Here is a 131636-nt window from a genome sequence, read left to right as displayed (position 1 = left end):
CTTTATCAATGGCTGATGATATGACAGTTTCAAAACCAGTTGATGTGACTCTGTTTGTTGAAACCTCAAAGTGAGAGAAGTGTGGGAGAAGTAAAGACCACGACAGCAACGATCACTGAGTCAGACAGGAAACTAGAAACGACACAGAGCACAGAGCAGTGACCACGCAGCGACGCTCTTATTCATAAAGAAACATAAATAAGTCAAATGTCCCCATCGGTCAAAATGTTTAATCCAAAGATGGGATATTTTATAGACCAGAAGTTGCTGCTGCGTGATATCATAAATATAAATATCAGGACATCTGGTGAGTCTTGATTCAGGTGAGTTCACTTTGTCTTTTTCATGGTGTCACGCTCAGGAACAATGTGCATGAGAAACTCAGACGTGTCGTCAAATGTGTTATCATGTTCTGGAATATTATCAAACTTACCAGGAATCACGGCAGCCAGCAGGAAAAGACAGCAGCCGCCCGAGAGAGCCGTCAGCATCATGGCTGCAGGAGAACAGAGCGGAGTGATGAGACCAGATGAGGAGCTGAGCCGCAGACGTTAGTGGTTCAGTGAAACTGTTGGACACCGACCGAGCAGAGGAAGTGAAGTGTGACATCAGACGTGACACCTCTGATGTTAAAGTGATGAACAGACAAACTGAGAGAAAAGCTTCATGGCTGCAAAACACAAGATCAACTGCAAATTAAATAAAGAGGATCAACCGAACAGTCCTGTTTGTAAATGTACACGAGGCTCCGCGTGACACGATGATTTCAACATATAAGAATAATAATAATACAACGATTAAAGATGGGAGGTTTTTAATTTGATCTATCATCATTTTCAAAGTCCTGGAAACACATGAATGCATCACAGATAATATTCTGATGATATGTTACAGTCACATGGGACATAAGAATAATAATACACATCATCTAGTACATTTGTCAGATAATTATATTACTTTTACTTGAAGTGATATGTAGTAAAACTTAACTTAACACAACAGAAGGACTGCAGGACTACTGCATTATATATACATGGTGTATACACGTGTGTGTGTGTGTGTGTGTGTGTGTGTGTGTGTGTGTGTGTGTGTGTGTGTTGGGGGGGGGGGCTCTGTGCACCCATTGAACTCGGTGTGTGTCAGTAATTGATCAGAGACAAAGAAAACAGCTGTAACATCTGTATGATGTATGTCTACGTGTTTAAACACCTGCACACAACGTCTGAGACATTTCACCTCGTTTCACAGAGCGACGGTGAAAACACCAGCGGTGAAGGTCAAAGGTCAGCAGGGACAAAGTACCAGTTAGTGTGTACACACACACACACACACACACACACACACACACAGAGAGAGAGTCTGTGCCAATCAACTGTACTTTACATGCTTTATTTTGTAAAATGATTATTTTGTGTGTGTATGTGTGTGTGTGTGTGTGTGTGTGTGTGTGTGTGTGTGTGTGTGTGTGTGTGTGTGCCTGGCTTGAGTTAAGACTGTTTGTTTGGCCAAAATTACGAAAAAACAGACACACATCTCCTCAAATGCTCTCTCTCTCTCTCTCCCTCTCCCTCTCCCTCCCTCTCCCTCCCTCTCTCTCTCCCTCTCTCCCTCTCCCTCTCCCTCTCCCTCCCTCTCCCTCTCTCTCCCTCTCTCTCCCTCTCTCTCTCTCTCTCTCCCTCCCTCTCCCTCCCTCCCTCTCCCTCCCTCCCTCTCCCTCTCTCCCCCTCCATCTCTCTCTGATAATGACTGTTGACTCGACAGGTAGGAGGACAAACAACAAAACAAATATTTACTCTCCTTTTACCGACCGAGCGTTTGAAGCACCAGTGTGTGTGTGTGTGTGTGTGTGTGTGTGTGTGTGTGTGTGTGTGTGTGAGTGTGTGTGTGTGTGTGTGTGAGTGTGTGTGTGTGTGTGAGTGTGTGTGTGTGTGTGAGTGTGTGTGTGTGTGTGTGTGTGTGTGTGTGTGTGTGTGTGTGTGTGTGTGTGTATCCTCTGTGCCCTCCTGTCCTCTGTCTATGTGTCATCATCCTTCCCAGGATCCCCAGTTCCAGGAGACCTTCACTCAGTCGTCCATCCCCGTGTGGAGAGGAGTCGAGTTTTTCTCCCCGGAGCAGGTGAGGATCGACAGCCGGCCTCCGCCTTCTCAAGCTGCAGGTGCTGAGTCACTAACTCTGCACATCAGGCCTGAATCTGACGCCTCCTCGGTAAACTCAGCGTTCTCAGCTGGTGTGTGATATTTTCCGTTGCAGCAGAGACGAGCGTGAAGATCAGACCATGAGGAGTGGAGCTGGCCTGTGTGTGCTGGGCCTGCTGGGCCTCCTCAGCTCCGTGCTCGGGCAGGTGAGCAGACGACTGACTCTAAACCTGAGTAACACGGAGACCGCAGAGGAACGAGAGGGTTCACCGCAGCAGGAGAAGAAGTATTTTAGTTAGTTATAGTATTAAAGTATCTTTAAATAATATTAAAAAGGGAAAAGTACTTATAGTAAGTTCTTAAGTACTTGATTTCAACTTTTTAAAACTGGCTCGGATTTTATTTTCTGCTTTTATTTTGTGTGTTCTCCGTTGTTTCCTGTAAATTACCTTCAATTCTTCTTCTGTGTTCTTTAAAAGTGTTAAATAAGTGCTACAAAAATCAAAGTTTATTCTTGTCATCACTGATATTGGATTAAAAGCATGAGTCGTTTCACAGCTACAGATTTGGATCATTGTGTAAATCCTGATGTGGAAGCTGACTTTGACCTGTGTTGTTTATTTGAGTCATTCTCAGTTAAACACACACACGAAATCTATATTTTCTCTTAAATGTCCAGAAGCAACAAAGTCTAAAACTGCAGAATATGGAAATAATCAAAGAATAAACCTAAAAACATTTTTAAAAAACCGGCCTTTAGAGTGAGTTGTGTACTTTAAACTGAAACTTTAAACTTATCGCAGTAAGTCGGTGATAAATTTCTCTTTCATGGTAACTCTCCCTCTTCTCCTCGTCCAGGCCCCAGAGGAGGTGCCGCCCGGCATCCTGGTATTCTGTGACAGCCCCGTGGTGAAGACGGTCGCCGGCAGCGCCGTGCACAAGTTCAACGAGAGGCTGAGCACTGGAAACAAACTGGCTCTCTATCAGATACTGTCAGCCGTCAAGGTACCGTGATCACGAGACACCGGTGAGACGGTTTGTCTCAGTGTGATTCAGACTGAACTCACTGCAGGACGCTCGTGTTTGTTAATGTCCTCAATGAGACAATTCAACAAAGTGTCTTTGGAAAAATACAAATAATAATAATTTAAAGGAACTCTCAAAGGATGTAAATCCGTTTGTTTGACATTTTTAACTGCTACTTACCAGACGAATATATCAAATAGAAAAATAAGCAAAACCTTAATGAGGTAATTGTAAAAAGTTCTTTGAATATAGTTCATGTACTAATATAAATACATTGATATGATATTATTCAGTATGTTCTTGTAGAAACAGTGAAATGAATAAAGAGGAGTTTGGGATGTGAATTGATCCGATGGTCGATCACTGAGCTGGAAGCTGATGAACCCAGAGAAACTAACGCTGTGGAATTCTGGGAAATCATGTTTAGACTCTTGGACCTCACTGATGCCGTCTGTGTGTCTCCAGTCAGAGAGCGGCACAGGCTCCGTGTACTCACTGCAGTTCACCACCAGGAGAAGTGACTGTCCGGCCGGCAGCAGCAAGCCGTGGACGGACTGTGACTATCTGCCTTCTGGACACAAGGTGGCGATGATGGGATGAAATACAGCTGCTGAGAAAACACTTCAGAATAAACTTTACTGTAAATACTGTTAAATGAAACTGCAGGTTCCTGTGACCTGGAGCATCGAGAGCAGATTCTATCACTTTACTACATTTCTCGTTACTTGTATATTTTATTTGCTTCTTGTTTTTTGACGGATCGTACTCACAACATCTTCTGTCCTGGTGTCAACACAGAATCCGATTTCATGCAACGCCACGGTTCTCCTGACAGAGACAGACGCAGACACTCAGCAGGTGCATTGTCAGATGGGTGAGTGAGCAAGTGAACACATGACTCGTTAGTTAATTAATTCATTAACAGGACGACGTCATTAAATAGTTGTTTCTAACAACTGGGACAACAAGTCGATCCAGAACGAGCCTCAACAACAACACACCCAGCCACACACCGTGCTGCGGAACCACCAACACTACACAAAAGACACACAACCTTCCAGTCTTTACTCTAAGATAACTTCTCATCTATTGCTGCACTCACTTTGGATTTCTTGTTACCCGCTACAAACACGTACAGAGAATATAATGATGTCATCTGAGAACACTCCAGTACAAGTGTTTTAAAATCATCATACATGCAGGATCTGTAAATTATTTCCTGAACAACATTAGCTTCAGTTTGTTGACCTTGACCTTTGACCAAAAGCTCATCATGTGAATGAACCCTGACGTCGTTGAGTTGGTTTGTACACGTACACACGTACAGGGGGTGAAAGTGTAGTATATACTTCATGTTTTCTGAAAGTTGCTTTCAACACCAAAATCTTTTTCAACATGGGATCGATGTCTGTGAGTCTGTTTGTCACAGACAGGCTCATTTTCTCTTTCAGTCATTGAGGAGGAGGAAGTACACAGATCGACGCAGGGAGACGGATTGTGTAACATTATCAACCATCGTCTCCATGAAAGGCAGAGTGGTAGTCTAGACTTCCATCTGTTTGCTCAGCAGGTTCTCTGTTGGTCGACAGTCCACAGATTGTTTCCTCGATGTGAACTTGCAGAGTTCTTTATTAAAACTGTGTTTTAAAGTTTCGACAGTGTTCAGTAACCTGAGCAACATTATCACGGCACGACTTCTCCTGACGTGAGGATCCAGGAATCTAGTTCCACATTTTTAGGACCATTGTGAGAGTATTGTTTTGTTAAAGTGAAATATTGACATTTTAAAGACCTTTAAAATTGAACCTCAGGGTCTCTCCATCATTTCTCTTTTACATTATTATCACGGAGCAGCAGTGATGACAGATTAGGGGCCAATGTTTCCTTCAAGTTTATGTTTTTAGTCTGTTTCTCTTTTCTTTATTTATCCACAGCTCATTCTGTCTTTTTCACTTTTTCTCCATCTTGTTTCGCCTCCAGACAATTACATCCTTCCAGAGAAAGCTTCCTGTCTGGGCTGCCCCGAGGACATCGAAGAAAACTCAGAGGACCTCAAAACCCCCGTCTCCGTCTCCATCTCCAAGTTCAACTCCATCTCCGACTCCACTCACCTGTTCACCCTGAACGACATCGGCTACGCCACCAGACAGGTAGAGAGTGACTCTGTGATGTGAAGGGAGAGGAGGCCGGCGCGGTGTGTTTCTTCTTCCGACAGCTGAGTGCGTGTGTCTCCGCAGGTGATCGCAGGTCTCAGGTACAAGCTGAGGTTTGATATGAAGAAAACCACCTGCAGCAAGGCCGAACACAAAGACCTCAACGTACTGTGTGTCCCTGATGAAAAGGATGTGGTGAGTGTGTAAACACGGCGCTTATCACCACTCATAGTGTGATCAATCCCAACCTGTGTGTGTGTGTCTGTGTGTGTGTGTCTGTGTGTGTGTGCAGGAGTTTACAAACTGTAACTCGACAGTGGATTTGGCTCCGTGGAGACAGGAGACTCCAGTTGCAAAGATTGAGTGTGAAGCAGGAGCTCTTTCTCCCATGGTGAGACGCACGGTCACAACACGAACTACTGTCTGTGTAACTGTGAAACTATTTATCACTGAGTCCTCATAAGTATTCAGGAAGTTGTTTAAACAAAAGGTCTTTGGTTTTCAAAAGGTTAAAAAGAAGACGACCCTCTCAACTAATCAACAGGAAGTGCGGAATTAATGCTAATATTCTGCAAAACGTTGTGTTTATGTGGTTAAATATTCCTGTAATGGTTCCATTTCATTAGATTTTCTTAGATCAGATTCAGAGATTTAGTTGGAGGTAAAATTTACCAATTTAACTTTTCCACCTCAACACATTTAAATTCAAGATGCAAACTTCATTATTCTGATTTGTTCTAACTCCAGAGAAACATCTAGTTGACTAATAAGACTAGTATCTATGAAACTGATTCAATCATTTCATTTAAACATTATTCATTCAGAACTTTCTTTAACACGATTCAGCATTTTCGTGTCGTATAAGAACTTGTTCATCCACAACCTGTGTTCTTCACCTCAGCTGTTCAAGAGGCGTCGTCCTACAGGCTGGTCTCCCCTCAGGAACCTTCTGTATGACGTCCCCTCGACCTCACCCTCACACTTACCCTCCCCGGCTCCCGCCAAAGAAGAATCATCGGAGGAGGACGTCACGGCCGTCAAACCGTCCGGCCTGCCCAACGTGGCAGCAGATCCTGTGAGTGACAGCCCCTTCCACTGCCCCTCCGAACCCTGGAAGACTTTCCACCCGGTCCAACCCGCCGCCACCGGGGCGGTCCCAGAGGCCGTCTCCCCACAGCCGCCCGCAGACGGGGGCTTCCGTGACGCAGACCTGCTGGCATGAATATTTCCACATTCCACAGATTGTCTTTGTTTTGAAGGAACCTCTTCGGGGGGGTAACGGGCCCTGTAGCTCCTCAGACAGCACTGGACGAATAAGGACTGAAATGATCACAGAGGTCGTTGCTGTTATCAGATAAATTGATGTGTAAGCGAGGAGGCTCAGTTCCCTGTGTGTTTATTAGAGATAGATTCTGCCAGGAAGATGAAATAAAACTTTGCTCTTTGTGCTCATTTTCAATGTTTTTCTTCCTCCACTCTCTCGTTTCCACGCGAACAAACAACGTTCAGCTTTTTAAAAAGTGTCCCATGACATCCTGTGACAAGAATGCAACATTCGTTTAAAACAAAAACTCTGAGGCGCGCTGCTGTTGAGTCGACCGCTGACCAGAAGGGTGTTGGTTCTTTCCCCCGGCTATAGCCTGGATCCTGAGGGTCCTTGGGCAAGTTGACGGCCGTAGCAGTGCTTGGGTGGACGTGCTCTACGTGGATGAAACTGGAAAACTGCTTTACCACCAAAGTGTATTTACCTCGAGTAGAAATACTCGACAGTTCATGCTTCATGTTTCCAGGAAAATAACAAAGTCCCTGAATTTTTCCTTTTGAGGAATCCACCGTCCAATCTTACAGGATTAAAGAGAAATCCAGAATTTAAAGATCGTCCATCTTACTCTGAATTAAACTTAACGTAATTCAATGAGGTAAAACCTTCATGAAGAATCCTGCGCTACAGTCAAACTGCAGGAGTGGACAGTGCTCGAGCAAACACAGCCGGGTGAATGTTTAACAAATTTATTTGTACATCTTCACAGAACAATCAGATGAGCAGCCAGTCAGTCAGTCAGAGTAAAAACCTTTACTCTGTGACCGGGGAGCCAAACTGGAACACAATTGTTTACACGTATAAATAAAAAAAAACGCAGGTTATCATGAGAATGAATTTGTCCTAGAAACTGTTCCTACAGGGAGCAAACTTAAGGCATTCATTCACAAACATCTGTGAGGCTGCATAGCAGACTAAATAAAAAAACAATAAAGCAAGAGGAAGAATATTCCCCTTTACCCAATCTCATGCAGGTATAGGCAGTGAAGAACAATACATGGGCCCGTTACATTCATTCATAGTATAGGTTAAGGTTCTGACAGCATGGCATGGAAACACACTGTGTTAGTGACACACTCATGTAGTTTATAGTTCTGCATACAGAGATGAACATGAAGCCACAGACCATTCCGTCAGTATTCCTCCTTTAAAGTGAGAATCTGGGACGACTGAGATATAAAACGATTTGCAGTCATTTCTCCTTAATGCAAGGTCGCTTTTTTTTGTTGCAGGAGTTTAAAACCCTGCGTTAAATCTGTTTAAAGCCCATTCACGGCTGGATGGAAACACAATCTGTGTCATAAGTAACATTCTGTAACTTTAATAACTTCCTTAAACGCCTCCACAGTAAAAACTAACAAAGATTCCTATTCACTAAATATCAGAGCTCATATTCATACGGGTGGTGGACAAAGTAACGTGAACAGAAATTCATCAGAAACAAAAAAACAACAGAGGTAACACTTCCAGATTGTTGTTTCTGATTCAATCATATCAAAGATGGAATCAAAGGTCACACTATGTGATTGTACTCGCAGACACACTGAGTGTTCCTCTCCTCTCTCAGTAATTCTCACAGCGCGACGATTAACGAGCGTCACTGTGTGAAACTCAAACTGCTGCAGACGAACTGGCTCAGTGACGCAGAACCAGTGAAAGTGACCCTGTGACCATTGAGCAGGTTTGTTAATGTGACCGGTGTTTTCATCGTTGGAACATCTGACAGAGAAAGACGGGAGGGGATCAAAGTCCAAATCTCAATCAGTTAGTTGCAGAAATCCTGAAAGTCTGAGAGCAGGAGAATCAAACAAACTGTCTCTGAAAACCTGTTCATTCGTACGATTATGAGGCTGAAACTGAAAACCTTCATCGCGGTTCCGTCTGCACCGGATCTTTACAACATTTGGACTCGAGCACAACTTCGGTCCTTCACCAGTTCAAGAACAAGCTGCCGTTTCACTCTGAAAAGCAGAACTGTGGCACCGATGACATTCACGATCGGTAACAAACAAACGACCTGTACACAAACGCTTCAACCTTTGCTTCTCACGTACAACACACACTCACAGAGTAGATACTGCACCCCCGCATCTGAACACTAAACCAACACTGGTTCTGATTCATGACGTTTCAAGTCAAACATTTACAACTAAAAAAAACAAACTTTCCCTTCTTTTGTGTTTGTTTCTGAAGCTTTTCTGCAGAAAAACAAAACTCAGAGAGAGACGCCATCACTTCAACAGTTAAGTGTCGACACACACATGGATGGACACACACACACACAAACACACACATTTTCACTGGGACCTGCCAATGAAGCTCTGCACCTGTACAGAAGGATAACTGATGCACACACACACTCACACCATCAGATTGGAGGATATATGGCAAAAGATAATGAAGATAACAACTCAACAGGTTTGTCACAGACTGTTCATAAAGATGGACGACATGACAGCTCCACACAAATGAAGCCAAATCATCTTGACTGCCTCCTGGTGGCCGGCTGCAGTACAGCTCATACGTCCCGCCTCTTCAGTCAAAATACAAATGTCACATTGATGTTTTGCTTGTTTGGATTCAAGTTGTTTCTCGATGCTATAAAACATCTTGATTGAAAGAAACCGACTCACGATTGGCTGAGCTCAGGTTTCGGTGGAACCTCACCGCTGCAGCCCCGTCCACCGATAGCTACTTCCCAGAGTCTGGCTCCGAACGTGCAAGATTCACAGGAAGTGGAGATGCTTCGTCCATCTCTATAAACACTCACACATGAAGCCTCCCGTAGAAAAGACTGTAACTGTACATACATACTGTTGAATGCTGTTTCAAAATGTACATCATACATAGTGGTTATGCTGCTTGTAAACATGCAAACTAGACTACCGTCACTCCTACAGAGTCCCTCAGAACAAAAAGGCCTTTTTAAGTGCAAACCCCAACCTCCTATTTTTTTTTTTTTGTATGTAACTGATATGACTTTTACTGCATGGTGCAAGTCCAGCATTCACTTCCACAGGCCCCACGTTCTCAGACCTGGTTTGGCACGTTGAGAAAAAATGGCAAATAAAAGGAGAAGCAACAACAGACGACGCTCGCTGGCACCGCATCTGACTTTAGAACGTGGCGATGAGAAATCATAGAAGTGCACGTCAGGTCCATGTCAGCGGTTAAATACATTCTACCCATTAATGCTGAAATTGTACATCACGCACGCACACACACACACACACACAATAGTGTCCTTCTAGATACAATGTGAGGGCATCAGGTGCTTGTGAGGCACACACAGCTTTCAAGAGGTTCAACACAGAAACTGTCTGTGCACCTTTTTAAAATCATCTCAAATCATTTATGAGACGAGTCACGAGTCAAGTGGAAGGCGAGGGAAATAAAAGAAACACATTTTGTGGTCCTGCCTCTGTGTTAATTATGTCATCTCATATTCTCACACTGAAAGACTTTCTTAGTCTTTTTTGTAAAACATGATGATAAAGAGTCAGAGGCACGGACACACATTCATTAACCAAATCTGCTCAACTCTGCCTCCGTGTGTTTATAGATCTTCAGTTGGCAAGACTTTGTTTACATTACCAGAACGTAGCTGAAGCCAAATTCATTGAGGGAGGGAGGAGTGTGTGTGTGTGTGTGTGTGTGTGTGTGTCGCTCTTCATATTCATTCAATACTTCTTCCCACGTGCTGCTTCACTTGCTTAAAGAAACTCTAACTACAGTTTCACTGTGAATTTAACGAATTCAAAAACAACAAAAAGTTTTGAACACACAGGTGTAGAGCATGGCTTTCACAGTATCTGCCGAAGGAGGCAGGGCTCTAATACAACCAGGGTTTCAGGCTCAGAGGAAAGTTGTTCGTCCATTGACAAGATAAAATGGACTTTGTCCATGAGTCAACATTTAAAATAAATTCTAGTGGGGACGTGATGAAGCTCATCAACGTGACACAGTTAGAAATACAGTACAAATAAAACCCGATGAAGGTCAAATCTAGCATTTCCTAAAAGCTGCCATGCTTCATGTTAATAGTGCTGCCGTGTTTGCTCACTACAACTTGCTTAGGCAGACTTTAAGGAGATTAGCGATGTGCAGTGTCGTAGAATGTTGTGCTGTGACGCCAAGGCATTTTATCAACAGGAAGACGTGACCTTCCCCTCGGCCTCTGCTCGCTGGCATTCAAACAGCCAGAGGCGTAAAAAAACGGTCCCTTTATCAAAAAATGTAAGCGTGGCACTCGCTCTTCTCATTTTGCCTTTAGATTTCATGGAAGGTTCTGCAAACGAGCCACAACGACACAAACTGATCTTCTGACGCGGTCGAATGAGATGAACTGTGAAAGTGACCGAACCAAACAGAGCATTAGATGTCTTTGTTAACGAATGAAACCGAAAGAAACCGGACACATAAACTGAACTGAAAGAAACGAGATACATAAATAAATGTAAAAAGTCATAATAAATCTGTGTGTTATTCTGATAGTTCTAAGTGCTGTTTCTTTGACGGAGAGGATTCATCACCCTGAAGAATATGCATGAGTTTAAAAGCTGCACCACCAACGACGGTTCCCAGGAGTAGAGTGCTGCTTCTTCGACGGGCGACTGCAGAGCTGTGCACGACGCACACACTCTGCTGCAGGGCAGTTTCTGAGCTCTGACGCTTCCTCAGAAGGGCGACTTCACCGCAGAGATGGAGGAGAAGATTGTCGTGTAATCCTGCACGTGTCAGTTCCTTGTGCCCACTACTTCCTCAGCAGTGATACGATTAAAAAGGGTTTCCAAAGCGCCTCCTGTCTACGGTGGAGCCACAGTGCAGCATCAAAAGTGCTTTTATAACTCAGCAGAAAAGTCATCTGTGCTGTTTTGTCCAAATTGTGTTTCCTTCAAGAGCAGATGGGAGAGAGGTAACGTTTCCTCGGCACCCCAGTTTGATCCGGTTGGGCAAAACAACAAAGGAAGCACAGTAGCCATGGACACAAGCATCAGCCAGGACGGTCATATCTTCCCCAGGACATGAAGAAGACTCTCTTCCAGTCGAGTTAACAAGCAGAGGGCAGTGGGAGAGTATCATCACAAAAAGGCCAAGAAAGAAACCCTGTAGGAAATAAACCCAGATGAAACTTTCATCGTCAGTGAGCTGTTCGTAATGTGCGCTGTAACAGAACTGAAGTTCCTTGAAGGAACTTCTGGCTGACAGAAGTAAATACTCCGTGGTGGGACTGATGCGCAGGAGATCAGTTTAGTGCATGCTGTCTAATTGTGTGGAATATCCAGTCCATCTTGGTGGTCCACCCTCCGTGGTGAGCATCATTCATCTGTTTCATAAAGTAGTCCAACGCCTCCTGCACACAACAAGGGAAAATGAATTTGTCTTCAGAAAGACAATTTAAAGACGATTTACCCCGAAGATGAGAAGCCCCACACACCTGCTCACTCTTCTCCAGAGCCAAAGTCTTTCTGATGTAGGCGATGTCGTCAAATGACTGCAGCTCCGGCATGCCAGAGCCCAGCATCATGGAGAACAGGTTGATGAAGAGGTTGGCGTGCTGCCGGATGGCCAGGTAGGCTTTATAACACATCTCCTGGAACCTAGAGGGACGGAGAGGAGCGAATGTGAGGAGGACACATTTTTATCCCACACTAGTTACTGAGGCGGCAGCTGTGCAGGGCAGTCCCCTGAAAATCAAGTGGACAAGACAGGTGAGTGTTTCCTTTTCACTTCCAGTCTGACGCCATCTGAAGCTGTGTTGGTTTCCACAAACAGCAACAGCCTGGCTCACAAACGATTCTCCCTCGCTAACTGCAGATTTGACTCTTTTCTGACCTATTGGCTCATTCGTAGTTTGTACGTATCGGGTTGTGATTATCAAACATTAGTAAATTGTGTTGAAAATTTAAGCAAGCTTAGATTATGTCATGTTAAAATTGCAGCTTGCATGTTACAAATTTAGTTCGAAAGACAGGAATGATTGTTGGTCAATTCCTGTTTGTTACGTAAGCACTGACGCAAAGTTTACAGGGTGTGATCTGTTGAGGGGGATGAGGTCAGACAAACGCATTGTGCTGTTGAATAAATTCAAACCTCCAATTCAATATATTTGCAAACTGAAAACTACGGCTTACTCTCCAATATCATTTACTTTACATCTGGTTTATAAAAAGAAAGTCTTTTCTGTGGCAGATGTTATCTGCTGCATCAGGACAAGAGGAGACAAGCAGACTGACTGACTCGAGTTGTCCTTAGAGCAGATGCAAGAAACAAGAGGAAAGACAGTACCTCTCAAACTCTTTGGTCTTTGTGCACTCCTGGGATCCCTTGGTGATGACGATGAGAAAGTCCTGAGTCAGTACGAAGGGCACTCGCTCTCTCTTGTAGCCAAATTTCTTCTTCTTATGATCCAGGAAATGACCAAAATCTATATGAAACAGCTGGAACAAAGCAGAACACAGCAATGAACACAGAAAGTCAAAAATCAGGGATAAGTAGATTTATATTAAGAGGAAAACACAAGTCACTGAAACTTATCAACAAACAACAAACAGTACAGGACAAAAGAAAACCCTGATTATCAAAACATTAACCAGACAAAGACGCCTTCTATATTATGTGAACTACATTTTAAAATGTTCATGGATTATAATAGATCGTATTTTAATATAATTCTTTAAAAATTATATCAAAACTTTATTGATTTGACTCTGTTTTTGTCTGTGTTGCCTCCATCGTCTGTTCTCTAAACTGCAGGTGTGGAAATGATGTGGTGTGTGTGTGTTACCTGTCCATCATCTTTGACCATAATGTTGCTATTGTGCCTGTCTCCTATCCCGAGGATAAACGTAGCTACGCAGTAGCCAGCACAGGACCTTGTAAACAGATCCACAGCCAAGTCATACCTGCACACGCACACGAAGAATAAACAAAGAGTTCAGTAAATGATCTGAAATTCTAAATGAATTCTACTTTTAGACATTCTGCAGACACGTTATTCTAATCACCTGCTTCATTCTATCTAATGATGCAGAGATAATGTGAAATTAACATCACGAGAAGATGAGCTCACATTTCGCCCTTGTTCTTGTCCTTGAGCCACTGATGCAGAGTGTTGGAGTTGAACTGCAGGGCTCCCTTCAAGCCTCCTTTGCACTGAATCTGCATGATCGTGTGGGAGCTACGAACCACCTCAATGAGACCCACGCAGTCTCCGAGTGACAGACAGCCGTAGGGGAGCATCCTGCAGACACACACACATAACAGATCATCTTAGCACTGTGCGCTGGTGAAGGAGAGAATAAAGAAACTGAAGCAGAAAGATGGAAAATAAAGAAAAACAAAGACTGTGATGACAGTACCGCAGGTCCAGTCCCTGATTCTGCCAAATATTCTCCATGATCTTAATAATCTGCAACGTCAGCATATCCTGTCGCAAGTCTACAACACAAACACAGTTCAAATTATTATTATATATTATTATCAACTATTATTATCAGACACACACACAATACAGGGGTGAGTCAGTTTGACCATATAAAAAACATCAGCCCATATGTTTCAGTATTTAGATTCATTTTGGGTTTGTACTTACAGGCTGATGTGTGTGTGTGTGTGTGTGTGTGTGTGTGTGTGTGTGTGTGTGTGTGTGTGTGTGTGTTACCATCTCCATTTTTGAAGATTATCTCGTTGTTCTGAAAGAGGAGCTCGGACATGATGTCAGGATTTTCCCAGTTCAGCCACAACGGCCTCTTTGCTGATGACATTATTCTGCACTCGTCTAACCTGTGCACAAAGTGAATCCAGTAATTAAACAGTGTCAATCGATTTTTCACAAGTTCACTATAACAATCTCCCTGTTGTGTCTGACCTCAGGTTTCCCAGTTGGTGCGCAGGGTTTAGAGGGGAGGTGTAGTTCTGGAGTGCGTCCATGTAGTCCGGCCTCTTCATCTGGTCCACAAGAAACCGCATCTGGACCTCCACAAGAGACACGCACACACACAAACAGACACACATACAACCGCACATAAATGTGTATACACAAACCCAAATACACACAACCTCAAAGAAATCTTCTGAAAATTTCTGCATTCGTGTTTTAAACAAAAGCACCAAGTTGTAATTCTACAAACTATGAGTAGTAATAAAATTCAGGCTCTTGTTCGGTCAAGATAAATGTCAACGTCAACATTAACTAGAAAAGTAACACGGTTTTAAAAAACAGACAACTCAAAGTCATACGTCCTTGTGTGTGTCTGTGTAACAGCATGTGTATGTGTGTTGCCACTCTCCTTACCTTTTGCGTCTCATCCTTCTTCTCCTGTTTGAGGATGTCCGTGAGGTTTATGAGCTTCTCCATGGCCTCCACCTGCCTGCTCAGGTGTTTCAGGTACATGCCACAAGCCCTGCAGTAAGCCTCTAACAGCAGCCCGAACCGCTGGCTCACTGTTTTATTGTGCATTTCCGACCTGTGAGGACGACGCAGAGAGAAGTGAGGGGAACGGGGGCAAGATATATAAACTGAAATTTAAAAAAAAGGAATCTGGGTGGTGACTCACTTGAGATGCCAGAAGAAGAAGTGCCCGATCCTTTGATTGGTCAGAGCCTTTTTGAGGAGGAAGCGGACCAGAGGATTGTCGAGGTATTGCTCATATTTTAACACCTAGAAGAGGAGGTGAGAGAGGATGGGACGATTGGAGGGAAAGAATAAGAGGTGATGCAAAGTTCAGATTGTGATTAGTCACTTCACACAACAACACAACACACACAACCAAAAGAATCACAGCCGTAAATATCTCCAACACACAGGAACGTACTCCACACTGTGCTTTCATCAGCCTCGGCTCTTAGTTAGACCCACCTGTACAAGCTGGATCAAGTACTGAGACAGTTTGTCATCAGTCAGGTATTTGTCAAGGCAGCGTACAGCAAAGTGTCTGACCATGGGGTCTGGATAGTTGCAGTCCAGCAGCTCCATGGCCTGTTCAGGACGGATAGATGGCCACTCCTTCAGCAGACAGTACATCTGGGGAGTAAACAGACCAAGAAAAAATGAATTATATATACAGATACAATAATTAAAATTATAAAATTACAATTAATGAGACACATTTCATCGATCATTTGATTGTATGTAGCCCTATTTTGATTTTTAATGTGTAAGCTACAGCTAAGAAGCTAAAATCACAGTGAATGGTGAAATACATTCACAGTGTACAGTATGTACAAGTTTCCAAACTAAAATATTTAAAAAAGAATTTCCCTACAGGTGAGTTGTCAGAACATAGAATGAATGAAATAAATATTTATGGACACTTGGCTGATCATCTGATCGGTGTTAACCTTCCTTCACACATTAAAGTTTAAATTATTACCTGTGCTACTTCATCTCTGGAGTTCCATTTGACAGCGAGAAGGATCTTGGGAAGGATCTCAGGGATGTTCATGCAGTAGTGTCTAGTACAGAAAATCAATAGAGATAGTTAGCGTGTGTTGCATCGCAGTGAAGACTGAACATTTGACAAACGAATAAGAATATGACTAAACTAAGCTTTCTACGACGTGTGAAATCTGTAGCCAGGTAGTCTACAGCACTTTAAATGCTATTATAACAAACACGTCACATCTGCATGCTGGGAGGTTACCTGTGTCTCCAGAGGAAGTCTTTCTCCTGCTCAGTGATTTCTGACAGAGGGTCTCTGTTGCTCAGCTGTCTCAGCTGCTCAGTGTCGCTCTCTGTCAGGGCGTGATCTCTGGCCACACGGTTATTCTGAAACAAAAAGCACCTTTTACCTTAATCCGAGCTGTATTTATACTATTTAACCTCTTAGCTATATTGAAAATGTGGCCTCAGAAAAGTTGTTATCTGACTTCTGAATTATTAATTTCATTAGAGAAAGAATCCTGTATATTTTCAACACTCACAACAGATCTGGTAACACCTACCTGTAATTACATGTGGTGTCTTACACAACACACATATCTGTTCCAATTACTGACACAATACGACCACAGCTGACTTGGCAGATCGTCACATCACATGTAGTGACTACAAATAGAACACAGCTACAACTCACACGAGGGCCTCATTTATCAACGTCAACATACAGTATCTCGGGGGGGGGGGGACCTATGAAAGATGAAACACCTTCTTTAATAATTTACCTTGTCTTCTCACAAAAGTTACTTGGTGGTGGACACTATATAAAAACAAATGCACATTTGAGCTCTGTTACTCTTTCAGTGGGAATATGAGGAAGAAGAGGTATTTGATTGTCTTCTTTTTTTTTAAATGCTGCAACAGATGAGTTTGCTTTCTGTCTGTGTCCCCAGTACTACATTATTTAATTCCTTTGGTTTGTCAAAAGTACACATCGTCTCGCTCTTCTTTACTACCTGGCGGTGGACACAAGCAGCAGGTTGAGAAAACAGAGATCTGAGTCTCCTGTTATACAGAGGAGGTGTGTAGATTTAAACATTTGGTAAAGTACATTTTTTACTTATTAATTCTGTGTTGATGCACCGCTCCAAACTACTAGTTATGAGATGCACAGCAGGTTATAATTACCTGTCCAGAGAGGTTGTAGTTAAATCCCAGCTCCCTCGAGATGGTCCAGTTTGCGTGATCTTCTACTGCGTTCATATCTGGGTATTTGACCTGACTGCTAAAGTGGTCAAACTCCAGCTCTAAACATGGCGTTTCCTGGACAGCAGAGATTTAAACATTTTTATTTCGCTGCGTAAATAATGGTATCACACAAAACAGTCAAACTCATGGAAGCTTGTTACTTTCTTAAGTTGGTTACCTTATTGGGGTTAGATCCAGTGACTCCTATGGGGTTGAGGAGGTCTTCAAGGCCATGAGGGACAGGCCAGAGGTTCAGAGCCATTTTGTTGGCCACCAGAGTATGAGTGTAGTCAAACAAGTTGACATTACCCCACGCTAACGGACAGTGCTCCTAAAGAGAGACAGAGAGAGACGTCGAGGAAGAGAGACAAATAGATTCATTATCAATTCATGATAATCTCATGGGAACAGAAAAACGCACAGATTGTGATTAATTTTGAGCCAAAAAAGAATTTAACACCCATGTATTCTCTCTGTGAAGCTAAAACTAGTCAGCCTTCACAAACAGTGAATGTTTGAGATCTTGATCTTCAGAGTGAGTCTTCAACAAGTGGCATCACTGGAACAAGGGGACAGAGTGCAGCATAGTAAGGTAGACAGAGTTACATGCAGACAGCCAGTCAAAATGCACCTATTTATGGTAAGTGCTGGAACAAAGGGCTGCTGTGGAGAAGAGTTTATCTTTAATTCAGGTTGGGCATGAAAGAGCAGCCGCTAACCCGACCTCAACCTATCATGGCGCAGCAGGGACCGGCCCCGGTGTCTGTTACAATATCCATGTCTGGCATTCATTGATACACTCTCACGCAGACAGACACACACCTATCTGACAGCTTTTCCACTAGAGAGAGAGAGGGAATAAAAATCGATTGCCGTGGGTGTCTGTTACAAGTATCAGGCCAACAGTTTTACACTACATGGTTTCTAAACCTAGAGTAAAATGCGTGTCAGTTTGTGTAGGTGTGTCTAGATTATATTAATATTATGCTAATGGTACTGTGAAGGTAAAATCATTCATAAGTTTTAAGTTCTATGTAGTAAGTTTAAAGCCCTAATTTTAATTTGGTTGATCCAAAATCTAAGTTCTGTCAAAAACCTTGATGCAAGTTTGAGATTAAACAATAAACTCTTTTCACAGCATGTCCTCAATGTGTGTTACAGAAGGGGGACATAACCCAACATGAATGGAAAAGTCCCCTCTGCTGATTGTGTTTCTTGGTGATGTTCAAAGCCACCGCAGCACCCGCCGCTGATTAGTAATTAAACAGAGCCAAAGATGATACCACAGCTCTCATTCACCTTAGACACATATACTCAGACAGGCGGACACACTGAGAAGGGCAGGAACATGTGCCAACACCAGCATACGCTTACATACACGAGGCACCTATAGATATAAGTCCCTCCAAAGTGAGCGTGCCATGGAGTTCATCTTCCTTCTGCTATCTTTATCTCGTGACAACTGTAGCGCCAAAGCTATTCTGTTTGTTTGATGCGATGTACGTTTCCTTTTGCTAACATGGGTTCATATTGGAACAGTTTTAATGTTTAAATGTAAATTAAATCAGTCAAATTCCATCGACTATGAACCGTGTGTTGAACGGTGGTGACTTCACTGCCTCATCTCCTACCTCCTTCGCTCCCTTTCGGCCCTTGACCGAGCAGATGGAGAGGCAGAGTCTGGCAGCACGGGGGATGTCTGGGATGTACATATCGTATGTGAGCCACTCATTCCACCTGCAGAGTAAGAATTAATGACATAAAAAGACAATTAACGAGACGTAAAAGCTTCCATCAGAAATGTTCTGATGCCCACCAAACTGCTTGTGATGATTCCTGACAGAAAACTTTGAGGTGAGTTGATGGTGTAGAACAGAGAGACACTGAACACCACAATAGTTTTAACATGAACACTGTTATCAGGTATTCGTGCAGACAGTACCTCTGTTAATTGACGCATAACAGTAATGTAATACAGCAGCTTAGTGTTACTAAGAAGCAGTAAACTCTTAACTCACCCTCCTGCCTTTGACGGCTTAAAGCAAATTAGCTTTGTAGATTGTCTAAATGAATATTTCAGTAAAAGTGAATTCAAAAAGACTTTGTTTCAGTTATTGGGTGCAGTAACTGATATTTCACAGTTTATTTCAGCTCAGTTTTAAATTCCCTTGACTCATTTTATTTACATCTCTCACAATATAGGTTTAAACATGTTGCAACTATGTTAAATACAGAATATTACTACTACGATTAAGAGGACAAGCATTTAAGTGCTGCAGTGGTGGATGACCTGGAGCTGGTGAATTACCTGGGGTTCGAGCAGGGTACTCTCTGTGTGTTGACGTTGTCACACATCTGTTCTCCTCCATGGTAAATACCTGTTCTCACATAAATCTACAAAATAAAGGGGAAGCAAAACAAACCAAAGTGAGAATTTAAAGAAAGTTTTTATCACTGTACATCTCTGACCTCGATACCAGCGGATCAAATTAAACGACACGGTCGTTACACTACATTTACAAATATGATTCAAAACAACAAACCATCATAAGCTACTAAAAGACTTTCTCTCAGTAAAAGTCACATGTTGACATGAGACTCGGACAATGACTGTTTGTTTCCACAGGATGTGAGGGAGGTGGAGGGTGGGGACACGATTCAAAACTGGAAAAAACAAACTTTTCTTATTTTGTTCCACTGTAAAAAAAAAAAAATACAGTTCATACAAATAAACATTTTTATTTTGGCCAGGTCTAGTTTCATTCTACCAGTGAGCACAGCATTAGTGCAAAGTGTAGAGTGTTAATGGGATTATTCAATTTGACTGAGAAACACAGACAGTGGTTTATCCCCACCTTGTCTATGTCCCGGATATTGACATTAACATAGGTGGCACAGAGGATTCGTATTCTCAGCGTTCCGTTGATGGTCCACAGCGACTTGGCAGCTGCCTCGCCGTTCATATAGGAGGTCGCCGTGGAGATGCGTCGAGAGTATGACGGCATGACAAAGTTGTCCGTTGGCAGCTGGGTGTAAAGGCTGTCCTTTGCCATGAGCATCAGGTTAGGCAACCTGCCCAGCATGATGCAACTACGGATATACTGGAGGGGAGAGATGGAGAGGGGGAGCGAAACAGAGGCGGGTCGTTAGAAGGAAAGTCTACACAGAGCTGGTTAAGTTACACCGTGCGTAAGTGTGGCCAGTGATGTCAGTTGGTCACTTTCCAGCAGCTGACTGGAGAGGAAACAATGACCGTCATTGTGCGCTACCTCTACTTTGATCCTGGCTCAGAGGGAACAGCTCCTGGCTCGGAGCATGTGCTCACGACGCTGTGCATGAGGACATGGCTCCAGTGTCTTAAATGAGAGACAGTGGAGCCCTTTTGACACATCTGAGCTGGTATCCTAACTGCAGTTATGGGTTTCTGACATGATGTAAATGGGAGATGGCGTGTCAATATATATTAAGAGTCAAATGTGATGCTTTTGCTTGCGTGTCTCTTACCTTATACTGACTGATGGGGTACTTTTCCAGTAGGTACTCGTCACAGCCACAAACCTTGAGGATGTATTTACCCTGGTATTCCTGAACACACATCTTTAACTGCTCTGGCGACAGCAGCATGCTGCGGGTCTTCTTACGAATAGCCTCCGCAATCACCTTTAGGACACAGACACAAAAAGATAGTGATTTCAGATTCTTCTTCTCCTCAGGTTGAACATTCAAATGGAATGTAGCATGCTGTGTGGCTGTTGGTGACTTTTTCATGTCATGTCCCACCTGTTCAGGCACGCAGTCGTGGTTGATCTTCAGTGTGTACTTCTGTTTGTCATTGTTCGGTGAAACAATTACCCAGATCACAACAATAATCTGACCTAGAAAAAGACAACGTCGAAAAGACAGATTGACGATTGAGAAATGAATCAAAATTGTATTTGAGCAAAAAAGAGAAACAAAAACTCTTCGATAATGATTCAGAGGAGAGAGGATATCATTTTGAGTACTGTGGTTCTTTTCAATGCATTGTTTCACAACAAAAGCTTCACACAATAGAAATACTATAGTCAGTAAAATCAATTAATTGATTGAAAAGCTCAGTACTATAGTTCCTATCCATTGGAAAGGTTTGCTAGTAGTGATTAAATATTGATGGGAGGCCGAAATGTGTTTTCCTCCTTTCTAGGCTTTAACTGACGACCACAAATACAAATTTCTATTTCTTATTATTCTTATTTTCTCTATGGCATTGGACACCACATTGAAAAACAGTAGACTAACCTACCTTTGTCCAGTTTGCTATAGATGTGTTTGGGAAGTTCCTGTGTGGATTCTATGTTGGGTGGGTAAACGTACAGTGCTCTACTGTGAGGCCCACTAGCATCTCTGAGCTCCACGGAGTCTTTACAAACATTCAGGATGTTTCTCCTGAAGTCCTGAACCTCAGGGTCTTTCACCAGGTCAAACTCACACACAGGCATACCGATGGCAAAACCTGACAGAACAGTAGGGGGTTAGTCGGCGTTTTGTTCTTCATGAGAATTTTAACGCTTGTGTTAATTTACAGATAAAGTCAAATAAAGTTTTCCTCTACTGTGCTTGTCTTTCAATGATTCTCCTCATAAATCAAGCTCAGCTTCGGTTAAAATAGTAAGTTCAAGCTTTTCATTCCCAACTTATCTTGTGAAAATAAACCAAATATTCTATTTAAGCTGCTTTCAGATATGAAAATTGGGTCTGGACATTTGTCACAGTTTGTCTATATGAAGAATGCAGCAGGATATTGTCCAGGTCAGAACAAGTTTAAAACTACAGGAACGTTTCTCAAACCTTAAGGCAAGGGGTGGAGCCTGTAGAGCAGCAAGAGACAGGATGTGAAATATAAATTCTGCTGCAGAAATCACATGTTTTTATTAAGATACACATCTGCCTTTATCGACAGATTTCAATTCAATCCGGATATTTGCATTGTCCTCTTAAGGAAAATGTACAGATATGACAGTGCATGTCTGAAAGCAGCTTTAGATTGTGTTTTGACAAACATTTCAGAAACCTCTTTTTCTTGAACTACCCAGAATAACTAGAAATGAAGTGCCTCGTAAATCCAAAGATAACTATTTCAATAATCTAAGTTTCTAACTGAACAGGAAAACCAAACTAGTAAAACAAAGGGGAACCATGGCTACAACAGAAACAGTGTAATCTGAGGAGGAGAATATCTCACCGATCTCTCTGTTGAGGATCTTTTCCTCTCTGTTGCCAACTGGTTCAATGACCTTGAGGAACGGTTGGAAGAGTCGGAGATCGCACAGCCTCCGAGTCTCATCGTAGAACTCTTCCCGCTCTGCTTCCTGCAGGCAGGACAAAAATATTAAGAAACAACAAACAGAAGCTGTGTATTACAATATTGCACTTTCTATTTCTCATGAAATGGTGAACGGACATGAAGAGCTGACAGCCTGCCTGCAGCTGCAGAATCTGTGTTTTAGAGAGGTGGAAACTGTGCTGTGTTCTCGAGAGCCTTTCTCTTTTTATTATCAGCTAATAATGCAGTGTCTGAGGATGTTCCATCAGACTTTCAATAACAGATTAATATTACTCCGAGATTCCTCCCACCACTTATTCAGATTTGAAAGGTTCTTACCTGTGTAACACTGACAAAGATGTAGGAGGTCTCCTCCTGTAGGAGGTGGTGGAGGGGATATTTCCTGGCTTCCTTGAACAGCTCATGTTTGATGGTGATGAGCGTGGCCTCGCGGAGACACTCCAGGGTCAAGATCATCCCGTTGGGCAGCAGACAGTCCACCAGGATCCTGCAGACATGCACACCATTATTCAACAAGGTTAATGATAGACGTCTGTCGGAATTTCTTAATTGTGTATTATTTTATTTTCAGATTTCTCATAATAATTATAATAATGGTTTGTATTTTCCATCTAATGTTACATTCATTTTATTCCTGTTTCACTCACTTTCATTTTAGGACTTTCTTAATGTTAAATGCACTTAAAATAAAGTTTAATAAATATTATTATTCATGCATTAACATTTAATAAGGAATATACATACAATGAATATTATAAGAGGAATAATTATGCGTATATTCATATTGGAGATTTTATTATTGACGACAGCAGGAAATTAAAACTGTAAGACTTTTGTGTATTTGTACACAATAACACAATGAACAGTGTAACATACCTTGGAGGCATCAAGTGGATGCCCCATAGCTCCCCTGAGGACGGCCTGGGTGGCATCTTCTTCCTCCTCCCAGCTCAGTCACACAGTTAAGCTGCAGAGCAAAACCTAAAAGATGAAAACATAGTAAAGTAACTTCTGTCTCTCACATTATAAAACACAGACTGACAGCTCTGTTCATTCCAACGAGTGTATTTATCATATAGAGATCGCATGATGCTTGGAGTAAGAATGTAAACTTCAATCAAAATCCAGATCAACCAACTGACACACACATTGCCAAAAAATGGATGAAGAGAAATATAACATAGTGAGGAATGTCTACACATTTTATCATCAAGATCCATGAATTAATCTCGGAGAAGCCAATGAAAGTATTGAAAAGTTAAAGACAGCAGAAGAAAAGTCCTGGAGTGGCTCCAAAATGTAACTTCCTTAGGTCATGGACCGAGGCAACAAACAAACGGACAGTAGTGAAAACATAACTTCTTTGGCTGGGGTAAAAATACAAAGACGTGCATGGTCGTCCTCAAGGTGAAAGAGAGAAAGGAGAAAATAACCCTAATCTGGATTTGCAGCACTAGTTCACAAACACAGAGATAAATGCTTCGAATGAGAGATGTGAATGAGCTGAGCTCCTTCTGTTTAGATCTTAATACCCAATCTGAGAAAGTCATTTTCCAGCTCAGTTGGGTTTCTTTACTGAACAGTACTTGGCTTGACACTTGACACTCAACACTCAACACGAGGACAAAAGAAGTCGCTGTGGGAATTCAGCCAGGTCAAGCGCCTAACTGATAATTACACTGAGATCAATTCCAGCAGAAGAAAAGTGCTCATCCTTTCACATTTGTGTCCTTCACTTAACCTATATTTTCTTTAAAATCGTCTAAGATGCATAAACACAACGACACCAAACTTAACCATAAGACTTCAATTGTGTTAACTCCACATGATCCTCTAGTTCATGGAGGGATGTGAGTTAATCTCTTTACACCAGAGCCAGTCAGACCTGAGTTCTGCCCTGATGAGGTGAGATTTTCCACTTCTCTGCAAAATGAATAAAAGAGTAATAAAATGTGAACTCAGTGCAGTTTCTGGCAAAGTAAAGGAAGGTTAGATATCACACAACAGCCCATTCAGATTAAAACATGAATGGAAATAGGAAATGTATCTGACACGGCTTTGTATGAAAGGTTCCCCCTGACCTTTGTGGAGAAGCTGGATGTCACTTTGCAAACTGATATTGTATCAGTGCAGCTGTTAAGCACGTAAAGAGTAATATGATTTGTATTGGCACAGTGCAGGAATGCTCTCATCAGTATTCTGTGTAACACATGCCTAAAACAACAGCGCTAAACTTGAGGAGCCATCGATTCTTAGGTATTAAAGGAACTTGTAACAAACTTTTATCAATGTCGGACAAACGTTGTTGTGGAGATGAATAAAAGTTACGTTAAAGATTTGCTTCTTATCAGCCTACGATGGGTTTTGGAAGACGATGATACCATCAATGTATTTTCACATTCTTAGCAACAGAATGTTTTATTTTGTGACACAAAAACAAAACAGGTCGATTGCGATGCCGACCTTATGACATTTTCTGAAATAACAGTGGACGCAAAGAGTCTTGTCGCAGGTGTTGGTGTCAGGAAGGAGAAAATACTATCGGAACATCTCTACTGTGTCTGTACTTTCTCAAGTTAACTCAAACCAAGGTGCAGTGGCTCGTTCAACTTTCTGTCTTGAAGAACTGGCAAAGTAAAGGACTTTGGGGACCTCCATGACAGAGTTATTTTGGCCCGACCGCACAGGTTCAACACTGACTCACAAACACCCAAACACCACAGTGAGGCAACTGCAGATTGTAACATAATGATGGGAAAATATGCGTCTGTGTGGGCTTTCAGGAAGTTACAACATTATGCCTAGACTTAAGCTTTAGAAAGCTTACCGCTGCACACAATTCTGCAGAAAAACTGTCAAAATGAGAAGAGAAGAAAAGGGAGTACTGCTTGTTCACATTCATGTTTCATTTAGTGCTTGTCTGACGATATAAACTCCACACTATACTGACGATAATTCAGCTTTAACTAGATTAACTACCTCACACTTAGTATGTCCCTATTGACCAGGGAAGTTTGCATCTACATCTGCCAGGCTCATACAATATTAAACAGTGTGTAGACAACTTTGTTAATCCCACTAGGGGCAAGCAGTTTGGTGCAGCTTGTTGCACAGTAACTGTAAAATCTATAAATAATACTTAATAAAGACAATACAATCATCAGGTAAGATATGTACCAGTTTTATTCTGACCATTAATAGGAGTTGATCGTCATCAGAGCTTAAAGCCTGAGAATTTGTTCACATTGTGACGCGCCTTGAGGCAAATTTTTGATTCCAGAGATAATGATATAAAAATAGAATTGATCTGACCGGACTTTGTTGAGCTTCTCTCATGTTTGTTCAGCTGTATGTCGTCAAGATTACTGAGAGAGTTTGTTAGAGTCAAAATTATTATTTTAGACGTATTTGCATGCTGATAGAAAACAACGATGCAGTCATGATGGCATGACAATGCTTTAAATAAGGATGTTGCCCCCAAGAAGCTATGACTCTATAGAAGAAGATGCTTCAGTTCGCAGACACGTCTTCAACCTTGCAGGAATAGAATATCTATACTGTTAGGACAGTTTCAAGGTGGCCCTTGACTACTAAGATCTAATCAGTTCATCCTTGAACATAAGTGAACGTTTGTGCCAAATTTCATGAAGTACTGCCAAGGTGTTCCTGAGATATAGTGTTCACAAGAGTGGGCTGGACAGACAGGCTTCACGCTTCTGGCCACAGCTGTGCTAAAACATTAGCACATCGGGGATAAAGGGGCAAAGCAGGCAAACCTCTTCTGCTCGTATCAGTTATAACCACTCATATATGTTGAGGTCATTGTATCACTTAACTATCAAGCAGCTTTCAGACTAGAACAAATCTTTGCCTAAGATCTGTCAATTCATTGATCAAACTCCCACATAACATTTCACCTCTTTCAACCAAACCAACATTACTCTGTACAGGTTGTTTGAATTCTACTTGGAGATATGAAAGCTCTTAAATCTCCATACATATGTCTGCGGTTAACAGGGGAAACAAACAATGGGCAGTTGGGCTAGCTATCGGGCTAGGAGTCGTGGGGTATCCCCCAGAGGGAGCCCTCATGAGCTGCAGGAAGCTGCAGAGGAAACGGACAATGCCTGGCCAGAGAGCTCTGCTTCCCCTGCTGCCAAAACAATCCCAAACAGTTTCAGCATCCTGTTGCTGATTGGACTGAGGACGAGTCCATGCAGTGCCAGTAAGTTTAGAAGAACCCACCGAAGTTCTCACACCGATCCTCCAGCTTGAGGAAGATTGTGAACACGATTAACAACCAAATGAGAACCAAAAATCCAAAGTAAAACAGCAAACTTACTTCACAGAGGAAGAGACATATTGAATATTATGTAGAAAAACAAGCACAGAAACAGTTAGAACAAACCTCCCATTGAGCTGCTCCGTGATCTGTGACCCTGATCAGGATGCAGCTAAGCACTTTAGGACAAAAGAGGAAGCTTCCTCACAACACAGGATGTGGGGAGTGGGAAAACACTGGCCTGGATACAAGCTTGCTTTGAATACTGAAACTCAACTGCTCTGGTAGTTGTGTGGGTTGTGCTGCAGGTTTGCAAGCTCGAAAGAAATACTCGGTCTCCACAATCAGCACCAAGTGTGTGTGTGAGAGCAGATTAGATGTCAGGTACAAAAAGAACTAGTGAACATGTGAAGTGAAATGTCTCTGCAGGACTGAGAGGAGGAGGAGGAGGAGTGTTACTGAAACATACCTCACAGAGAAGTCCTCTTATTGGGATGATGGGACATTTCATCTTTTTAATCCATCTTCACACTGTCACTGAAATATGAAGAGGAGAGGGACTTAAAACACAAACAACAACAACACACACACACATTGATTCAGGTTGGCTAGCAGCGGGTTAGCTAACATTGGGTGTTTTGGGGGATGACAGCTACACATCGCTGTGAGCCCCCCCGTGTCATCAAAAACACACAAAAACACGTAATAATGAAATAAACCGGATTAAACATGAACAGTCAAACCGTATTTTTACCACAAACACCTATTTCCACACACGTCCGCCGCTGCGGGGATGGTTAATGCCAACTAGCTGCCTCGTTCACTAGCTAGCGGCTAACGCTGAGCCTGTCATCCGCTTCTTATAAAATAAAGAGCCCAGTGTCCGCTGGAAGTCTGCGGGGAATACTGCTCCTCCATCCCGCTGACCTACCCTTCAGAGCGGCGAAGTGTCTGGAGGATGCGCTCCCCGGGTTTTCCCAGTTAGCTGTAGCCGTGCAGCCCCTCCGGTGTCCGGGCTCCCAGCGGCCGGGGGGGTCGGTGGCTCCCGGTGCGCCGGGCGGAGCAGGCTCGTTATCCGCCGCCTGTCAGCCTTGGTGCCGCCGTGGTGTCCGTGAGAGCAGCCGCTGACGAAGAGCCGCTCCTGTGGACAGGGAGAGAAACGAAGGCGCGGTCCAGGGTGTTGTGGGCGGCTGCTGAGGGCTGAGGGATCCGGTGGGGAGCCGCTGAGGAGCCGCTGAGGAGCCGCTGTGAAGCCGGTAGGGAGCCGCTGTGGAGCCGCTGTGGAGCCGCTGTGGAGCCGGTGAGGAGTCGGTGAGGAGCCGGTGGAGAGTCGACAAGTTGCTGCGACAAAGCAGCCACGCTGCTGCTGTCTGAGCCCCCCCCCCCCTCTCTTCCTGTGACACACACGCACGCACACGCACGTGCAACACGCTCATTGTGGAGAGCAACCCGGAACCTTCATGTCTAACTCTAACCTAAACATAATCCTAACCTTAAACCAAGTCTTAACCCTGGACCAGCAAGATGTCCTACACAGTCATGAGCACACACACACACACACACACACACACACACACACATACACACACATAAACACACACACACACACATAAACACACATACACACACATAAACACACACACACACATAAACACACATACACACACATAAACACACACACACACATAAACACACATACACACACATAAACACACACACACACACACACACACACACACACACACACACACACTGACCCAAGGACTTTGCATTGACTTCCATTCATTGTGACCAGCAACCAAAACCTTAACCCTAATCAATTAATAATTAACCCTAACCTGACCACAGTTCATATCGGAGCCCTAACCCTGACCATCACAACTAAACCTAACTTAACCCTAAAACCAAGTCTGAACCCCAAAACAAGCTCTTTGAGGAGGTGAGGACGAGCCAAGATGTCCTCACAAAGTCAAGATGTCCTCACAATGACGCTTAATGAACAGTTTATCCAAAACATAACACCGTCACGTATTCATGTATAACCCTAACTTAACTTAAACTTAACCACCACTTACATCTCACTGGCCTTTACCAGGACCTCATGGTCTTCAATAGGATTACTGGTCCTGACCATGTCTGTGTTTATAGAGGCCCACAGGTGACAAAAATGAGTACATCTCTATATAGTTGTGAGGACACTCATTGACATTAGGCATATTCTAGACCCTTACCCTAACCTTAACCATTACAACTGAATGCTTAAACCTAATCTAAACACAATTCCAATTCTAAAACCAAGTCTTAACCCTCAAAAGGACATTTGAATGTCAAAATGTCCTCACAATGATGGTATTGACACACACACACACACAAACTGTGCAGTGACTGAAACTGTGTGTGATTTATTGGTCTGACACAAAGTGCTGTGATGCCCAAACCACCAAACCAAACACTTATCAGTACAACATCATATCACACTGCATAAATAATAGATATAGAAATGTTTCAGTGTTCATGGGTGACTTGTGTTTCACAGAGTGGCCCAACATCTGACCAGATATACAAAGAAAAGAGAAAACTCTATTCACCCCCAAGGAGAGGCTAAATAAAATGCTTAAAATGGAACAAAGAGTATTAAATAATCTGCATCGTCTGAATCTCTGATAACAGACACACGAAGGGCAAAAAATCAAGTAAGAGAAGACAAGAAGAACCTTTGAGATCCTCCATAGAGGAGATGTATGAATGACACAGCAGCACAAAAGGAAAAAATTATTAAAAGTAGAAATACTATATATGATAGGAGAATAAAATATTGTATACAAGATTGTTTATTTTTCTAAATGTGCAATAAAAAGGTTGTATAATTGTGAAATTTGTCCAACTTCATTGTAATGTGCAATAGTGTTTCTTGGTAGAAGTAGAAAGACCAGCTGCCATGAGCCAAATATCATTTCAAAATGTTTGTCCGAACCTGGTCCGACCCACTGGTCTGCTTGGGTCAGGTATTGTTAATTGTATATGCCATTACCTACGCATTGACGTATGCCCTACACTGTTCCCCGACGTGCAACTCCCCCAAAATGTAACTACTCATCAAGGCGGCGCAGACAGAAAGAGCTGCGATTGGTCCACCTGGTGGGATCGCATTTCTGGCAGACCCGCCGCCATTTTTGCATTGAGTTGAATGAACGAACACGGACGACGTCTTCCTTTTCTTCGTTGCAGTTGCAAAAGTAATTGCTCTTCAACTGTAATCAGCTCCAACTGCTTCGTAACACTCAACATTGTTGTGAAGTAAACAGAGAAGACACCAGCATAGAAGCTCCTAGTGTTTAGATGATGTACTAACTAACACACAACGACGCACAACTACGGCGTAGCTTTGACCCAGAAGCATGAATTGGGCTTAATAACGCCAGTGGTCATTCTCAGGGGGCCCCCTCACCTTGGGGCCATTCCATCCTTCGCTCACCCTGTGGTAACGCCCCTGTAGTATCCTATAACCCTAAGACCTTAACACAACCTTTCTCCACTTTCAAACTTTATGTCTCATTATATCACAGGTTATTTAAGTGCCCTGTCTTTATTGCTGTCCTGCAGCAGGCTGGTGCTACTGGCTCAGATCACATGAACTCTTCCAGCACATAGCCTGGTCCTCCCTGCAGCTCTGAGGCTCACAAACAGTCAGCAGTAATAAAGGGAGAGTAACACTGAGGTGCAACATATTTATTCAACGTGTCATGATTTACCACCCGTGCAAATCAGCAGCGGTGGCATCGGAAGTGGACTGTACCAAGAAGGGGGGAGGGGGGGAGGCACTGGAGCAGGGAGCCTCTGCAGGGGGAGGAGGGGTGTCCTCAAAGAGGAAAAGTTTCCAAGTATAAATGTTTTAAATTGAAAACTTTAAATGCATCTTCTCCTTCGATCGGTGTCTTCGTGCGATGATGTGTCCGTGCTCCTCCTGCCTGTGGGGAACACCCCTCCGGTGGGAGGCGCAGTGCCCGAGCCGCTGTCATCCTTCTGTTCTGGAGGAGCAGAAGTTGTCGGAGGGATGTGAGTGCGATGATGCAGCTGAAGAGCGGGGATGCAGCGTACTACCACAGCGCAGAATACTGCAGGAACTACACCTCACCGCCCACCGTCAGCTACGGCCACTGCAGCCATTATCTGCCCCGGCTGCCAGGTAAGAAGAGGAGACTCAAGTGATCTCCACCACCAGCGGGGTTTTTCCTTCCAGGGTGCAGGGATGCAGAAACCCCCCAGAAATCAGGGATGAACGTGGATGTGGAAGCTGTGTGTGTGTGCATGTGCATGTGTGTGTGTGTGTGTGTGTGAGGGGGGTGCACCAGCCTCCATCCTGCGCAGCTTTATGGTGCATGGATGCTGCCGTGCAAAAAAAAAAAAGGAAAAATCAGGGGGTCGAGATACTCTCATGCACTGTGCAGGAAAAAGCAGCTCTGCGTCTGAGGTCTGAGCTGAAGTCTTGTAACATGAGGCAGCCTCAGTGTTCACACTCTCATCGGTCAAGCTGCGTCCCTCCGGTCAAAACAGGTGAAGAAATAGAAACTGAGTCATTGCTGCTCCCTCCATCCACCCCGTGCACCGCACAGCTGATGGTGACATGTGGGAATTGCACAAGGAGCGTTTTCCAAAGTGCACAGATGATAAAACTGGATTTCCTGGCGGTCGATTAGAGATCTGAGGTCTATACGTGCCACAGATCGTTCAGATGAATGTTCTGAGGTTGAGCAGTGCACCTGGTAATAATCCTGTTGGTAAATCTTCTTCATCTTTACTTATGTCTCAGCTTCTACCATTGTGAAGTACTAGGAAATGAAATGCATATGTTTTATTTCTTCATTCTCACTTGTACATATCAGTGTTTGGTGTATGCTGTCATTTCTATAAGGTTGACAGAGGTGGGTACATCCTGCACAGGACAAAATTAATATTAACATGGAGCATATTAAAGAACCCCCTCCTACAAAAAGAAAACATTAAACACATGACACCAAACCCCATCATTCTAATCTTCGAGAAACAGTTATTCCAGTATCAGAAAAATAAAAACCAAGTGCATACTCTGAATACAAATACATAATATTAAAGTGGTTTTCAGACATTTTAGGTCTTTACGTGTCATTGTCATGACAATGACACGTGCTCCTGATGTTTCTATCAGTCCTATTAATATTTCATCCTCTACCATTGTGACATTGTGAAGTAATAGTAAAAACTTGGAATATGATGCTGAAAATATACAGAAAATGTCTTTAACTACATTTATTATTCATAAATCATTCATCTTGTTGTATTAAACTTCTCTAATGAGATTCAATAAACATAAATAATCTCTAGACAATATGTTTGACTCTATTGAAGTTACGATTGGCTTTTGTTTTTGAAAATGGAATCAGTTATTGAAGGAAATAATCGTAACAACTGCAGCTCTAAATATACTCATGTCTATTTCCCAGTGGGACTTGGTAGCTTTTCAGAAGTTAGACGTCTGGTGAGTTGTTTACTGATCAATAACAGTAAGAGCAGCCTAATGCAGAGCCCACGAGTGTTCGAAGGAAAACACCACTCACTTTATGTTAATTATTAAAGTTGATCCACACGAGGAGAGATTTGAGCTGCTGAGATATAAAAGTAGATGCTATAGGCTCGACTGTAATGGTCCAGATAGGTCAAAGTACAGGACAGATATATTTGTTCTCCTGCTTCTTCCTGTGCTCGTCCACTGTCCAGTGAAGCAGATGGAATAGGAGGCATGTGCTTCTCATTGCTCTATAATTGATGTGATACAACAGAGTACTGCGAGAGGAACTCTAGAGAAAATGAACACTTGGCCTATTTAAAGATTCTTGATGGAGGCCTTGAGATTATCAGGCCCCAGGACAGAAGTCGTTTTGTGGCTCAGCCTTATTACTGTAAACCAAGAACGTTTGAGCCAAGCAGAAAAAGGACAAATAAAATCTGATGACCTTATGAATAGCTCCTACTTTCAAGTTTTTTTCCCAACTCTGGCGGCTTCATGTAAGACTTTGAGAACACTATCTCTTGACAACACTACTGCAGGGATAACTCTCCGCCTCGTACCTCAGGGCAGTATGACATAAGCCTGGTTTTGACTTGCAAATTTGACTGTGTCAGCTCCAAAACATCAAGTGCAGAACAGCAACGTCGTTTACTTTGTTGACTTTGCAGCAAAGTCCGCTGCTGCTTCTCTGTCCACTGGTCCCTTTGGATCAGAGGATGTTCTGTACTTTCAGTTCAAGTTCACATTGAAGCTATGGAAAAGAAGAGGGAGCGGGGAGAAAGTTATGGGAGAACATCTCATTTGAACAGATGTACACTGCAGTAATACATGTAATGTAATGTAAAACAGTCGTGTATATAAGGATACAAAGGCACTAGATGGACGACACGACAGCTAAAGCCAAAGCGACTCAATCGCCCCCTGATGGCTGGCTGCTGCATAGGTCCTAAACCAGCCTCCTCCATGTTAGCATAGGGCACATGGGCCAGAGTACTTTGGCTTGTTTTCTGGTTAGTGGGAGGAAGTGGACACATATCGTCCATCTTTTTCTGCAGTCACCACAGCGTGTTCCCTGAACGACTTAATGAATCATATCAATCAAACAGGCTCAGCTCTGCTGCAGTGAAACGCTGCGCAGGCCGTTTCTATTGAGGTCAAAGGTTTCTCATGAGGCTGCTGTCACCGATGTGCAGTGGGTGGAGCTTGATTGGTGGATCTGGTTCGTTATGCAGTTATAGTGGCTGTTGAGCAAGTAGGCTTTTTTTTTATTGGTCTCATTCGACACCGACAGCAAAAGACGAGCAGGCGAAGCAGAGATGTGCTCAAAATATATTTTTGTTAGAACCTTTTGACCCCTTTATTTTAATTATGCATGATTATTATAACATTACACAAATCTATTCCTTACTTCGGTGCTAAAGCTGTGGTTTTGTGGTTTTTCTGCACAGATCACCTGCCACTTGAAAAGTGTACTGTCCTTTTTGTGGATTTTCTTTTTGATGAAGCTTGAGTATCTGTCAGAGCTGCTTCTCTTTGTCCACTTAGTGCTCACTCAGCCCCTCTGTTTATTACAGATAAATAACCGTCGCTCCGCTCAAAGGATGCCAGAGAAGATTTCCTTAAAAGCAGCTCCTAAGAATAGCAAATATAAAAGCTTTCATTATGTTAAACAGCACACGATGTCCTTAAGCAGTGAATCTTGATGAAAACAGTGAATTTATTCCTTAACTACGATAGAAACAACATGCTGCTGCATTTTGCTGTTGACATTACTGTAAGGTCAGAGCCTTGCTCGGCATACCTTTACACTGAGGTCAGTGAGGCCAGGTGACAGGCAGCCGCTCGACAGACACACGGACAACAAGCAGCAGTCGGAAACACAAACACCCCGGGTGTTATTTTGGGTCCATGAATCACTGCCATTGGGCGTCCGACTGGATTCCAGATGAAAGCTTCCAGCACAGTGAGGTTTGACACAGCTGTTGGCCTTATTACTGGAGCACGTACACGCACACTAACATAAAGAGGAGCATCAGAGTGGCACAAATGAACAAAGACAAATCAGCCATTTGTGTATATGCATGCACAAACAGAAACACACACTGTATAAACCTATTGGAGCGTCACACTTCATCTCTTCATCTCCATCTGATCTCTTATGATGAGAGAGGCTCGAGGATTTTATTCTAACTCTGTGTGTGTGTGTGTGTGTGCACATGCATGTGGACGCTTTGTTCTTGCCTGCTGGCGCTGCAGGATCAGTCTAATCTTTCTGATGCCCACTGAAGCTCCTCTGGCCGAGAATGTGTTTCCATTCGCCCATCTCTTTATACTTGTCCGGCCTGAGGGCTCCAAGTGTCTCTTAGTGTCACTGTACGTTTGTTCAATAATCGCAGTGCTCACGTCAACCTGCAGGATCTGAAGCAACAACAGTCTAAATCAATGCAATGCACACGTAATGTTGCAACACGAAGAGCTGGATAGTCAGGAGGTTATCTAGTGTCCTACTTCTGATTAGTTGAAAACATATTTACAGATTTAAAATAATTTAGTTTTCTTGTTTCATCACTGAACTTGTGTTTTTTTCCCTTCGTCCACAGGCCATGAGAACATGTTGAAGCCTCCTCTGAGTCTCTTCAGTCACCCTCAGCAGCCATTCCACCACATGGACTCTCTGCACCAGCTGGGGCCTCCACCTATGGCACCTACGCAGCCGCTCGGCCCACCACCCATCTCCCCGGCTCAGGCAATAGGACCCCCAACTATGGTTCCCTCCCAGCCTCTAGGGCCCCCTCCCATAAGTGCTACTCACACATTAAGGCCTCCCCACATTACCCCACCACACAGCTTAGGCCCTCCTCCAATGGTGCCAGCTCAGCCTTTGGGGCCTCCACCCTTGCCACACACCTTGGGGCCCCCACAAGCGATAGTGCCTCCAACTATGGACCTCACACAGCCATTAGGGCCTCCACCTTTGAACCATGCACAAGCACTGGTGCCACCGCCTATAGTGGCGCCCGGAGCTGGCAGATTCCCCCTCGCTCCCGGCCCTCTGTCGTCCCCTCCTGCTCCTGGCCCAGATCCCTCACAGCTGCCCCCACGGCCCCCAGGTCCAGTCCTCATCCCATCCCCGGTGTCTGGCCTCATCCCCGGTCATCTCCCTGGTCAGGCAGCCCCAGCCAGTGAGCAGCCCCAGGATGAGGGCTCTCCGCTGGGGATGGAGGAGCAGGAGGACTCTCTGGGGCTGGAGGAACTGTGCAAACCGCTGTACTGTAAACTCTGCAATGTTACACTCAACTCCGCTCAGCAGGCGCAGGCTCACTACCAGGTCAGTTTCACATTTGCACATGCAGCAGATGTAGAACATTCATACACAGAAAGTATCTCTCTATCTGTCTGTCCAGGGGAAGAACCACAGTAAAAAGTTGAGGAATTTCTACGCTGGGAGTCAACAGCCACCAGCCATTAGGATCCCAGAAGTCCTTGATGCGGCGGGGCAGACGGCCCTCAACTCAGGATCCACAGACAGTGACACAGGCAGACAGGTCAGACTCAGCAACTCAGCACCATCCAACACACACGTTACAGTTTTAGTCGAGGAGGTGGGCGAGCTGCTGCCGAAGTGACTGATGGAGGTCGTCTCCCTCTGAGGAGGTGGCCAGGAAGTGCTGAGTCACTCTGCTCCATTTTAACAACCGAAACTCAAAATATCTTCTTGCCACTGAAGAATTCACTGTCTGATCTCAGTCAAACTGCACTTTGACAAGAAGATCCAGACTTCCTCTGACTCGTTTCGTCTGGTTGGTGCCAACAGAAGTTTAATCTAAAGTCACAAGAACTTAACACGGATTATGAAATATCAGAAGCACAATGAGAAAAATGAAATGAAATAATCAAAGGCTAGACGTCTGATTAGCATTCGGGGATATAATTAAATGAAACTATTGTATATTATGCATTTTATTGTAATGGTAGAAATGATTGTAAACACTTTTATCATGTTGTTGAAGTACGACTACTGTACTTGTGTTTGTACTAGATTGAAAATCTAAGGAATTCCTTGCAGTTTTTTCTTCTTCCTCCCACCGCCTCTCTTTTCTCACAGTATGCGCTGCTTTGTCCCGTGTCCTCAGGCGCTGTACAAGGGGGCGACTCGGGTCATCCTGGCCACAGAGAACGACTACTGTAAGCTGTGCGATGCCTCCTTCAGTTCACCGGCCGTTGCACAGGCTCACTACCAGGGCAAGAACCACGCCAAGAAACTACGGCTCGCAGAGGCCCAGCAGAATTCCAATAACATGTAGGTTTGGGCAAAGATACACCTCCTCATTCTACTTAGTGCAGAGATACGTTACTCAGGAAACCTGATCAACTTAATCAGGTCAAAGTCAGTTTGAGAAGAAACAGCTAAATGTTTAAGTAACGACTTGTGATGGTGGATAAGAACGAGCTGAAGTGATCTTGACTCTGTTACAGTGAAGGCAGCAGTGAGGCAGCCGCCAGAAGAAACAGGAAAGATGGCAGCGAATACAAACTGGTGAAAAACCGCCGCAGCCCACAGCTACCGGTCGCCATGCCAGGTAAAGTATCAAGACAATGAAAAGCCATCGAGGTAATTCATATTATACGGAGCAAAAAATGATCATATGGTGGAAACAGCATCATCACGGCATCACCGTGAAGTCAGAAGATGACATCATACAATTATTATACAACATAGAACGTGAGTATTGCCTGATCGGTGTATATGCAGCATGTCTGCAGGATTTCCATCACCCCTCACTGGCTTCTGCAGAATCCACCAGTCCGCACTAACACTGTGCAGCAAGCTGAGCAACTGCACAACCATTTGGCCTCTAGCAGTTCACACTGGATTTTCCCCCAGCATTGGATGTGATGTAATCCATAAAATACTCTGCACATATACACTTTATATATTCTGGCCCGTCCACGGTCTCATTCTCGACCCCGGTAGCCGAGCTGTAATGAACACCCCTGGGGCAGAGAGGGAGGAAAAAAATATCAGAAGCAGTTCTTCTCCCACATACGGATGTCGGGAGACATCAGTCAAATAAGCTGCTGCAGCTTAGTGTGACGGACACAGAAATAATTTGTGTTATTCTTGGGAGAAGACGATAACCCGAGGAACGACTGCGCTGAAAATAAACATATTTAGGGGCATCATGAAGAAGTCAGCATCATTTAAGTGGCTGGCGTCAGCGCTCCCTCCCAGTAATTGCACAATAGTAATAAGTGAAATGGTTCCACCAAGTCCCAACAGTCCCCCCAGGGTGTTCGATCAAGCTGCACCAATGTTCACACACTCACAGTAATCACTCCCCTCAACGTGCCCGGTGTTTTCATCAAGATCCATAAATGATTCCCTGGAAAATAAGTGAATATATTAAAAAACCATCTCGCGACATTAGAGAAAGTGAAAAACACATCCTGTCTCATGGTTATCATCAAACCAACCAACCAGCGAAGGGACTGAAAACAGAACTGCCTTGGTGGAGGTAACAATACTACTATAATATTAGTAACTATATAACAATAGTGATGATGATAAATACTACTACTACTAATAATAACATATTATTGAAATATCTGGAAGCTGTGTGTGTGTGTGTGTGTGTGTGTGTGTAAACAGATACACACGAGGTAACGTCAGACTCTGCGCTGACGTCAAACAACCTCCTCTCTCTCGCCGTCTTTCACTCCGTATCTTTCTTCAGGCAGAGACACAGACACACCAGCTCAGTATGAAACAGCATAAATCCTCTCTCACTCCCTCTCTCTCATTCACTCTCTTTCTCTCTCTCACACACACACACACACACACACACACACACACACACACACACACACACATCCCAGAGGATTGTGTGCTCAGGTTTGTGTTGAGTGTTTGATACTCATCTATTTTCAACATCAGACGTGAATTGTAGCTTTGTGTTTGTCCCCGGCCTTCATGCTGATGTCAAAATAAATTTCCGATCATCGGAGTGACGTATCATTTTTATAATACTCATCGTTTGACGTTTCCAGTCTCGGGCCTGATGGTGGCAGTAGATAAAACATCACGTGAGTAGATTTACTTTCACTCTGAGGAAAACATGGACGACGTGTCACTTACAGATTTCACGGCGATTTCCACGAGTCGCCGATATAAAGTTGGACGACATGATAGGTCGCATGAAAGTGCAGTCCAATCATCTTGATCTCCCCCTGGTGACTGGTAGCAGTATAGGAAAACACAGCCTCCTCCATGTTAGTGGCTGGGACCAAACTAAAAAGTACATGTCAAGTCATTTTATTGAGTTTGCATCACACTGTGTTCGTGTGTCTGATAAGTTTGGTTTTAATGAGTTAATTGAGGATATAAAAACCTGCTACTGTGCAGACTCTGGCTCCAGATGTGCGTGATAATGTATCCAGGATACTTTACCTTCATTCTTCTGGTTTGGTGCCACAGGCCAGACAAAACAAGAATCTATCCGAGCCCTTCACCCCATTTACTCTTTACCTACATTCAAGTATCCTTCCAGCTGTCTGGAAAGAGAATTCAGCCTCTGGAGCTTTGGCCAACCTCTCCTCTCTTTCTCCCTGCAGGGCCGTACTACAACCCGAGGCCGAGGCAGCGCATCCCCAGGGACTTGGCCATGTGTGTGACTCCCAGCGGACAGTTCTACTGCTCCATGTGCAACTGTGGTGCCGAGCAGGAGACGGACTTCAGGCAGCATCTGGAGAGCAAGCAGCACAAGGCTAAAGTGTCGGAGCTAAGATACCGCCACGAGATGGAGAACCTCGGCTACAGTTAAGGGACACGTGATGAGCGGGGGGGTAAGAGGAGGGACAGAACGGGTGCAGGTGGTAATACTTAGTGAAGGGATCAGCCCAAATGGCCTCAAGAGCTCGTTGTAGTTCATTTGATTCACGGATCAGACACTTGACCTAATGCTCAACCACATGAAGCTATAATTACTCTTATTTTGAAAATCTGCCTTTAGAAACAAAGGCTGCAGGAAACAGGAGGTTTGCATTTGCGAAAATAGTGGAAGGAGCAGCTCTCACCGCAGAAAAAGTAAAAATATATTCTACAACCTTTTGTGAGACTGTTTCTGGTCAAGTTTCATCCAAGGTCTTGAGTGGGTTTCAGACAGGAGACGGGTCAGTGTAAATGAACTGCAAGTAAATCTTGAGCTTGTTGTGGCTGCAGGGAGACGACGAGTGGTGCACAGGGACCTAAGAGGACGAGAGGAGAGGACAAGGACAGACAGAGAAAACTCAAACTGTGGAAAACAGAGATAATGGTTGATGAAAGTAAAAGGAAAGAAAGAGCCCCGCAGGTGTTGTTATAGCAGGGACCACTCAGTGACCACTCAGTGACAAAAGAGCAAATTCAACATTTTATAACCTGAAGCAGGCAATAAGATCCAAAGTACTATTTAAAACTAAATCAAAAGCACAATGAACATCACCTGGAAGAAACAGCGTTACACGAATCTGTTCGCCTTCGCCAACCTTTTACTTACCGGCCCTTTGGTGTGTATCAGGCTAACGGCTGAGCCCTGCTTAGCTTCGTATGTGCCTTTAGTGGGAATAAGGCTAAAGAATTAACCTTGGCGAGCCATTCAGCAGATACAGTAGAAGCCAATCGACGGTGTTGATTGGGATTTTCTAGATTCTCTGTCATCTTTCTTCTTGTAAATATCCTCAAATTTAATGAGTTCAAATATAGAATAAGTGAGTACAATTGATTCTTTGTTTAATGTTAGCCTGGTGTATATTGTAAATACTCATAATCTATTTAATAATTATCAGGAATCTTGTACAAAGTGTGCACTGACTGAATGTCTGCCCTGTGTGTGTGTGTGTGTGTGTGTGTGTGTGTGTAACTCTGGTACCATCAGTCTGTAGTGAAAAGCTTTTACAGGAGTTGGATCTTTGGCATCGTGATGGATGAACCTGCAAACACGTTGAAAACTCCCGGTCTTTCGTTGTCTTTAGCTCCAAACTTCTAATTAGTTTGCAGCTCAGATGAACGGTGCTGCTTGAAGAGAGCTTGTGAATGTTTCTGGTTGTAAGACATATCAAGTTAATTGTCCCGATCAATCTCGACTCCCAGAGGGGACGTAACTGAAGTTCTACTGAAGTGTGAAACGGCCTCGGAGGAGCAACACGTCTGCGTTTGCTAATGGTTTTGTTTTATTTCACCCTGGACGACCTGCACGGCTTGTTTTTCAATATTTAACACATCCTGAAAAGAAATGTAGTTCAGTTCGAATGAAATTAAACTTTCCTGTTAATTTTTTATTGTCTGTTGTAGTTCAGTGGTGCTGAGCTGAGCTCAGTGACACTCACAAGGAATAAGTCAAATGTACTTAATAGAAGATTACAGTGACAAGTTCAAACTAAATCTAGATTTATCTTGTCTGTCATTAACAATTAACTAGATGTTTTTACAGTATTTACAAAAAATATTCTTTATTTTGGAAAAATATTTTATTCATGGCTCAAGAAATCATCTTCTGTAGCAGATAGAAGCTTTTTCCATTTAGGTTTTTAGACGCCAAAAGGATTTAATATTATTATTTTTATTAATAATAATAATCATAATAATAATGAGACCCTTTTTCAGAGTTAGGAAATAAGACTCAAAATAAACACACACACACACACACACACACACACACACACACACACACACACACACACACACACACACACACACACACACACACTTAATTCAATCAGTCAAAGGATAGCGTTCAAGCAGCGTCCAGTGTTTCTGTGCGGTGGGTTGAGTTCACTGAGGCGAGAGGCAGCTGTTTACATCTCACATGTGTCTCCAGAGCACAAACACACCTGATCACACACACACGAGGACACTCAGGAGAATTGTCCTGTGGGGACAGTGGACTGCGGCGTCCAGGGATTTAAACACGTGAGAAAAAGAAGAGGACGGGGAGTCAGAGAGGCAGAGACAAAGGAAAGGAAAGGAAAGCATCGGCTGCTCTATGAGCCCACCGTGTTGTGCGGTTCACACAGAGCAGAACAAAGAGGAGCTGATGAGAGCAGAGCTGAAACCAAAGCTGTGGGCGGGAGCAGTCGATGAGATCTTCCCATTAGACGGAGCTGCAGTGTCTCCTCCTCCTCTGAGAAACAACACGCTTTGTCTTACATGAAAGTCCTGGTGGCCTCTCGCTTCATCGTTCTGACAGGTCTGTTAATGCAGACACCTTCAGCGGGTGCATGAAATAATACACAGGAGACTTCTGCTCCTGCGGACTTTACTCAAAGAGTCTTTAAGATACCGGAGACGACATCAGGAAACCATTCTGGTACCTGCTCCCATTGCCGCCCAATTAAAATGTGGAAGTATCGGCTGGAGACCCCTCGTTGCAGATTAGTTTTGACCTGATTTAAGAGCAGCTCAACCAAAGATTGATTTTTCAGATTTATTTGAACAAGGCTGGAGAAGCTGTGCAGCTGCCACTCGGGCCCCAGACGCCATAAACACGGGTTTGACCTCATCCAGTATTTTAGTATTTTCATTTTTAAAGAAGATGAAAAGGTCATAAAACATTAATGTGATTTTTGTGTAGCAGGAATATTGTTTTCTTTCTAAATCATCTTCTTCAAACCATTTCATTCAACCTTCTCTATTATTTCAAACTCTTTTCAACACGATTCAAGAAAAATCTTGAACCTCAAGTCAGAGAAATAAAATGGAAAACACGTGTGATGGAGAAAAACACTTCTAACCTGTGGAAAAAATGTATACACAACTAATTTAATATTGTTGCAGAGATTAAACATCTGAGTTTCTTCTCTTGGTTGCACAAATGTTTTAAGGCGTGAACAGTTTTATTATTTTCAATCAGGACTTTTATTATTTACCCTCTAGATTAAAGCTTACCAGCGCTCTGTCTAGCTGTTGTCTGGTCCGGTAATGTCTTTAAACGTGATATAACTTCAGATTATTTTGTCTGTAACTACAATGAGGACATGATCATTGATTTCCCTGCTTTTAACCAACACTGTAATTTCAACTCTAACTCGTGGCTGTAAATGACAGAGATGTACTATTACACATTTTCACATTTAATAACTGTTCAGATGTTTCTACTGTTGAGAGAAAATGAAAATTTGAGGTTTATAAAATAGGACATTGGTCCAAATTACGAGTTTGCACTGAATATAAAAAGACACTGTTGTTATAAAGAGGATTATACAACCATATAATATTTATTTCAAGTGAATGCTTTGCTCCCATTGTTTTTATTTGCCTAAGTTTTATCCTAATGTTTACAAGGTGAGAAGTCGCAGCTGTTAATGTAATGATGTGCATCATATTTGTAAATGTGTGTGTGTGTGTGTGTGTGTGTGTTTCTCCGTGTGCTGCTCTGCTGGACTGATCAGATCAGACCGGGGTGGATGGGCGACACTGTGAGGTCAAGTAGAGGAACGTGACGCTGTAACCTGTGAGATGTCGCACAAACTATTACATGAAAATAAAAGTGAACATACTCTGCGATGAAATAGACAAAACTGATCCGAGTCTGACGATGGACCTTGTAAAGTTATTAAAGGACAAAGTTCAATGTCGTCACGTGGCTCTATAGCGTTATACTGATATGAGAATTGGCGTGAATCCCAAAAATGTCAAACATATATCCTGAAGAGATCTTCTCTTGCCTGCATGTATCGTCCTGTGCATGGCAGCTACGTGGGTTTCGAATGGTGTCCCTCGTTCAGAATACATGGACTGACGTGTGCTTGCCTTACATAAAAGCCCTGCTGTCCTTGTGTGCAGGCCACAGATTGTAAATAAAGATGGACGACGCGTCTCCACTTTGTCCCGTTGTGTAAAAATGTAGCTAAAATATCCCGGATGCAGGATTTGGGACTTTTTTTCACTTGTGACGTCAGAGACTGTGCAGTGGTGATCATGGAGTGGAGCCACGGTGTTGAGGTCACAACGATAAATGCTCAACCAATCTAAACTGGGAAAAAATGAACATCTGAACAAACATAAGTGCGATAGGCTGCGTCCGATGCACTAACATGGAGGAGACGGCGTCTATGACCTATGCTGTAGCCAGCCACCAGGGGCGATCAAGATGTTCTGGCTTCACTTTTAGGAGCCGTCATGTCGTCCATCTTTGTTTACAGTCAGAATTCAGGGCCCCACACCGCTGTCAGGGGCCCCGGGTGTCTTCACAGTGCCCCCTGCAGGACAGTGTACTCTCCCTGTGAAAACCTCAGCACACTTCCTGTGCCTCTGGACAAAGTTGCCAATACACTGACTGAACGGTGCGCGTGTGTGTGTGTGTGTGTGTGTGTGTGTGTGTGTGTGTGTGTGTGTGTGTTTTCTGATGAATAAACGTGCAGATGATAAATGGCCGAGCTGAGTTGATGATTATTTCCAGTGAATGTGTCTCGTTTGTTCTCACTGCTCCGAGGGAAATAAACATTCTGCTGGCTGATGCTGTTATTGGCTCACAGGGAGAAGCTCTGTGCTGAGAGCGTATTATTATACACTAAGTATATATATATATATATATATGTATATATGTATATATGTACTGCTGACAGACAGATTGCTTGAAATGTGGTTTTCTGGCCTCAGGTTTAAGTCGTTGATGATTTGCACCCTTGGATTTCTGCCACTTGGTGAATCTTATATTTGTCCAGCAGGACCTCGACGCTGCAAACTGCCTCCGTCTGCTGTTTCTACTCCTGCTGACACTTTCATGAATATATGCATGTATATGCCTCCTCTTGTTGCTGGATTATTTATACCAGCACCTACAATAAATATAAACCTGCATTCATTCATGAAAGTGTGTATATAATATTGTATAATATATTTTATATTAATGGGTGAAAAAGCAATAAAACAAACAAACTCCTGATTAAAAATGATAAAATAAATACAATAAATAAAAGATAAAGGTTTTTCTTATAATAAGATAGTACTGCACTGCTGTTCCTTCATATTTCATGGGATTCTTGTATCTTGATGCTTTTTTTTTCACATCGGAGGCTGACTTTTTATTTACAGACGACCTCATGTCTTGCACGTTGTTACAAAAAGCCTCGTCAACCACAAAGACACGTCCAGCTCCAGCTCTGCAGGCTGCGATGAGGACTGTGGGTCATGAGGACAAAAAGATGTTCAGACATTTCTGGGGAAAATGATGACCCCTGTGTGGAAACTGGATTCTGTCCTGAACAAACACACACTCACAGAAAGACAACAAGCGAGCGGGGCCAGTGTTTCTTGGCTCCATATGAAAGACAGCTGTAGATTTCTGATCATGTCTCCGCAGCCTGGGGACATGTTGCAGTAACAGTGGTCTTTGTTCCACTGTTGAGACAGAACAGGGGAGGAAGGGAGGGAGACGCTTCACAAACAGGAAGTCAGTCAGAGGGTATAGAAGCTAAATGACCCAGAAACTGACTTGTTTTATATTTTATTTATTAAATTAAATTAAAAACAACAACACACACGTGAAATCTGCTCATGTAGAAAACCAATCAGCATCAGCACCATCTGATAAATAGATAAATGACCCTCACACGCTCACATTAAGGCCCATGCTGGAGAGATAAGACCATAAAGGTTTCAGAGGTAGATGAAGCTGCATCATATTTTTCCAAAGGCTTAAAATATAGTGTTTTGTGATTATCTACATCATCATGTATTTTGTTACGCTGCAAACAGGATAGAGCTCAAAGATACTGGTCCGGCCCACAACAGAAGCGGAAGGGTCTGCAGTGATATCACAGTTAGATACTTCAGAGAAGAGGCGGCACAGTGGCGCAGCGGGTGAGAACTGTCGCCTCACACAGCCAGAAGGTTCTGGGTTCATACCTGCAGCAACAATTAAAAAACAATAATAGTTTTTTTGTATTGTTGTTTGTAATTAATGTGAAGTGACTGTAAATTATCATTTAAGTCATTTTTAGGGAAAACTGATTTATTTGAGCTACATTAGAAATCAGTGATGGTAAAATAGTTAGTTAGATTTAGTTATTAATTAAAAATGTGATATTTGTATGTTTCTGGTTTTTCTTTAAATAAACTGAGATTAAAAAACATCCCTGACCCATAAAGCACCTCATGTTTATAGGATATAGATTCTTTTAGTTTTAAAACGTGCTCTAACTTATCACGATTCGTTTTACATCCTGGTATTTTTTTTAATCATTAAAACTGGATTTAAAAAACACAGCAGGACAAACACGGTCTCTCACCCACATGTCTGGTGGAGGTATCTGAGCTAGGGTAAGTATGGTCCATGGAGAGAGCAGGAGCCGTCCTGAAAGTGATCCCCTGCAGCAGCTCTCGTCAGTCTGGTGAGGCAGGTCCAGCAGAAGAACTGTCTGCACTGAGAGCACGTCATCATGTTGCATCCTCCGTTTTTCTGCAGCATCAAACACAACATAAAACACATGTCCCACCAGGTGAACGTCGTTTTACAATGTGACACAGGCCCAACCCTGCCTGAGCTGCCCAGAGTGATAAGATGGTAAATATACACACCTCTATTTTGCAGAAGCAGTGAGGACAGCTCTTGCTGTTGAACACAACCCAGTCCTCACTCAAGATATCCGGCAGAATGACCTGCAGCATCCTGCTGGTGGCGTAGTCGTCCGACAGAGCCCTCATCCCCTCTGAGAAACACAAAGCATCACCTCAGATCACCAAACAGACGGATTGTTCCAGGATTATCTGTCTTATCAGACTCTTTTCTACCATCAACCTCCCAGTTCACCTGCTCCCACTAACACAGGTTCTGTTAATGAAATATTCAAATGACAAAAAGAAGAAGGTTGTTTATACCTTCAGTAGTTCTTCTCAAATTTAAGGAATTGTAACTATTTCACAGGTTCTTCCCTTTTTATACACAGTCTCTGGTTCCTCCTATAACTAAAATGCATAGATACCACTCAGTGTTACAGCTACTGACATTTTAACACAGAGCTACAACAGACAACATGGACCGAGCTGAATATAATAAAACACTCTCTGACATCAATCTGACAAACATCACCGTCTCATCCGATGATCAAAACTGCCCCAAACAACAACAGCATGATACTAAAAGTACAGGAAACACTTGAAGCTCAAACATGGAACTATTATCAACACTGATTATTGATCTGAGGATTGTTGCTGAGCAACGAAACGGCTCCTTGTTTTTGATTTGTTTTGTTCTGGTTAAAAAAACGACCTGAAGAGACGACAGAGGTATTGATCAGCTGATGTTACTGCAGACACAGATCGCCTGTCACAGATATATCGGTATGTATATATATATATTGTCCATTATGAGCCAATATGAAAACTTTGTCTCACAGAACATGTGATTTAACAGTTGTGCAGCGACTCCATTCAGTCTAACACTTACATCACTTCCAGTGTCTTCGCTTCACAAACACAAACACATCCTCGTGTACCTTGAGACTGTGGCACGTCCATGCTCCCCTGCTGGTCTGTCTCAGTCAGTTTCTTCATGCTGCTCTGCGGCTGACAGTCCTCTGCTCCGTGGTAAGTCTTTCTGCAGGTGACACAGAAAGCGAAGCGGCACACAGAGCACAGTGCTGCAGAGCTGGGCTTCTCCACAATGACGGGCGAACCACAGGAGCGGCGAGGACAGTACGTCACATCTGCACGAGAAGAGGAGGGGAGGAGAGGAAGGACATGAGACCGATATCAACTGAAATAACTTGCTTTTCATAAGCAGGTGCTGAAGATGATGTTTTTATCTTCCACCTCCCGAGAACAATGACTTGTGTTTACTCTCTGGTCATCCTGATGTATCAAGGCTTGGAAAGCTTCATCCACAGTAACTCACCAGACATGAGGTCCAGAGTCGACTGCAGCAGGAGACGATCGTATCGGCTGAACAGTTTCTCTCCCACAAGACTCCTCACCTTCAAAACAGAAAAATGTCCCCGGAGACACATTCAGAGAAATCAGGTCAAATCCAGAAGATTCCTGTTTTAGAAGTAGTCTTGGTGTGTGGACTCCAGCTCATCTCTGGAATCTGACTGAAACCGTCCCAGTGACAATGATCCCCAAGATGTTGTTATCGAGCAATAAACTTATTATAAGTAACTGAAATGCAGTTGTAACGCTCTCTGCTGGACAAACTACACAATGACACGTTACCGAAGCAGTTTTCCACGTTGTAATTGTGTAAAATTCAAGTTTCACTGATGAGGTGAGGGCTGTACCTGTGCAGGGGTGGGACTGGCCGTGCAGGATATCTCAGGACAGGTGACGCCCCGGACGTTCCCCTCCGTTATCTGGATCTTACAGATCTCAGACAGACAAGCCTGACAGAAGATGTGTCCACACTCAGGCAGCTGCACACACTCCGACCCGAGCCAGCCCACGAAACACACGCCGCAGTCGAACAGGGTGGTGGAGAACTCTCTCTGTTTCTGTGCAGCGTCGTAGATCAAGAGCTGCGACAGCAGAGTTTGTGACGGAGTGGAGGAGCGCCTGGGGAGGAGCTGCTCTTTGTTCTGGAAGGATTCTCTCGGTTGCAGCGGCAGAGCAGAAGCTCCTCGTTCAGTGTGATGGAACTCACCTGAGGAGCCAGAGGGAGGCAATGATGGAACGTCACCTTCCTTTGAGAAACCCTCACTCTTGTGGTCAGGATCAGCCAGGGGGAGAGGTTTGGTTCTGTTATCCACTGAAGACAGATCGTTCTCTGAGGTTTGGAGGATCTGCTCAGCTTCCGTTGACCCTGACTCACCAGGAGGCCCTGGTTCCTCCCTGAATTCATGTTCCGAGGCTGAATGACTTTGTGGTGAAGCTCCTGCTCCCTGAGAGTCTGTGCTGCTCCAGTCTGAGGTCAGAGGCTTTGGGCCCTCAGCAGGAATCCCGTCCAGATGTGGAGCGGAGACACCTGAGTCTTTAAGGCCCGGGTCATCTGTAGATCCTGGTTCTGACGTGTCTCCGTTATTCTGATTGTGTGAGTTTAGGCTAAAGTGCTGAGGGCTGCGTTCGTCGGGGTTGAGCTCCAGGTGAGTATGAACCTCCAGGAAGCTGAGGGCATCCTCTCTGAGGAACTGGGCCCAGGAGAAGAGCACCACAGCGCCTCCGGTGGCCAGGTAGAGGTCAGTGAGCTGAGAGCCCAGTGCAGAGAGCTGTGGGGGGGAGACAGAGTCAGTACTGAACAGAGTCATCCAGTGAAGTTTAACTGAACCACATCTGTACCTGTGAGCGTGTCATCCAGCTGCAGGTGAGGGTGACGGAAGGAGGGGAGGATGATGGGTAATCTGCAGGAAGTTCAAAGTTCAGGAGCAGAGGGGGGAGGAAGGACAGCTCATACTGCCTCACTGTTCCACCTCAGGTAGAAACAACAGTGTTAATATAGCTCCATTCTCATTATATATTATTAATATTATTTGTATTTCTTGATCAGTTGGACCAGAGACATTTGGCGGATATGAGTTTGTGATTTGTCACAACTTTCATTTGACAGAATAAACCACGTCATCGGTTTGTTTACCTTCGGTCAGAGACACGGTGAAGTCGGCAGGAAGCTCCACACACACTCGGATTTCCCCGGCGGGACTCGACTCGTTCCGGACAAACTCCTCCGCTCCGAAGATGCTGAGGAGAGCGAGCAGTTCGTCCTCCTGCTCCTCCAGGTCAGAGCTCATGTCTCCCGGGTCACACAGAGACAAACCTCCCCTGAACCTCCCTGTCAGCTGATCACTGTGTGTCCCGGTGTCTCCTGTGATTCTGAACAAAGTCTTTAAATGTCCGGAGCTGTCGTGGTTGTTCCTCCTGCAGCTTTGACTGACAAGTTATTCTGCAGGAAACAATGAGGCCCATCCCACTGCTGACTCATGTGTGTGATGTAAGATCACGAGCTGCAGCTGCAACCACTTTAAAGACACACACACACACACACACACACACACACACACACACACACACACACACAGACACACTGACACACACTGACACACACACACACACACACTGACACGTGCGTCTCTCTATAGATTCAGAAAAAGAGGGAAAATAGAAGAACTAGACTAAGAGGAAGTGAGGGTGGACCTGGGACTGGAAACCATAAAAAGAAATAAGGATAGGTAGATTGGTAGATAGATGGATGGACGGATGGACAGATGGATAGATGGATGGACAGATCGATGGATGGATGGATAGAGTTGTGAGGACAGTCATTGGCATCATGCATTCACTGGCCCCCAACCCTAACCTAAACCTAATTCTAAGGGGCTGTGGATTTGCCCATTTAATCAGATCCACACCAACATTTTCATGGGTTCTTTCCCGACCCACCTTGCAGAAGGCCGGATGTAGTTCTCTCTCAATACCTCGTCCATCCATCCATCTCTACACCTAATTATCCCGTGCAAGTCTACACCGGCTCACTTTGTTTCTGCTGCTTTGAAATGCATTTCTGAGCATTCACAAAAATATTCACAATCCATGTGTTCATCAATACTGTGGGTATTGGGGAAGTTAGAGCTCCATATGCGCCCTGAAGCTCCACAGAGATGGGATTACGCTAGCTCAGGATATAGGGCTTTTTTTTTTAAAGATGCAAACTGAAATCACTACAATTACTGTTGCACTTTAACATTTCAAAATAACGCACTCTTAAATTAGACCGATTATTGAAGAAAGTTTGGTAGATAGAAAATCCCATGAGTAAATCAGTGGAATTATTTTCAAAATTGTATTACAGTATTATATGATGAACAACAGCTATTGTGGGAGTTTTGTTCAAAAATGAATGTTGTTGATGCTTTTAAATTCAAGGGTTGGGATATACTTAAATTGTCATTTCTATACCATATGTCAGAACAAGATGATATATTTTATATATACAGTATGTATAAATATTTATATTTTTTATGTGTTTTCATACAAAACACTATGTTGCATTGTATAGTAAGTTTACGTCATCACAACATGTTCTTGTTTTGTTTGTTTTATTTACATTTTAACAAATAAATACTCAGACAAAAATATATATGGATAAATATGTTCCCTACACAGACATTACTTATTCACAACAACAAAGTCCTGAACATGGTTCAACCATGTCCTGGATGTAGACTGGGCCTGATCCGTTTGCAGCATGGTACGCAAGTACTAGTGTCTTAGAACAGATGCGGGCAGCCACTGGTAACAAGCAAAGGGTGTGGAGGAGTGGTGTAGTCTGAGAGAACCTAAGTTGGTTGACAGGGGCAGATCTCAAGGCAAGTTAATTTTTTTGATCAGGTTTGTGATTTTTCTGCGAACAGATACAAACAACCTAATTGCGGAACTCCTTTGATTTGGATCTGTCAAGTGATCTCTAATAAGGGACACAAACAGCTCTACAAATTGTTTTTGCTGTGTTTTGATGGCATACAGCTGTATGCTTGCAGAACCCCAGTTCTCACACAGGTCCTCAAAAATGTCCCGGTAAAGTGGTCCATGAATTCGCCTCAAAGCAAAATTGGTGTCTTTGACCATAGCCCATGTTTTTTCAGAGAAATACTCAATGACAGATTCCGTGTTTTCGGTGTGGTTTTTTCCTGCCCTGTATATCTTATAGATTACCTTCCTCACTAGTTTCGCAACAGTTGCTTTTCTTATATCCTTTGCATACTCTGAGATATGCACATCCTCGGCATCCCCCACATCCTTGGAATTCACCACATTATCCACCTCCTTACTTACTTTTTCAGAAATTACTGAAGCAAATCTGTGCACCAATGACACCCCTTCATCAGTTCCTGGATCCACAGATCTGACGTTCTGGGTGTCCCCAGTATGTCCATTGGTAGTCTCGCTTTGCCTCTGACATGAGAGTGGATGTGTTTTAAGTAGCTCCATTTTGGAATTGAAGGTAGATAGTATTTTGCAGGTATGGTCAATCATTGTTTGGAGTCTGCAGGGGGGTGTGACATATGCAGTAGGGTGTCCACACCTCATGACAATGAAAAAAGGATAGTGGAGAGTCATCCTGATCTCTTTAAGGATCAAGTCCTTCAAGACGTACAAGTTGTCACACTGGAGTACCTCCCCAAAAGTCATGAAATTTGTAAAAGCCATCATGATTTGACTGCCCACAGTGAAAAGGATATCCTCTTCTGTCATGACCGCATTTCGGGACTCAGGATCCGTGGACAAAGTACGTGAATAGCATGTTATGATCTCCAATAGCAGCTTGGCTAACAGAGTGTTTGTGGCATCATCCGGCACACCCGTTCTTATCAGCTGCCATTGTTCGAAGGTAATCCTTTGAAAAAATGTCAAGGCCACAGAACCGATGTAATCGAATGGGTCCATTGGTCAGTAGTTAATGCTTCTGTAGCTCTGTTGTAGTGACACAGATGTAATGTGTGGGTATATTAAGGATCTGGCACATCATAGGAAAAAAGACACATCAAAGGAAAAAAGACACATCATAGGAAAAGGCACCTGATCAAATCAAAGGAACACAGGCAGATATCAAAGGATCTCAACTAATTTAATGGGTGTGTGCTTTAAATGTCTGTGGTGGAACACAGTGAAAGTAAACTAAAGCTTAAACTAAATCACAGTATCCTAGTCAGCATGGTAAGGAAGATAGAAAAGATTTATCCAGCCCTGTAGCTCTGACAAAAATGCTAATGTATATATTCTCCTTATATCACACTGTCATGCCAATACCACAGCACCACAGGGTTTCACCATTAATGTATACACTACCTGACAGATGCCAGTAAAATAAATCTGAATATGAAATCTCTGATAAAGTCAAGCGCATGAAAATGAAAGAAGAAATCAGAAACCATTAACAAACAAGCTCTCTTCAGCAAAAAAAATCAGCAACCACGAGAGAAAAATCATTTTTGTTGTGCATACAATTGAAACAATCTGTCCTTCACTCTGCCATTGACTGCAGGAACATTTTGTGGAGGTGTAAACTTGTGTACCAACACCAAACAACCAGATATTTCCTACCTTGATGGGGGTCAGAGGGCTTGTCAGTGGGCTTGGCCTGGGGCTGGCTGGACGATGACACAGTCGCACATTAAGAAAGACAGTACACCTATAAATGTCTTCTGAGGGTATTTATGAGGGACTGTGAAAGACAATGAAGTTAAGGTGTTGTTTAAAATGTAGTTCTACAAGTGAAATCAGGATTAATTTCAGAAGAAGCAGAAAATGCTGAAGTATAAACTTTACACATTTGAGTATATTTGGATGTTACTGAATTTGTTTATAATTTTAATATAAATTGCGACCCCTCCCCTGTTTTTATGTTTGATGCTCAGTTTTCCGAATTAATTTTTAAAACTTTAAATATTGTATTATAATACACACATTTTTTACGGATTCTTACCTGAAAGACAATGAAACTTACGTAAGTCCTAAATATGTTTTGAATGTAATAATTTTATTAATATTGTTAATTTGTTATTATTGTTTAAATGTTTTTATTTTCTTTATCTTTGGGGGGATATATGATTTTCTGTTCTACAAATGATATTTTTTAATTCGTCTTCTTATACATGGAACATTTTTCAGGACAAAGAGGGAAAATGATTCAGTATTTCACAAAAATGTAAAGATTAGAGAAAGAACTATTTATACAAATTAGCAAACAAGTACAACAATAAAGAATCTAAAGTCATTAATAATATCAGAGGACTGAAGTACTTTGACTGTGAGACCTAGTACAAAGAACAATGCCGATGAGAAATTATTATGGCACAAAATATCGTCCTCAGCAATAAAGAGTGTATTTGAGTTGAAGACAGAATGGGACACAGGATTAACTCGATGAAGTCAGTTGCAGCTGTAGTTCTCCTTCAGGTTGACTTGGCTCTCTAAGATCTTCTCTGTCATTATCAACGGTCTGTGGACTCCCGGGGATCTCAACCTGTCACTCAAGGGCCCGGGGACTTTAGGGGGTTTTAACAAATCTTTCCTCTTGGTTCCAATGGCAGAAGCTGGAATGAGACAGACAGACATAGTATTTATCATCCACAATCAACCAACAACAACTTTTCCAGACAACAAACATATTTTCTGTAAATATCCCAGATTCATTCTTGTTATTCGGAGCGTCTCCTGGGATTCCCACTCCCACCTGTCGCCCTGACACACTCGTCCTTGTGTCTCTCCTCCCATCCCTTCAGTTTACAGCCCATGGAGCAGTAGGAAACCTTGTGGCAGCGGCTACAGGCCGTCAGCTTCACGGACACAGAGCGGCCGCAGTGATAGCAGAACTTCAACAAAGGTTTCCTTTGAGAAATTCACACATTAAGAGATACTGACAGGCTCCGGAAATTTATTCTTACTGATTATTTTACTAGAAAAAGAAATGGGACAATATGAACATGCCCCTTTTGATTGTACCTGTGTTTTTCAATAATGTGTGGTAGAGCTCCACATCTGAGGAGGGGCCCATTTGAGGAAATGGAACCTGGCCCTGTGTACACAGACCTCTCTACGTTATAGTTCACATTAACACAGCGATACACAGAGTTTCTTATCTTCAAAAACATAATTATATTATACTGACCATTTGGAGGGAGCTGTGTTTCTCTCTGTAAAGTCTCCTTCTCCCTCTGGACAGCAGTTTGTCTCAGCAGATCTCCCATCATGCTCAGCAGCTGGCGCCGTGCTATGAATGTTTCCCTCTCCCGAAGGTTCAAAGCGTGAAAGGGAGTGTTGGCAATATGTAAGTCCTGGACGATGACATTAAACGTAAAGACGGCTGCTCAGATTCAGAAATAAGTAATAAAAACAAAATAATACTCTGTGCCAGTTTACTTTATACGTTTTGTGTGTATAAAATGTGGTAGAAGAGGTGAGTCAACTCAGTGATGTCAATAAAACTTACAGTAAAACTGCAGAACTAAGTACAGCCTCAAAAACTACAGAAACACTGGATCTGACAAATAATTAACATCAATTAAAATCCCAAAGTAGGACTAATGGAAGAGTTATTGCAGTACTTTTATACTGTACATGTGTACTTAACACAATATAGTGGTAACTCTGTGTTCTGCCATGCAAACATTTGAATTCAGTTTATTGTATTAAACTAAAAGCGCACAGTCTTCTGACAGAGGGTGCGTTACCTGGTTGAAGGAGTCGTGTGCAAAGTCGACAGCGGTTCCCACGACGTCACCCACCATGACTGGCATCAAGATGTCAGCACCGGCCTCAGCTAACACGTCCAGCTACGTCAGAGACAAACACACAGAGAACGACTCACAACAGCAGCTTGAGATCAGAGAACAGATTTATTTGCTTATGATTTCGGAAACTGTACGATTGTGAATAATTTGCTCAGTACGCAGAGAGTGTGTGTGTGTGTGTGCGTGTGTCTGTGTGTGTGTGTTTGTGTGTGTGTGTGGTACCAGTTTAGGTCTGTTGCCACACAAGTGGTAGTTGATGTTGGCGACAGCACAGAGGGCGCTGCCCACCCCACGGCTCAGAGGGATGTTAGGATCTGCGCCTCCTCTCAACAGCTCCTCCACAGCCTAACAACAGTCAAGCACACAGTGAAGTATTGTGCACGTGTGTGTGTACAATGTATGTGTGTGTGTGTGTGTGTGGTATCCACCTGGTCATTGCCACTTGCTATAGCCAGAGAGAGAGGGGAGTGTCCACTCCAGAGGAGGCGTGTGCTGGCTCTGTGTGAGAGCAGCAGTTTCACGACCTCACTGGCATTCTGAGGAAAAACACTTTATTATTCATATCTCATTTTTTCATTTCCACACGTTGGAAGTCATGACGTCAAAACGACATAATAAACTCAAAACAACACTCAGACTCCTGGCTCACTGAGCAGCGTCTTTCAGCAGATGTCATATTAGTGCTGGAGTGTGTAGTTGTGTGTGTGTGCATGCACAGTACACAGACCTGGTAGTCACTGACTCTCTGACACGCCACGTGCAGAGCCGTTCTGCCTCCTCCTCTGAGGTGCGGCCACTCGTCCGTGCTCAGTGTTTCCTGAGCCGTCTTGAAAGGCTGAACACCAAGAATGAAAATATTATATCGATGGGCGAGAACGAGAAGTGACAGAAGACACGCACCTTATCTGGTTTATAGACGTCGTCCTGGTCGCACGCCTGAGCGTCTGGGTCGCTGACGGCACACAGCAGCAGCTCTGTGATCGTGGGACCTGCAGTTCCCGGCAGTGCTGCAGCCACATGCAGCGGATAAAGGCCTTTCCTCTTCAATGAGGATGAGAGGTTTGAGATATCATGGCTCAACCTGCTCTGAATTAACTTCCTTTAGAGGAAGTGAAACATGGATTCCTACCTCAGGTGGAAGGGGAATGTCGGTACGAGCTCCACACAGCAGCAGCCTCCTGACGGCCTCACTGTCAGCGGCCATGATTGCTAAAAAGAGGACAGGCATGGGCACCTTGGATGCGTTGGGGTCGGATCCACGCTCCAACAGAAGCTTCAGGGTGTCCAACCGAACGTCTCTTCTGGTGAGACGGACAAACAACATATAAGACTCACACAGAGAGACACAGGCAGAGTATCTTCAGAACAGAACAGGGGAAGAGAGGGAACTGACTCAAGTTTCATGGCAGCCATTTTGTGTGCAGTCTCCTGTGTGTCCTGGAGGGTGGAGCTGCTGACGGAGCAGGCAGAGACAGACGTCTGCTCGTGGGTCAGCTCTCCGTCCTGCAGCAGACGGATGAGAGGACGACCGTGAGTTCAAACAAGCAATGAGTCACTTTGTTCATTTGTATTTCTGGATTGGATTTAAAAGGGGTAAACAGCAGTCGGATGGTTTCTCTGTACTTTACATACCTGAACGTCTGCTGCTGTTTCAGCTCGACATTCTCTCCACTCCCCCACCTCCTCATCCTCCTTGTGAAAATGTCTCTCCTCACCGCCTTCCTCAATCTCCTCTTTCAACCCAACAACTCTTTCCTGGCCTTTTACTTCCTTTTCTTCAGTCTTCCCTTCATCCTCTTTACTCTCCCCGTCCTCCTCCATATGGCTGCATTCTTTCCTCTCGTCTCCCTCTGTCTCTGTCTCCCTGCTGTCCTCCTCCAGAGGGACTTCAGTGTCTGTAGGCGTCTCAGGTTGATTGAGACCAGGCCGACACTCAGGGATCAGCTCACTGTCGTTTGACGCGTTGCTGCTGTGAAGTGGGATGCGGTCGGTTGGTTCTTCTGCCGTCCTGAAAAGAAACCGCAACAAATCAAATTCAAACCTCAGATGAAACTAAAAACAAATCTACAAATGGAACATTTTCATTTTGCTTTGTCTTAATTATGAACATGTGGAATATATTAACGTAGAGTTTCTGCAGAATAACGTGTCAGAGCAGTTTTAGAGCAGCTACACTCGTACCGGTCAGAGAGGAGGCTCAGGGACGTGTTAGAGGTCTGAGGTCTGTTGTGAAGCTCGAGTGTGTCTGTGGTGAAGTCCGCTTGGCTGATCTGGGAGCGGCTCCCACATGAAGATGGGTTCTTTAAAACCTGACGACAAATCGGACAACGCAAAGAGTTTTATTTCAGTTTGTTTTCAGTGCAAAACACAAAAATTGTAAATTAACAGAATGTTCAGGTGCTAAAAGATGCATGAGGTTCAATGTTACTTGGGTTTGAGGTGATTCAAGCACAGAGGTGTTCAGACAGTGAAGAGGGAAGTAGAGGACGTGACACACAGCGAGGGCCGACATCCCGTCACAGTTCAGCTTGTCTATATCAACGCCCTCATCCAACAACAGGTGGATGACATCATGGTGGTTGTTTATCTGGCAGAAACAAAGAAGACAGGAGACTTTGAATTAGACGCCTCCAAATAGAGAAAACCTTTGAATGTTGTGTGAGGAGAAGGAGCGCAGGAGGAAACATTCTCCACATTTTAAGTTTGGGTACCAGCTGATTTTGAAGCTGCTTTTCTATTTTTCTATTTCTGTTGTTTGAAGAAACAAAGGCTGAACAATGAATGCAGTCTTACTGTGGCAGCCATCAGTGCAGTGTTCCCCTGTGAATCTGCTACATCAGGGTAAACCAAACCAGTCCTGAGGATCTGGGAAACAGCCCGTCGCTCCCCTCGTGACGCGCTCCGGATCAGCTGCTCTGAGGCCTCCTCCAGAGGCCCTTTAGGACCAAACCCTCCCCTGCTCAGAGAGAGAACGGCAGCTACGTCCCAGCACACGTTTTCAGCCAGTCGTCTGAGAGACACATAGAAACCTTCATGTTAGTCACTTGATGTTTGGAGTCAAGATGTAAGTTCTACTGCCGATCACCATCATCATCATCACCTGTGTTTGTGTATGTGAGCCTGCATGCGGGCCTGTAACGGCCACTTGGACAGTGGGTCTCGTTCATAGCCCTGGTGCGGATAAATGTCCGGCTCCCACAGCTCGCCATAAAAGTGCCGGTCCAACTCTCGTCTTCGACCAGCGGGCAGAGGCAGGAAGTCTCCGTTGGTTGAGTAACTCTCCAAGCCGGGGGGATAGATAAAGTTCTCATCTGGCAGCAGCTCTCTGTCTGCTCGTGTCTGAGGAGAAACAGGAGTTAGTTCATTTGCTTTAAGTCGCAAAGCTCAGGTGAATATTCACTGGAGAAGAAACTTACCTGAGAGGCACAGAGAACTGGAGGCTGAGGAACAGAAGAGAGAAGCAGATTTAAAACACAAAGATCCACAGATTTGATTTATAAAACATGGATCTGTGATAATCAGCGTGAACTGTACCTGAGTCAGGGAATCAGTGGCGGCGGCTGGGTCCATGTCGGCAGCATATTCAGGACAGTTCTTCAGACTGAAGCCCTCCTCTAAAGCTGAGCAGAGCCTCAGGAGGCGGGGCCCGACCCACAGACCCACATCCTGCCGACCGTCTGAATAACTAACCACACCGGGACCGAACCTCCGGTCAGTGTGGTACAAACCCTGAGGAGGGGCAGAGGTTTACTGGAAGTTCAGTCCACAGTGTCATCATCCATTCGACCGGTTTACCTGAAATGTGGCTCCATCGGGGAACAGCTGTCGTCCGTATCCTTCCTTTCTGTTGAGGTAGAACTTGCCGATGAACTTGTGTCCAGTGGGCCAGCAGTACTGTCCGTCCCCATGTCTGTAGTCTTTGTAGTAAGAGCCCTCGTGGTACTAAAGGAGCCGACAGAGAAATCAGACAGCTTCATTAACTGCAGGAGACAAAAAGTTTACAACTTTACCAGGATGAGCATCAAATTATCCTCCATCTTTGAAACTCCAAAAATGAGTTCAGGTACTTTTATAAACTTTTTGTTACGTTAAGTGGTGACGAGTATGTACTGTAAGTATATTATCCAAGTACTTTTCAGTACAGATCTGAGGTTCTACTTTATACTCTGATTATAATTGAAAACAGATCACAAGCTAACTGACAGTAATATGATTTTTTATATTTATACATGTTGCACTTTTGACACTACATTTTTGGCAGCTTCAGATTCTTCGCAGAATCAAAAACAAAATATAATCTAAAATATTGGTTTAACCATCGGGATGTGAAAAAGTTTAAATTCTATATTTACTAGACGCAACATTAAAGTAATTGTTACACATGAATACATAAATAATATAACGTATATTATTCTGAAAGGGTTACTGATGTGTGGAGTATATTCATTATAATGTCTGACAGTAGTGTGACTTTGACCTAGAAGTAGAATCTATCCTGAAACAAGTATTATATTGTGTGGAGTGAGTATTAGGGAGTAGATAAAGATCCGAACCTCCCCGCTCCTCCAGGTCCACCTCCCTCTTCCATGTTTCAGTCCGTCCTCAGCTTCTCCCTCGTATCTGGACCCGTCGCTTCCCTCCTGAACACCGGCTCCTCGCTGCCTCTCCTCCCGGCCCGGAGCTGCTCTGTGACCGGCTTTGTGTCCTCCTGACCCCGGCTCCTCACCTCCACCTCCACCTCCTCCTCCTCCTCCTTCACCGGCCGTCGACAGCATTTCCCCCGGAGCGGGTCAGTGTGAGCAGCTGATCTGGATCCACGAGAGAAGAACCGAGAGAAAGAAAAGTTTCCAACGTGTCAATCTGATTTGTTTTCTAACTGTGAACTCCTCCGCCCGTCGTCAAGGAGACGGCAGGTCTCACGCATGCGCAGTAGAGAAGAAACATGACTAACTGTTTTAAATGTTCATTAAAAGTTCATTAAAAGTTATTTATTCTTTTTAAAAATGTTGTTTATTCTCTTGTCTCCTCATCCGGACCTGCCTGCTGTTTTGTTCTTGTCTTAAGGAATACAGTGAACTGTAATCTTATTTAACATCACAACGAAACTGTATTTGATTCCATTTTATTTTCCTTATATATTGTATTTATATGTATACCCACAGTTTGAATTATACACACGAGATACAAGAGTTTTTAATTTAGCTAATTATTTATTATAAGTTTCTGCTTTGCTGAGTTTTTATACTTTTTTAATGAACTTTTAAATTTTTTGCAGACTAAAGGTGAAGTGGGATAAACAGTGAACGCATGTCAATAGAAGAGGAAAGAGAGAGTGGGTCACGTGTGTGTGTGTGTGTGTGTGTGTGTGTGTGGTTACCTGACACTGTTTCCTCTCACTGACTCTGTCGCTCCTGGTTTCCTCCTGTGTTATTATGAGACGACACAGTTTTGATGTGTCAAAACATAAAGAAACTTCTCCTTTAAAAGGTATTTTAGATAAGTGCAGCTCTTTCTTACTTTATGTATTTATAATTTAAGTCAACAATATTGGTTCTGCTGCACTAAAACAACATATTCCTAAAACACAATTTTAACAACCCCCATTTTAATTGCAATTAGCCAAAAATCATCGAGGACTCGGAAAAAAAAAGTGTAATCAAAAACAATCCTCCACTCGATTGTCCAGTTCTAGAAAATATAAAAGAGAAAGGTTGATAATATATAAACTCCTTTTGTAAAAGTGAAACAAAGCTCTATATTCGTCCCTTGTCTTTCTATTGAGAAGAACATGAATGCACAGACAGCTCAGCATCATAATATAGAAACAAACAAAGCTACAGAAATGATTCTAGATATTTTGAACTCCCTCTCAGTCCATAAAGAAGAAAACAAACTCAGACTAGTTTTGAACAACTTCATCCTTTAATTAGTCAGCCATTCAAAACAAGAACATAAAGATTCTACGTTAAAGACACTCTTGAAAATTATATTAAGTGTTTATAAACAGCAGTGACTGAAAAAGTAAAAATGGTGGAGCAGGGCCTCAGTGCTTTCATACAGTATTTACATGAGCGTTGTGCTTCTTTCCCCCAAAATCATTCTGTCTCCGAGAGTTGCTCTTTAACACGTAACATTACAGGCAGGTTGTTTTTAAGGACAAATGTGAATGTCAGAGAGGAAAGTGAAAGTCATATCAGACCTCATTCTTCCAATTGAGAAAATCATCTTAAAGGAGAATCTGTTCCACCTTCTGTCAATGTGCACTAGGATTTTAAATGATCACGAAAACATAAAGATAAGCATTAAGGTGAATTCCCTTCAGTCTTCCATTCAGGAAGAAGAGTTGAGTGCAGTGTGCAGAGAGATATGAGATGCGGGGGGGGGGGGCGGGCAGACTTCTCAGGCATTGCTCCGTTCGTCTATCGTGAAAGTCTCCATGGGACGTTTGCTCAGGGCCTTGATGTCGTCCAGGAGACCGGTGGGGGTCAAAATGTGGGAGGACCCTGGATTCAAAGTGTAAAGAAGGTCCGTCACACGTGTCCCAAGATGCAATGTGATCTGTGAAATCTCGTACGAACACTCACCTATGATGACCTCGCAGGATTTGACAGCCTGCGTGACCTCGTAGGCGGAACGCATCTCTGAGAAGCTGATTCCACCGATAATGAAGATGATGAGGCGGGAGCCGCTCCGCCGCTCGTCCTGAGAGCTGGCTTTGTGCTTCTGACGGGCACTGAGGACCAGAGGACAGGTGGAGGGACTTTAGTGAGATTCAAACTAAAACCATGAGTGAACATCCTGACAGGAAAGAACAGGGATGAATCACAAAGCTGGAGAAACAAATTACCACTGGAGGGCGCCAGTTTATCACACTAGTACTGTCTGTATTTATCTTTGAAATCTAACGAGGACGTTCAGTTCGTAAAACAATCAATTAATTTGACAGATGAAAGTGAGAAAAACGGTTTCCTGTTACATTTGCCAGTTAAAAGAAATAAGAAGATATTTGGTGTTGGTTCTCACAGAATCTGGATTGTGTGACAATAAGTGACTGGGATCAAATATAAAAAGTCTGACCCAGTTAATGTGCGATGATGACTCGTTAAAAGAAAACCCACCTGACAGCTCCGGAGCCGTTCCAGGCAGCAGGAGACTCAGACTGGTGCGGCCACTCTCTGGTGTCCAGTTTGTTCTCCACAGCGTCCTGAAAGTGACGGATCATTAACTTATCATCATCTGTAGACGTTAATCAAACCTGGATTTTTATCTGACGGTCCTTTAACTTTCCTTCTGTTTGAGTTTGAGCTTTTTGTTTTCATGACTTAAAACCTGCTGTCTGTGAAAACGACTTGAAGTATAACTCAAATGTTTAATTTCCGGTGAATAGAGCTGTGATTTTGTCGTTAAGTGATTCAGAAACAAACTCCAAACGCAGGAACTGAATCCTTGAACGACAGAGAAAGAACAGAACTACGTGACAGTTTCTGCTGCCGACTCTAAAAAGCACGAGGGGACGTCAAACACTTCTCAGTCTCCAGAACATTCACTCAGGCTCCCACTCGTCAAAGACCGGTCTGTTTCCTGGTCACGTTAACAGGAAACCTTGTTGTTTCTCACACACAACACATATAATGCTTCAACGATATAAGCCCTTGAGAATCAGAACAAAGGGAAGTTGATGAATCAGGGGGACGCTCCCGAGGGGTGGACACACAAATGGGTCTCACCTGCGTCTTACAGATGCTGAGGTGTCCCAGGACACAAACACACATGTAACATTGCCTGATGGATGACCTGAATCTGATAACATCTCTTCCTGGTGCTTTCACAGCTCAGTTCATTATTTTTCTCACAAATTCCTTTCACGGGGGGACGGGGGAATCATAGTGACCCAGATCGATCCGCATGTAAGACTTGTTTTCTTTTTTCCTTTTTGCTCTACATGCTCTGCAGACCCACTTTAAATAACCGCTTCCTACCTGCACACAAACCTTGATGCTGTTTAAATGTTTCTCTTATCTTTAGTCATAAAGTGTAAATGCTGACAACTGACTGAATATAAGAATCAATTCTTCCTCACTGACCTCCATCACATCTTTTATGACGGGGGTCCACCTGGAGAGGTTGTACGTCTGGTCCTGGGAACGATCCCGTCTGGATGCTTTGCGAGCGAAGAGACTCGACTGGAAACAGAAACGTATTTGAGCAACGGAGAGATTCAGGGACAGACGACAGAATCGAACATACAAACAAAACGACGACACACGAGATAAAGAACTCGTCAAGGATCAAAAAGCATCAGATCGGTCGATCGTTCCCTCAGCCCCACCTACCGCTGTGATGATAGGGACGCCCAGCTCTTTCCAGTTCAGGATAAATTCTCGTTCATCCTCGATCTTGACATGTTGGATGAGTTTGTTCAAGTTCTCGTCTGTTGTTCCTGTTTACACATAAACAAACAAACAAACAAACAATCAGGGTCTTGGTAGAAAAGGGGAAACTTTAGGTTTTAAAGTTCTAAATTTCTGAACAAAGCAAGAAGAATCAGCTGAAGGTAGAGGAGGTCGTACCGTTGAGGCTGAAGATGTAGAGCAGCACAGCTCTGACCTTCTCGTGGGTGCTGTACGGGTGGAGCAGCACAGGCAGCAGGGTCCTCATTTGATCTTTCACCTTCACCCCTTCCACGTCCGACCCCACTGCAAGGTCCTGCACAGAGCCCAAACATTTCTCATCTTTCAGTAAGGCTGGAGACACAGTACACGACCGGTGTGGTAAAAATGTTTCCCACCAAAACACAAACAGGACCACGGACAGACCTGCTCAGCTTTGCAGAGTTTCTCCACGTTGTTTGAGAATTGTTGCATGCAGTCCTCGGCCAACTGCAGGTGAATGGTTTGCTGTAAATTCAAAAACAGAGAGAAACAATGTGACCATTGTGATACATGTTATTATTAGAGTTTCTAAAGGATTGCCCATCATGAGAAGGTATATATCACATAATTATTATTATTATGACTTTCCATTCAGTTCAGCTGCTAGAAAGTGCTTAAGTTAACCACACATGAAAACAGGGCCATGGAACAACACACCCAACCACATGATGATCCCTTAGAGCAATAGAAGTTGAACAGATAACTTTGAGAGTAAAGTGATGTTTCATACCTCAGTCAGCTGTTTACGGAACGAGGGCATCTTCTTCATCATTTGGGCCAAGTTGCTAATTGTGATCTAAAGAGAAAACAAAATGTTTGCTCAGGTATTTCGACTCAGGACTGAAGCTCAACATTCCGATCGTGGGAGAAAGAACCGTACCTTCCCATCTGGCTGTTTCTTGCTTGCAGATATTTCCTTCACCATCTTGGGGATTTGTCTTTTGTGAAAAAGAAAAACAGGGTCATGTCTGAGGTGAGGTAGAAAGGAACAGGACACGCCCACCAATCAGGTGTCGCACACACTTACTCTGAGACCTCAGCGATGTGCTTGTGCCTCAGCTTCACCCACAGCATGTCGTCCTCGTTCAGCAGGGCCTGCTTCTCCGAGCCATCTTTGGACTTGTACCTGGCCACAAAAACAACCAGATAATTGGTTTCAGCTAGAAATGTTTCATCTGAAACGTGTGAACATGGAGAAATCCCTGCTGGTATTACTTGTAGGTGTCATTCTGGATATCGATGAGGTCGTAGGTCATGGCCTGGTAGGTCAGCTCGTGCAGGATGGGGCTGACGGGGTCAAAACCTCTTTCCACTATCAGCAGCTGGGCCTGGGTCTTTCCCTGGTGATGGGGGAAATACATAAATTATATTTTAGAGTATGTTAATATTATAAAAACCGTGGTTACAGCTTTATGACACATCGTGTCTTCCTTCTTTCTGTGATAATGCTGATATCGAGCAACAACTCCAAACATTTTACTTTTTAAATTTCTATAACCTCTGTTAAACTGTCGATGGAGAAAAAACACTGTATCTCTAGTTCCTCGTCTGCTCTAAGACCTTGTTTATACTTTCAACATTCCTGATTCAGCAGGAGTCTCACCTTTTTCTTGCCACTGTCATCCAGATCGTAGTGTCTGGCCAGCTTGTTGTCCACCAGCTCTGCCAGAATCTTGGCGTTCTCCATGTTGGTGTCTCTAGAAATGATGAGTCCATGAAATATTATGGTTTAAAATAGGTTTAACGATGCAATGTTTTATTTTAGAACCAGCCAATGAACAATCTTTGATATTCTGTTTCCTCGTGAAAAGCTCCGCTGTGACAAACTGTCATTTCTAGACAGTGTAGTTGTGAAAATATGGACCATTATCACAATATATAAAAAAGTGTAACGGGCGGCCAAGCAGATCAGGTATAAACACATTTGATTTTTGAAGCGCTCACTAGTTGTTAATCAACCTGACCCTCGCCTGAGCCTCGTTTTCTGCCACGGTTAGAAAACACATCCTGTGATCTCAGGTCAAGCTTCTCTCCTGAACGCTCTCACTGTGCTTAGGGGCTGAGAAACCAAATCTTCTCTGACTTACTTCTTGTATCTGATTCCTGGATACTCGTCCAACGTGGCACAGAGAGTGACGAGCTGGTCTGCGAGCGTCTCCAGGGTTTTCATTTTGTCCACGCTGTTGGGACTGTAGATGCTTTGGAAAGCTCCCGGATTATCACATGTGAACACCTGGAAAATAAAAAAACAAAAATACCAGTGAAAAATAAATTGTTGACTCATTATTACCAGTTACAATTATGAATTATTTTAACAATCTACATGTAATCAAATAATAAAGCAGAGAACACGGCAAATATCTTCCCAACTACAAAGAAAAGCATAAAGAGAGAGAGAAAGGACGAAGACTGAAACCACTCACTTGTGCCTCTTGTGGCATGAAGGACATGTTGATTTCCTTACAGACTCGTATGTACTTTCCACAGTACAGCTTCATATTGTTGAACAGGTCATCGGGGCAGTCTGTCGGACAAATGAACATCAATACAATTTAGATGAAGTCAGTTATGTCGCTGCTTTAGTAGATCAGAGATTTGTTGGTTACTTACAGTCAGTGAAATAAACATAAGCCGCTTTGTACTTGGGTTTGGTTTTGAAGTCGGCAATAAAGGCATCCACACACTAAACATATGAAATATAGTTTTAGAAATAACAGGTAGAAACACCATCATAAAGAAAACCCATTTAAAGAAATGCAAAATGACCTTTCCAGGGTTATAATATCAGACCTTAGCTGTGGGTGGCATGAAGTAGATGGCCTTCATTTCTGGAACAGGCTCTCTGATTCTGTACAGGTCCTCCACAACTACATCAACAAGAGGTTTAGTTTAACAGCAGTGACGGGCGTCCACACACAGACGACATCATAAACGTTTCAGTCTCATGGAGAAACAAAGTGCTTCACTCACTTGTTATCTTTTCGGACATCAGGTCGGACATTTTGCAGCATGACGAGAGGAGCTTGGTGGTGAAAGGGTCCAGAATCAATATCTGTGAAGAGGATAAATCAGTAGCCAACAGTCAAATGGGGGCCAGAGTAACTGCATCTGTGTTTTCATGTCCCTGAACTTTAAGAACTGAGGATTCTTACCTTCCATACTTCAGATTTTCTGCTGTCCGCTATAATCGTTTCTTTTATTTCTGTAAGAGACACAGAACACGACTCATTCAAACACCAGGACACCGGAAACCGAGAATAGTTACACAACGATGGCAGACATCAGCAGCTGAGAGTCAGATTCATGCGCTCAGGTCAGAGGACTGAGAGCTTCAGTTTGTGCTTCTGGAAGCAGCTCAGGGTAAAAACCTCAACCTGCGACATCTTCACCATAACCACTGTGTTTATTCAAAAGAGAGGGATTCACTGGAGCCAGCTTCTAACGAGGATCTGACTGCCCGAGGACGTGACAACATGGATTACAGTCTCAGATTGTATTACAGTTCCCAGACAGCAGAGAGACACAGAGAGACACACACACACACACACACACACACACACACACACACACACACACACACACACACACACACACACACGTCTTCTCAATGTGAGATACAACAACAGTAAGTGCGTTCTCGTTTGACAAGACAATGCGTTTGTTGATGGATTCAACTGGAGCCTCACTTTAACCCAACACCAACGGAAACAACACAACCTGATGTGAGTGTGAGTGTGTGTGTGTGTGTGTGTGTGTGTGTGTGTGTGTGTGTGTGTGTCGGTTTGTCAACGACAGACTGACACATCCGAGGCGGGGCTGCGGGTGACTAAAGCGGGGCAACAACCTGAGGACGTGCCGGTGAAGTTCCGGTGAAACGACAGGAAGGAATTCATTTTGAATCGTGTTGTCATCACTGCAGTTACACACACATCTGTAATCTTCCGGCGTCAAACACAACAAGAGCAGAAGCTGCAGTTCACCGTGAGCAACGGTCGATGAAACAACACGTGGTCGCGTTTAAACCTTTAACGTTTTAATATTAAAGTCTTACAGTTTCACGTGGACGTTAAAAATCTCCCGTTAGACGTGAACTTACTTTTCCAAACTAGTTTCTTCAGCCCGTGATCCGAACCCGCCGCCATCTTTCTTTTTCCACCTCTTCCTGTCCCCTGTGTCCTCCGCGTCTGACGTCATCCGCGTCATCAAGTGTGCGACGGAGCGTTGTAGTTTTTTTATGACAAACGAATCAAACGATGACAAACAGATCACACGTTAATTAATTAATTGAATGTGAATTAGTTAATAAATAATAATTGAATTAAAAGTAAGACACATAAAATAAATCAAACAGACATTAACTGAAATAATAAAAACAAAACAAACATTTAATCCATTTAACTTTTTTCTTCATCCACCGTCGTCACTTTTTTGTCCTCCATGATTTTACCAAACACAAAAACACACAATCTCCCCAGATCATAAATACTGTCAAAAGAAATCTATTAAGTGTAGAAGGTATTTAGTCACTGGTTGGGTCATTATTAAGTTTTCAATTGGACTTTGCTTTAGGGCTTAAAGGAGTTAATGCTCTACATTTCTATTTCTATAAAATAAGAAACAAGAATGAATTTCACTCAATCTAAAAATGTAATATTTAGTCCTAGTCTTGAGATATAAATGAAGAAGTTCAGCTTGTGATTTTACTTTGTAAAACATGTCCAAATCTTTGCCTCTGTTCCTGTCGTCTAACATTTTGTAGTAATTTCTTTAATGGTTTGATTCAAGCTTTAGATTTGACTGATTTATTATATATCAGATATAATATGTTTTTCTATAGTGTTGTTTTATATATCTTTCTGTTTTTATCAGCTCCTTACCGAATTGACTTCTTGCTTCTAGTGTCTGACGGTACAGTTTCACAGTTTTGTTGTGATCCAGCGCCTGCAGAAGTGTTTTAATGTGAAACACTACCTTCTTCTTCGGAATTTTAGTAAAATTTCCCTCCATCGCTTAGAGCAATATGCTTCTATTTCTATTATTCCTGTGTGTGTTTTAAAGCCTCTAGCCAGGGGAACTCCTGATCCCCTCTTCCTGTCACTCTTCTTTTTCCTTGACTACATCCTTGAGTATAGTATAACATGCCCATAGCTGCAGGTGGTTCCTTCTCATGCTATTCACCCTGCACCTGTCCGCCAAGGTACATCTCCGCTCCTCTACGATTGGACATTTCCAACCAGTGGGAGGAGCCAGCTGCAGGTATGTCAACCCGACACAGACAAGAAAAGGCAAAACAGAAAAGAGTGAATCAATTGTACAATAGAAAATCTTCGAGAAGCCGTGAAGGTGAAAGTGTTTCCAGTTACAGACGTGAAGAATGGGCGTCATGAAGTGGCTGACCATGTTTGTCTTGTTGGGCATTTACTTACAGGTAACGACGCTTTGTTTATTTATTCATTTCAAATGCAGACACTGAAAATTTGCGAGGAAAAGTGAAGAAGGCAAAGAAATTAAAGATTCACATTGAAAGTGATTAACTTGTTAGTAATAACTTGGATTGTTTGAATAAGTCTATTTTCTTTTCTGTGTTTGCAGGCTGTGACAGCATCAGGTACTGTTTTGCTCTTTTAACATTAATTCCACTCGTAAATATCTTCTCACTGTCTCATATGAGGAAGAACAATCCCACAACTGTATCATCACTGGTGGAGGAAATTTATTTTACTTAAAAGTACCAATACACGGACAAAAATGTACTCAAGTAAAAGTAAAAGTACCACATTAATTGTTCTGAGTTTGAGATTGATGAAGTATAATTTCCATGTCTTGCGTTGCTCTCTTCAGGTCCCCAGTTGTCCGTGTTCTCTGTAACATCCAAGACTGCGATCCTCAGATGGACCAGGGTCTCGGGAGCGAGCTCGTACAAGATCAATGTCGCCTCCAAAAGTTCACCCACCAACATAATCGCTTTCTCACTGTTTGGCCCAAACACTGTGATGGGCTCCATCAACTCTCTGTCCCCAAACATCAAATATGTCTTTTCTATCGAGGCTCAGGACCAAAATCAACAATTACTGGACCAAGCAACAGTCGAGTCATCAACAGGTGAGAGGAGACACACTGGATGGATGGATGGATGGATGAATGGATAGGTGAATAGATGGATGGATGAATGGATGGATAGATAGATAGATAGATGGATGGATAGATGAATAGATGGATGGATAGATAGATAGATGAATGGATGGATGGATAGATGGATAGATAGATAGATAGATAGATGGATGGATGGATAGGTGAATAGATGGATGGATGAATGGATGGATGGATGGATAGATAGATAGATGGATGGATGGATAGCTGAATAGATGGATGGATGAATGGATGGATGTATGGATGGATGGATGGATAGATAGATAGATAGATAGATAGATAGATAGATAGATAGATAGATAGATAGATAGATAGAATAAATATCTATTCTGCAGTTGTGTGTGTGTTTAACTGCATCTTGAACAAACTTTTTGTTTTAAATTCCATTTTAGCTCCTGAGATGATGGATCCCATCCACGCAGTGAAGCCGAAGGACAGCAGGACGTTGATGGTGGAGTTCACCCCATGCTCCAGCGCCACTCACTACATCGTACGTGTCCAGAACTCCGCTGGTTTCTACAGAGAAGACGCGGTGTCGTCCTCCCCCGCTGAGATCCAGGCGCTGACTCCGTACACCGAGTACACGCTCAGCATCATGGCGGTGAACACAGGAGGCCGCAGCCAGCCGTCTCCGTCTGTGACTGCAAAGACAAGTAAGATGTTGATGTTGACTTTTGTATTTTTCCTTTCAGCCAGTTCAGACATGAATTCAGTTAAAATATCACCAGAGGGATCATTTGTGTGTCACACATTCACTGAGCGACACTGGACCCTTTTGTCATCACTCCTCATGCCCCCAGTCGTTAACTGATCTGTCCCATTGTCCCCCCCCCCCCCCACCATGTACATGTGAGTGAACACATATACGCATCCTCAGGCACATGCACTCTCAGTGTTTGTGCAAAACCAAGGTTTGTCTAAGAGAAGAAACTCACCAGCATCCCTCAGGGTCTCTCCTGTGTCGGTGATAACTACACCTGACCCCTGTGAGACAGACACACAAAGAGCTGACCTCATCACAAGCACAAAGAAGTCACCTCTCACCTCCGCTGCCTCCTCCAGGGGAACATCTGATCCTCACAAGCTAAAAAAAAACATTTCGACAAACAGATTCACCATTTGTTTGCTCGCTGTTTGATTTTCCCTCAGGGTCGCTCTCTCTCAGTTGTTGTAAATCACCGACACATTAACATGTGGTTTTATTTGAGATAACAAAGACAAACCTTGATGATTTAAGTTGTTTTAATATGTTAGATTAAACGTTATTACATCATACATTCAAATTATAAAAGAATTATTTGTTCAACAGAATTGACATAAGATATAAAAAAGGCATCATGACAACACACAGAAGCATTTAGAGAGAAATAAAAAGAAAATCCATACATAATAATTGAAAAATGAAAATATAACTATTAAAATAATTCTCCTCTCCTCCACAGTTTTGCCTCCTCCTCAGCCCTCCACCTCCTCGCTCAGCAACGACAGCATCACTGTATCCTGGGCTCCGGTCGCTCACGCCGTCCAGTACACTCTGTCCGTGTACAAGTTTAATTCAAGCACCAACATGAAGCACAACACCTCCAGCACCAATCTGACCATTTCTGACCTGGACGCCGGCTCGCTCTACATCACCGGGGTTCACGCCTGGGACGCTGAGGGCCGCAAGGGAGAGGGCAGTCTGTACATCAACCAGACAACACGTAAGGAGCCGCTGAGAAATAACTCCACGAATATTTAGAAAAAGATGTTCATATATTCATAAAAATATGATATGTCATGCCAGTGCATTTGTCCCATCCCTTCATGGGACACTCTTCTTCTGATATTTCAAAAACATGGAGGAAATATTCAGGGGAAAACACATAATAATAACAAACATAATTACATTTATAAATTGACTTGTAACCAGTGTCCAGATGCACAGTGGGTGGACCTGTACGTTCCTACAGCATCACTGTCTTCTGTCATTTAACAGGACCTCCAACACCCTCTGCTGTCAACGTCTCTGTGGTGCTGGGTAACGGTGTGTCCGAGCTCTCGGTGTCCTGGGCAGCTGATCCGGAGGTCTACGCACCCGTCGAGTATCTGGTGACGAGCGACCGGAACCTCACGTGTAACTCTTCATCCAGCTCCTGCATCCTGTCTCCAGTGAACTGTGGAGAGGTTCACACCATCCAGGTCACGGCCTCCAACCCGGCCGGGCCCAGCCACCCGTCCCACCCCGAAGTCTTCATCACCTGTAAGTAGCAGAGATTCACTCTGAGTCCGTTCTGTAAGAATCTGTTCTTCGGTTTATACGTAATCTTATTTAAAATCCAACCAAGCAACAAATAAACAGTCAGGGGGGAAAACATTTATATTTCTATCACATGCGTCACACAAAATGTAGAAAGTTGAAATCCATAGTTTGTGATTATGGTGAGAAAAGAAAAACGTTCTGTGAACATACGTCCTAATTTTTATGTTAAAGAAAGTTATAGAAGTCAGTCAATGGAAAGAGAATAAAACATTAAAGGTTCAGTGTGTAAGATTTAGATGAAATGGATCTATTGACACAAATTGAATATAAAATGGAGACTGAACTCCCTGCTGTCTGTCCTCTCAGTCCCCTGTCCACCAGAGTCTTTGGCCCTGGAGGAGTCTGGAAACTGCTCGCTGACCTGGAGCACGGTGCCTCATGCTGAAGGCTACATGGCCTTCATCAAGAGAGGTGATGATGTGGAGGAGATCTGCAACACCAGCAGCAGCAACTGCACCTTCCACTGCCAGTGCGGCTACACCTACCTGATGTCTGTGCACGCCTTCAACCAGGCCGGCACCAGTCCTCCAGGAGAGAGCTTCAACTACACCACCTGTAAGTAGCAGCAGAGGGGACATGTCTTCATCATCATCATCATCATCATATGTTTCATGTGTGTTCACCTGTGCATCACCTGTGTCCCTCAGCGCCCTGTTGTCCAGAGGCTGTATCCGTCTCTGCGGTGAGCACAGACACTCTGGAGATCACGTGGACAGCTTCCCGGGGGGCGGAGGTGTACGAGACCCGGGCTGCGGACGGTTCAGAGGTCATCCTGTGCAACGACACTGCACCTGTGTGCGCCCTCTCTGACCTCAGCTGTGACAGTGCCTACAGCGTGGTGGTGACCCCCTGCAACGACCTCAGCGGGTGCAACCGTGGATGCAAAGCTCACACCAAAGACACAGGTGGAGAACGTCAATACAATTCTTGTCTTATCACAAACTTCACAGTAGCTGTCAGCCTTTAACTCCTCCTCTCCTCCTCCTCTCCTCCTCCCCTCCAGCTCCTTGCACGCCCATGAACACGATGCTGAGTGTGAAAAACTCCTCCTGCGTCGGTGTCAGCTGGACAGCGAACAACAGAGCCGCCAATTACACCGTCAGTGCGATGGGAGACGACGGCACACGCACCTGCACCACCACTGGAAACAGCTGCGACATCACCGACCTGCCCTGTGGCTCCACATTTGAGGTCAGTGTGGTCGCACACGGCGTCACAGGGAGGAGTTTACCCAGCTACTACGAAACTCTGGAGACAGGTGAGAGGACTGAAGCTCAACACTGCTGCTCATCTGTGTTGATGTTTCCTGACGTTATCAGCTTCTGTCGAGATCGTTGACAGAATGTACATCTTCATATGTGTCACTCCTTCTTCTTCTTCTTCTTCTGTTCCAGAGCCTTGTTGCCCGGTGAATCTGACGGTGGCCCAGGTGACCCAGGCCATGACCAACGTCACCTGGTCTCACGCCAAAGGGGCTAACTCCTTCATCACCTCTCTGACATCGCCGCGTGGCCACGCCCGCTGCCACACGCAGGACTCGCACTGCCTCATGGGATGCATCACCTGCGGCACAAACTACACCGTCACCATGGAGGCGTTCAGCCACAGCGGGCGCAAGGCCAACTGCACCTATGAGGGCTTCTCGTCCAGTGAGTGAGGACGTCTTCAACCAATGAGACGCAGAGACAAACAGATTTAAATGATTGCAAACAGAATCTTTGCGTCAGTTATTCACCAACATCTTGTTTGAGGTAACAAGGCCTCAACAGACCAGGGACTTCACCCCCCCCCCCCCCCCCTCTGTCTGTCTCTCGTACAGGTGCGTGCTGTCCCTCAGGGGTCAGGCTGTACAGGATGGCAGGAAGCTCTATGCGGTTGTACTGGCGCGGCTCAGGCAGCAGCCGCGGCCACGTGGCAGAGATGGTGGGAGGCAGCAACAACTACACCTGCTCCGCATCTCCTGGGGAGAGCAGCTGTGATGTTGGCAACGTCCAGTGTGGAGACGTCTACCACGTGGTGGTGGCTCCGCTCGCAGCAGAGGGCAGCAGAGTGCTGTTCTGTGCTCAGAGGATCTACTCAGGTATGAAGCTCACTGTGACGTCACGTGACGGGGAAAATGTTCACACCTTTTGAAGTTGATTTTTTTTTTTTTTTTTTATAAAGTTAGGACTCAGGTTCGACTGGTGAGATTTTTTTTAATCACAATGTTTTATGATATAAAAGAAAACACAGCTGGAGGTTTTAATTGAATTGACTTTAATTGGTATTTATTTATTTATAACAACGATTATATAATTTAACAACAGCAGCAAAGAGGAACAGTTTTTCTGAATTGTTGTCATCGTCTCTTGCAGTAACTTGCTCAGACAACAACTTCGGCACAGGTGAGTACTTTACTGTTTAGAACTTTGATTATTTAAAGTTTCCTTCACCAAAATTAGTACTTGTGAATATTGTGCTTTCTGTTTCTAATACCACTTCAATGTGTTCAGTGATTTACAGAGGGAAGAGAAGTGTGGACTAGCACATGGTGAGTAAATATAAAAACACACGTCCAGTGATGGAAACATGCTAATCACAGTAGTTGACTGAACATTGAAGGTTAAAGTCAGTGAAATATTTACAATATAAAAATGCAGAAGACTTGAAGTTGTTGTTTTGTCTTTACAGCCTCGACACATAGACATCTCACCTTCGTCTTCTTCATCCTCCTCTTCCTCAAGCGTCATCTTCGATCGTCTCGATGGCGACAGGCGGAAAAATAAATAGAAGTTATTCCAGAATAAACGTATATTTCTGTTCTCCAAGATACAAAGTGATGACGAAGTGAATGTTTGTGACATAAAAAACAACAGAAGTAAACTTTAATATGAGTGGTGAAAGAAAGTTGATGTGAAAAAGTCTTCTCATTTTTGAGTCCACAAAGAAACTAAACTAAATATACATTGAAATAAATGATCTAATTGAACAGTAACAGTGACTCAACTAACATTTTACATCCGCCATGAAACTGTTTGCCCCTTTTTTTAAAGATTAATTTGAGAACTGACCAAATTAAAATAAACATCTTCGCTACAACCCTAAGTTAGACGCCAGAGTATGTGTCACTGTGGTTGTTTGGCCCTGATGCATATTTCTAGTAATAAAAGAATTCCCAGTATCATGTATGTGTTTTTTTTAATTTTGCACGTGGACATATATTAGTTTTTGTTTTCTGTTGTTAGATAACGAAGCAGATTTAATCTTGACCAAGGCCTGTCCACACATCAGCCAGGCCCAGCTGGATATCTGTCATTTACTCACTCATACAGTTTCTGTCAGCAGCAGCGGGTTAGCACCGCACCCCCACTCATATTTTACACATGACTGTACTCACCTTTCTTTACATGGCAAGCACATGCACATGTATGTCAATGTGGACAAAAAGATTTTGGACGAAAACAAAAAATAGAGTCAGATTCAAACCACAGTCATCAGCTGTGGAAGTTTTATTGGATGGTGTCAAAGTTTGACCTGAGGCCTTATTGAACCTTTCTCACCAAACATCTCTGAGACCATTGTTCCAGGATAATGAGAAATCTGATCAGACGCCTCTTCTCACTTTCCCATAAACTAAGAACCTTTTTGCTGTGAGGCGACGCTGCCAACCACTAGTGCCCCCTAGTGACGAGGTCGCAGAAAGCACTGAACACCCCCCCCCCCCCCCCTCTTCTTCTCTTTCTGGTGCCATGTCAGGTCAACGGTAAATTAACTGTATTGATGTAAAGCTTTTCTACTTTTATCTATAACTCAAAGTGTTGGTGTTTTACCCAAGGACACTTTGACATGTGGACTGGAGGACCCGGGGTTTAAACTATCAACCTACTGGTTAGTGGACAACCGACCCAAGATACCTCCTGAGCTACAGCTCCCGAAACTGACTCCGTTATCTCCATTGCTTCTCCTGTAAGGGTCACAGGAGGAGCTGGAGTTAATCCCAGCTGACGTGTGTACACCGTGCACTGCAATAAAAACATGATTATGAATATTATCTTCCAGTTCCACCGACTGATCCTCTGCACTGGTCCTTCATAATCCTCACAGAAAAACATGTGTCACCCTGCCTCCTCTTCACAACACACGGTTTCAGTTGTCTGACGTCCCTTGTGACAGGAGGGACGGTGCTGGTATTATCTCCAGTGCAGTGACAACAGTGTAGGTTATCAGTGGTGATACTGTGGAGGAGCTCAGTGGGGAGAAGTCGACTGAAACAAAAAGAGAGAACGACATTTCCACGTTCACCTCCCCACCCAGAACTGGAGACCTCTCAGCAGCTTATGTAACACGTCATGGTAGAAAAGAGCAGGATTGTTTCTTCTACATTCATGAATCCAACTGCAGCACCTCTGTCAGACACATGCATCATGGGAAAACACAGACTTTATATAATTATACAACCACAGGAAAAGGTTTGGGACGAGAACAATAATGTGACACTGTTCAAACCCTCATCCACTTTTAATGGATGTTTAATGTGTCAAGGTTTGACCTGAGGCCTTATTGAAGGTTTCTGACCTTTAATATCGCCGGGGTCATTGTTACAGGATGATAATATAATCATCTGATCCGACGACTCCTCTCCACTGAAAACATCGACATACATACTGTAAATATCCGTGCGGGACGCTGACAGAGTTTCATGAAATTGTCGGGTTTATTGTAACGTCCAGTCCTTGAGTTAAGTTATGTTTCTCTATTTGCACATTTTTAAGCACTTCCTGTTTTATGTTCCTCGCTGGTTTGTCAGTTTTTTTGATCTCGCCTTTCGTCTCTTTAAAACCTCTGATCTGACTGTTCCCCAAACCCAAGTCCTCAATAAAGACTGTTGAAGTTTACCTTGTGACTGATTATTATCTATTATTCTTATTCTTATTATTATTATTACATCCAGATGATTAGATTAGAATATCATGAAGAAGCTTATATTTTAGTTTTGTTGTTTTTGGCTTTGTAATGTCATCTTCTTCTTTTTATTTCTATTCATTGCTTTTCCACAACACTTGACCTTGGTTTTAAATGTGCTACATAAATAAAGTTCTCATTATTATCATATTTAACTATTGTTTTTATCATCATCCAGACATCTGCGTCACTAAAAACGCAGATGTCTTAAACCAAATCCATGTTGACTGATGATTCCACTATAGTGTTGAGTTCACTATTCAGCCGAAGACACCGCGGCCACTTTTCTGTATCAGAGACGTTTTCATCTTTAAGATCGTTCTGATCCAAAGGATTTTTTTAGCTGTGACACCGAATAGCAACTTAAATAACTTGAGAGATTTGAGGGAAGTTGCATCATTGTTACATTACATGTTCAAAACCTGTGACCTGTAACAGTGTCTACTTCAAGACAGTATCACAGCCGCATGAAAATACAATGAAATATCAAGGCGTTCGCATCACTTGTCCTTATTCATCATGCTTCAAAATTGCTCCATTGTTTAAGCAGGGGAGCTAAAGTTTCCTGGCAGGTTTATGGCCCGTATCCACTTTCATGTTGACTTCCTTTTTTGTAATACACAGTGAGCACCTAGGAGGTGATAGCCCTTTATTCTCCGCTGATAAAAGATCCCTTTCAGCCCAGCATGTAGCCTACATTTAGCCAGCACCAGGGATCAGTCTATGTAGGTGGAAATTTACATCATTTTTCATGTAAATCCACAAACAAATATCTCCAGATCTTTAAAAGCTTTTAAGTTTAAGTTTTTATTGACAGTTCAAAGCCTGACGTGTTCTCTGAGTGCATCCCTTTTACATGAAGTCCTAATTCCCAAGTTTGCACGCTTGACTTTGGTTTCAGCGGCACTTGGGCGGCCCCTCCCAAGCCTTTATCTCCTCGGCTCAGGTCATTCACTGTGTTCTCATGTATTGTCAAAGGGATTAGAAAAAAACCCATCTAAAACAGTTGATGCAGAATCATCGTGCGTGCCTTCGGATTTTTGATATTTACTGTATTTACCGATGTGGGACGGGGTGGAAAGATAAAGACATGGAATGTGGACAAATCATGAACAAACACAAATGGACAGAGACAATAAGTGAATGATTAACAGACGGATTTTATGCAACACAATGTTGCTCTGTAGGAGTTGTGTTACTAGGTCAGCTGCATGTAAACCGTGGCCTCTGGATACAAAAGTCAAGGCATTGCTGCGATAAGATCAAAGTTGGTCAGACACCTGTGACAGTGTTAAGTGGATCATCTCATTCTTTTAACCTCTCAAGTCCTTTTGTTGTTGTCACCATTGTCACGGCAACAGTTTGGTGATATAGTTTAAAATTAGATTGTAGAATATCATTGTTTCAATTTAAAAAAGTACAGTCAACACAAATCACAAACATATTCGATTTCATTTCAGACCCCAATAATACAAGAGGCTTTGTATTTGATGTTTGAGCAATTCTGAGAAAATTAGATGGATTTATGAAATATTAAACTCATGAACCAATCACAGCTGGCTCCCAGCAACTTACATTCAATTAAGCTGCAACAAATTTCACATAGTCACAGATAAAGGTTCCCATAAATGTACTATATCCATGAATTATTCAAACAAAAGCTCTATCTCTCACGTGATAAAAACAATTCCTGGATCCATTCCCTGATGTGGATCCACAACAAAATGTATTAGGTTCATCCGTGACCCATACCGCATTCTTTTTATCCTAGTTTCGTAATTATCCCTCCAATAGCTTTTGTGTAATCTTGTTCACAATCATACAATCCAACAAAAACAAACAAGATGGAAAAGGATGAAAACATATCCTGGGTCTCCTGTACTTTTAAACTTTGGGCTGCTGACAAATGTCAGATGATATGTGTATTTCAAATGACTGGGAGTACTGTGTGTGGGGAAAAAAAGCAAAGACGAGTCGTTCAAGTGTTAAAATATTGAAATAATAGTAACTGAGGAAATTATCAGTGATGTTGGAAAGTGTTGATTCAAGTGCAGGAGCAAAATGAAGTGCTGAAGATTCTGCAAACATGCGGCCAGACAGCGACGGCGTGACAGAGAGAGAAGAGGAGAAAGAGAGACTCTTTTCTGTCATCCTCACTTCAGGTAAATCCACTAAACTCTCATCCATCCACCCATCTCTCCATCCATACCTCTGTTGCTCCCTCCTCTTGTGTTCTCAGGGCAGCTCTGACTGCCTTGGGGCCATTGGTGGGACAGCCTGTCCCCGTTTGGGAAATACTGATTGGTTCTCATGCACCCTGGGCAAAAGCTCAAAAGAATCCAGAACACCTTTTGTATGTGACTCCCTTGTATACTAAACTAAATGTCATCCTGCAGTCAATGTCGAAGATGGGATTGTGGGGAGCTATAGGTTTTTCTTTAGCATTGGTGTCTCTGACTCAGGTAAATCTGGAGATGTGTTTGTTGAACTCTGATCAATGGGTTTAATTCAGAATCAGGATATTTTCACCTTGTTACTCATGTTATTATTTTTCTTGTTTACAGATACCTCATAGTGCAGAAGGTAAGTTCACTGAGGCATTTAGTTGGATAGATTTTGAATTATGAATTCATTAATGACAAATGACATCTTTGCATTGTAATGTGACAAATTTGTGTTTTCACTCTCATCTTTTTCCATCTCTTCCAGGGTGCAGGATTTCTTCAGCGAAATCCTCCGGCCCCTCATCCATTCTGGTAAAATGGGAAAAAAGCAACGAGGCAACAAGCTATTTTTTGGATCTACGGGTGAAAAACAATACAAATTTTGCACCGGTGGTAGTGACCCTGCCGGCCACAGCTTCAGAGAGAGATGTCCAGGGTCTCAGACCAGGAACCCAGTACATTGTGACTCTCAAAGTTTTCCAGTTCTACTTTGTGGTGTGTGTGAATAACACTTTGGCGTGGACAGGTAAAGAAGAAGGAGCTCAACACAACATTTACACAAAATCGTAGTAACAAGACTCAAAACAAGGCAGTGATCGGCACTTTTGTTATTTTGGTTGTGGCAGCATCAACATTTAATTTGTCCTCAGAGGTCAAATTGTGAAATACATATTATATATTATATATTATTATTATTATATACATATTTATGAAATGTTAAGAACTTATTTGAATAGTCAAGTGTTTGATGTGTGATCTATGTAAGGTTATAGGTTATATTCCATTCAGACTCCCTCTGTACGCTGAATGTTTCCTCCCCTGTTCTTTCCCTTTAGTGCCCGACACATCGCAGATAGAAACCGGTCTGGCTCTGTCGAGCACTTCTATCTTTGTCAAATGGACGAAGGTGCCCTCAGCGGAGAACTACTACCTGAAGGTGCTCTCTCAAACCACCGGGCAAGTCCTCAATCTCACCTCCACCAACACCAGCGCTGTGGTGGGAGACCTGCTGCCCTCCACCAACTACGACTGCTACGTTTACACAGTGAACCAGGCCGGCCTGGGGAGGGTGAGCAAAGTGAGGACCATCACCACCTGTGAGTGACTTTCAGTACGACTGTGTTGATCTGAGGACATCACGTCTCTCTGATGTCTCCTGCATGAACAAACTCACAAAACCTCGCTCAGGCTATGTTCACTAGATATAGGTGGAGAGCAGATCTTTAAGAGTTTGGTTTTTGTCTGTATTTGTGTTTTTAAAAAATATTAGTCAGATTATAAGAGTCAATGCCGAAGAGGCTACATTAAGTTTGGGTAATAAAACAATAATTATCATTATATATAGTTTTCATCGATAGCAATATAACAAAAAAGTTCAGTATTTATTTATATAATGCGTTGTGCAAGCATGGTGAGGAGATATGACGTATAATTTATTCACCTGCGGTTAATAAAACCTTTTGCTGTTTATAAAGTATTATTCATTCTCTGCAGAGTTTAAAACCACAACCTTCACAATCAGTCTTAAAACTTTACAGAATCAATAAAGTGACATTTATCGTGATAATTAGCAACTGATGTGAAAACATGTTGATGAAATGTAGTCAAGTAATTCAATCAAGACAAAGTCAGTTATACGTTTGTTGTTTTACTTTGAAATACTAAATATCATACCTCCAGTACAGTGGATCAACAGAACTTAAAGGTGCCACTATTTTCCATTTAGTTCTGTCTAGTGTTTGTATAAAACGTCTGTTTCAGGTTTGATCTAAATAAGAGGTCGTTGGTTTATAAAACATATCAAAGTAAACCTCTGTGCTTCAGGCACAAACCTTCATTCATATTGAGTCTCGTTTGTGTCCATGTTTATTTTGAATGCATGTTAATTTCTCCATGTTTTTAGATCTGTGATTTAATATTGTTCTGTCCCCCTGATTTAACAGAGGTGAATCGTGTTTGTTAACAACAGCAACTTATCCAATGGCTCCAATTTTCCAAATTACTCTCAACTACACCTCACAGTGGATTGTTTCTACTGGAACTATTTTCTTAAGAAGCAAATCGTTCCTTACAAACTTGACTGGAGTGAGGTGTGAGGTTAATCCATCATGGGGATGTTGTTTCTGTTATTATTCTCTTTAAAAAGAATAAACCAAATTCCTTTTAAATCCATTTTATTGAGTTGGAAACACAAAGGTTCAGCAGCAGCTAACTCAAAACCTGAAAACCTTTAAAACCAGATATCTCTGATGGTATCGTGATTTAGTTCAAGTGATCCTATAACATGCAGTACTTCTGGTCATATCCTGTAAAAGTCCTATTTTTTCCTCAATTTAGATAGAAAATAATATTTATTAATTATTAATCTGTGTCTGGTTGCAGTGGTGAAGCCTCCGTTGATGGTCACAGCAGAACAGACTGGCCAGTTCTCGGCAAGGGTGACGTGGAAGCCGGTGGAAGACGTCTTATTGTACAAATGCATCATCCAGAACCTTGATAACCCCACCAGCCCGCCATACGTGCACAACGTCACAGGCACCAAGCTGGAGGTTGAGGGCATCCTCCCATGCTCCACCTATCTCATATCAGTGTCCTCGTTCAACCACTTCCTGGTGCCGAGCGAGCCCACGGACTTCACATACACCACCAACAGTGAGTCGGCACGCAGAGCCAAACTAATATCAATAACTCTGTGATTAGGATCTAGGTCAGCTATTCTCTCCGAGCCGCTCCTTTCAGACACGCAGAATGTGATCCTCGCGGAGAGAGAAAGGATTTGATGCCCCAGCAACCTTCTTGTTGTTGAGACTGTCGTGCAAACACAAATCTGAGAAAAACAGGAATCAAAAGATGGTGTGAGGTCCTTTTACACTGTGTTAATGATGAGACACGTGACCAATCCCAGTATAGGTGCTGTCTATAGGCCCAGTCACAGAGAATCGGATACTACTGAACAAAGCAATGTCAACTCACAACAGTTAAGAAGTAATATCCATCATTTACCACCAAGTGACAGTAATTATCTGTATTCCCTCTCCATCGTCATCCTGCTTTTTTTTTTACTTTAATATGCTGTGTTGCTTTCAGAGCTGTCACCAGTTTCATCAATTTCGGTGGACTACACCTGCACCAGTCAGTCCGCCAAGGTGCAATGGTCGGCCGTGGTCGGGGCCACCTCCTACAAGGCTACGGCGATGGGCGACCACGGCACGGAGTTGACGTGCACCAGCCTGGACACCAGCTGCCAGATCACCGGACTGAGCTGTGGCCAGAACTACGTGGTGAACGTGACGCCGATATCAGAGAACTGCAAAAACACCATGAACAGCACCTCGGCCACTTTTCAGACTGGTGAGATAACATTAGAGAGAAAGAGGAGAGACATCAGACATAAACACAAACTCCTGTTCAACAGAGAAAACGAGACGCTCAAAGTTTGAGCCAGCAGAAACTACATGAGACGAAGCTAGAAGCACGAACAGGAAGTGCATTCATTCTCCGAGGTTAGAGAAAATACGTCTTGGCAGAGGTAACAGCTGACAATTGACGCTGGAAGACAAATATGAAATACACGGAAACCAGAATAGTTGTGACCCTCGAGATGATGTTGCCTCACTTCGTTGTTGGGAAACCAGTGACAGGCAGACAAGGCCGGGACATCCTAAATATAGAATGGCTCATTCAATTCAATTTGAAATTAAATACTAGTTAACCCAAAGTTACTGTTAAACAGAGCCTATGTTAAACACAAGCTCATGCCTTGTTCCTCTAAACTCTTTATTTACACCGTTAGGTCAAAAAGAACCAGACTCAAGCTGAGTTGTGGATTCACTTGCGATTCTGCTGAAGAGAAACGTATCTGACTGAACCGGTGCCATCGACGCCGCTCGACAAGACTGCGATGGCACCGGTTTATCAAATTAATGGATGACGAACGTTTGTACCGCTCCACCCTGCCACCTGTTTTGTGTGGGAAGTTAATCCTTTCCTCTCACGTATCAGTCTATTCTGTCGGAGGGGCCGATCGAGATTCTCTGTCCTGCCCCACCCCTGGTGCCACATTGTGTCCCGCTAAGCTGTTGTGACTTGGATGAAGCTGAATATGATTTTATGACATGTATTTGTCGCAAATCAAGAGCGCAGCCATTTAATACCTGAGGGAGGACCTGACATAACTGTCGGATGAAAAGAAACCTGCTAGGAAAAGCTTGAAGGCACAAGGGGAAGGAAGCAGCGTCATTTCTTTTTATATATTTTTTTGTAATAATACGTCTCTTATTGATCTTTCACAGTCTTAAAATATACCAACAGACTTCCATGATTTTAAAAATAAAGCACATTAACCAATTTGAAATCACTGAAATCTTTCTGTCGAGTTTGAATTCTTATTTTAATCATGTTTTTTACCGTGATCCCTCCTGAGGTCGTTTGGAACGTGTTTATTTTGCGCATCGCTGGGTGACTGCTTTGAAAACTGGGTCTTCTATTGAGCTCCGCCATCCATCACATTGTGTTGTGTTCAGAATGAGTCAGTGTTCCTGTTGAACCTGAAACCACAAACACTGAAAAGCAACACGGGAGCACAATCTTCAGTATCAGGGCGTTTTAACCTGAAACGGGATTTTAGACGTTTAATGTTGATGCTTTTTTTTCTTTTTCTGTTACATCTATCTATCTATCTATCTATCCATACATCCATCCAGATTTAGTTTATTTTGACTAGTTAAATTCTTAAACCTTAATTGTAATTAATTTTTTCAACTTGTTCCAAATTGCAAATGGAAAAAAACCCATTTCGTTTTAAGTCGGACTAATCTGGATATTTGTGTTGACCAGGAATGTGCAGATTTGTCTTTTATCGTCATCCACACGTCCGTGTTTCTGTCTGTTGCACTTTGAATTAATGTGTAAATGTCTTTCTCCTTCAAGTCCCCTGTCCGCCCCAGAAGCTGGACTTGTCTCGAGACTGTTCCAGCGAAGTCATCGTGTTTTCCTGGGAGCCGACGAACAACACGGACCATTACCTGGCCAGAGCGGAGGACTCCAAGGTACTGACCCCAAACCAAACCAAACTCAACTCAACTCAATACATTAATTCCTAAGAAACTAAAAGAAGAAATAACTTTTACTTTTTGAGAAATGTGAATGTGGAGTTATATCAGAACAACGAAGAGGAGGTGTAGAATTTGAAATCTAAGTTTAAATTTTATGTTTGACATTAGATGCTATAGAGGAGATAAAGTAATAGTTTGAGATTTTGGTGAATAACACTAACGTTGAGAGTTTGATGAGACGAGACTCTGAAGTTGTTTCAGAAGCTACCGCATGTTAGCTTAGCCTAGCATAAAGACAGGAAGTAGAGGGAAGCAGCTAGCTCCTCCGAGGCTCGTCAGCAAGTCTCACCTTGTTTATTTAATCCGTTCAATAATTAGAGAATGAAAAAGACAAGTTTGTGTGTTTGACTGTCGTAACTTTCCAAAGTTTCTTCTGACGCCCTCGCTGCAGTTCATTGTTCCTCACAGAATAAATTAATGAATCAGATCAGACACTGAATGCTAAGTGATGATTAGCATCAGAGGTGTTTTTAAGGAGTTTACTCGTGTTTTTCAGCCTGTTAGCTAAACTAAGCTAACACACTGCTAGCTTAAAGCCCACATCTACAGTGCATATTACATCACGTGTGATGTCTCTGTCCCCAGGGAGAGTTCATGGAGTGTCTGACGGAGGACACCTCGTGCTACTTCACACAGACGGTGTGTGGACGACACTATTTCTTCACGGTGTATTCGATTGCAGGAGAGTGCAAGAGCCAGATTAGCGCTACGGTCGACATTCGCACAGGTAAGACAACGTATATATATCTAAATTACATCCTGTCTGTGTGTTGATGAAGATGTTTTTTATATCTAATAATTTAATTTCCATCATTAGAAGTTGCTGCAACTTCAATATAACAATGAGCTATTTTACGTGAGCGTCCTCTGCTTCACCTGTATTTATCAAGTAAGGGTTGAAAATCTGTCAGATTCACAAACTTAAGATCTGGGAATAGGTTTAAGAATAAAAGCTAATTATCAGATTTCAGATGATGGAAGAAAACTCAAAGTGTATTACACTAACATCTATTTGACACAGTGACGACGTGATCATCATCCTTCTTCTGCCTCTCTCCAGCGCCCTGTATTCCTCAGAATCTGCAAACCTCATCCGACTGCAAATCAGACGGCCTGCTCAGCAAGTGGGACCTGGCAGAGGGGGCGCTGCGCTACACGTTGCAGGCCTACGGCAACAAGGGACACGACGACCAGTACAACTGCACCACGACGTCCAACAGCTGCGTTATACCGGGCATCCAGTGCGGGGAGTACCTGACCATCTACATCACAGCTTTTGATGATGAGTGCTCCAGTCCGAGGACGCTGGGGCCTGTGGCTGAGACACGTGAGGAGAAGCTGTTGTCTGTGTTAGATGTCAGTGGTGGAAACATGGGCTTTCTTTTGAATAAGACTACACAGTTAGTCCATCAGGCTTAAGAATGTGAAGTTTAGCTGCTTGTACATCATAATACGACAAACCAGTTGAGTGATCATTTCAATAAATTAGTTGTTGGGATAATTGAAGGCATTAAAGCTGTGTTTTATTCTTACTTCAATCCGTCCCCTCTCTTTCAGTCCCGTGCACCCCCCACAACGTGACCGCCGTGAAGGAGTGCGGGGCTAACTCCATCACCACCACCTGGGCCATGACCAGCGGTGCAATTTTTTACGTCGCCATAGCAAAGGACAGCAGCGGCATCACTCACCACTGCAACTCCATCAATCTGATGTGTACCATCAACGACTTAAAGTGCAGCACCAACTACACAGTGCACGTCATCGCCTCCAACTTCATGTGCAACAGCTCTGAGAGCGAGATGGTCACCATAGAAACAGGTAGGACGCTCGTTCCCCGGTGATATCTCACTGTAAAGCTGCTTAGGTAACTTCTACTTAACGGGTGGAAGGAGAGATACGCATCTTTTAGTGATTCAAAAGTTTTAGGTTGTTATTATTAGAATCAGACTGAATACAGAGAGCTGGTTTTGAAGATACCTTCCTTTTAAAGTTAACATCTTAAGCTGCTGACTTTCATGATTCAATTCTGTACCTCTGACTTATCCCTGTGTTTCAGCCGCTTGCCCACCGGATAACGTCACCGCCTCCCTGGACTGTGCAGCCAACGAGGCTATGATTTCGTGGTATGGTGAGCCCAACCTGAAATCCTTCACCGCCACCATTGTGGACGAAGAGCAGGGACTTCTCAGCTGCAGCTCCACCACAACCAGCTGTCAGATACCAAACCTCAACTGTGGCAAGCGCTACACTGTCACTGTCCGCTACCACGACGGTGTCTGCTCCAGCGTCCCCTCTAACACCATCTACTTGGAGTCTGGTAGGAGCATTATTCATTTTTGTGTCAACTACACTGTTCATGTCCCTGTGTCTCTCCTCTGTCAAACTATAAAAATACTACAAACACAAATAGTTTATAAAATGGTCACTGGACAAAGGATGTTTTGATTAACACCTTCCTATCTCAGCATTTGCATGTTTCTAGTGTCCACAACAACCTACAAATGTAAACTTGTAAAGATTAAGAAGAAGAATAGTCGACTGATTTCTCCGCTGCCAGTCTTCTTTCAAACCGTCTTCCTCTTTGTCCAGTTCCTTGTGGGCCGGCCAACGCGCAGGCCAAGGTGGACTGTGCATCAGGTGGACTGACCATCGAGTGGGAAGCATCCAGTAACGCAGAAGGCTACGTCACGGTGATCTCAGACGGCAGCAACGAGATGTCTTACAACACCACACAGCCCGAGCTCAGCGTCAGCACTCTGGAGTGCGGACTGGAGTACACGGCGAGAGTGACATCCTTCATTGGCACCTGTGTCAGCTTCCCCTCAGTCTTACCTGTCAGAGAAGGTACGTTTATAAAGAGAAATCAGTATTTTATGCTGTATGTGATTCTCTGACAGTGCACTGCAGTGCTCTACTTGAGTAAACTGAAGTTGTAGCTGATCTGAGGTTTTCCCTTGCAGCACCGTGTGTGCCTACCAATGTGGTCGCCGAGAGAAACTGTGGCCAGACTTTTGTGGAAGTGACGTGGCAAATGAGCCGCGGAGCCAAAACCTACACTGTGGCTGCTTTGGATAAAGATGGCAATCGCTTTGAATGTTTGTCCAATATGACGTCGTGCAACCTGGAGGGTGTGATGTGCGGCCAGGTTTACAATGTCAGTGTGGTCGCTGTGGATGACAACTGCACCAGTCCAGGCAGCCCCGCGGTGACACGGCCGACAGGTGAACATCAGCAGACATCGATGTTTTTTGTCGCTGGGAAATATTGTAGATCCTCACGTGTGCCAACCAACTGTTCTGTGTCCGTCCTCTGCAGCGCCCTGTCCTCCCTCTCAGCTCAACGTCTCTGTGAACTGTGGCAGTAACTCGGCAGCGTTGACCTGGGACAGCAGCCCCAATGCAGCGTCCTACACTGGCAAGGCAGTGAGCGAGGACGGACATAACGTGACCTGCGACACAGGAGCAGCACTTAGTTGCCAGCTGGAGGGTCTGCACTGCGGCAAGGAGTACACCTTCACCGTGTCAGCCTCAGATGGAGACTGTCACAGTCCTGACAGTGATCCAGTCATTCGTACCACCGGTGAGAGGATCTCTGCTTTATTTCCCCCTCTCTCTACATCTCCCTTTCACTTACGTCGCTAACATTTACAATAACTGTTTGTCTTCCTTATCCAGTTCTATCTTCACTTTTAGCTTCTTCCTGGATCTTGTGCTCTAAAATGTTAAAACCTTTATTTACTCCTCCTCAGTCATTTTGTGTGTTTTTTTTACCAACTGTTGCTTTCATGGTTAAATACAAATATTCAGTCTCAGCTGAAAAACACTTTCACACTCAATACACGTTTCCTGTGCTGTTGTTCAAATCAAAGAGACCTATTGTGCCCCCTAGTGGTCCTATAAAGAAAATCACCTACTGCTGTGAGAAGTAATTTAACAACTGCTCCAGATCTGTTCTTACATTTGTCATCAAACACTAACCACTAACTTCAACTCTGTGCCTCCTGTGTCAGCCCCCTGTGCTGTTCAGGACGTGCTCAACACTCTGAACTGCAGCACCAACATACTCGCCACCAGCTGGACGCCCGGATCCATGTCACTAAACTACAGCGTCACCGCCCAGACCAGCAACAACAACGTCACTGCACTTCGCTGCATCACAGGGGACTCTAGCTGTATGCTGTCTAATCTAAAGTGTGGGGTGCAGTACAATGTGACGGTCAGAGCCATCAGCAGCACGTGTGAAGGACACAGCAGCGTCCCGCAGATTGTTAATTCTAGTAAGTTTGGCATTTGACACAATAGAAAAGTTTGACTTTACTGGACATGAACTCTCTCTGATAACAAACACTTCTCTGCTTTTCTTCCTTCCTGATTTCTCTCTCAGTTCCATGTGTCCCTGCAAACGTCCGAGGCGCCGTGGAGTGTTCCACTCACACGTTGCGGGCGTCCTGGGATGCAGCGTGTCCTACGTGTGCAGCATCCTACATCTCCACATTGACGGGTGGAGGCGGGTTCTCCGCTTCCTGTGCCACAGCTAACGGAAGTTGCATCTTCCCTGGTCTCCAGTGCGCTCAGACGTACATGTTGAGTGTGGTGGGCGTCAACGACAGATGTAACAGCTCCACGAGCGCCGTAGTCTCAGCGACAACCGGTAAAAGTCCAAAAAACAAAACTTTAAGGAGAAGGACGGTGATATCCTGTACTTTTGTTATTATCAAGACCTAAATGAACTGATCCAGTATTGAAAATACATAAAGCTCAAACACCAGCTGTGAATCAAACAGTGTATGAGGTTCTTTCTATCAACTCATTAACTAATCACAGTCATCTTCCTGCTCCAGCACCATGTGATCCGACAAATGTGAAGGCTGCACTAAACTGCATCTCTGGCGCTGTGGCGGTGACCTGGGGAGCCAGCACCGGAGCGAGTCATTACGCAGTCCTGGCTGAGGCCGACGGACATGTCGACTCCTGCACCTCCACCAACACGTCGTGTGACCTGACCCAGCTGCAGTGTGGCGAGGACTACACCGTGACTGTGCTGGCCGGGGACGGGAACTGCAACAGCTCCGTACTCGCCAAAACGAATGTAACCACAGGTAAACCATGATGGAAGTGAAGAGCTCTTATGTTTCATTTCACATGAAGTATAGAATGGTTGTGGATTATTTTGAATAAACTGAATCCCCAGTTTAAGATTGTTGGTATATCTTTAAAAATGTTTTAAATACATAAACATGGTAGATTATTTTAATCTTAGTCAAATAAAAACTCAAATCATCCTGCAAGACAAAAATATAACTCGTAATATGTGACAATCCTGTGTCCAGCTCCCTGCGCTCCGGTGATCCAGCATCACTCTCTGGACTGCGTCTCCAATAACGCCTCGGTCACCTGGGTGGAGGATGAGGACGCCGTGGCCGTCACGGTCACGGCGAATTCCAACCTGGGACACTCGACCTCCTGCAGATCTTCCACCGACAGCAGCTGTGTCCTGCATGAACTGCAGTGCGGAAACACCTACACTGTCGAGGCCGTCGCACAAGGCGTCCGATGTTTGAGTAAACCCAGCAGCACTTTTGATATTGTCACAGGTAAATTATATTTACTTTAAATTACCGCTTCTCCTGCTCAACATTTAATTATTTTTATACAAGCTTGTAGTAGTTTCTATTTTAAAGGTTCTGACTTCATGAACTGACTGTGCTGCCCTCTCACCCAGCGCCCTGTACGCCTGCAAATGTGGAGTACGCGTACTCCTGTGACACCGGCATTGCTTTACTGAGCTGGGACGAGACTTTGGGCAGAGACAGATTCTACACCCGCGTCCAGTCTGGAAACCACACGGACTCCTGTCTCTCCACTCAGACCTACTGCTCGATGCCCTCGCTGCTCTGTGGTCGCCTGTATGACGTGGAAGTGTCAGCTGTGGCTGACCACTGCAACAGCAGCACGCCTGGGGTTACACAGATACTGACAGGTAAGAGATATCTGCAGGGTGTGTGTGAGGAGGAGTTCAGCTCAAACTAAAAACCTTTTACACCGTCATGTTTCTCCCATCAGCCCCCTGTGCCCCCACGAACGTGAGTGCCTCCCTCGTGTGTGATAACAACACGGCGGCGGTTAGTTGGCAACACAGTCCGGGTGCAATTTCCTACAAAGTGACAGCACAAGGCCGAGACGGCGACGTCAAAGAGTGCACCACAAATGACACGAGCTGTGACCTCTCACACTTACACTGCGCCCAGACCTACTTGATCACCGTCACCCCGTCCTCCAGCCGATGCGAGGGTTTCCACAGCACCCCATTCAACTTCATTGCAGGTGAGGACCGCCACGAAAATTATTATTATAAAAAACAGTATTGATGTATTCTGCAGTATTGTGTTTTAGTGCTGTCGTCTTATTCAGGATAGAAAGAGACTTAAGCTGCTGTCAGAGCTAGAAATTACAATCCAGTGCTGCTCTTCTGCTTCTGATCCATTTTGTTTCCAAGCCGACGTTCACAAATAAACAAGAATATTTTATCTCACACAGAAAAACAGGAAGTAGTTCTCACCGTCAAGTGTTGTTGCAGTACCTCTAGCTGCCTCTAGGCTTCAAACTTTTTAACTTCCTCCCCTGTCCTTGGTGTCCTTCCTGACAGGCCCCTGCCCCCCCACCACTGTCAGTGTGTCCCTGCAGTGTGATGGTAATGTGGGCCGTGTGACCTGGAGCCCCGCCCTGCAAGCAGACCACTATGTGGCCACAGCCCTGGACGACCATGAGCACACCTGCACCTCCGCCGGGACCAGCTGCTCCCTCACTGACCTCCTGTGTGGGGAAACCTCTGTGGTCACGGTGGTCACGGTGGAGAGGGGCTGCAGGAGCAAACCCAGCCTGCCTGTCACCCTGCAATCAGGTCAGGGGGGGGGGCTGTGTGTGTGTGTGTGTGTGTGCGTGTGTGTGTTCATGCCAATCTTACGCTGTTGTACAGGCTGTTTATCAAAGCAAAGTAAAACTATGAGAGCATTTTAGGTTTCACATATCACTTGCGAGTTGTTCTTTGTGGGTCAATTGTAAAGCCGTATTTTGTTTAAAAACTTTTTTTAAGGGTTAGGGTTAAAAACATTCAGATTTAACATCTAGATTTAGATTTAAATTCTACATTTAGATTAAGATCCAACATTTTGATTCAACTTTAGATTTAGAATTTAACATTTAGATTTAACATTCAGATTTAATTTATCATTTAACATTCAGATTTCACTTTTAGCTTCAACATTTAACATTTTCAAGTGTTGTCAAATGTTAAATGTTGAAGTGTTGTGTTAATGTAAATCATTGTTCTCGATAATATGGACTGAATACATTGTGATATCATACTTTTCATGTTTCATTCACACTATTTTCTAAATGTCTCTTGCCTCAGTCATCTGTCCTCCCACCAATGTGACCGGAGTCACCACTTGCACGAGCAGTGACATCACAGTGAGCTGGAACCCGAGTCCTGAAAGTGGTGTCAGCTACGTCGTTCACTCCCAAGAAGAAGGTGGAGTCAATGCCAGCTTCACCACAACGCAGACGTCCCATGTGATCACCGGGCTGCGGTGCGGCGAGTCGTACAATCTCACGGTCGCTGCGAGGGACTCTGACTGCACCAGCGCCCTCAGCGAGCCCATTCAAACCGAGACAGGTTAATGTCTGGACACAACTGTGTTTCTCAATTGTGCCGATCAGGAGATTTTACAGTGAGATGAAGTAATTCTGAAAATCAGTGGTCGTCCATTTCTCTAGTACGGAGACCTGGGCAGCGGCTATCGGTTATTCTGCCATGTCACTGATTCATTGATGAATCAGCAAAAACAAGGCCCATGCTGACGAAGTGTTCATAATGGTACTCAATGTAAAAAAACACAGAACTTTCAGAATTCAGAAGAAATAAATAATAAATCATCAACTTAGCTACTTAAGGTAATTGATTAATTGATGAATCAACTAGTTGTTACAGCTGTAAGAGGTTTTAATATTTGATATAATAATAGTAACTTCTCTTTTAAATCATAATGACATCAATAATGAAATATTTCTCTTGGGTTTATTTTATAGAATTTTAGAAGATATTAAAGTTAAACATTGAGACATTTTCTCACTAGTATTTTCTTCCATCCCAGTGATTAGTAATGATTTACAGAAGCTGACTTAGATGATTTATTGTATTTCTCTTCGTTCCTTTTCGTCCTCTCTTCCAGCTCCGTGTCCCCCAACTAATCTCACTGCCACTGCCGAGTGTGGCACCAATTCGGGAACGCTGACCTGGGCGCCGAGTATGCACGCTGTCTCCTACACGGCCACAGTGACCGGTACCCACGGTCACGTGGTTTCCTGTTCTTCCAACATAACAACTTGCTCTGTGAAGCTGGACTGTGGACATCAGTACTCTGCGTTTGTGGTTGCCTCCAGTGCGACCTGCAACAGCAGTGCGGGGGAAACCTTTACATTTACCTCAGGTACATGAAACCTGCCGCTTCCCGCAACTCTGATCAGGATTCTGAATATTTCTCTTTGTTTTAAATCTGAGTCCTTTCCGTCCCACAGCTCCCTGTCTACCTGACCGAGTGGTAGCAGAACTGGACTGCAACGTCAACTCCTTCGCAGTGAAGTGGAGGGGGAGCATCGGCGATGCTGGGTCTTATACTGCAATCGCCATCGGCAGCGACGGCACACGTGCGACTTGTAACTCAACCAACACAAACTGCACCATCGAGAACCTGACATGTGGCCTCACCTACAGCATCGTCATCACGACACCGTCGGTCGACTGCGGCACCATTGAGGGCTCCGACTACAGCGTGCAGTCAGGTAGCAGAACCCTTTCTTCTGGAATGACAGCATATTAAAGATATTATACTACACCGACAGTACGTTATATACTTTGTTCACTTGAGTACTTTCGTTATCCAAAACATTCAAACCCAGAGAAATCCACAGTTTTATTCAAGGTTACGAGACATTTCATTTCCGTCGCCTTTTAATTGCATCACGACGACTTCACCAGAAGCTTTGTCCTTCCCTCCGCACCTTATCGTGACTCCTTCCCTCTGTCTCTCTTATTTATCCTCCAAATCTGCAGCCGCCTGTAAACCGGACAACGTGACGGTGGACCTGGAGTGCAGCACTAACTCAGCGTCTGTGATGTGGGGGAACTCGGGTCCAAACCAGACTCAGGTGGTGACGGCGGTCGACAGCACAGGAGGGATCAGAACCTGCAACTCCAGCGGCTCCGTCTGCATGTTCGACCGGCTGACCTGCGGAGAGACGTACATCATCAGTGTGGTCGGCCACACAAACTCCTGCAGCAGTGAGCCGGCTGTTGCACAACAGCTCAAAACAGGTGAAGTCGATCTCTCCCTGCACACACAAACTTTGAAAACCATTGTTTTGTCTTTGTTGACGTGTTTATTTGTATATAGACACTAACACACTAACTTAGAGCCGTCTTTATGTTGACCACAAGTTTGAGTGATGCAGGAATGAACTGTGTTAAATAGAAACAGTACAAGACATTGAGCTGCAGTGACCCGGCCACGTACTTACTTCTTCATCTCCTCCTCCAGCTCCGTGTGTTCCCACCCACCTCACAGAACAAGGGGACTGTCTGACCGGCATCACCGTGGTCATGTGGGACTCTGCACGTGGCGCCACATCTTACACGGTTTACGCTCGGGGCAGCCTCGGCCACGATGCTGAGTGCACCAGCACAGACACCAACTGCAACTTCCCTAACCTGGCATGTGGCCAGGACTACAACATCACTGCGGTGGCTCGGCACGACTCCTGCGTCAGTTTGGTCAGCGAGAACATCACGACCACTACAGGTAAGAAAAACACAGTTATCACAATATCCAGCATTTACTCGGTGCAGAAATTGCAATGTTCCCGCTGTCGTTCTCAATAACAAGCACAACAAAGATTGTGATTTGTATTAAAAGTAAGTAGCCAAGATCTCTGAAGGTCCTTTTAAAATCCAAGCAGGAATCAACTGAATTTGAGGATCTGAACACACAGTACATATCTGCTCAACACTTGACCCTCTCTATGTATTGACCTCTCCCTCCCTGCCCAGGTCCTTGTCCCCACAGTGCTCTGGAGGCAACTCTGGACTGCAACACCAACACAGCCCTGGTGTCCTGGACGCCCGGCAGCGGCATAATGTACTACAACGCCTCAGCCGATGCCTTCAACATCGCACATAAGCAGACCTGCTCCACCAGCGGTAACTCCTGTAACATCACGTCTCTGCACTGTGGGGAGAGCTACAAGGTGAGCGTCAGCGGACAGGGACAGAACTGCCTCAGCCCGGGCCTGGACTGGCACATAATCAACACAGGTGAGATGTGAAGAGTTCAGTGATTTCTAAAAATAACTTGTTGAGTTTTAATTTGTAAAAGAAATATCACCCATCTGACTTTTTCTCTTACTTTTAGCTGGAGAATATTTTTCAATAACTATTTGAACTTACTTTTTTCCTAATCACTACTTTTAACCTGTTGTTTATAAATCACTTAATGGTTTCTGCCACTTTTATGTTATTATTTTATCTTGTTATGAACTTGAAGTATTATCCAGTGCTTTGATCCGACTGACCGATCGTCTCCTGTTCCCTCAGCTCCCTGCCCCCCCACCGACCTCATGGTCAACTCTTCCTGCCGATCAAACAATGTGGTGGTGTCGTGGCAGGCCTCGCAGGGCTCCTTCTCCTACATGGCTGTGGCGGTGGATGCACAGGGCCACCGGTGGTCCTGCAACACCAGCAGCACCAGCTGCCAGATACCCAGTCTGCTCTGTGGACAGCAGTACCAGGTCTATGCTGTGGGTTCGGATGGAAACTGTTTTGGAGCCAAAAGTAACATTAAAGTGATTCGCACAGGTCGGTATTTAAATAATTTACAATTTTAAGGAAGCATTTATTGAAGTTCAAGTGAGTGATGAACAGTCCCATGTCCCACTCAAGAGCTCGGGTGCCGTGGTGGGATCAAACCTGTGACCACTCACTTTGCTCTCTGTCTCTCCCTCCTCAGCTCCGTGTGTTCCACAGAATATACAGAACAACCTCGACTGTCCTGCAGGTGTCCTCAATGTCACCTGGCAGTCGACAGGTCACTTTGTAAAGTTCCGTGCCTCCGTGGCGAGCGGCGGAGTTCACGTCAGCACCTGCACAACAGATAAGCATCACTGCGTGGTGCCCAACATGCAGTGTGATCTGACCTATGATGTCACAGTGGCGGCTGAAGATGAAGCCTGCAACAGCTCCCAGAGCCCCACGGTCCAGGTCCTCACAGGTAGGTGAAGGACACAGATCGGTGTGAACGTAATTCTGTGTTTCTTTTAAAGTTATTCAAACTTTGCTGCTGTGTATAAACTTTGAATATACTTTAAAAATTGAAGTTTTTCCAGTCAAATCTAAAAATAGACAAAACCTGCATAAAATGAATCTTTTATCGTCACCTCAACTTCCTCTTTCTCCACTCAGCTCCGTGCCCTCTGTCGTCCTTCCTGCCCGCTGTCGACTGCAGCACCGGCGTTGTGTCTGTAACCTGGAACAACAGCGCGGCGGGAGTCGAGTACACGGTGTCAGCGGTTAACAACACAGGTCATACACACAACTGCACCGGCACAAACAGCCGCTGCGATCTCAGCACACTGGAGTGCGGGACAAAGTACAACGTCACCATCACACCTTCCAGGAATGGATGTGTGGGCAGAGACAGCCCCACACAGGAGATCACAACAGGCACGGATCATATTAAATCCTTTGATTAATGATTTGAAACTGTTTGTGGTTCTTTTATTTTCTTTATCTTAACTTTTTTTTACAGTGCACAGTGAAGGCTTGCTTTTTGCTTCATGGAATAATTCTAGATTTCCTTTAAATGATCGATACATGTTCCTCTGCATTTTTTTATTATTAGTTTGTATTTATTGTTTGCCCCCAGTTCCCTGCGGACCAACAATCTCTGAGGTGGAGATCGACTGCCTGACAAACACAACCTGGCTGATGTACGAGGAGTCTGCGGGGGCGGAAGGCTACGTCGCCACGGTGACAGACAACCTGGGCGACGAGGAGATATTTGAGTGTAACGTCATATCGGAGGGGCTGTGTGCTGTGCCGCAGCTGAAGTGCAGCAAGAACCTCACGGTGACTCTGAGGGCCGGCGACCGGCAGTGCTCCAGTCCCCCCAGCAACGCTGTCATAACAGAGACGGGTAAGTGAAACACATAATAAAAGCATAAACTGAAATTAATATGAGAGAACAAGAAAACAGAGTTTCATCCAAACAAAATTAATGAATTTGTCGTAATTATTTAAATTTTTTTTATAAAAGCAAAATGCCGTACCTGCTCTGTTTACTTATGTTCTATTGGTTCATAAAAACATGATGAGGAACCCAGTTTTGTTCTCCTTCCTCAGCTCCCTGCACCCCTCAGGACGTGCAGAATTCACTGGGCTGCGACAACGCCACGATCAGCATCTCCTGGTCGGCCGTTCCCGGTGCGGTAGTGTACACGGCCACTCTGGAGGAGATAAATGGAAACACCACCTGCTGCACCACATCGGACACCGGCTGTGACATCACTGATCTGCCGTGTGGAGAATTTTACTTCCTGCACGTCAGAGCCGAAGGACGAATCTGCAACAGCTCCCAGAGTGAGGCGGATATCACCAGGACAGGTGTGGTACATACAGTGCATGTCACGCAGGTCTGTGCCAGAGACTGTGAGAAGAAATGAGAATAAAGAATAATATCTGTATCGACCTCTCTCCCTTAGCACCATGTGTTCCTCAGAACCTTCAAGCCAGTCTGAGCTGCAGCGACAACGTGGCCTCCATGTCGTGGGACTACAGCAAAGGGGGGCAGCTGTACCGAGTGACAGCGGTGAACGCTAACGGTCACGAAGAACAGTGCATGTCCCATCTGAACCGGTGCGAGCTGACAGGCCTGCGCTGCGGAGAACTCTACACCGCTACTGTGACAGCAGAGGACATAGACTGCCAGAGCAAACCGAGTGAAAGTGTGAAGATCAAGACGGGTACGTGCTGAATCCTGTGTTCATGAGTTCTATAGAACTATTAAGTTTGTACACGTGCTGCTAGTATTTAGTTTTCACATGGAACAAAACTTATCCAGAGCAACATGAAACACATTTCAGAATTCTTTGGGGAAGCTCAATATTTCTACTGTTCTAAAGTTTTAGTAGTTAAAACAATATTAACAACAATAATAATAATATACTTTTCATTTGTTAAGAAACAACTAAATATAAAATACACATCACAAAATAAAAACACACAGTACACATCATAATATCTTGTTTGTTCAACCTGTAAAACTCTTTTTCCCTGAAGGGTCAAGTTAGCTAGTTTCTCCACTAAACTTTCTGTCCACATCTTCTCACCAGCGCCATGCACCCCTGCTAACATGTCCTCCGTGGTGGACTGTGAAGCCAATTCTCTGATTGTGTCCTGGTCTGAGAGTCCAGGAGCTGACTCCTACGTCGCCACAGTGCAGGACAGCAGCGGTCAGACCACAACCTGCCAGGCCATGACCGAGAGCTACTGCAATGTGACGGGACTCGGCTGCGGGCAGATCTACCACGTCTTCATGGTGTCCTCTGACGGATACTGCGACAGCCCGCCCACTCCCATGGTTGACACAGCTGCAGGTAGGAAAGAGGAGTGACGGGACTGTCATTGATTTTTTTAATGTGAAATTAATTTAAAGCAGATTAAAGTGACGACTGTCGTCTTATCTCCTCTTTCTTTCATTCAGTTCCCTGTGAACCAATAAATATCAGGGCAGTGTTTGACTGCTATATGGAGACGGCCTCGGTGGTGTGGTCCCCGAGCGATGGAGCTCAGTCGTACATGGTGTCGGCCGTCTCCGCGTCAGGTCACGTTGACACCTGTGACACCAACACCACCTCCTGTGATCTGGAAGGGCTGAGCTGTGGGCAGAGCTACTCCGTGTCTGTCGAAGCTGTGGGACAGACCTGCAGCAGCATCGGTCACATGACGGGACAGCTGGTTACTGGTCGGTAGCTGCCCTTAGACTAAAACCATACTGCCCACTCGTCCTCACCGTCTGTCCTTCATCTGTCCTTCTTCTTCTCTTCCAGGGCCGTGCATCCCTGAACAAATCAGCACTCAGTACAGCATAACCATCGGCCAGGTGCTGTGGGACATGTCTGCTGGTGCTGGTTACTACACAGTGGCGGGCGTAACAGAGCAGGGCCTCACTGTCTCCTGCAGGACGAATGACACCTACTGTGCCTTGTATAACTTAGGGTGTGGTCAGGTCTACAACATCAGTGTCACAGCAAACAACCACGTGTGCCAGGACGTGTCCGTTTCGACAGAACAAGTTGAGATTGCAACAGGTGAGAAAACGTGTTGATATAACTTCTTGTGTGTATTTGACTTTGTTCTTAACGATCTCAGGACTTCATTTGAATCGGTCTGCAGTGATAGAGTCAAGAGACAAAAGTCATCTGGAAACATTTAGTGAAGTCAGATACCAAATACCCGGAATATAATTTCATTATGGTTGTAATGATTCGCTGCTTATGGACTTTTGTGCAATCAGAGGTCAAATGTTTTTGGCCTTTAGATAATTCCTTTTAAAGTTCAGAATCATTTACCTACCAGTAATTCTAGTTTTAATATATTAAAGATAATAACAGAATCCAGTCTGCATCGTCAAACCTCTCCTGCCTCTTTCTCTGCCTCCAGAGCCTTGCCCCCCCAACAACGTGGGGACCAGTGTTAACTGTCAGAGCAACGTTGGGACCGTGTCGTGGGAGACCAGCTTTGGTGCGGTGGGCTACACGGCCCATCTTGCTGGGCGGAATGGCGACTCCCTCTCCTGCTACACCACTGAAACTTTCTGCAACATAGAAGATCTCCACTGCGGAGTCGTCTACTACACCGACGTCATGGCCACCGGAAAGACCCTCAACAGCAGTTCTTCCACCACCGTTTGGCTGGTTGCAGGTATCGTACTTTCTTATTTCCCCCTTATCACATTTTTTACATGTAGTTTTTCCTCATAGTTTATCTTGTTATAATGTACTGGTACTTTAAGTAAATATATTAGAGACTATGAAAATGCATGTTGTTGACATAGAGCAACAATCAGCTTAAAAATGGTGAACCCACGAGCATCCTGTCCGTGCCTGATGCCCCAAAACCTTCTCATCACATCACTCAGATTTTTACAGTTCGACACTGAAGTCATGCTTCTGCAATTTGATGAAAGTGAATTCTAGTGAACTTCTAGTAAACATCAGAGGAGGCTACTTTCTCTGAGAGATAACGTGAACTAAGATTTGGAGCTAAGATCAGTGCAGCTGAGTCCATAATGAAGCTGGAATCATTTTCTCTCTTCTTCCTGTAGCTCCCTGTGCGGCTGAGAATGTGATGGCTGACTTGGACTGTGACAACAGCACAGCAGAAATCTCCTGGAGCCCGGCCGACGCAGCCAGCTCCTACGCAGCGACTGCCGTGGCAGCTGATGGCTACCGAGCGTCGTGTGAGACCACTGAGGACTGGTGTGAGCTCACGGAGCTGCAGTGTGGTCAGACGTATAATGTCAGCCTGACAACCATCAGCGACCACTGTCAAACTGAGGGACACACCAACGTCACCTTCACCACACGTGAGTGGAGCCACATAGTTTATGAGGAAGTGACTGGAACCACTGAATTTATTCTGTACTAATACATTTATCTCCAGTTCCACGTGGGTTTATTTCTTGTAACTGCAACATCTTGTCCAGGCCCCTGTAAACCTGTACGCGTCGGAGTGGACCTGCAGTGTGGGACGAGCACGGCCAACTTCTTCTGGGAGGAAAGAGAAGATGTGGAGCTCTACCTGGCGACCGCCACCTGCAGCATGGGAACACTGAAGTGCAACTCCACCAACTCCACCTGCCGGTTCCCTAACCTGCATTGCGGGGAGACCTATGAATTCTCTGTGACTGCATATGACAACATGTGTTTCAGTGAAACCAGCAGCACTGTAGAGATTCAGACGGGTATGAGGCCTGTGAATTAACTCCAGAGGGATTTGATTGATTATGTGTTTGGTTTAGTTGGTTTGTTGACTAAATTATGCGTCTTTCTTATATGTTAATTAGCGTGACCATTAGCGACCCTAAAAACTGACCACATTCTCTTTTGTTGCTGTAGCTTCTTGATTTTCTTGACGCAGTCATCATTTATTTGGTTCCTCTTCCATCAGAACCCTGCCAGCCAACGGGCCTGAAGGTCAATGGGTCGTGTTACAATGACACGGTGGTGTTGGATTGGTCGGCAGCTTTAGGAGCATCAGTGTACGTGGTGACGGCGACGGGAGACCTGGGATACGTCACGTCCTTCCAAACCAATGAGACAATGATAGAGGCTGAGCTGCCCTGCGGACAACTGTTTACCTTCACCGTGAAGTCCCAGGATGATCGATGTGACAGCTCCGTGAGTCTGCCCGAAGAATTCAAGACAGGTACGTCTCATTTACCTTTTTGTCTCATAAAACGTGCGGATCAGTCAGTGGGTTCACGATGATTTTTAACAGATCGTCTTCTCCTCAGGCCCCTGTGTCCCCGAGAATGTGCAGAGCTTTACACGCTGTGAGGACAGTCTGGGCTCGGTCAGCTGGGCCCTGAGCGACGGAGCAGAGTCCTACTTGGCCCTTGCGACGGCAGAGGACGGCCACACACACATGTGTGTCACAAACACCAGCAGCTGCACCTGGGATGACTTGCACTGTGGAGAGACGTACACCGTTCACGTCATCGCCAACGACTACATGTGCAGCAGCCTGCCAAGCAACAGCACCTCAATACGGATGGGTGAGCATGATTTTCAAACGATGGGCAGGTTCATCAGTAATGAGTTGTATTGTATTTGCCGTCTGAAACTAAACTTCTGTCTTTGTGTCTCCAGGACCGTGTGTACCCCAGAACTTGGAATCGTCTCTGAACTGCTCGATAAAGGTAAATACTTTTATCAGCATGATTCCACGCTGCTTTATGACATCATCAAACTAGGTCTTTTGTTATTGTTTTTATTGAGAGACCCCTTGTGGCTTAAGTTATAATATTGTTCGTTTGAGTTTATGTCATGTAGCTAAATTCAAATTCAAATCGAATCTGTTTCTCAGGTGGGATCACTGACCTGGAATGCCAGTGAAACTGCAGAGTTGTACATCGTGACTGCAGAGGCCAGCGGCGGCCACAAAGTGCAGCTCAGCACAAACGACACCTGGACTTTCATCTCCGAGTTCCTGTGCGGCCAGGAGTACTTCCTGTCTGTTCAGGCGGTGGACTCTGAGTGCACAAGTCAACCCAGTCCGCCCTCGGTGCTTAAGTCAGGTAGATTCTTATCTCATACCCTGACAAACCTTTTTTTTTAACGTGACTCATTTATTTCAAAACACTACACTAGTGCAACATGTCCGAGGTGAACCGCACCACTCATGTCCCCTGGTGTTGGCTCCATCCCCTCATCCAGTCTGTTCTCCCTCTTTACCTCAGAGCCCTGCCCACCCACTGACGTCTCCAGCTTCGTGAACTGTGTCTCTAACATCGCCGTGGTGTCGTGGACCGGTTCGGCCGGGGCGGAGTTCTACATCGCCACGGTAACAACGGAAGATGACCAGTCAATCGCCTGCTGGTCTGACAGCAACGAGTGCGGCATGCCCAACCTCGTCTGTGGTCAGAACTACTCAGTCACCGTCATCGCCTCCAACGGGGATTGCAACTCTGACCCCAGTGAGGTCGACATCCTGACGTCAGGTGCGTTACAGACAGTGAAGATTAGTTGTTATGTTATGTATGTATTTTGAATCTGACACCTTAAAAGTAAACACATCGACTTTCCTGCATGTTGATATCTAACGATCCTCCTCGTCACAATAGGATAAAACGCTCTCCCTCCTTTCTCCAGTGCCTTGTATTCCTGCTGATGTGGATGTGGTGATGGACTGTTCCGAAAATGAAGCTGTGGTGTCCTGGAGTGCCAGCAGGGGGGCTCTGTCCTACATGGTGTTGGCTCAGAGCACACAGGGACACTTCTCCTCCTGTGATACTTCAGATCTGACGTGCACTCTGACCAACCTGACGTGTGGACAGACCTACATGGTCCAGACAACGGCGAAAGATAATATCTGCTCGAGTTTGCCCAGCCCACTTATAGAGTTCAAATCAGGTAAAATCAGGTGGAATAATGATTTATTTGTCTCATATGTCACTGCCTTGTCCAAGTCTGATCCACACACCCTCCACTTCTCACCTCCCTCACCCAGCTCCCTGCACACCCAGCATCGGCTCAGTGATTGTGGACTGCTTCACCAACTCGGCCCTCCTGGACTGGGCCTTCGCAGAAGGTGCCGTGGAGTACACGGCAACAGCCCGGTCCTCCAGCGGCCATATTTCCACCTGCAGCTCCAACTTCACCAACTGCGAGCTTCAGAACCTGCGGTGCGGACAGAGCTATAGTGTGATTGTCGTTGCCTCCAACGAGAACTGCAACAGCCCCCCAAGCTCCAGGTTGCAGGTGGAATCAGGTGAGGTTTTAAAATACAGCAAAATTTTATGAATTTATTATGGTCAGCCACCAGGTGGCAATGGAGACGGTTTGGCTTCACCTAAACTGTCATGACGTCCATTTTTATTAAAAGTCTATGGCTGAAACTGACCTGCTCATTGTAAAAGAAACTGACATTAAATCACAAATAGCTTAGTGATGGTTTGTCCTTCTCTCTTCCAGTGCCTTGTCCTCCTGAAGGTGTTGTGGCTGAACTGGACTGCTCCACCAACACAGCCCAGGTTGACTGGCAGTCCAGCATGGGGGCTGATTCCTACATCGTCCAAGCCTTCTCCATGCAAGGACACGAGTCCGGCTGCGAGACGACCACGCAGTCCTGCATCCTCCCAGACCTGTCGTGTGGCTGCACCTACAACATCACTGTGATTGCTGATAACAGCGTGTGCAACGTGTCAGCGAGCGGCATTACACAGATGAAAGCAGGTCGGTCTGAGTAAACTGTTTGGGTTCTGGCAGCACGATGAATTCTACGTAACAAATTTGAAGTTTTCTTTAACTGCAGCTTTGAAACGTTTTATATTTGAGTCCGGCTCTTTGTGATTTTAGCTGCTTCTCACTGAACACCTCTATCTGTCTGTTCAGTGCCCTGTGTACCACAGCAGGTGGAAGCCCGGGTGGTTTGTGAGTCCGGTGGCGTGGCCGTCTCTTGGGAGCCAAGCAAAGGGGCGTCATCATACACCGCAGTTGCCCAGGGCAACGGTGGCTATGAATCAACTTGCAACAGCAACGGGACAACGTGCCTGTTCAGCGACCTGCTGTGTGGCCTCAACTACTCCATCAGTGTTAACGCTTCGGACGAGACCTGCTCGAGTGCTAGAAGCTCTGATGTGGAGATCAACACATGTAAGATTTTATTCATCATTCATTTATCTATGATATGATTAAAAGATTATATTAGAACTTTACTGATACCTTTACTTAATCCGAACCTTCTGTTTGTCTGCAGTGCCGTGTGCACCGCAGGGAGTAAGAGCGGAGATGTTCTGCAGTAATGACACAGGCGTGGTGTCGTGGGAAGAAGAAGAGGGCGTGTCCTCCTACAGTGTGCAAGCCTTCGGGCCCGACGGTCACAGGACTGAGTGCAACAGCACGGAAACCAGCTGTCAGCTACCCAGCCTGCATTGCGGTCAGCTCTACAACGTGACACTGACAGCTCAGGATGGAGAGTGTGACAACAGTGTCGCTCACCTCGACCTGCAGTCAGGTAAAATATAAAGAATAACGTTTTTCAGTTTGAGTGCCGTTGTTTATTTCTGTTTAAATCACTTTCATTCATTTGAGCCCTCCAACCCTTTCCCTCCATCAGTGCCTTGCACACCCACTTATGTCAAGGCCGCTCTGCTGTGCCATTCAAACTCCGCTGCGGTGACGTGGGAGCGAGCCAGCGGAGCAGTGTCCTATCTGGCAGTGGCCGTCAGCGCAGACGGAAGTCACCAGACTGAGTGTAACAACACCGTGACTCACTGTGACCTGGACGAGCTGCAGTGTGGACAGACCTACAACGTGAGCGTGTTCGCCCAGGACGAGTCTTGTTCAAGCATGGAGAGCAGCAGGTCTTACGTGCAGACAGGTACTGCACCTTATCATTGTTTATTAATTCGGAGGCGTGGTCAATTCCCAAAGTGCTTTCCTCTATTTTCCTATTTTAAACCTTCCTGTTCTCCCTCTCTTTCTCCCCCTCAGCCCCGTGTGCACCACAGAACGTGACCGTTAATGCTCAGTGTGCTGAAGGAGCCATAACCGTGTCTTGGTCTCCAAACCCCGATGTCCAGTACTTCCATGTGGCGGCGGTGAGCAACACCGGGGCGAGACTCTACTGTAACTCAAGCAGCACGACTTGCACCCTGAACAATCTACCGTGTGGACAGCACTACAACGTCACTGTGCTGTCCGTCAGAGATGACTGTGAAAGCCAGCCGAGCGCTTTGGTCAGAACCTCCTCAGGTAAACTTCTCACAGTCAGATGTTAGATCAGACTCGTTAAAGCTTCAGAGAGGTTTATACCCTGTGTGTATTTCATACTTTTTATATAAAAGATCTGTAAGTTTGGTGCCATTGCTTCATTGTAGAGCATCCGACTCACCATCAGCAGCACTGGAAGAAATCCCATCATGCAACTGTTATGTGTGCATCATATATAATTGTTAAACATTTCTCAAGACATGCTCATTTGTTGCCGTATCACCGTCCACAGCTCCGTGCATGCCCAGAAACCCTGAGAGCCACCTGGACTGCATATCAAACTCAGCCTGGGTGACTTGGGATGACGCAGACGGAGCCGTCAGCTATTTTGTGTTTGCGGAAGAGATGAACGGACACAACTCCAGCTGCACGACCACCTCCTCTCCCTGCGAGGTCCCGGATCTGAAATGTGGGACGCGCTACACCCTCTCCCTCAAAGCCATGAACGAGCACTGCCGCAGCAATCACAGCTCCACCTTTGAGCTGGTGACAGGTGATTACAGTTTCTGAAAGGGTACAAGGATCATTTTGGAGATTTGAACTATTTCATAAACTTTATACTTGAATACCGGAAACACAAAGTTGTCAAAGACTTTAAATCTTCCGTCTGCTCACAAAGGTGACAGTAGTGAGTCAGAACTTTCTAACATTGTGTTTAATGCGGCCCAACTCCTCTAGGTCCTTGTGCTCTGACGTCCATCAGTGCAGCGATAGAATGCAACAATGACACCATCCTGGTTGAATGGGAGAACACAGTGAACACAACCCTGTACGTGGTGACGGCCGAGGGTCACGACCAATCCCTCATCTCCTGTAACAGCTCCTATGATTCTTGTGTCCTCGAGGAGGCCCGCTGTGGGATGCACTACAGCATCATAGTATCAGCTTCCTCTAACCGGTGCAGCAACCTCAGAAGTCCACCAAAGAAGATTAAAACAGGTAACCACAGTTTCTCTCTTCTCTCTTCATACACATGAACTCTTCTCATCGAAACTCACTGAACACTGTCCCCTCCAGCACCTTGTGCACCAGACAACGTGACGGTGGTTCAGTCATGTGAGGAGAACGGGGTGACGGTGACGTGGGGACACTCCCCTGTGGCCACATCCTACCAGCTCACAGCCACAGGAAGTGACGGACACGTCTCCCTCTGCAACACCTTCGTGAACAACTGCACCCTGGCTGATCTGCACTGCGGTCAGTTGTACAGCTTGAGCATCACGGCCAGTGGAGACAACTGCACCAGCATGTCCAGCACCTCGTCCTTCAGATCAGGTAGAGATATTTTCTGGTCACCTCCACCAGGCAGGTCGTGTTTTCACTGTCCTCCACATCTTTCATCAGGATTTCATAAAAACTACTCAACCTGTTTTCTTGACATTTAGTGGAAGGGTGAGGTTCAGGCCAAAGACGAGTCCATGAACTTTAAAAGCTTTTAAATTAATGGGACGGATCCTCCTCACTTTCTTTAACATTTTGAGAGAGGGCAGTATTCTGAACAACAAGAATTCCCACAACCATTTAATCTTTATTTTTACTTTTTTGTTCCAGAGTGTCAGACATGAGTATTTTCTACTTGTCTGAATCTCTTTTGCTGTTTCTGAATGTTTTGCCTCATGTTTGAATCGGAGTCCTCTGTCTTTCCTCTCAGTGCCCTGTCAGCCCTCTGGTCTCACAGTGGACATGAAGTGTGAGACCAACTCTGCTGTCCTGTCTTGGGACGCCTCTGAGGGTGCTGTGAATTATTACGGCTGTGCGCAGCCTCAGGAAGGAGACGCAATCTACTGCGACAGCACTGCTCTCTCCTGCACCTTCGACGACCTGGAATGTGGAGAAATGTACAATTTCTCAGTCGAAGCCTCTGACGGCTTCTGCAACAGCTCGTTCGGTTCACCTCTCACTGAGGGAGCAGGTAAATGTTGCAACATGAACTTATAACTCTTATGTTACTAGAATTTGTGTTAAAGTAAGTTGAGGTGTTGTTTTAATCCCATTTATTTCACAAGTAATATGCTGAACCTCAACCTGGAGAAGTTAAACGTGTGAACTGTCTCTTCCCTCCTCAGTTCCGTGTCCTCCGACTGCTCTGAATGTCCGGATGCAGAAAATAGGCCAGTATCACTGGGCCTTGACGTCATGGGACAGCGTCAACTGCTCTGATGTCGAGTATCTGGCGGAGATCGCTGGTCGAATCCAAGACGACCCACAGGCCGTGATGGACGTCTCTTCTTACTGGCTGCCCAGGAGATACTTTGAGTTCCCGATGCCGTGCAGCACAACTTATAACCTGACTGTACGCGCCAGAAACTCCGCTGGGGTCAGCACACCTTCCGCTGCCTTCACTGGGGTCACAGGTAACTGTCCTCACTATACACCATATACCTTGTTCTGCTATTTTGTTCATTCTTATTCAAATGAACATCTTTGCGATTTACTCTTTAAAGTAAAGTGTTACTTAAAAATCCCAAACAACTTATTTACACACAAACTGTTTCCGTCCCAGTCCCCTGTCCTCCACAGAACGTCAGATACAGCGGCAACGCACAGTCCGCTGTTCTGTCCTGGGACTCGTCAGTGTTTGCCTCCACGTACACCGTCTACAATACCTCGGGAGGAGGCCGCACCCAGCTTTGCAACACCGCAACGCTCTCCTGCCCGCTGACGAACTTCAATTCCAGTGCCACTGAAGTGACGGCGAGCAACGCTGAGGGAGAGAGCAACCCCAACGGAGTTATCACAGGTCAGACGCAACGCAAACATGTCTCTGTGTTTTCATTCAGGCAGTTTTTACAGGAGAGATATTCAACTGATGTTCAGGGTGAGGAAGCATTCTCACTTTTATAGATCAGTGAACCCCCAAACTCTTTTTGAAGCTGCTATTCTAATGTAGAAAAGTTGCACAGTGTTGTTTTAAGCAACGTTGATGAAGCTGGGGATGGACATGAAACTCATACCAATACAAAGCATCAGTATTTAACTGGTCCTCACTGAAAGAAAATACTGAACTTAACAACTACAGTTCTCCCACCACTGCAGAATTTAAACAATATTCGATTTCATTTACTTCCACTTCCTGCTCCATGTATAACTCACGTTTCTCTTCTTCCTCAGGTCCAGTGGGGTCTCGCAGAAGAAGACATGTGCGGGACACTCACAACAATGGTAACTATAATGTGGTTAAATATCACAGGAGCTGCGTTCAGGGACTCAGAGGATCTGGACTATGTGTAACTCTGCAGTGGAATTTGAACGTCATGTCCTCAGTCCTGCCGCTCACCTGAACACTGCCTAGATTTCTGTGTCGTCAGCTCGTCTGACTGGAGAATCTGCTGCTGCGTGTGCTAAATATGCGAAAGGCAAAAACTCTGGATCCTCTGCTCTGTTCAACAACTATTAATTTATCACTCATCTCTCTCTCTCTCTGTTTCTTTCTCACTCAGATCTTGAAGCTTCGCAGTTTCTGTTTATGTGAAGTGGACGACACACTCAAAATTCAGGACCAGAGTGACGCGTCAGTGAGAGCGAGAACCATGGAAGAGGATTTTGACGGAGAGACTGATCTTAAGCCCCGAATCACCTACTGCCTGGAGGTTACAGCCAAAAAAGATTCCACCCAAGACAACCACTCCTGCCGACACTGCAGAACCACCGGTGCCTCCTAATGAAACAGCACGGATCAATCTACACTGAACTCAGCAGAAACACCACAACACTGGTTACACTGCATGTTTGTCTTCTCTGTTCTTTAGCGTCAATAACAGATTTGTTACCGGTTCAATCTCTAAGAACTTTAAGGGGGAAACTGTAAAAAATAAAGTAATTACAACTGCAGAGCTATAACAGAATTCTTCTCTCTGGAGTACGACTTACACGTCTCAAATAAATTATGATCAAACCCGAGGAGCACCTTTTAGATTTGAATGCTTACGAATCTTTGTTAGCGATAGCTTGTATACATTCTCATAATTGTGGCTGGTATCATAGCAACATGTTGGCTCCATAGCTGTCTAACAAAGTATTGCAGAAATGATATATTTATCAAAAATGGTTTTATTATGGAGGTAGGTTATTAGATTCTCTGGATGATTGTGAAACTAACAGGAGGTGGTGTAAACAAATAAACAGATCATTTATCCAGAAACATTTTTAAAACCATGCAGTATATTTTCTTTTAAGATGTAAAATCTGACTCTGCATTTTATGAACAGATTTCTATTTTTAGCAATTCAAAAAAATCTGTGTATCATTAAAACACCCCTCTGTGAAAACCGTCTGTGTTTATTGTTTCTGCCAATCATGATGTTTTTAAATGACTGTTTTTAAAGCATAAAATAACAAAATCAAAGTTATAAAAAATTAACTTGACGTGTGCTTTGACTCTTGAGTTTGGTTCATGTACCACCCATTAACATGGAGGAGGAGAGATGTGGCCAGTCACCTGACGAGACCTTCTGGCTTCACTTTTTTCGGGAGCTGTCATGTCGCTCATCTTTATGCATCGTTCATATAATCCCAGCGCTCTTTCTGGAGGGAGAGTAGATTTGTACATTTGGGTCATATTCAGGTATCGTTCACACATATTCAGTGTTACTGTGAGGAAGCAGGAGGCTTAATATCAATGACACTTCAATGGGTAGTTTCTCTCTGTGTCTGGGAGTTGTTTGAGTTATGATTTTGCAAAAATGTAAAACACCTATTCCCACAAAACTGCTTTTTATCTGCTCAGTCCATGGAAAACATGACTCATCCTACATTTATAGAAAAACAAGGAGGAAAATACTGGATTCAATTGAATTCTTATTCATAAGAAGCAACACTACTCAAACCCTGTTTGCTCATCAGAGCTTCAGGTCTTGATCCCAAACTCCTGCATGTTAAATTTAAAAACACTACAGGCCTCACTGAGGGACATTTGGCCATTTAATTCATTTTTACCATTTGGGCAAACACACGATTAAACCAAACCATTAACTTCACTGGTATTCAGGCCGAGTCATGATAATAATAATAATGATGATGATAATAAATAGAATGTAGATCTGGGTGATTGACAGGTGTTCCTGAGATATGGCGTTCACGAGGCAAAGCACGTGTTCTCGGGGGATGACTGACCTTGACCTTTGACCTCTGACCACCAGAATCTGATGGGTCCATCCATGACACCAGCTGAACGTTTGCACCAACAGTTGAAGAACTTCGCTCGGTGTACCGGTGACACGTGGTGTTCACACGGAAGAGACGACGACCGGGAGCACACCGGGACGGTTTTAAAAAGTGACGTCACCGGGAAAAAGCATCAGGTGGACGGTGGGAGACAGCGCCCCCCACCGGCCGGAGGACGTGTGGACGGTACCGGGCCCCGTGAGAAGGAAAGATGGAGCCGATATTCAAGCCGGCGCTGCACAGACAGAGGCACCAGTTCGTTATCGACTTTGTGAAGAAGAACAAGCCTCAGAAGGTTTCACACTTTTTAACAACTGGTTTAATATAAACACGTTAGCATCAAAGCTAACACTCAGAGCTAACTTCAGTACCTGAGCTAGTTAACTTCAGTACTTAAGCTAGTTAACTTCAGTATCTGAGCTAACTAACTTCAGTACCTGAGCTAACTAACTTCAGTATCTGAGCTAGTTAACTTCAGTACTTAAGCTAGTTAACTTCAGTATCTGAGCTAGCTAACTTCATTATCTGAACCAGCTAACTTCATTACTTAAGATAGCTAACTTCAGTACCTGAGCTAACTAACTTCATTACCTGAGCTAGTTAACTTCAGTACCTGAGCTAACTAGCTTCATTACTTGAGCTAACTAACTTCATAACTTGCGCTAACTAACTTCATGACCTGAGCTAACTAACTTCATTACTTGAGCCAGCTAACTTCATTATCTGAACCAGCTAACTTCATTACTTAAGCTAACTAACTTCCTGACCCGAGCCAGCTTCTTCCTGACCTGAGCTAACTAACTTCAGTACCAGAGCCAGCAGCAGTGGTTCAGCAGCTCGTTCCCGTGGTTTAACTGTAACGTGTGGTTCTTGTTGATGCAGGTTTGTTCCTGTGGTTGATTTCTACATGTCCTGGTCCTCAGGTGCTCGATCTGGGCTGCAGCGAGTGTAGCCTCCTCAAAAGGCTCAAGTTTCACCGTGAAGTTCATCTTCTGGTCGGTTTGGACATCGACGGGACCAAAGTCAAGAAGAAGATGTGAGTCAGTTTATAAATAAAATTCATCATCTGTCAAGTAAGAGTTGTATACATCTAGAATTAATGTGTGTAGTTGGAGGTATTAACTTTCTCTAAGATTAAATAATGTATAAATACAAGTAAATGTAACCATTCCACTAAATTATATACTTTACCTTCAGTTTTATGCGCAAACAATTGATGTTGTCGACTTTTCTAAGTGTAAAGAAGTGAACAAACATCCATGTTGTCAATAGATGAGAAGATGTGATGTCACTGTTTATTTTATGAACCTTAAAAAGGCTTGTGTCTTCTGTCAGGCATGCACTAGCTCCTATATCGACCGACTACCTGCAGCCAAGCTACGATCCGCTGTGCGTGGAACTGTACCAGGGCTCAGTCACAGAAAAAGACGCTCGCCTCAGAGGATTTGATCTGGTGACCAGTATCGAGCTGTAAGTTCCTCTTCGTGTTGGTTTCATCTTTCCGTTGCTCTCTGTCTATCACCGTGTTTCCTCTCCGGATGTCTCCAGCATAGAGCACCTCACTCTTGCTGACGTGGAGCGATTCTCTGAGGTCGTGTTTGGTTACATGACCCCGGTGGCCGTCATTGTCAGCACCCCGAACTGTGAGTTCAACCCCCTCCTCCCCGGACTGAGAGGTTTCAGGCACAGTGACCACAAGTTTGAGTGGAGCAGAGCAGAGTTCAGATCCTGGTACAGAACGCTCTTTGACTTTTCATATGCCGGTGAGGATTGATCCATGCTGTTAGATCTGGTACTGAACGACATCATTCAACCATCATCCTCAGGGCTCTGAAGGTGTGTTTGAAGTTTGGTTATAAGGTGGAGTTCACTGGTGTTGGACATCTGGCGTCAGGATACCAGGAGAGTGTCGGCTTCTGCTCTCAGATCGGGGTCTTTCGGCGACTCGAGCGAGGAGATGACAGCAACGTGTTGGGTGGTGACGACGCAGAGGAGGTTTTTTCGTACAAACTTGTGAGTATATTGAACGTGTTGGACCTCCTGGTGGCTCAGCTGTTGACGTGGCTTCTTTCTCGTGAGTTGCTTTAACAGCATCAGGCACTTTACTGGCCTCTGCTGGTAACTCCTACGAACTGCAGCGACGGTCTGGACACCCATACCTCAGCCAATCACGGACCTCCCATAATGTCCCATTGAAAAACAAGACCCAGTAATTAGATTTTAATAATAGTAAAAAAACTAGGCTTGCAGATTAACTCACGGTGATCTCAGTCTCTTGGTTCGAATGTTTTTACCTGATCTGCTGTCGTTGATCTGTAATCTTTGATTCTTTGATTCTCCATGTGTTCAGCTCCGAGCTTTGATCTGATATGTGTGTTTGATGTGTTTCTGTGTCAGCTGTACAGCGTTAACTATCCCAGCCTGCGTGACAACAACATCCTGCGGAGGGTCCTGGTGAGCGAGGTTGTGTGTTGGACAGAAAAACTGAAGAGATGGATGGGGAAGAAGAGTGGCGAGGGGAACGTCTATTACACACTGTTTGAGACGGAGGAAGGAGAAGAAGGAGTAGAAGAGCAGACAGGTGAAGATACAGTCCGTGCTTAGTATAGGTGCTTTTTGATCCGCTTGATCGGTTCTGTCTCTTTTTCAAACAACTCTACAGTCTGCAGAGCGGAGATGAGAAATCCAGTATTGCACTGTGAGAGAGGAGCGTCGGAGGATGAAGGAGAGTTTTGGACACATTTCCAAAGACGACAAGATTCCTGCACATCATTCAGGTGTGTTTCTGTAAGGAAGGTTAGGTGGGATAGAGTTGTCATTTGTGGTATACAGATCATGACCTGGAGAGTATTCACACCGAAATCGTTGACTGTGCATTGAGATGTGTATCACATTGGCCTCAGTGACAGAGATTCACATCCCTATTGCCTAGATGTGTGTCTGTTCCCCTGGATGTGCTGTGGTCCTGCTGTCCCAGAGTCAGCACCCTGAGTGGAAGTCTGGGTAATCTCAGACGTCTACTGATGGATGACCCCGATGTTGAACTGAGCCAGGACGGTGATGCTGTGCTTGTAAATTGCCATGAACAAGGTACTGTGGTCATCTGATCAATTTAGTTTTGTCCTCACTAGATGTGTAAAATGTAATAACTAAAATCTGTGTTATTTAGCAGGTTTGTGGTGCGTATGTATTTCCTCCACACCAATGAGACAGAGTTACTCTCAACTCTGCATTTATGTATTTCTTTTTGTAATTCAAATTATATATATTTGGTTGCATTTGTGTTCTCTTCTAATTTACTAATTTAAATTAACTACTAAACCAAAATTATGGAAAAACTATAAAATATCAAGCCTCAGACACAGAAGTTAATAAAATCAGTCGGGTTTTAGTGAATACGACAAAATGTGAACACTTTGTTTGCTCAAAAGAGAATTCCACAGGGAAACTTCAAACCCTAAAAAATGCAGTACTAAGGTTTGTCCAGCTGATGTCACTGTTTCAACGGCACATTACGTCCATGGTGGTTTCGTAAAACTCAACAACCATCTCTCTCTAGCATCATCAGCTGATGTCACAGACTGTTTTCCTGCTCAGACTATGGAAGTGACACCTGAAATATTCTGATGTTGTGACACTGGTCGTTCATTTGTGTTTTTACACCTTGAAGAGGAGGAGGAGGATCCGGATGAGCTGGAGGACAGCGGGTACGAACAGGCCAGCAGGCACCGGTCCGACCCTGCAGAACAAGAGGAGGACTGGGAGGCAAATGTTTGACCTGGAGGATGCAGCTTTTGTTTCCAGGACAAAGTAGGTCTCTTGTTCAGATTCAACGAGGCTTATTTGGAATGCAAGTTTTTGTTTTGAGTATGCATCCAGTTGTTAAAGAGAGAATATATAATTTAGTCTTTAAAATGAATTCAAATGTAAAAATCACAATAAAACTGTGAGATGTTATTATTGTGAACTCTGGGAGCTTAACGAAGACGATCTGTACACACTGAGGCTTTTACAGAGTTTTATTCAGTGCAAGGTACACGTCAGAAGCATCCAGTACACTTGTTAAGGAAGCAAATGTTGGTCAAAAATACGAGTCTGTAACAGGAAACACTGGACAGTGTCAGAACAGAACGTCACTTTACAGGAGAATACATATTACAGTTTTATAAAGACAACAGCTTCACAGAAGAGAAGAAGCAACCATGTTTGGAACAACATGTTAGGTACCAAGATGAACACACCTGCGTCACACAGGTGTAAGTGATCTGATTCCAAAAAAAAGACATAATATAATGTAATATTTGATATTTGGTAGCCATACACTTAACACTGTCTGAACTATGTAGTGCTGATGACCCCCCCCCCCCAAAAAAAAATATATTTAGCAAAAATATGGCACAATATCAGCAATGATAGTTTCAAAAACAAAGATAATATGTTAACACAGGAACATTTAAACCATGCTGAAACACAAAATGAGAACATTGATTTACAGTAACACAGAAGTTGGAGCTTCGAACAGTACGTGATGAGAACAGAATGACTTGCTACATGCTAACAGGCAAGAGAAATCATCTCTTCAGTGTGGAAATATCAAGATTAAAAAATAGCACGGTATCAAATTAGAAAAAAAAAAAAAAAAGATGACGTGGCAAGTTCTGCACGCTCGCTAACGGACGTCGCAATCATGCAGAACGTAGAAACGGAACACTGACGCATAGTTAAAACACCGTACACTGATGATACGTGTGCAGATATCGATATAACATGTTTATAGTTTGACTAGAAGAGGGAGTATCTTGGCTCTACTGTGGGTAATGACAGGAGACAGGAGATTACAGATGGTGTACAGTCTGTTTACGGTTTTTATGATGTGTCTAATATTACCATTAGTTTATGCATAGGCCTGACGAGGTCCCAGGTACGTCAGTGTGTTGTGTACTTTGGCTGATTTGCTCTCAGTCTAACAAATTGTTCACTTAATCCCCTATTGATGCAAATCATCTGCATGCGTGACACAATTCTCACCGCGGTGTTGTCATTAGCTTTTTCTGCAGCACTAAATGTTAATGATCTGCTCGCTTGAGCCAACAGCTGATATGTTGCTAGGAGACACACGCACAGGAAGTTACTGCATTACTCTGGGTCGTATTTTCTCTATGGCAGTGGATTAGTTAGTTACTAGTCCTTCACTGTACTGTACACACTACAGTATTGATCAGTCACACTTCATGAGATCACAGCTGCATCACAGGATCTTGTTCACTGACGTAAGCGTCCCGGTCAGCGGGCGAGCTCACGTGGCAGGAAAGCCTAGCCAAGCGTAGGAATACATAATAGCATGTCTATCGTAGGAGATCCTGTTCTGTTTAGAGATGCTCCGACATCGATATCAGCGTCAGAAATGCCTCTCGATACAGGAATCAGCAAGAAAGCAACTCTATGTCTTAATCTGATACAATGTTTTTAAAGGTTACGAGTTTCACCTGGATAAAAGTGCAATTTTCTTTTCCTGGAAGTCACTTCTTCTTCTTCTTCTTCGCAGCTCCAAAAAAGCAGTTGTGCTTCGCTGCCACTGGCAAGTACTGTTTTTAGAGAGGCGAAGAAGAAGTGATTTCTGGTAGTGTAGCGGGTTCAAATGTCAGAAATATCTCATGCTGAGAAGTCCAACAAGAAATACGACGTATGCCATTTGCTTGACTTCAGTTTCAATGGATAGTGTTGCCATTTACAGCACTTGCAATAGGCCGCACAACAATGATAGAACTTCTCACTTCCATACAGGGTTAGAAGCATTCAACCATTAAAATATATCACAAATCATTTGTATCAATGCTCTGGTATCAGATCGATACTCGTTATCGGCCGATACACAAAGTCCAGGTATCAAAATTGGTATTGGGGCAGGGAAACCGGTGCAGTTAATGTTAGCTGCACTGAGTTTGTGTTTCCCTGTCACTCACAAATATGGCTATCGCTCGTTTTCGCCAATTATGTGCAGTGCAAAACAAATTTAAAAAAAATCTGATCAGCCATTGTGTCCAGAACCAGAATATAATTTTTAAATGTTATGGTATTTTGACAGTATTTTATTTGTTTATGGCAAAGCAAACTTTCATGTTTGCGTCTTTGATTAAAAACCTCGTCTCTGCACTTTGCCTTCATACGGCTGAGTAATACTGCAGGATTTTCTAAAACAGTCTGTTGCTGATATGAACAGAGGCCTCTATAATTATAAGTAAGTAAATAGACTTTATCTCCTATTTTCTCTTTCAAAGTACCCACACAGTATTTCTCACAATAGATCCTATATCCATCCACTCGTTCAAGATAACAGGATAACTGTTACTACTAACAAAAGTAGTCTTACCATATAGCAGACACACACACACACACACACACACATTCTACATTCACACATCTAAAAGCTCGAGTCCGACACCTCGTCTTTGTAGTAAAATATTCTCACCTTGCAAACACTAGAAGGTGGATTAAGGTTAGTGCCAGCAACTGCAGCTTATAGGCCAATATTAAATAGAACGTCCTATTCAGGAGGAATTCTACAACGAACACTGACACTAAAGGAATGTATTGAAAATGGATGGTCCGCTCCTCTACAGCGTAGATTCCCTTTGTTTAAATGCTGCCACTCCTCCATTAGAAATGAAACGTTCATCATTTTCTTCCAGTTTCAAACATGTGTTCTGTTTAGATGCTGGGCGACAAAGTTTACCTGAAAAACATCGAACATCTACACCCAGAACGTGAGGAGTGAGCAATTTCTGTTACACACACGTTAAATGTCTTGAACAATCAGGTCAATGTTTCATTTACATAAATTCACAGCTGTTTACATTGAGATGATCACTGCCCACCTGGCTGCTCAAAATATCTAAAAGGAAGCTACTATGTCATACCGCATATATGGACACAGGAGGGCGCTGTTGTTACTGATCAGGTAACGAGCTGTAGGAATGGAGATTGAAATGAACTCAGCCTTGTTTCCATTTTTGGATGTAAGCGGTGTGAGTCCGTCGCTAAGAGGCTGCAGGTCTAACGCTTTATCACCACCTGCTCGTATGCTCCAGCACCAACCCTACGAGAAAAAACAAGAAGATAACATAAAAAAGAATTAGAGGAAAACTCCAAACTTATAACGCTTCTCATTTAGTCCTTTTTCTTTTCTGCACCAAACCAATAAACTATTTTTTTAATTTAACATCTGATTCTCTCTTTTTATGGGAGTCATCAAATCCAGAGAAAAGAGTAAAACCAACAATTGATCTTTTGTTTTTATTTGATCTCTGTATCTAAAGCCTGATAAACTACAGATCACTCCTTTGTGCCACAGAGTTCCATAAACTATTACAAACACATTTCTTAGATATTTAAGCTTCATTTTTGTAAAATGGGAGAAAGTTGAACTGTGTCGTCCATCTTTAGTCTATGGGAGTTGATGATTATACTGGACACCAGCCGTTATGCTCTGGAATAACAGTCACAGTTGGAACATGTGCACCAGTTTCAGCCCCAGAGGAACAAAGCACGTTGAAGATCTCCCTGTGAGTGAACTCACCTGGTGGGCAGGTGATGGCTTCCGAGGGCCGTGCTTCCTCCAGGCCCAACAAACAGCCGCAGACCTTCCTCTGAAAAAGACACGGTTGTAGTAATGTTCAGTCAGAAGAGAGCGACAGCATCCTCCTGTATGAATTCTCTAATGAGCAGCAGCTAGTTGCTAGGCAATCTATAAATACTCATGTATTGACAGCAGCTTTCTTTTTCAAGCTCTGAGCAAGATGAGACCTTGGAAAGAAAACAAAGCCCCGCTCCTCAAAGTACAAACTATGATTCATTCAACGCAGCAGTACTCCAGAGGTGAGCAGCAACTAATGAAAATCATTTGATTCATTTTATATGATTAAAAGATGTAATGAATCTTTGGACTGGCATAATCTGCTGGTGTTAGCTTCTTAAATTAAGAATCTTTATTTAACCAGAAGGTCGGCGGTTCGACCCCAGTCTTCCCCATCTGTGTGCCAAAGTGTCCTCGGGCAAGATACCGAACCCTGCATGGCTCCTTATCAGAGTGTGATATGGGTGAAAGGCAAAAACTACTGTGAAGCACTTTGAGTGTTCACCAAGACTAGAGAAGATCTATGTAACTCTCACAGATCAGATTGAACATATGTTTGACTATGACCGGAAACAATAACAATTTATACTTAATTTACAATTGAATAAACAGAGAAAAGTCTAAAATACTGCAGAGGTTGTGTCCTTCTGAAAAAAGACACAACCCTGAACAGGCTGTGTAAACGGAGCTTCCGTGTGCGTTTTACCTTCAGCACTTGAGTCCAGTAGGCTCGGTGTGAAGTCTTGACTCTGAAGAATTTTTTCCACAACATCGTCCGCGTCCACCCGCGTGTCGTCCATTCTCTTTAGCTGAGACTCCATGGAGTCTTGTTTCACTGGGTGTCTGATAGGAGGATACAGGAGAATCATTTTGACCTCTGATGGTTTCCACTGCAGTCTGAAAATGGTGTTTGTTTAAGGGCTGTGCGATTATGGTCAAATTATATTTTTTATGAATTGTGTTACCTGTTGAGTCGTTCACAGGATGAGGCGCTGTGTACAGGTGTGCCTTGTGGGTTACTAGTAGCAGTTGTGGTAGTAGTGGTAGAGACCGGGTGTTCGGGCAGTGCAGGACAGGGTCTGGACTCTCTGTCTCGGTCCTCGCTGGGTTCTGGGATGCTGCCAATGCCTGTTGAGGCGCTGCCCACTGAATGGTTTCTCCGGTGGCTGAACTCTGACATGCTGGAGGAGCGGGAGTGACCTGTACTGTAGCCTGCCAGAGAAAACAATACAGAGGCACTTCTTAAATAAATCCACAATATACAACTGTTTAAAACATGAGCTTCAAAATTACTCAGATGGTTCCCTGACTTGAATGAGGAGAATGGGATTTGGTGAAAGTGGTTCTGACTTTTGAGTTGAGGTGGTGATTGGGGGAATGCCACAGATCTTGCAGTTGATTGGGCAGCCGCTCAAAATAAGGGTTAGGAAGTTTAAATGTAATAAAATGTGTTGATATTTGGATGTTTGGTTTCTCGATAGATAATTATTATTTTGCTTTTGTCCGCTTCACCAATTAAAGAAAAATGTAAAAGATTTACAATCTAAACTTTAGAAAAAGCATTTTCAGGCATTTAAATGTCCTGTAAACCCAATTTGCCGTTAACATTGTGTTTAATGATTCAGCATTTCAGTAGAGTAGCAATGTCACCCACACAATCACGTGTGGTTCAACTCTGCATCACGGACACAGAGGAGCAAACTTCACTCACACTGTAACGATCGATCGAGAGTCACAAGATGTGGCAGGAAATACATTTTCACATTCAGAAGTAGGCGACCATTAGAGCCATTCTCAGCGCACCTCTCCACTTCCTGTGATCTCGTGTTACAGTCATCCGATCAGCCTCTAATGGAAACTCGAGCTTCAGGTCTGAACTGCTCTGGTGGAGTGACACTGGAAAATAATTTCATCACTTCTCTCATACATATATAGGTAGGTTGTTTGCCGTCCACATCAGGCCAGCAATAATGTTCTTTAGATGTGGGGTTTCCCTACCTGAGAGTTTGGACTGTTGGCTGGCGTAGCTGGATGTGCGCGAGTGTCCGCAGCCCCCCATGTCATCAGAAACAATCGGACACTTCCCTTCACGACTCTCTGCGAGATCAGAAAGAACAGAAGATGATGCAGGATAAGAAAGACTTGAAACCTCCACAAAAGAGTCGGTTCTAGTAGAAAACGTATACGTGCATCTTTTGATTAGTCAGGAAGAAACAACTTATTTAATACCAGGCACATTCTCTGCAGAAAAAACTCATCTCTTTGTCTCAAGTGAAAAATCATCACTTGTTTTAATTATTCCCTGGGACATTGGTGAAGATAAAAAACACCTTGCAATGTTAAAGGAAGTGATAAAAAAGTGATAGAACATTTAAAGGGTTCTTTCCTGGCTCATTTCTTTGTGGAAATCCATTCTGTGGTTTTTGTGTCGGCCTGCTAACAAACAAACCTTCAGTGTACAGAGGGAGAAAACTGACTGACTTGTGGAAAAGGTTCAGATGACCAATGAATCTATGGGTGAACCAAATATCTCATTAGATTATTTGTCCCATTCCTACGTAAAGAAAAGACATGAAGTAATTTAAAAAAATCTATCCACAAAATAACACCATGATTTATCTTAAAGGACCAAACCTCACATTTGAGCTTCTCACACACCTGCCCACTACAATCGTGCACAATCAAGACTAATGATGCTGACAGGACAGAGCCTCATCTGCAGCAGACAAACACATGTAGTGTGCACAGTCTGCACACGCAAAAAACACACCACCCCCATCGACAGACTCACAGAACGTCCTATTTTTAACCACGTGAGAGCCCACAGGGTCGGAGCAGATTGTAGCTAATCTAAAAGAGAGCTAGTTTAAATTATACATGAAAGAGCTGCACTACACTCTGCAGCATCGAGGAGGAACAAGCATTCAACACACAAAATGTGCTCACACATGAACACACACACACACACAGGGAGCAACAGAGTGAGGGAGTGGAGCAGGAGGAGACAAATGTAGCAGAAAGCGACAGCTGCAAATATTTTCAGAACAGTGGAGGACAGATAGAGAGCATGGAGCAGAAGAACGTCGTGCTGGAAGAACAGAAGTGCATAAACATGAATAATCACATGGGTTATGAAAGGAATATCTGCAGCTTCATTTCAGAACTTCATGAAGTTATAATGGCTCTATGAGCACGGCATGTGAATCCCCACACTGTGTTCTCCTGACTTCCAGATCATCTGCAGACTTTCTACGCCTGAGTATGAAGTGTGCCTCTCACTTGGACATTTGCACACATGCACCTCCTCCAGATAGAATACGGTGGATCTGCAGAGTTCAGTCTGAAAGCAGCTTTATAGGTGTAATTTTGGTTTCCAGTCAGTCGCTAGGAGTCGGAAACAGAGAGTGGATCAGGAAACAGTAACGTAGCAGCTTCTCTTGTTCCAAAATCCAGTCTGAGAAAACACTCCACACAGCTGAAGCGTTCTTTTACTAGGTCCATGTAAATGTTTGGAAAAGCTGATGGCATGACTAAGCAGAGCAGAGGAGTGTAATGTGGCGTGCTTGTCTCACCAGAAGAGACTTTCTGTGAGTCTCCTCCCCTCCGCTCCTCCAGCAGGCTCTCTCCGTCACCCTGGATCCCTATCACAGTGGCTGTGGAGGGAGGCCTGAGGACAGAGGACGATGAGGCTCAAGTTTCTTTCTTATGTTTCAATGTGTCCGTTATTATTTCAATAAAATTATTATTATTATTTGATTATTATTGTGTCTTAATCCAGAAGAAGCCAAACTAAATCTACTGATAAAGACAAAAATGAGGAAAGTTTGAAATAAATTAATCAAAGGAAAGAAAATGTATAAATATAATTCATCTTAACATTTAACTGACTGTTCGTACTGAAATAAAACAAGTTACAGCTTCAGGCATAAACATACAGGCTACTGAGGCATTTCTAGGTCAGATCTTGCTCTTGGGTAAAGCAGCATTTATTTCTCTGTACTGAAACATTCATTGACAAACTATAACCACAGTTATACGAAAGGAACTAGTACTATGACCTGTTGCAATCAGTCATGTCATCTGATTAGCTGCTTTGCATAACCCGGGATTGTTCGATCACATGAAACTTTCCTTAGTCTGAAAAAACCCATCTTAAGGAAATGTCTTAACTTTGACAGAGAATGATTTTAAAAGAATGTATCACAAGAGAGACGGAAATGAAGCAACTGACTGTCGTAAACTGTCCTAAGTCATTCACTTTTTTTTTTCCCAGTCAAACTACATTTGCAAGTGATTGAGTTAATCTAATAAAGACGATTTAGATGGAGTAACCTGATAACTGATTGGTGAAGGCCACAGACTAGAAACAAAGATGGTCGACGCATCACCACAATCCCAAATCAGTTTCATCTGTCAAACATGACGCTTCAACAGCAGACTTAGCACAACATGTAAAAGGAAGTTATGTCAACTTACGTTTTAAAACAGGGATCTCCTGACATGAGCTGTGTACTGATGACAACCTATGACAAGAAAAAGAACATTTTGCTTGTTAATTGATTTAGATGGAATTCGATGTTCCCATTAACATTTCTTCTTAGTTCGAAGACAAAGCAAAAGGAAAGGTGTTTAATCAGAGTTGTCCTGAGCTGCTGTCTGACATACACTGAACTCTGCAGATCCTCTGGATTTTTACTACGAGTGAGAGGCTCTGGTAAAAATCTTTGTCACGCAGTAGGGTTGGTATGATATGAACACTGCTCTTCTATAATTGTTTAACCTCTGGCTGCAGTCTAATGGACGACCTGGGTCATTGATGTAGTTGTCAGTGATGCTAAAAAAAAAAAAACTTTCCCTTGGCTACTTCCCAGTTGAGAAAATGACTAGGCTTGTATTCAAAACAGCAAGGTATCATATTGAAGAAATCAAATCCTGGTGTTGTGGTTGACTTATCGTGGCTTCAGCGTTACCTTGAGAATGGAGTTATCCTGACGAGTATTTTTGGTATCGTAGCCTTCCAGCAGACATCTACGGGTTGTGTTCCCTGAGCCGGCAAACTCTGCTAAATTCAGATCTGCAAAACCAAGCTGAGAGAGAGAGAGAGAGAGAGAGAGAGAATGACAAGGGGTGAACTTTTGTTTCCTCTCAGGACACAGAGATCTTTTAGCCCAGTCAGCAATGTGTCGATCTCTGAGATGTCAACGTGAGTGAAAACTCAGAGAAATTAAAAAGTATTAACACATCTTCTGCAATTTTACAGGAAAGAAAAGAGTGTGCAAGGCGAGGTCATGAATGCTCAGTAGATAATCCCATTCAAACAGTTAAAGGCAGAGTACGTGATACAATGAGCAGACCTGCAGGCAGTGAGAGCCATCTGTCTGCGACGGGCTCACAAGGCTAGCTACATCAATATGGATGATTACTGCAAATGTAGGTGACCTGGAGGTTGGGAGTATGGGGGTTGGATAACAGAAGTGTGTGAACATACTACCTTTGCATACGCCTTCCCCCCCTTCAGCTCCTGGAGACGAGAAGCATAAACATTTCAAATTAAATCGTCGAGTCTCAAAGCTTCATTTAGGCACACTTTAAATTAGTTTTAAAAAAAGGTAACCATCTGCCTGTCGAATGTGTTTGAAAGTCGACTAGATTTCAAATATACTTAGGATAAACTATGATATGTGATAAATAAATAGTAAGCGTGGTATAAATAGCCACAGCCGTGCAGTTGGACGTAATGACAGCTGCTCTGAAGAACATTTTTTAAATCCGAGTGGAAATGAGGCTCATGCATGTGCACAATGATTGAGATTTGCAAACAGAGAGCTTTATGAATCTCACAAAAACACCAAGTCTGCGTCTCGCTTTCAGTTTTAGTCTCTGTAGTTTCTGAGAAACAAAGAGGAATCACAGCAAGGCTCATCCACTTCCTTGTTTATGTAACGTGACTGATTAAAATGCATAGAGCACATTCATATTTAAGGATAAAGGTTAAAGGAAATCAAAAAGGGGTAATGATTTTACACAGTCAGTTTTCTTCTATAAAAGAATTGTTTGTAACCAACAGAATTTTATTTTACACTGACATGACCTCTGGAGTTTATTTTTAAGACCTTGCCTGTTGCACCTTTAACCCAAATATTACTTGTAGCTTCAGATTATGGATTCTAAGTGAATCTCTATCACGGTGGAGTTCAGCAGCTGTACCTTTCGGACGGATACACGACACACGCAGGGGTCCAGTACACCTGTCCCCGCGTTGGCGCTCATCTTGCAGGGGAAAGAGAATCGCCTCCTCCATCGAACGCAGTTGGCCTGCACTGGCTCCCTGTTACAGGAAATCACAAACACTTATTTCAGCAGAAGCTATAGTCAGACTGTTCCCGTCTGAACGACTCAAACTGATTAACTGTTTGGCTCAGCATCAGAATCATAATGGATCACATACCACACATGTGGGAAAAGATGTTTATTCGGAGACAACAGAAATAAACACACACAGACAATTAGATCCTCACTCTCAAGACAAAACAAACGCTGACAATGAAATAGAAACGTAGTAAAATAGATATAAATTTTTTAATATTAAGTCCATATGGGTCGTGCTCTACCAAGCACCGTCCCGTCCCTGCCTTACTGCTTGATGTTTGCAGCACAGATCAAATCTCTAATCTAGATGATGAAAACCACTTGGGTTGAGTGAACACCGGATTAACAATCCCCACATCTCATCCCTGCTGAAGCCTATTGATTCAAACTGCCAATATACGCTTGTGTGTTTATCCTCCCATTCTTCAGAACATCTAATAAAGGAACTAATAAATTCCGATCCTCTTTTCACCTATTGATTTATTTAACTGCTGGACCGATAGTTATGGTGGTGGGTGTAGCTTGTTCTAGCAAAGAAGAGACATCCATCCTCCAGCAGCTAAAAGTTAACGTGATTGCAGGCTGTAGCTTACTCCCAGTGAAAGGAGGAGATGAAGAGTGTGTGTGCGTGGGAAGCATTAGGATACCCAGATGGCTTCCCTTTCACTGGCGTCGTCTCCTCTCCCACTCACCTACCAAACTGCCTTCTGTCGAGACGGCCCACACGCCATTCACGTCAACCCATTTTTCTGGATTTAATTACAAAGATTTTCTTCTCTGATACACTGCGATGCATCAGGTGTTTGCTTTTTAAATTGAGACAAAAGGAGCCACACGCTGACGGACGGGTGCAGAAAAGGTTGAAGTGGAAGAAGTGTTGATGCAGGAGACTTAAACGATTAACAGGGTGTTGGGGATTAATGTTAAGGATGAGCAGGATTTACTGGCTTTTGTTACACAACATGTTCACTAAAAATAAAAAAGCAGCAAATGTGCGACGGACATTTTACAAACGCTGACTTCTTCCTAAAGTCGATTAGGTTTCACAGATTGAACTCCCAGACAGATGGACCCAACGTGATTCTGAAATATTCAGATTTGATTACATGAACTATAGCTCACAACACTTCTCAGTGCAGCGAAATCCTATTAGTGAGTGTGAGTAACTCCGGTTTTAAGCACTAGCAAAGCCCATCCGTCTCATCTCTCCACATGTGTCAGATATTCTGTTAAACTAAAGCTGTTCTCCCTTTAAAAGCAGCTGCTGTCAGACTTCAGACACAAACTTTCACAAGCACATGTTCCCTTAAATCTGTTTAACGTGAATTTGCTTTTCAGTGGAGAGTAACAGTAGAGCCCTGATTTATTGGTCGGCTGATAACATCTGTTGATATGAAAACTTGAATTTGACAGAAAACAAAGATCGTTTATTTCCTTTATTCAATTTCTATATATCTGGTTGTATTTGTGTGTGTTTTTTATTAACACTTAATATAATGTATAAACTGTAAAAGATCGCACCGCCCTGAGTTCAGGGGTCGGATCGGGACAAAAGTTTTGAAGTGACATTCAGATTTGCGTCAGGTCTATTCACATTGGCTGGGTTACTCTACCTCTATACTTTAAGTGCCTGTAACCAGGGAAAACATCAGGTGTTGGGATTGTTTTGATTTCTCTAATATCGGCATCGGCCCCTAAATCCATATTGCCCAGGCTGCGGAGAACATCAAGTCTCAATTTATCCATGAGACGTTTTATTTTCAAGGAAGCAAACTTATGTGATGAGGAAAACTTGTTCAGGGCTAAAACAATGACACATCCCTGGTGACAAACGACACCAAAGGAAAAGAATAAAGCTCATGAAACAACACTTCCCTTACATCCACAGTTGGGATGACTCAGGGGATCGTCAGAGGTCTAACACATCAAACTGCTTCAGAAAAACTTCATTTAATGCTCCCACACTTGTGACCACAGTTTCTTAGGACAATCTATTGAAAACATGAAAACAACAAAGAGCTGGAGAATGAAACGCTACTGAGGCAGAACAGGATGTTTTAATTATAGCCAGAATTCAACGTCTGGGGTTGTGGAATAAAACAGAACCACTTGAATTCCTCCTCTTACATGGCTGCTCAGAAATACAGAAAGAAAACTGGAGATATATTAAAACGACCCTGTTGCCATGACCTCAGATGCATTCTGATTCAGTACGTCAGGCACACTGGACCTTTCTATTTGTCCATTTTGTAAGAGCTACTTACTCTAAAGCAAACAGAAGGCTTGTTATATAATCAGGGTGAAGCCATCTAATCCCCACAGCCTCCCTACAAAACAATCACTTCCCCTTTATCCAGTGCCGGTCTAATTTATGAGGGAGCGCTTGAACAGGTTACAGGGGAGGACACTGTTTTTGCTTGTTTCAACTTGACAGCGATACCATTGTTACCATGACACTGCTGTGGACTGCAAGGTGACACTGAATAATGGGTGTAAGTCACTTCCTGTCTTTAGCGGACAAACTGGCATTTACGGAAATTCTCTCGTGGTGTTGGCAGAGCGTTGTCAGTTGCTCTGGTTGGTGAGAAACACCGTGTCACACTTCAACTATTTGTCGGTGTTTATGCAAATATTTGCTGTTCGTAGTTTCTCAGGCTTGAGACTCTTCCTTGTCCCAACATGATGATTCAAAGAAAAGCTCATTTTGACAACACCACATTGCTCTGGGGGGAATCATTTCATTCCCAGGCACATTAACCATCATCCCAGTTGACATGATATCCCATCATATGATGGGAGTCTACACCCTGACACCTTACTTCATCCTAGGTTTTACTTTCACTACTCTTGTGCCACATATGTTGAATTGATAGGTGTTTGTGTCCCTTAATCTGATTCTTACAATTGGTTTTAGTTTAAATTATTCACGTTTATTAATGTGTAATGTGTCCTTGAGCGTTTAGAAAGGCAGTGGGGTATCACAGTTATTATTATAGTGTAATATCCTTTAAAAATATCTAATCGTATTATTACTATATGTTTATATATCCTTTTTTATTTTTTCTTCAATTTCGTTTTTATCAGTATTTTTAAATTGCTATTACAACTTTTTACATTTTATTTTATAGTATTTCCTTGTCAGCTTTTGTATTACTTTCACTTTACTTTCTCATCCGTCACAAACCTGTACAAAAAGTACTATAATAATGAATTAGTAATGAAAGTACTCCCGAGCTGCAGGTCTGCGTACATCTCATTCTTTTGCACAGGAAGTAAAATCCAGAGAAGGTTGGAGAAGGTTTAATCTGAGCTGTGGATGACTTTTAAAGGTCAAACAGTCATGCACTGTCCTGATCAGCTATAATCAATGACGGGTCGATAAATCAGGACGGTAAATGATCAACGTGAGACCACAGAGGGGACATTGAAGGACAACCCAGGACAGCATCGATCCAGCAGCAGTTTCTGTACAGGAGCCCCTTCATTGCTGTGTGGGAGTGATGAGACAGATCAGCTGTTTTCACACAACCCAGTGAGGAACATGGAGCAGATGAACGTATGAATGAGCTGTAGCCACATTAGCAGACACATGTTTTGAGCCGGCTGAGCTAACATGTTTTAAAAGGCTGCCTAGCATTAGCTCGGAGTGGAGGGTGATGTTGAACTGCAGCCACAACACGACGAGTGACAGACGTGAGCTGGTTAGTGTTACACCCTGCTAGGTGGCTGGCTAGTTTAACAGCAGCTAACTGGGCTGGTGCAGCTAGTTCACCCAGGTTTAACTGAGCTAGTTCAGCTAGTTCACCCAGGTTTAACTGAGCTAGCTCGGCTAGTTCACCCAGGTTTAACTGAGCTAGTTCACCCAGGTTTAACTGAGCTAGTTCAGCTAGTTCACCCAGGTTTAACTGAGCTAGTTCAGCTAGTTCACCCAGGTTTAACTGAGCTAGCTCGGCTAGTTCACCCAGGTTTAACTGAGCTAATTCACCCAGGTTTAACTGAGCTAGTTCACCCAGGTTTAACTGAGCTGGTGCAGCTAGTTCACCCAGGTTTAACTGAGCTAGTTCACCCAGGTTTAACTGAGCTAGTTCAGCTAGTTCATCCAGGTTTAACTGAGCTAGTTCAGCTAGTTCATCCAGGTTTAACTGAGCTAGTTCGGCTAGTTCACGGTTCTGCTGGTCAGTGGGGACTCACCGGGAGGACTCCTCGGAGAAGCCGCCGTCCAGCAGCCGGACTTTACAGAAGAGGACACCGTTGACGAAGGGAACCGACGACAGCTCGTCCAGCTCGAAATCCACCTTGAACTTGAATTTCTTCTTCTTCATCATCATTAGATCCATACACGGGCTCCGAACGGGGGACACGACGCGCCGCCCGCCGCTACATCACAGCCCCATGGTGTGGAGGCGACACGGTGGTGTGGTGGTGGTGGTGGTGTGGTGTTGTGGTGTGTTGTAGTGTTGGTGTGTTGTATTGTGTTGTTGTGTTGTGTTGTGGGAGGATGGTGAAGACGCTGGTGACATCAGTGACATGTGAAGTGATGAAGAGAGAGCGACTTCCTTCCTGGCAGGGGTTTTCAAAATAAAGGCATTTGACTGCTATCCCTGTGTTGAAGGCACACACACACACACACACACACACGCACACACTTAACTCACACCTTGAATGAAACTTCACTCATTGTCTATGCGTTGGGTGAGTTTGGTGTGGAAGAACTTGACAGAGCTCCTCCCTCAACCACATCCAACACCTCTGGGATGAAGTAGAGCGGCGGAACCACTCGTCCAACATCTGTCTGACCTCGCAAATGATCTCTTCCACCAAGAAGAGTGGGCAAGACGGGACCAACTCCATATTAATGCCTATATGGCTTTATAATAGGAGGTCATTAAAGCTCCTGTAGTTGAATGTGTAGGTGTCCCAATGCCTTTGTCCATAAAGTTTAAATAGACAGATATACACAGTAGATAGAGAGAGAGAGAGATAGAGAGATAGATAGAGAGATAGATAGATAGAGTTCATTTATCCCAAATACAGATGTCTGGGATAAGATATTCCTCCGTTACAACAGCAAGGTATCAGTCACATAACACACTCAGCAAGATGTAAAAAATATAAGATCAAAAACTGTACCTACTATAAAAACATATATAGAGATGTAACCTAACTACTATATAAATATATAGCTGCAATTTCCTTTAGAATAATAAATATTTATAACATTTTAAATAGTTCACAGGAGGTTCAACATAATTGTCAGAACTCAGGTTTGTAAAATGTTTTGCTGTTTATCAAGTGTTTGTCATTCTCTGCTCATAAAGAAGGGTTACAAAACAACCTTCACTCAGGAGCCACAATTACACTTTAAACTTAAAGAATCAATGATGGCACATTTGTTGTCATGAATATCAACTATACAAAATACACATCTTTATATAATTGTTGGCCACATCTCCGTGTCCTGTGCTTTCATTCTGTGAAACACTGTGTTACATGTTCTATTGAGTCATTGATTGACTTAAACTGTCAGTTTATTAGGAACATCTAGCTCAAACTAATGCTGTCCAATTCAACAGTCCTGCAGAAAGTCTGATTGCATTGTGCAGAATCTGAATCATATTTACTGGTAGAGTTTTCAGCAGACAGAGAATGTGCTCGGATCGTTGGTGCAAAACAAAACAGGGAGAAAAGATGTGGGGGGGGGGCGGCTTCTGTTTCACGTGCTTTTATTTTTGAAATAAGTTTGAATCAAACGGATGTGTGATGTCACGTGTTACCTTGACTGATTGAAGAGAACCCTGAGGAGGCGGAAGTGCCAGAGGCTGCAGTTCACCGAGTGTCCACTTGAGGCTCCGCTCGCACGTTAAGAAGCCTGAAGTGACGTGAATCACGTGGTTTGTGGTCCTCGTGGGGAGCCGAGCTGCGGGTCGCGGTGAGTGACGTGGTTTGATTCATGTGTTCATCTGAAGAGTCGGAGCGGTGAGCGGGTGTCTGGGCCTCAGCACCTGGCTCGTTAGCTTAGCCCCGCTAGCCTCCAGGTGAGACACCTGCAGTAATGATGCTAACGGGACAGAACCGGGACGTCGTGTCTCCGTCCGCTCTCCAGCCGGGAGAAGACGCTGCCCTGCGGCGGCACGTGGAGACGCTGGACCCGGTGGTGTTCCGCCTCTCAGCCGAAGCTCAGACCCCGCGGGAGGGTCTCGAACCCCGGGAGAGTGAAGTGGTTCTAACAGACTTGTTATTTCTGAAGCTGCGTTAAAGTCATTTGTGATGTTCGTTAAACGTGTTGGTTCTAAAGGCCCAGTTTAAAACCGAGCACCGGGGCTGGAGGAACACCTGAGGGGGCGTGGTTCGATCCCCCCCCCTCAGGTGTTCTGCAGACTGTGATGAACCAAACTCTCACTGTATGAACTACAAAATAAAGCTTCTGGTTTTCTAATACTCCAGGTTTCCTCCTCTCTGTGCAGTAGATCCATTCTGCTCTCTACGTTCTCTACACCCGAGACAAGGTTTATTACTCTCTCCAACTTATCTTTAAAAACTGCCATCTCTTTGTATGCATCAATTGAAGATGTTCTTTTGTAGTCATCAATGATTTGTCAGATGAAGATGTATTTCCTTGAGTTTGTTAAAATGTGGGAAACTGTCCAACTCCATCAAATGAAGCTAAAACACACGTTTTGTCACCACACTGTGTTTTAAATGTGTTTTAGCGTTGACGAGCTGAATGTGTGACTCCACCTGCAGAACTGCTGCCGTGTGATGTTTGCAGACATTCAGCAGGACGGACATTTACACCGTCCAGTCAGAGTATTTGGTTTATAGCTCTGCAGATGTAGAGTTGCATTGTGGGTGTGTTCGTTGTGTATTGAAATAATTGCTGAGATGTCCTTCTTTTCTCTGAGTTTTAGATGTGTAGTGATCCAAGTAAAAACAGTGTTTGACCACAAGGCGGCAGAAAAGATCAGAAGTACCAGGCTGCACAGAGATGGACATCTCATAAACAATGTGAAGATATATCTTCACCTTCGAGTCTCTCATACTCAGTGTTTTGAATATGTGCAATGAGATTAAATATAAATAGTTTTTTTTTTGGGGGGGGGGCCTGACTATGGTCTGTTGTTGTGGAGTCACACACCTGCAGAATGACAACAAGGAGACGAGGAGTCATGTTTAATTGAGTAACAAGATATAGAATCATTACGTCGTCTCATCAGGGTTTATTAATGTGGATAAATGAAAGTGACAACAACAACAGTCCAGTGGATCTTCTCTGCCGGCAGCAACAACACGGCAGCAGTGTTTACGATTTAAACGAATGGAGCAACTGATGCAGTCCACGAAAAAACTGAACAAGTAATTTTTTACACCAATAAAAAGGCTCAAGTTAGAGACGAGTATCGAAGTCAAATGCTTCATCTACATGTTCCACGATCAGAAAGAGATGGAGACATTCAGGTTTCTCTCCAGGGACGTGTGATGTTGCCAGACTCTTGGTAAAGACCAGAGAAACAAGTTCAGTATTTCCAAACGGTCACAGTTGCTCCAGTCGAGTACATTGTACTGTCACTGTGTCACAGCTGCAGGCAGAGACATGTGTTTTTGTGAGTACTCTTCATTTACTCCCCCACAGTTATAAACAGGAGTCAGGTTCAAAAATACTGTTTCCTAACGAGCTGCAGTATCTTAGTGTTTCTGTGGGTGTCGCTCTACTCACATTTAAAACAGGCACACTGAAGTTTATTAATAAATCACATGATCTGTGTCAGCAGCAAGTTCCAGTTTGAACTTTTGAAAAAACTTCATGTGTAAATGTTTTTTGGAGGAAAAGTTCATGAAGAGCTCAGAGGACTGGATCAGTCGAGACAAACAATCTGATGACTTT

At 43.9% G+C, this 131636-nt stretch overlaps 11 protein-coding genes and 2 long non-coding RNA genes across 21 annotated transcripts in view; 6 read left to right on the top strand and 7 right to left on the bottom strand.

Moving 5' to 3' along the window:
* lamp3 (lysosomal associated membrane protein 3) overlaps positions 1 to 1069 on the bottom strand; it is a 6902-nt gene extending 5833 nt beyond the window's left edge. Inside the window, exon 1 of the mRNA XM_069520439.1 lies at positions 434 to 1069. Coding sequence (XP_069376540.1) covers positions 434 to 494 — 61 coding nt within the window. The 5' untranslated portion in view covers positions 495 to 1069. The remainder of the gene's footprint in view (positions 1 to 433) is intronic.
* Positions 1070 to 1987: 918 nt separating this feature from the next.
* kng1 (kininogen 1) lies at positions 1988 to 6766 on the top strand. Of its 4 annotated transcripts, none has more exons than XM_020104120.2 (9): positions 1988 to 2115; positions 2251 to 2341; positions 2994 to 3140; positions 3627 to 3743; positions 3960 to 4035; positions 5142 to 5311; positions 5399 to 5509; positions 5607 to 5705; positions 6216 to 6766. In XM_020104120.2, the coding sequence occupies exons 2-9, from the start codon at positions 2276 to 2278 to the stop codon at positions 6534 to 6536; spliced, it is 1107 nt and encodes a 368-aa protein (XP_019959679.1). In that variant the 5' UTR covers positions 1988 to 2115; positions 2251 to 2275; the 3' UTR covers positions 6537 to 6766. The 4 variants fall into 4 exon arrangements, with proteins under 4 accessions (XP_019959679.1, XP_019959680.1, XP_069376538.1 ...); XM_020104121.2 differs by having other exon boundaries at positions 2008 to 2155; XM_069520437.1 differs by having other exon boundaries at positions 2050 to 2115; positions 2254 to 2341.
* A 542-nt stretch (positions 6767 to 7308) lies between these two features.
* On the bottom strand, positions 7309 to 28252 carry LOC109640251 (phosphatidylinositol 4,5-bisphosphate 3-kinase catalytic subunit alpha isoform-like). Its single transcript, XM_020104147.2, has 26 exons — positions 27799 to 28252; positions 27337 to 27404; positions 23462 to 23566; positions 22904 to 23072; positions 22484 to 22610; positions 21545 to 21754; positions 21043 to 21137; positions 20767 to 20922; positions 20118 to 20363; positions 19571 to 19656; positions 18894 to 18999; positions 17441 to 17593; positions 17203 to 17337; positions 16280 to 16404; positions 16010 to 16091; positions 15496 to 15660; positions 15194 to 15297; positions 14932 to 15103; positions 14506 to 14612; positions 14299 to 14420; positions 13997 to 14075; positions 13708 to 13878; positions 13423 to 13540; positions 12924 to 13075; positions 12073 to 12235; positions 7309 to 11988 (listed from the first exon to the last, which is right to left on the bottom strand). The coding sequence occupies exons 3-26, from the start codon at positions 23515 to 23517 to the stop codon at positions 11881 to 11883; spliced, it is 3207 nt and encodes a 1068-aa protein (XP_019959706.1). The 5' UTR covers positions 23518 to 23566; positions 27337 to 27404; positions 27799 to 28252; the 3' UTR covers positions 7309 to 11880.
* A 2434-nt stretch (positions 28253 to 30686) lies between these two features.
* zmat3 (zinc finger, matrin-type 3) lies at positions 30687 to 40308 on the top strand. The gene is made up of 6 exons (XM_020104122.2): positions 30687 to 31053; positions 35013 to 35740; positions 35817 to 35957; positions 36546 to 36712; positions 36889 to 36992; positions 39025 to 40308. The coding sequence occupies exons 1-6, from the start codon at positions 30933 to 30935 to the stop codon at positions 39231 to 39233; spliced, it is 1470 nt and encodes a 489-aa protein (XP_019959681.1). The 5' UTR covers positions 30687 to 30932; the 3' UTR covers positions 39234 to 40308.
* A 4574-nt stretch (positions 40309 to 44882) lies between these two features.
* Positions 44883 to 49267, bottom strand: LOC109640241 (E3 ubiquitin-protein ligase RNF14-like). Of its 3 annotated transcripts, none has more exons than XM_069520436.1 (8): positions 48951 to 49267; positions 48656 to 48786; positions 47665 to 48585; positions 47283 to 47361; positions 46885 to 47094; positions 45968 to 46098; positions 45683 to 45848; positions 44883 to 45295 (listed from the first exon to the last, which is right to left on the bottom strand). In XM_069520436.1, exons 1-7 carry the CDS (start codon positions 49102 to 49104, stop codon positions 45705 to 45707), a joined length of 1770 nt encoding a protein of 589 aa, XP_069376537.1. In that variant the 5' UTR covers positions 49105 to 49267; the 3' UTR covers positions 44883 to 45295; positions 45683 to 45704. The 3 variants fall into 3 exon arrangements, with proteins under 3 accessions (XP_069376537.1, XP_069376536.1, XP_069376530.1); XM_069520435.1 differs by having other exon boundaries at positions 45679 to 45848; positions 48951 to 49260; XM_069520429.1 differs by having other exon boundaries at positions 44883 to 45848.
* Positions 49268 to 52866: 3599 nt separating this feature from the next.
* Positions 52867 to 59503, bottom strand: ankmy1 (ankyrin repeat and MYND domain containing 1). Its single transcript, XM_069520424.1, has 20 exons — positions 59157 to 59503; positions 58399 to 58545; positions 58138 to 58332; positions 58020 to 58043; positions 57704 to 57942; positions 57397 to 57613; positions 57032 to 57190; positions 56785 to 56912; positions 56236 to 56611; positions 55997 to 56106; positions 55733 to 55904; positions 55504 to 55644; positions 55331 to 55438; positions 55032 to 55139; positions 54826 to 54948; positions 54544 to 54645; positions 53982 to 54147; positions 53816 to 53888; positions 53547 to 53701; positions 52867 to 53406 (listed from the first exon to the last, which is right to left on the bottom strand). The coding sequence occupies exons 1-20, from the start codon at positions 59376 to 59378 to the stop codon at positions 53243 to 53245; spliced, it is 3129 nt and encodes a 1042-aa protein (XP_069376525.1). The 5' UTR covers positions 59379 to 59503; the 3' UTR covers positions 52867 to 53242.
* Positions 59504 to 60506: 1003 nt separating this feature from the next.
* Positions 60507 to 67285, bottom strand: stxbp3 (syntaxin binding protein 3). The gene is made up of 19 exons (XM_069520417.1): positions 67132 to 67285; positions 66188 to 66237; positions 66006 to 66087; positions 65826 to 65902; positions 65646 to 65718; positions 65459 to 65559; positions 65123 to 65268; positions 64639 to 64732; positions 64251 to 64375; positions 64063 to 64161; positions 63916 to 63973; positions 63766 to 63831; positions 63420 to 63500; positions 63174 to 63309; positions 62937 to 63043; positions 62688 to 62786; positions 61722 to 61807; positions 61188 to 61336; positions 60507 to 61106 (listed from the first exon to the last, which is right to left on the bottom strand). Exons 1-19 carry the CDS (start codon positions 67175 to 67177, stop codon positions 61003 to 61005), a joined length of 1779 nt encoding a protein of 592 aa, XP_069376518.1. The 5' UTR covers positions 67178 to 67285; the 3' UTR covers positions 60507 to 61002.
* Positions 67286 to 68238: 953 nt separating this feature from the next.
* On the top strand, positions 68239 to 74647 carry LOC109641705 (fibronectin type III domain-containing protein 7-like). Its single transcript, XM_020106235.2, has 15 exons — positions 68239 to 68291; positions 68395 to 68463; positions 68628 to 68643; positions 68877 to 69137; positions 69578 to 69838; positions 70628 to 70888; positions 71164 to 71427; positions 71794 to 72042; positions 72135 to 72392; positions 72491 to 72745; positions 72882 to 73136; positions 73307 to 73567; positions 73842 to 73871; positions 73980 to 74017; positions 74158 to 74647. Exons 2-14 carry the CDS (start codon positions 68410 to 68412, stop codon positions 74009 to 74011), a joined length of 2457 nt encoding a protein of 818 aa, XP_019961794.2. The 5' UTR covers positions 68239 to 68291; positions 68395 to 68409; the 3' UTR covers positions 74012 to 74017; positions 74158 to 74647.
* Positions 74648 to 78758: 4111 nt separating this feature from the next.
* LOC109644441 (uncharacterized) lies at positions 78759 to 108857 on the top strand. The gene is made up of 59 exons (XM_069520365.1): positions 78759 to 78890; positions 78993 to 79011; positions 79138 to 79398; positions 79709 to 79969; positions 81255 to 81524; positions 81960 to 82223; positions 83802 to 83920; positions 84572 to 84713; positions 85047 to 85313; positions 85544 to 85804; positions 86043 to 86303; positions 86576 to 86830; positions 86947 to 87207; positions 87302 to 87565; positions 87996 to 88262; positions 88370 to 88636; positions 88827 to 89084; positions 89316 to 89579; positions 89708 to 89965; positions 90049 to 90309; positions 90632 to 90886; positions 91397 to 91660; positions 92217 to 92474; positions 92563 to 92826; positions 93098 to 93358; positions 93582 to 93842; positions 94091 to 94354; positions 94634 to 94894; positions 95046 to 95306; positions 95498 to 95758; positions 95961 to 96230; positions 96437 to 96697; positions 96796 to 97056; positions 97426 to 97689; positions 97797 to 98057; positions 98143 to 98403; positions 98756 to 99016; positions 99420 to 99680; positions 99801 to 100058; positions 100265 to 100522; positions 100611 to 100871; positions 100966 to 101015; positions 101183 to 101393; positions 101556 to 101816; positions 101968 to 102228; positions 102326 to 102586; positions 102790 to 103050; positions 103210 to 103470; positions 103574 to 103831; positions 103934 to 104197; positions 104311 to 104571; positions 104822 to 105082; positions 105268 to 105528; positions 105607 to 105864; positions 106241 to 106501; positions 106656 to 106943; positions 107093 to 107329; positions 107701 to 107751; positions 108030 to 108857. Exons 1-59 carry the CDS (start codon positions 78828 to 78830, stop codon positions 108059 to 108061), a joined length of 14028 nt encoding a protein of 4675 aa, XP_069376466.1. The 5' UTR covers positions 78759 to 78827; the 3' UTR covers positions 108062 to 108857.
* Positions 92713 to 95610, bottom strand: LOC138406830 (uncharacterized). Of its 2 annotated transcripts, XR_011240233.1 has the most exons (5): positions 95473 to 95610; positions 95020 to 95178; positions 93562 to 94853; positions 93046 to 93272; positions 92713 to 92844 (listed from the first exon to the last, which is right to left on the bottom strand). It is a non-coding gene; the product is annotated as an uncharacterized lncRNA (long non-coding RNA). The 2 variants fall into 2 exon arrangements; XR_011240232.1 differs by lacking the exon at positions 92713 to 92844 and having other exon boundaries at positions 92944 to 93272.
* A 1049-nt stretch (positions 108858 to 109906) lies between the features above and the next one.
* henmt1 (HEN methyltransferase 1) lies at positions 109907 to 113709 on the top strand. 2 transcript variants are annotated; one of them, XM_069520369.1, is made up of 9 exons: positions 109907 to 110047; positions 110676 to 110788; positions 111088 to 111222; positions 111301 to 111483; positions 111579 to 111765; positions 112150 to 112333; positions 112415 to 112529; positions 112685 to 112842; positions 113423 to 113709. In XM_069520369.1, exons 1-9 carry the CDS (start codon positions 109964 to 109966, stop codon positions 113527 to 113529), a joined length of 1266 nt encoding a protein of 421 aa, XP_069376470.1. In that variant the 5' UTR covers positions 109907 to 109963; the 3' UTR covers positions 113530 to 113709. The 2 variants fall into 2 exon arrangements, with proteins under 2 accessions (XP_069376470.1, XP_069376472.1); XM_069520371.1 differs by having other exon boundaries at positions 109919 to 110047; positions 110635 to 110788.
* Positions 113710 to 113756: 47 nt separating this feature from the next.
* Positions 113757 to 128332, bottom strand: fam102bb (family with sequence similarity 102 member Bb). Of its 2 annotated transcripts, XM_020108946.2 has the most exons (12): positions 127946 to 128332; positions 123593 to 123713; positions 122877 to 122906; positions 122356 to 122472; positions 121862 to 121908; positions 120958 to 121052; positions 119384 to 119482; positions 119189 to 119281; positions 118351 to 118597; positions 118092 to 118228; positions 117329 to 117398; positions 113757 to 116848 (listed from the first exon to the last, which is right to left on the bottom strand). In XM_020108946.2, exons 1-12 carry the CDS (start codon positions 128089 to 128091, stop codon positions 116806 to 116808), a joined length of 1245 nt encoding a protein of 414 aa, XP_019964505.1. In that variant the 5' UTR covers positions 128092 to 128332; the 3' UTR covers positions 113757 to 116805. The 2 variants fall into 2 exon arrangements, with proteins under 2 accessions (XP_019964505.1, XP_019964506.1); XM_020108947.2 differs by lacking the exon at positions 119189 to 119281.
* Positions 127753 to 128351, top strand: LOC138406831 (uncharacterized). The gene is made up of 2 exons (XR_011240234.1): positions 127753 to 127824; positions 127891 to 128351. It is a non-coding gene; the product is annotated as an uncharacterized lncRNA (long non-coding RNA).
* Positions 128352 to 131636: the final 3285 nt, after the last annotated feature.

The sequence above is a fragment of the Paralichthys olivaceus genome, chromosome 3 (genome assembly GCF_024713975.1).
Source record: "Paralichthys olivaceus isolate ysfri-2021 chromosome 3, ASM2471397v2, whole genome shotgun sequence".
NCBI lineage: Eukaryota > Metazoa > Chordata > Actinopteri > Pleuronectiformes > Paralichthyidae > Paralichthys > Paralichthys olivaceus.
Note: the sequence above shows the minus strand (reverse complement) of the source record. Positions and strands in the feature narration are given on the sequence as shown.

Bases quoted from the DNA above. Each gene is read 5' to 3' on its own strand.
- kng1 (XM_020104120.2), top strand. From the start codon at position 2,276: ATGAGGAGTGGAGCTGGCCTGTGTGTGCTGGGCCTGCTGGGCCTCCTC. The intron at 2,342-2,993 runs GTGAGCAGACGA...CTCCTCGTCCAG, and splicing joins TCAGCTCCGTGCTCGGGCAG to GCCCCAGAGGAGGTGCCGCC. The intron at 5,312-5,398 runs GTAGAGAGTGAC...GTGTCTCCGCAG, and splicing joins TCGGCTACGCCACCAGACAG to GTGATCGCAGGTCTCAGGTA.
- LOC109640251 (XM_020104147.2), bottom strand. From the start codon at position 23,517: ATGCCACCCAGGCCGTCCTCAGGGGAGCTATGGGGCATCCACTTGATG. The intron at 21,755-22,483 runs GTGAGATATTCT...CTGTTCTGTCAG, and splicing joins GATCCTCAACAGAGAGATCG to GTTTTGCCATCGGTATGCCT. The intron at 15,661-16,009 runs GTAATAATTTAA...TTTACTCCCCAG, and splicing joins CCAGAGATGAAGTAGCACAG to ATGTACTGTCTGCTGAAGGA.
- zmat3 (XM_020104122.2), top strand. From the start codon at position 30,933: ATGATGCAGCTGAAGAGCGGGGATGCAGCGTACTACCACAGCGCAGAA. The intron at 36,713-36,888 runs GTAGGTTTGGGC...ACTCTGTTACAG, and splicing joins CAGCAGAATTCCAATAACAT to TGAAGGCAGCAGTGAGGCAG. The intron at 36,993-39,024 runs GTAAAGTATCAA...TTCTCCCTGCAG, and splicing joins GCTACCGGTCGCCATGCCAG to GGCCGTACTACAACCCGAGG.
- LOC109640241 (XM_069520429.1), bottom strand. From the start codon at position 49,104: ATGAGCTCTGACCTGGAGGAGCAGGAGGACGAACTGCTCGCTCTCCTC. The intron at 48,787-48,950 runs GTAAACAAACCG...TTTCTACCTGAG, and splicing joins CACCGTGTCTCTGACCGAAG to GTGGAACAGTGAGGCAGTAT. The intron at 46,099-46,884 runs GTACACGAGGAT...TGTGTTTCTCAG, and splicing joins GGACGTGCCACAGTCTCAAG to AGGGGATGAGGGCTCTGTCG.
- ankmy1 (XM_069520424.1), bottom strand. From the start codon at position 59,378: ATGCTGTCGACGGCCGGTGAAGGAGGAGGAGGAGGAGGTGGAGGTGGA. The intron at 56,913-57,031 runs GTAACATTGAAC...ATTTGTCGTCAG, and splicing joins TTGAATCACCTCAAACCCAA to GTTTTAAAGAACCCATCTTC. The intron at 53,407-53,546 runs GTGGGAGTGGGA...GTCTCATTCCAG, and splicing joins CGAGTGTGTCAGGGCGACAG to CTTCTGCCATTGGAACCAAG.
- stxbp3 (XM_069520417.1), bottom strand. From the start codon at position 67,177: ATGGCGGCGGGTTCGGATCACGGGCTGAAGAAACTAGTTTGGAAAA. The intron at 65,269-65,458 runs GTGAGTGGTTTC...TTTATTTTCCAG, and splicing joins TCATGCCACAAGAGGCACAA to GTGTTCACATGTGATAATCC. The intron at 63,044-63,173 runs GTACGACCTCCT...ATGTGTAAACAG, and splicing joins CTACATCTTCAGCCTCAACG to GAACAACAGACGAGAACTTG.
- LOC109641705 (XM_020106235.2), top strand. From the start codon at position 68,410: ATGGGCGTCATGAAGTGGCTGACCATGTTTGTCTTGTTGGGCATTTAC. The intron at 71,428-71,793 runs GTAAGTAGCAGA...CTGTCCTCTCAG, and splicing joins CCCCGAAGTCTTCATCACCT to TCCCCTGTCCACCAGAGTCT. The intron at 73,568-73,841 runs GTATGAAGCTCA...CGTCTCTTGCAG, and splicing joins TGCTCAGAGGATCTACTCAG to TAACTTGCTCAGACAACAAC.
- LOC109644441 (XM_069520365.1), top strand. From the start codon at position 78,828: ATGTCGAAGATGGGATTGTGGGGAGCTATAGGTTTTTCTTTAGCATTG. The intron at 85,314-85,543 runs GTGAGGAGAAGC...CCTCTCTTTCAG, and splicing joins GGGGCCTGTGGCTGAGACAC to TCCCGTGCACCCCCCACAAC. The intron at 101,016-101,182 runs GTAAATACTTTT...TCTGTTTCTCAG, and splicing joins CTCTGAACTGCTCGATAAAG to GTGGGATCACTGACCTGGAA.
- henmt1 (XM_069520369.1), top strand. From the start codon at position 109,964: ATGGAGCCGATATTCAAGCCGGCGCTGCACAGACAGAGGCACCAGTTC. The intron at 110,789-111,087 runs GTGAGTCAGTTT...GTCTTCTGTCAG, and splicing joins ACCAAAGTCAAGAAGAAGAT to GCATGCACTAGCTCCTATAT. The intron at 112,843-113,422 runs GTACTGTGGTCA...TACACCTTGAAG, and splicing joins TGTAAATTGCCATGAACAAG to AGGAGGAGGAGGATCCGGAT.
- fam102bb (XM_020108946.2), bottom strand. From the start codon at position 128,091: ATGGATCTAATGATGATGAAGAAGAAGAAATTCAAGTTCAAGGTGGAT. The intron at 123,714-127,945 runs GTGAGTCCCCAC...TTCCTGTAACAG, and splicing joins TTCTCCGAGGAGTCCTCCCG to GGAGCCAGTGCAGGCCAACT. The intron at 119,282-119,383 runs GTAGGGAAACCC...ATTATTTTCCAG, and splicing joins CCAACAGTCCAAACTCTCAG to TGTCACTCCACCAGAGCAGT.